Source organism: Archocentrus centrarchus, chromosome 10 (genome assembly GCF_007364275.1).
Source record: "Archocentrus centrarchus isolate MPI-CPG fArcCen1 chromosome 10, fArcCen1, whole genome shotgun sequence".
Classification (NCBI taxonomy): Eukaryota; Metazoa; Chordata; class Actinopteri; order Cichliformes; family Cichlidae; genus Archocentrus; species Archocentrus centrarchus.
This window is the reverse complement of record NC_044355.1, coordinates 10,873,988-10,976,238: the sequence shown is the minus strand read 5'-3', so window position 1 is coordinate 10,976,238 and position 102,251 is coordinate 10,873,988. Positions and strand designations below refer to the sequence as shown.

At 40.7% G+C, this 102,251-nt stretch overlaps 6 protein-coding genes across 8 annotated transcripts in view; 2 read left to right on the top strand and 4 right to left on the bottom strand.

Annotated features, from left to right (window-relative positions):
* Positions 1–1,112: 1,112 nt before the first annotated feature.
* srpx2 (sushi-repeat containing protein X-linked 2) lies at positions 1,113–13,743 on the top strand. The gene is made up of 10 exons (XM_030739728.1): positions 1,113–1,389; positions 4,075–4,146; positions 5,762–5,953; positions 6,763–6,939; positions 7,281–7,404; positions 7,485–7,606; positions 7,717–7,896; positions 9,738–9,871; positions 9,967–10,088; positions 13,438–13,743. The coding sequence occupies exons 1-10, from the start codon at positions 1,344–1,346 to the stop codon at positions 13,616–13,618; spliced, it is 1,350 nt and encodes a 449-aa protein (XP_030595588.1). The 5' UTR covers positions 1,113–1,343; the 3' UTR covers positions 13,619–13,743.
* Positions 13,744–13,767: 24 nt separating this feature from the next.
* Positions 13,768–32,086, bottom strand: sytl4 (synaptotagmin-like 4). Of its 3 annotated transcripts, XM_030739725.1 has the most exons (18): positions 31,799–31,974; positions 31,638–31,689; positions 30,219–30,408; positions 28,074–28,289; positions 24,737–24,846; positions 24,458–24,569; positions 24,191–24,367; positions 23,160–23,283; positions 22,993–23,083; positions 22,827–22,921; positions 21,991–22,080; positions 21,346–21,524; positions 20,832–20,934; positions 19,580–19,741; positions 17,989–18,094; positions 17,796–17,904; positions 17,499–17,707; positions 13,768–15,068 (listed from the first exon to the last, which is right to left on the bottom strand). In XM_030739725.1, the coding sequence occupies exons 3-18, from the start codon at positions 30,335–30,337 to the stop codon at positions 14,920–14,922; spliced, it is 2,151 nt and encodes a 716-aa protein (XP_030595585.1). In that variant the 5' UTR covers positions 30,338–30,408; positions 31,638–31,689; positions 31,799–31,974; the 3' UTR covers positions 13,768–14,919. The 3 variants fall into 3 exon arrangements, with proteins under 3 accessions (XP_030595585.1, XP_030595587.1, XP_030595586.1); XM_030739727.1 differs by lacking the exons at positions 31,638–31,689; positions 31,799–31,974 and adding an exon at positions 31,988–32,086; XM_030739726.1 differs by lacking the exon at positions 31,638–31,689.
* A 1,773-nt stretch (positions 32,087–33,859) lies between these two features.
* tyw2 (tRNA wybutosine-synthesizing protein 2) lies at positions 33,860–38,965 on the bottom strand. Its single transcript, XM_030739458.1, has 8 exons — positions 38,927–38,965; positions 38,615–38,667; positions 38,294–38,462; positions 37,982–38,180; positions 37,736–37,886; positions 37,532–37,641; positions 37,123–37,280; positions 33,860–35,453 (listed from the first exon to the last, which is right to left on the bottom strand). Exons 1-8 carry the CDS (start codon positions 38,927–38,929, stop codon positions 35,088–35,090), a joined length of 1,209 nt encoding a protein of 402 aa, XP_030595318.1. The 5' UTR covers positions 38,930–38,965; the 3' UTR covers positions 33,860–35,087.
* Positions 38,966–45,350: 6,385 nt separating this feature from the next.
* Positions 45,351–78,594, top strand: zdhhc9 (zDHHC palmitoyltransferase 9). Its single transcript, XM_030739317.1, has 9 exons — positions 45,351–45,514; positions 54,423–54,583; positions 61,215–61,373; positions 63,926–64,063; positions 64,412–64,460; positions 67,664–67,766; positions 72,364–72,467; positions 72,656–72,728; positions 76,926–78,594. The coding sequence occupies exons 1-9, from the start codon at positions 45,351–45,353 to the stop codon at positions 77,106–77,108; spliced, it is 1,134 nt and encodes a 377-aa protein (XP_030595177.1). The 3' UTR covers positions 77,109–78,594.
* Positions 78,595–86,685: 8,091 nt separating this feature from the next.
* Positions 86,686–95,183, bottom strand: sash3 (SAM and SH3 domain containing 3). The gene is made up of 8 exons (XM_030739316.1): positions 94,958–95,183; positions 93,421–93,513; positions 90,893–91,027; positions 89,984–90,119; positions 88,796–88,953; positions 88,354–88,566; positions 88,124–88,268; positions 86,686–87,391 (listed from the first exon to the last, which is right to left on the bottom strand). The coding sequence occupies exons 1-8, from the start codon at positions 95,018–95,020 to the stop codon at positions 87,123–87,125; spliced, it is 1,212 nt and encodes a 403-aa protein (XP_030595176.1). The 5' UTR covers positions 95,021–95,183; the 3' UTR covers positions 86,686–87,122.
* Positions 95,184–101,422: 6,239 nt separating this feature from the next.
* The window catches only part of xpnpep2 (X-prolyl aminopeptidase (aminopeptidase P) 2, membrane-bound), a 22,714-nt gene continuing 21,885 nt past the window's right edge, over positions 101,423–102,251 (bottom strand). Inside the window, exon 21 of the mRNA XM_030739609.1 lies at positions 101,423–101,811. Coding sequence (XP_030595469.1) covers positions 101,611–101,811 — 201 coding nt within the window. The 3' untranslated portion in view covers positions 101,423–101,610. The remainder of the gene's footprint in view (positions 101,812–102,251) is intronic.

The following is a 102,251-nucleotide window of genomic DNA, read 5'->3' as shown; positions in this document are numbered from 1 at the left end:
TGCATACTTTATTAGAGGCCCAGTATTAGAAGATCAATAATTTATTTTGAATTACTAATTAAAAAAAAAAAAAAGTCTGAAAGTTGTATATCAGTCTGTGGCATCCTCAGCCCCTCTAAAGACCAGTGCTGCACTAAGGTGGGTTACCACGTTTTGTTACAAATCTGCACGTCATTGTTTGTCTGCAGCCTATTCAGATGTTTAGTTATTCAGTGTAAAGTTTTCATTCAGTGTAAAGATTTGTATTTAATGTGCACAATTGTGGCCTTCTGTAATGCTTTGCCCTTTGTTTGACTCTCTGGTGCAGACTGGAAGAGGTTCGTGGACTTGCAGAACGGTGTGTCTGTTTAAAAAAAATAATTGCAGATGCTGATTATACGCTACTACCACCACTGCTTGCTTCACATTTGTCAGCGCTTGTGTCAACGTGCTTTTATTTTGACAGCAGCAGCGCTGCTTCCTGTCTCTTTCGGTACGACTTTATGGTCTTTAAAATTAGCAGCATTCTGCTGATGTGGATGTGACATATGCGTTTATTTAAAGATAAACGTTAAAATCGATGCTTTCTTTCCCCTCCAAATGTAATTTCTGCTTACATCATGCTCTTGTGGTGTTACATTAGACTTTCTGTGGAGCATTTTATAAACAGATTACATGTGATAACTCTTTTAAAACATCCATCCATGCATGCATTCTTCCGCTTATCCAACAATGCATTATATTAAACAGTGCTATATTTCATTACCAACAAGCTTTTTGTAAGTGTTGTGTATTGTGGGATTTCATACCTGCAGCACTTAGTAAGCTTATTTTCAAAGTATCCCGTTTCATTAAAAAACAAACAAACAAAACATAAACATTGATGTTACTGTGATAACAGTATCAGGTTATGAAATAAAGTTTCCATAGCAGCTGATAACTCCAGTAACATTTTATATGAGAGACAGCAGCCTAAAAATTCTCCTGCTGGAAATGAATTAACTTATAGGCCTACTTTCTGGACGACTTGAAGGGCGGAGTTTATAAAAGATCTTTAATCATCTCTAATGCAGCGATGGGAGGAAACATACACACACAGAAGCTCGCTAGTGCCACCAAGTGGTTTTGTCTCTGTGATGAACTGGAAGGATCTTTGCTTTACAAAAACTGAGGCGGCTGTGCTGTGAAGGGAGTGCTTATTGTCCTCTGCGGGGATTATTCAGTCAAGTTTTTCTTTTTTGATCATACCAGTTTGAAACTTTGCTCGGTTTATAGCTTCGTGGGTTTCTACTGGATTCTGAGATCCTTGGACCCTTACATGAAACTTTGATCTCACCTAGGAGCGTCATCTCTGCGTTTCTGACATGCCCCTCAGCCGCTTTGCTGCTGTCTTTATCTTGTTCTTCACAGGTGAGTTCGTGCGACAAAACTAGCCTTTTGAGACAAGAAAGCAAAAATAAATAACAATTCAAATTTTATTTCATCAAAATCCCACATCATTCAACTGGTGGAAGATGTTCTTTTCATTTGGTCAAGGGAAAGTACAAAATCAACAAAGTAAAAGTTCTCCTCAGTGCAGAAACGTAAAATGTGTTAGATTTTTGCTGGATTATTAAAGTGCATAAGCAGAAATTAGCTGGTTAAATTTAAACAAAGGCTGCAACTAATGATTCTGCTGTTTTTGTTTGGCTATAGTAAATATCAAACCTCATATTTCCAGAGCCTAAAGTGGCATCTCTGCTCAAAACAGGAAGCAGCAAGTTCTCACATTTAAGAGAGAGAAACCATGAAATCTTTGGCAAATAAAGAAAGACTTTAACTTTAAATAGCAGTAGTCTCATTTTATTTTAATCAATCAATTATTTGACTAAGCCTATATCTAAAGTCATCTAAAATAATGGCATCTATCTGACAGCCTTTTCATATAAAATGTATTTGCTTAAACATATAAAGAAACAGTAATTTAATATCACTATAAAATTCCTAGATATTTACAGACTTCAAGTACTTTTATGGCTTTGTTGCAAGTCTTAACCAAAACAAATTAAAATGATTGTGAAATATATTAGATTGCTGGCGACAGATCAAGTCACTCATCTTCCCTGCAGCTAGGAAATACCTCCTTCTCTGCAGTAATGACACTGGTATTAGATGCAGATGTGCTGAATTTTTGAGGTGAATGGATGAGTACAAATGGAGCTCCCTGCTCCTTTCAGGAATGAAAAGTGCCTCCACAACGTCTCCCAACATAAAAATGAGCTGAGCTGCATTCCTCTTCAGGTGCTTCTCTCTGCTTGCTGACCAGGCAGTTTAATTACAGCTCGGCTCCAGTTAATTACCAAGGAGCCCCCCGTCTGGGCCAAATGTGCTAAAGCCTTCATTTAATCCTGCAAGATAATGATGTGACCTGAGACCCACCCGGCAGTGCGCATGAACTCCAGTCATGATGAAGAGCGATTGAAAGGATGCTGCTCGGTCTCTCAGCTTTGTCATTAGAGGCAGCTGAAATGCCAAACGGGCAGCAATGTCTTGCAGTCTGAATCATTTCTGCTGCATGGCCTCACTCTGGCTGCAATGTGCATGTCTCTGCAGTAAAGTCTGCCTAATGTGTGTCAGTGTCTGGGTATTTTGCACCCTTAGTCATCAGAAGAAGCGCTGAGATCATTTATTTGAGTAAAGGCACCAGTCAATCAAGCCTTTCTTTTTCATACATGAGAGAAAATTGATTATCTCTGGGTCTGAGACCAAGTTATAAGAGGACTATTTTTTAATCACAAAACTTAAATGAGTAACAGGAAGATTGACTGATAATAAAGCCCATTAGGAAAAACTGCTCAAATCTATAGAAAACCACTGGTTCAATTATAAAATAATTATAAAATATGTCAAAACTGCACTTATTTTTCCAGCACTGCCTATAATTAAGTATATAATTTTAATCACCATATGCATGATAGTGCATGTCACTTGAAGTAATGCCTGTCTCTATATTTGAACCTTGCAATGCTTAGGCTGTTTATTTCCTGTGTGACTAATTCTCTGTGAGGGGGAATATTAGCCTGGGGAAGTGTTACTGAGTGGAACATTGGGCTCATTATGAGGGGGGAAAAAACCCAAAAAGAATACAACAAAAGGAAAAAACTGATGAGGGGGTTTAACCTGCTTGTCTAGGAAAGAATCTGGAGCAAAGTAGGGAATTTAAATATATATCACTACTAATAAAATGTGTTAAAGTGAACTTTATTGCTTTAGACTAAGTATAACACTGAGCTGAAGCAAAGGAAGCAGAACAGGAACTGAGCTGGGTTGGGGGTGGGGGGGGGTGGGAGGTTGAGACTGGAAAGTTTGGCACTCAGTTCTAAACATGGAGTCATTTTCGGGTTTTCAAAAGGGATAACATGCCTGAGCCACAACTGCAGAGAAAGAAGAGTAACAGTGTTTTATTGTGCAGAAAGTATAGCACAGGAAGTGTTGTAACATGGAAAATGATGAGTAAGAGGCACAATTGCCAAGTGAGAAATGAAAACATGCTGTTTGTCCTAATGTGTGGTGGAGTTAAAGTGAGTTTTAAAACAGCAAAGGCCAGAAAACATCCAGATCATATTTATGTGCATCACTTTAAGAAAGCAGCAGCCCCCAGGAGTTTCCATTTCCTGATTGAAAATCCAGGTATGGACTGGAATGCTGTTTGACTTGTGTTAAAGGAAGCCTGAAAGGAAGTCGTGGAAATGAGACTGTGTGGCGAAAATCATTCGCATGTCAGCCTGCCTCCATGTGACCTGCATAATATCTGCTTCAGCCACATTATGTCACCTCTAGTGTTTGGTCATATAAAAGGTGGCTGCGGCTCAGGAGGTAAAGCCGGTTATTTACCGGTTGGTGTTTTGATCCCTGGCTCCTCTAGTCAGAGCATCATTGGGCAGCTTGCCCCTGATGCATCCATGTTAATGTGTGAATGTTAGGTCAAAAGTGCTTAGGCAAAGGAAAATGTGTTTGTGAATGAGGTTTTTTGAGCACTCAAAGCACTTAGAGTGCTCAAAAAGCCTCAGTCCATCTACCATAAAAACATGTGACATGTCTGTTTTTTTTTTTCAGCTGGCTCGGGGACTACAGTATATGAAAATGAATTTGCAGAGGAAGATACGACGCCTCAACTGGACTACACAAGTGCGTATGGACAACAGGCGCTCACTGCGGCTGGGCCATATATCAAAACACACCATCAAACAGTGTGCATTTATAGATTTAGGCTGTGTCACTCATTTGGTAGTAGCTAACACATCTGGTATCAAGAATAAGCAGCTTTGCAATAAAGTCTCTGTTAGCTTTTAGATTTTTGCTCAAAGACTATTCTAAGAAAGCAGGTGATGAAAATTATATAGATATTTATAGGCAATGCCACTTGATCTATCAACTGAAGGTGCCTCCCACTTATTTGGACCCAGGGTTGTGCAACCCAGATGAAATTTTTTTTCCTGCAGGCATCAGTGCTTTTAGAGCCATTTAAAAAGAAATCTTGTGTAATCTTTTTGTTGGCTTAATTCCTTTGTGCATGAAATCAGTGTGGGCTCAAAAACTACAAGATGTAGTACCACATGCTACCAATCCCAGGTAGAAACACTGGTACAGATAAACAGTACCAATCAAAACACACTCACCCATTCAAACTTTTGACCGGTACTGTATTTCTATAGGAAAATGAATGTGAAAAAGAACGTACACTTACTTTTTTGTATCAACAGCTTGAAGAAATCATTTTCTGTATGATTTTATGTCTCTCTCACATCATTGTGGAGGAATTTTGTCTCACTCTTCTTCACAAAGTTGCTTAAATTCATTGAGGTTTGTAGGCACAGCTCACTTAAGGTCCTGCCACAATATTTTAATCGGGTTGAGGTCTGGTTGAGATCTGGGCCATTGCAACACATTGATTCTTTTCTTTTTCAAGTTTGCTGTTGTGCTTGGGATCATTGTTCTGTTTCACGACCCAGTTTTGGCCGCAGAATACTTTGGTGTTACAAGGTGTCCAGGGCCTGTGGCTGCAAATCAAACCCAAATCATCACCCCTCTGCCACCGTGGTATGAGGTGGCATGAGGTGACATGAAGTGATGAGGTGCTTGTGCTGATATGCTGTTTAATTTTCAATAATCTTTCTCACTGTAGAATGACTGACTTCAAATTGTTTGGAAATGACCTTATAACCCTTCCCAGAATGACAGACACCAACTAACACTTCTTTAAGATCATTGCTGTCTTTCCACTGCGGAATTGTGTTAACACACACATGCTTTTATAGAGGTGCTCACACTTGCTGATGATCAGTTATTCAAGTGCATTTGATTATCAGCACCTGCCTGCTAGATACCCTCTTAATTTCTATGGAAGCAGTGAGGGTGTAATGTGTTTTTCACTTCTGCATTTTGTCTAAGGTTGTGTTAAATAATAACACAACCTTAATGTAAGGTCATCTGATCACCTAATTTTAGAATCTGCTAAGGACCAGATGATTTATTTTGGTATGTCCTTACCAAAACATAACATACATAAAATCCTTAGAATTAAAAGGCAGTGTACTTTATTTTTTCACAACTTAATATTCTTTTTTTGTGGTGCTTTTTATATGGTTTCCTGCTTGTTTTAAGTCTGAATCTTTCAGCTTCGTAATAAATACTGACCGACTGATATAGACAAACGCAATCTGACTACATTTTTTCAATACTAAGTATTCACTAGGTCTAAATGAATCGCACAGATTTGATTTTTGCTGCTCTTTAAAAACAGACCCTTACTGGTGCCATCCTCTGGGTCTGACCAATGGTGAGGTGACCTGCCACTCCCCTCGAGGCAGAGCCTACAGGAGCACATTGGGAACTCGCTGCCAGATGAGCTGCGATCGAGGGTACAAGCTGCTGGGAAGACATTCCATTATGTGCCTCGCTAACCGCCGCTGGTCTGGGACTGCTTACTGCCGCAGTATGTGGAGATTTTAACTTACTGTATGATCAGTTTGGTGATACTCTTGTTTTTCTGATAAAAAAAAATCCATTGGGAAGATCAGCAAGTATGTTGAGCATATCTGAAAGCCTGTATGAATCTTCACTGGTGGCCAAGAATTATAAAACACATCAGTTCACATGTTCCCTTATTACCATGAGCACTGCAGTTAATTTTATTCACTGGCACCACGAGTTGCTGAAAATAGTCCCCAACAACACTTTTTCTGTTCTTTGAGAGTAACAGCTGCTTAAAGCTGCAGTTCCAAGTTGTTGCCTTTTTTTTTTTTAAACAACTGAGAAAATTATGTCCTGTTTTTAGATTTTTCTTCAGTGGTAACACATACTGCAGATTTGTCACACCATTAGAATTGTTGGTAATAAAAATAGAAAATATCACCTTTTTATTCTAGGGATGTTTTACATGATTCAATTCAGTTCAATTCCATTTTATTTATATAGCACCAAATCACAACAAACAGTTGCCTCAAGGCCCTTTATATTGTAATTACACAGAAAACGCAACAGTCAAAATGAACCCCTATGAGCAAGCATTTGGCAACAGTGGGAAGGAAAAACTCCCTTTTAACAGGAAGAAACCTCCGGCAGAGCCAGGCTCAGGGAGGGGCAGTCATCTGCCGTGACCGCTTGGGGCTGAGGGGAGAGAGACAGGACACACTGTAAACATGGCCAAACAGCACACACTGTTTGCTCCTCTTCGATGCTGTGTAATGATTCATGTGATTGTTTCAGCCCTTCACTTAACATACTCTCTGTGCATCCAATCAGAGCTCCGTTGCCACGTGCTGCCCCTCATTTACCACGGCCGGTACACCTGCACCCAGGGCTTTACGGTGGACTCCAGGTGCGACTTCACCTGTGACACCGGCTATCGCATTGAAGGGGAACACTCACGCACCTGTCAGCACGGGGGTTCATGGAGCGGAGTACAGCCAGTGTGTTCAGGTACATAGCACAGTCTTAGCGTGCAGATCAGTGAAGCTGACTAGATTTCTGGAAATTCTGACAACTATAATTTTAACATACTGCCATAACACAGACTTTAAATCAGGCATTCTGCACTGGTGTGGTTATCCATCATTCCTTCACAGTACTGGCTCCCAGTGCAGTCTCACAGAAACAAGCATATTTCCTGCTCCTCTGTCATCTGGACTGAATCCAAACTGGCTTGTTGCTTTCTGAATTAAATTCTGCTCTTTATAGCTGTAGCAATTGGGTCATGCTGAAGACATGTTAAGAGTAAAGTCAGTTTCCTTCATTTAATGTCTCCATTGCCATTATTTCAGATACTGATCCTCCAAAAATAAAGTGTCCTCCATCCAGACTCAAGGTCGCTGAACCTGGAAAGCTCACTGCCACAGTGACCTGGGACCCCCCGACTGCTACCGACACTGCTGACAAGTCACTCAAGTATGTCACTGACTTCTTTTACTTCCTTTTCATTCTAAGATTGATTTGAACATTTTTTTGGCCACTTTGTCTCTCTGCAGTGTGATATTAGTGGGCCAGGAGCCAGGCACTGACTTTAAAGAGGGACTTCACATTATCCGATATAAAGTGTATGATCAAGCCAGGAACAGAGCTGCCTGCAAGTTTATAGTACGTGTTGAAGGTAAGCTTCCAAAATTGATTTTTTTTTTAGTTACATTCTAACTTGAAGTCAGTATCATAGCTCACAGGAGGACAGAGTGGACTTTTTATTATTATTTTGTTTCCATCCAGTGAGGAGATGTCCAGAACTATTTCCACCTCTGCATGGTTACATCACCTGCTCCTCCAATGGGAACAACTATGGTGCAACATGTGAATACCACTGCGAAGGAGGATATGAACGGAAGGGGGTGTCAAGTCGTGTCTGCCAGTTCAACCGAAGCTGGGGTGGAGATCGTGCTGAGTGCGTTTGTGAGTACTGAGTCTGCAAATAGTCAACTTTGCCACTGTTATACAGTGGTCTAAACATACCAGTGCCAATAAAACAATATAATAAATTAAATCTTATACTCTTTAGCCCAAGTAAGACTGATGTTCTGATGTTGTCTCTGGTTCAGGAGTAGCTTGATATTAACAATGCCTCTTTCCTGAGGACAACTGTGTATGGTTGCTCTTGATGCACTGGCACCCGCCTCAGCCCACTCCTTGTGAAGCTCTCCCAAATTCTTAAATCAACTTTTCTTGACAGTCCTCTCAAGGCTGCGGTCATCCCTGTTGCCTGTGCATCTTTTCCTACCACACTTTTCCCTTCCAGTCAACTTTCCATTAATATGCTTTAATATAGCACCCTGTGAGCAACCAGCCCTTTTCAGCAATAAGCTTCTGTGGCTTACCCTCCTCATTGAGGACGTCAGTCAGTGTCATCTGGACAACTGTCAAGTCAGCAATCTTCCCCATGATTATGGTTGCATGCATTGAACTAAACCAAGACATACATGGTGTTTAGACTGTTTGAATAGTACTCAAACTCAAAATTAAATTTCCAAATTATTTCAGATAATTGATTTCTGACTTCCTGAAATATAAGCCATAATCATCAAAATTAAAAGGAAAGATGCTTGTAATATTTCACTTTACATGAAATGAGTATAGAATATATGAACGTTTACCAGAATTCATCACAGTACAGAAACAGCATTAGTGAAGTTACAGATTATCTTCTTATGGCCTTTGACAGTGGACACATCTCTGTGCTTGTCCTGCTAGACCTCAGTGCAGCGTAATATTTTATTACAGCAATTAGAGGTATTAAAGTTAATATGTGTCAGTGGTTTGAATCATAGTTATCTAACAGACTCCAATTTGTTCTTCTTTACACACTAAGGTTAGCACAGAATTCCATGCTAGGACCAATTCTATTTAAGCAATACATGCTTCCTTTCGGAAGGCATAGGATACATTTTCATCGCTATGCAGATGATACTCAGCTTTATCTATCCATGAAACCAGATGACACACACCAATTAGTTAAACTGCAGGAATATCATAAAGGCATAAAGGCCTGGATTATCTCTAATTCCTGCTTCTAAATTCAGATAAAACTGAAGTTATTGTACTCGGCCCCACACAAACATGGTGTCAAACCTGATAGACTGAATGGCATTACCTTGACCTCCAGTAACACACTGAGAAATCCTGGAGTAATTTTTGACCAGGATATGTCCTTCAATGTGCATGTTAAGTAAATATGTAGGACTGCTTTCTTGCATTTTCACAATATCTCTAAAATTAGAAACATCCTGTCTGAGAGTGATGCTGACAAACATTTTCATTCATTTATTGTTTCTAGGCTGGACCATTGTAATTCATAATTATCAGGTTGTCCTAAAAACTCCATGAAAAGCCTTCAGCTGATCCAAAATGCTGCAGTTAGAGTACTGAGATCATATTTCTCCCTTATTGGCTTCTCTTCATGGGCTCCCCTGTTAAATCCAGACTGCTGGCTTACTTTTGGTTCTTAGGTTATTTAAAATAGAATGGGAGGCAGAGCCTTCTTTCAGGCCCCTTTTCTGTGGAACCAGCTCACAGTTTGGATTCAGGAGACAGACACCCTCTCTATTTTTAAGATTAGTCTTAAAACTTTCCTTTTTGGTAAGCCCTGTAGCCACAATGAAAGTATGAGATAGAACAGTCTATATCTGTTAAACCATACTTAAATACAGTATGGAGTATACTGCATACATAACAGAATGCTTATGTACATATTGAGGGATGTAAGTGGAGGATGTAACTATGACCTGAAAAATTTGTAGTAATGGAGATTCAAGCCAATGTAAAGACAGCGCCTGCTCTCCTGGATCAGTTCTATGAAAAGAGGAGGCTGCTGATTGTGTCTGCACCCAATATATCGGACCCCGACTACCAACTGCAGAACATCATGATACAAGTAAGACTTCATTTGATCAGCCCTGCAAAGCTTTGGAAGATGTTTAATAAGCAAGAAGAACCTCATCATCCATTTCCATTTTTTCCCCCCTCTAGAAAGCAGACTGTGGATTAGGCTTGCGACACGTAACCGTGATCGAGCTTCTGGGCTCCCCTCCTCGTGAGACAGGCCGCATTAAAGAAAGTCTTCTTCAACCTCAAGTCATAGAGGGTTTAAGGTAATACTTCATTTATTTATTTAGCAGTTGTTATGGTTACTTTTTCTTTTTGAGCAGGGGGGAAAAAAGTTCAGGGACTTAAAAAAAAAATTCCATCCTGAAATGACTTTATATAATTTCCATTTCACTTAAGAGTCAGTAGTTGTTTCACAAACTTTAAATGTCAAGAGTCTCCCAATAAAAAGAGAGACTCCATTAGTATGACTTCATGGGAAGAAAAAAAAATCCTCCCAAAGATTAACACTGTTAAAAATAGCAGCCTAATAATTTCAATGGGATTTCAACAGATCTGACAAAACATCAACAGCAAACATCTGGCTTTGGTTTCCCTGAGAATGAGTGCAATGCTTTAGAAGCTGAGCGTTTTGAAGTAAAAATAAACTCAAACGTTAAAATAATTCATCATAGGAAATGCCTCGATAAAGATTCTTTCCTACAACTGTGCAATTTCAGTAAGGGGCACTCTTCGGTTTTTTCCAGACTGGAAACTCCTCCTAACCTACAGTCTCTCCGCAGACACACAAATCCTATAGAGCAGTGGTCCCCAACCTTTTTTGAGCCGCGGACCGGTTTAGTGTTAGAAAATATTTCCACGGACCGGCTTTTAAGGTGTGGCGAATAAATACGTCAAAATAAATGATACGACCATTAGCAACTGTGATATTTTCTACGTATAATAATAAAAAACGGGAATCCACTTTGTATTCGTATGCAACTCTATCAGCAGCGTCCTCGTAACATCCCGCCTCAACATGAATAACATGCTCTCTGCCCACAGCGCTCTCTGGTCAGCTGTTAGAGCCATGGTAAAACATGCCTTCAAAATAAGATACACCGCAAAAACAAATACAGTAGAAATCACCTCAGTCGGATTCAAATGGCCCAGTTTGGGGTCTATTATCGAATTTCGCTGCAATGGCTTCTGCTTCATCTATGAATTTGCTTCTGCAAATTTTATAATCTGAAATTTTACTTGTAAGTGCAAGTTTGTAGCTTACACTTGCCACGATTGTCCCCGGTGAAATGAACTGATATAAACACTAAAACAATTTCCAGGCGTTGTTAGTGTGTGTGTAGTTGTGCATGAACGAGCCGATGCATGGAAGTGGGCGGACAGGAGCTGAGGAGGGTTTTAGCGCTAAACTCATCCAGTTTATGCGATCACATTTAACTGGAAATTTATTACAATGGGACCAGATTTTTCATCCGAGGTAGGTGAATATCCGACGGATTTATGTGATGATTTTATTGGAATTAATGTTAGGAAAAATCAGAACCTGCAGATGCCATCCAACTAGAGCGAAAACCCGATGTGTGCGACTTCGACTTAGGTGATTTTTACTGTATAAAGCGCATGAAAAATACAACTCACCATAACACTGAATCAGTGTAAGCCCCCTGAGCTTGTTTCTCTGATACTCATTTTTGCTGGCTTCTGGTTTGACTGGGTTCGGCCGATTTCACATGGAGCGTGGCTGCAGAGCCGCGGTGTCAAGCGCTGGAGAGTCAGTTTGATGGCTGGGTCTACCTCACTGCTATCCCCGGTGTTGATAAATAAAAATGGTAAATGGACTCGTTCTTACATAGCGCTTTTCTACTCTTGTTGAGCACTCAAAAATTTAAAGAAGCGTTATGTAGGTCAACCAACCGATTTCGTTAGACAGGCCTGAAGCTTCTGGGTTTAATTTTAGCGGTGACGTATCATGTGAGCAGAAACGTCTTGACACGTCAAGAGGAAGTCATGGAGGGAAGTAACGGAGCGAATCCGCCCATTTTTCAAAATAAAATATAGTTTAGGCGCAGATAATAAGTAAAACGGAAATAATTTAAGTTATTTATTCTTTATGTGCGGCCCGGTACCAAATGTCCCACGGCCCGGTACCGGTCCACGGCCCGGGGGTTGGGGACCTCTGCTATAGAGCACTGAGGCAAATTGTGTGAGTGCAGCACAACTCATCAGAGGAAAATCAGACATCAGTAAAGTTCAGAGAAATGTTTTATCCAAACATAGCTTACCGTCAAAAGCAAATGCATCTAAAATGTATCAAAAGCAATGAGTGGAAAGCCCTTTTTTGAAGAGTTGACTAGGCTGCCACCATCTTGTTCTGAAGCTGCTGCATACTCATAGAAAAAAGTAGCCACATCCTAAATCATGCCCTGCTTTATTTCTCTCTTAATGGGATAATTTACAACAAATATATTTTGTTATACAGCTAAATACATAAGCTAACTATGTAAAAACAGCTTGAAACCAGTGATCAAGACCACAAACTTGTGAGGAATTGTTCAGGATCTGTCCACAGCATTTTTTGGGCTGAAAGTGTCCTGGCCCTAATTATCTGAGTGTTTCTGTCAAGAGCTTATTGCTGCTATGTTACAAAATCCTCTTCTAAACTTCTCCTTTTAATCATTATTTACAGTAGTGATATAGTTCCTGCTCCTTATTGATTATTGGTTTGTGAGAGAGGTGACACAAGCACATTGTTTTCAACAGAGTGCAGCAGAAAAAAAAAAATACTGAGCACTGATGCATCGAGGACTGAGTGCTGTATTTGTATACTACAGAGATGTTGAGAGTCTAACACAAAAAACACTGCCTGTAGACAGAGGCACACACTCGGGGCATGAATACAGCAAGAAGTGAGGTCCTAATTGCAACCAGAGGAGTCACCCCCTGGTGATCATTAGAAAGAATGTAGGTTTATGGCAGTTATGTAGAGCATGTCCATCTTATGCAGTCTACACCATTATGAGATCGGCCACTTGTAGTAAACAGTTATTACCGGACTCTGCAGTTTCCCCTCAGCTCTCCAGAGTGTTTTGAACTTGCATATCCTTGTTTTAGCTTTATGGAGGACAGTTTAACAGTTTCGGTTCATTCTCATCACTATCGTAACAAAACCTGAAAGCTAAATGTATCTAAATTATAGCAGAGTTACCAGGCAATGAACACCCTGAAGCATCCACAGCTGTAAAGCTCCACTTGTCAGGTCTCTAAAACCATGCCCCACATTGCGATAACAGATTTATGGTGATATGAATGCTGTGCATAAATCTGGTCATCAAACAGTCAAAACTAAAATAAAAGTTGCTTTAAAACTGAAATTATTTTGCCACTTGGACAACACTTAACTGGCCTATGACCACTTTATAAATTGAGGAGGCATAACCTTTCAGCAAACAGTTTGCCATTTTTAGCAGTTGGGCCGTTAGTTGCTTTTGCCAGTTTGTCTCACTGTTTGAGTCTGTAGACAGTGGCAGTTTTCTGAGACATCTTTTCCATATTGCAGTCTTTTAATCATCACCAGTTTACAAAGGATCTAACAGCTCTTATTGTGTTTCTCCACAGACAAGCATTCAGAATATCTAGAACCTACTTCAGCATGGTGCTCCTGGACAAGCTTGGTCTGGACCGAGAGCGCTTCATTGCCCCCATGAGTTCAGACGAGCTGTTCTCCTACATCGACAGCTTCCTGCTGGACGAAGAGGAACGGGAGAGGCTGGAGCTCCACAGAGATTTCTGTGACTAATTTAATAAACCTCTGTGGTTGCCACAGCAATAGACTCATCAGCATTACTAATACACAATGAAGAAGGATGCACAACCAGAAACCAAGTCCAGAGGAACATTTGGTGGTGGTGTTTTGTTTTGTTTTTTTTGGGGGGGGGGGGGGGGGGGGGGGGGGTGAGGGTGGCGGTTCCTTGTGTTCAAATGTGATTACAACAATACTGAAGTGTCAGTGCTGTTTGCTCTGAATTAAATCAGCCAAACAGGTGCTGAGGGCTGAAAGCGTTTGACAGAAAATCTAGCATATAAGATTAGAGGTAAGAGACACCAGCAAATACAACGTGTGCATAAAAAATCAAATGCAGATACTCACTTGTTTATATGAATTCTCTTTTTTTGTTATTAAATAATTTCCAGCTGGATTCATATTAGATGTAACTGAAGTTCTTCTAAAAGCAAGTTTCACCACTCCATACTGAAATGCATCTATCCAGTTTATGATGCATTATAAAAATTGCATGTATAGCATCACAAGTCAAATCTGATAAAGATACTCATAATTGTGTTCTAAAGGTTATAAGAGCTTTTCTCCTCTGAAAGTTATACTTTTACCATCTTTAAGAAATTTCAGTTCATTTTCATGCCGTCTGTCTTTTATCTCAGGCATGATGCAAAGTGGAGACAGCCAAATATTTTTGAGTTTAGCTTATTTTTATTTGGTGAAGAGAGCATTGAGGTAAATGGAGTGTGATCAAAGATAAAATCTACATTAAAATAGACTATCATCTTTATTAAAAACTTCTCATGCAAGTTATATAAATATAAAAATAGTAATGTAAAATGCACTGTATGGATTAAATAAAGCAGAACTTGTTAGATGCAATACCTGAAATTTTGCATAACCACTTTGTAGCAAATTGTTTTCCCACACCAGTATACTACTCTACACAAATAAAGAAAACTGTGAGAAATTAAGAGTGCCTAGTGCTGTGCACAATTTTGAATAGATACAAAATATACAGCCTGAATAAAAAACAACAAAAAAATAAGGGGAATGTGTTAAAATAAATTTGCTGTGGTGATGCTTTGGCACATTTTCAAAGGTTAACACCCATCTGCAGTTTGGGGGCTGTGTTAAAGATGAACCCCGTGCAGGGAGGGCAGGTGTGAGCAGATGTGAAGTGTCAGGACAACAAAGTGGGTGACTGCTCACTTCAACAGGCCGGCCTGTTCTGCTGTGACAAGCCTGAGAAAACAAAATTAATCCACAATCCCATGTTTGTCTCAGAGGACACAGCTTCTCGTCTCAGGCGTGTGCTGTCCTCATTTGCCCTTCATCTTCCCCATAGTGGAACGCAGTGGAAGAGTGCCCTCTGCCCACGAGTCTGGGTACTGCATCATTTTCTGCCAGAGACTGACCTCCTCTCCAACCGAGTCCAACTCCATCTCCTCTTTGCCTATTTTTACGGTGCCTGCAGGGTTAGAGTTACAGTCAGTGCAGAATCAATGCCCTTATTTCTGATGATGGTAAATTCATTTTAATCATTCAAAAGACACCCAGAATCTAAACTTTTTTCCTCTTCTTTCAAAAACACTTGATCAAAAACACAGTGTGACATATTGCTTGCTTTTAGGTTGACCAGATCACAACAAACCGCGGGACAAAAAGTTTAAATGTATTAAGAACATTTTGTGTGAATGCAAATTTCCCAAATCCCTGGCGACTAAATATAATGAGTCTAAAAGGAAGCTTAAGTTTAGTCTTATAGGATGGTTTTCTTACTTGTGTGTAGGAAAAATCCAATAACCTTTAAAACTTAACTGCTATTTCAGTTATGTTTTTGTCTATTAATCATTTGGGTTTCATTGGTAATGCATCCATCAAGGGCACATATCTTCCCCCCAGTTTTATACTCCTAAGACCTTGAAATCAATTTTTGTCCTTTGTTGGGGACGAATCTATGTCAAGCACCATTTAGGCAATCTGAGTCTGTCAAGAGGAGATCCTGGGCTTTCTATTGATGTGACATTTGTGGGGATGGGCTCACAGACTTTCTTTCAAAATGATGGGAATTGCAGCTTCCACATTTTATGTTCTTTATTAATTAAATTTCATCCATACTGAAATTGGGGTTTTTTTTAGCATGAAACATGAAAACAGGACAACCACAACCACCAAACGGGTGGTTCTCTGATTACATCAAGCAGAAAATAGGCAACCAAGTTTTAGGGGGAAAAAACAAACAAACAACAACAAAAAAAAAAAACGGGGAAATGCTCATTTCTGAAGGCAGCATTAAAACTGAAAACATTCTGCAAAAGAAACATTTTTCAGCATATCTGTGTTCACAGCATGACTCATAACCTAGGATCCGAATTTACTGGTTCCTATTTATAGCCAATTCAATAAGTCGAGACAGATTCTTCAAGATTAGGCAGTCCGTCAAAGGAACAAATGATGCTGATCTCTCTGATGAGGGAAAAAAAAAAGAATAAAGCTCTCTGGATAGTGAGACCTCTCTTAAACAGAATGCAACAAAGCTGCCTCAATCTGCTGAGACCATGGAAGGATGATTCCCTTCACAGACTGGTGTCCTGTATGGCAGCTGAGAAACCAAATCCCACAACTTCAGAGCCCTAGCTTACACAGTACTTCTTATCCATAATGGACTTTGGATGTTGTTTTGCTCCTCCTCAGGCCGCTTAAAACCTGGTATGCCCTCCTCTGAGCTTTCACTTTCTTTCTCTAATGCCTGACCTTCCTCCACTTCATCTCCAGACAGCACTAAGTATGACTCCACTTCCACAGTTCCACAGTGCCATGATCATTGTTAGTGCCATGGGTGACATGCCCCAACAACCCGAGTTTAGGTGAGTATTAGGTGTGCAGAAAGGAGTTTAACAAAAAGAGCCAGACGACCTAAACTGAAGCTATTTGTTAAAATGATGTCTTAGTGTTCAGATGTGTTTCCTTCATCTAATTGTTTTAATATTAATGAAATAAAAAGATTTTTTTTTTTTAACCAGAAATTCACAAAAATGAGAAAATCACTACGTCACATAATTCTGATCATACAAAACCTGATGCTTGCTACAAGAGACAGAAGATAATTTTTTGATGCCTTTCTTCAGTTCACAGCCATTCAATGACAGCCAGACCTTAGAAAAAGTTTTATATTGTTGAATTTGTTGAACTAGAGGTAAAATCTGTACCTCAGTATGATGGATGAGGAGGACAAGAGATAGAAATGCTGTGCAGTCCGACATAAAGGGGACATCTGCTCACTTCACTTTACTTGTCCCATTGCCCAAAATGAATAACTGAACACTGAATTGCAATTAATAGGTTTTGTTTTCTGTAATGATAGCGTTTTTATATTGACTGTTCACTTCTCAGTGCATGAGATGGGAGATGAAATTCCCAGGGCTTGTTTTTCATTCACAAGTTGATCTGAAGCTAACATGAAACCATCTGAGCTCTTAAAACAAATATATTCCAAGGTCAGATTTTTTCCTCTTTGATTTTCCTTGTTGAGCTGCAGGGAATGCAGCAGGGGTACAGGAGGGAATTTTGTACCCGAAAGCATGCAACTTTAAAAAGACACCCACTAGATTTAACTAACAAATACAGGTAAAGCCACAGCAAGAGGAAACAGGTAAATAAATAAATAAATGGTAGCAGACTCTAGTAATCTGCAAATGTTAGATAATTTTTTCTAGCATAACTGTTCAGTTCACTTGCTGGGAGAATAGGCTTTACATAATCTTGCAGAATATCTATACAAAGCAGCTATAAAGAGAATGATCTGGATTATTATTTTAAATACGCCATCTCACATGTGAGCTAAGAAAGCCAGGTGAAAGAAAAAAAAATTGGGGACTTGCCAGATTTTACTGTTTACCTTTTCCAGAACTGAGGCGGATACCTCCTAGGAATTCATTGCTGTTCATCGCCTCTTTGTCCCACACAGTCAGCTCCAGACACATCTCCTTCAGCTGCTCCAGAGTCAGCTCCTTATACACAAATGTTTCATTGTAGTGGGGGTTTAGATTCTTCTTCACAACAGCAGTCTTCCTCTTTGTGCTCTTTGCCTTAGCTGGGAATAAGTAGCTGTGTAACCACAAACACCAAATTAGTTCAAAAAGAAATGCTAGCTTGAAGATTGTGTGTTTACAGCAGTGGATAGCTCATCACTAACCCCTTCACAAAGCTATCTGATGTGCCTCCTGACTTCATTGCCACCAAATTCTTTGCCTCCTTTATTAGGACATGCAGCTCTCCTCCTTCCTCCAGCCCAGCTTTTTTGTCTGAAAAGAACAGACTCACTCAGAAATTTGAAGCAAAATCAGAGCTAAAAACATGCACTATAGATCTTTTTTTTTTTTTTTTACCTTTGGTTTTCTCAGCTGTTTGCTTTTTAGGTGTGATATATTTCAATGAGATAATCAATTCTCCTTTGTACTGAGCAAAAACTGAAGGTGGCACAACAGAGGCTGCCTGTTTTAAAAAAAAAGGAAGGAAAAAAAAGTTGATTATATTTGGACAAAAACTAGAAGTCAGTACACGGGCTAACATACTGACCAATTCTGGAAGATAAACATTTGCCATCTGTGATCCTCATGATGAACTGAATTTGTTATGACAGTTATAACAAAGCCAAATCTGCAACATGCAAACTGAAACCCATAAATCTGCGAGAGCCAACATCTATAACGACCAGGCTCTAGTCCTCACAGCTAATCCATATTGTCACTTTCATCTGAATTGTTTGACAGTTGGGCAGCTGACTCTGGTTTTTATTATGCTTTTTATTGTCTCTTGCTGCTTTGGCTCTATGGAGAAACACTGTAGGTGATATTCCTCATTTGGTTTGGTCTCCAGCATAAGGACACATGCATATAGTTAACATGATTCTAATTTCTGCTAGTGTTTTCATACTATTGCACTGATCTACAGGAGCCAGTAAGTCTTAATGAAATGCAGCTACAGAGGAAGGCTGCTAGCATGGATGTAAACAAAGTGCAAATGTTTAGTTATTCATACATTTCTTCATACTGAACTTTGTGAACTTAGACCTCAAACAGTGACCCCTGATGCAACCAAAGATAATTTCTTTAGAACAAGCAACCAAACGTTCAGCATAAACTGCAGCTTGTGATGCTGCAGCAGTGGGGGTTTCTGTGATCATGTGACTTTGCCCAAACAACTGCAGTTTATTGTCATGTTGTAAAAGCCTGAATGATGCAATTCACACAGGAAGAGACATCATTTCGAGCAGGTTTGATAGAATCATAAACTAGTACAGATGATAAAAGGAAGCTCCTGTTTCAGTCTAAACAAAGCTGGGAGTTACCTGGTATATCTCTACACTACTCCTTTGTTGAAGGACCCTTCACAGTGCAACTATGCAACTCTGCAGAGTTACAAAAGTCAGCGTGATTTCAGTCAAAATTGTACCTGGACCAATGTATGCATTTGTCATTTCTGACTGATTCACAAAATTTCACCGTGGTGTTGTTAAAGTGGTGAGGAAGCAGCAAATGTTTTAAATAGAAGAAAATCTTTGCCAGTGCAAGGAGGTGTCACCTTAAAGTAACTAATGTTAAAGTGCCAATAACCGCTGACAAAAAAAACAAACACAAAAATCAAACAACAAAGCAATCACCTGCAGGCATTATGCAGATAAACCAACAATCAGTATTTTAATTGTTTAACTTCTGAAACAAAAATTATCTAATTTTGTTTGTATTAGTTATCTGGTTGAGGCAGGCATTCATGCTGCCTTCAGCTCTTCAACTGGGCGGTGCATTGAGCGTATGCCTCTGATACACAGTTTAAAATGTGTGCAGACTCCACCTATTCAGCTCACCGCAGATGTACCTTCTGTAACAGACTTCATGGGTAAACAAAGCATTTTGTTGAGTTGCAACATAAGTACAAGAAAACTCCTTTAACAAAGGCCACACAATCTCACTGATCTACCTTTGCCAAGAGAGCCATACACTCCTCCTGTGGGGAGTTGAGGTCTCTGCAGTCCAGGGGAATCTCCACCTCTCCCAGGAAGGCATTGCGGCTGAGGCGACCATGATGCCAGACTGATATGGAGAGGGAACGGGTAGACAACTGAGAGTGGCTGATAGAGTACTGGTAGGAGAAAAGAGCAGACATGATGGTCAAAGGCCTATCTCACAACTCATAAAATGAAAGGTAATTATCTATGGTCTGCCTTTGAGGAGCTTTTACAAACATCCTGGAACAGAGATTAATGTAGAACATAACTATATTGGAAATTGCATCTGAAATCCTCTCAATCAAGCATTCTCAAATTTAAATCTGCCAGGAAAATCATCTGTGATTAAAGGTTTGGCTGGGACACAGACAATTTTCATGGCAGATTTAAATTTGAGAAGCTTCACTTCTTCTGCATTTGAGTTCCTTCTTGATACTGACAAGATCTGAGATGAGGATTTAAAAAAAGGGGGAGGGGATTGCATATATGGCTCTTCTATTAGTCCTGTTTCTTTTAAAAATGTAAATAATTGACGGCAAGTTTTAAATAAATGATAAATGTATTATCTGTTTCAAAATCATTTAACATTTCTTTTTAATTTAGCCCACCAGTTATACTTTCTCAGCTCAACAGGATGCCACAGCCCACACGGTAAATGGCTGCTCTATATCTTTCTTATTTATAAATAGAAAATTTTCATTTTCATGATGCAATATTCACCACCCCCCACCACCAAAAAAGGTAACCACCTTATTTTAACTCAAACCCTGATCTGTTTCTGAACATAACCAAGCAGTTTCTAATGATAATTTATTAGGTTTAAGTGGTAAAATCATTAATGCTACTGTCAGCCCCTTCAACCTACAAATGTTGACATTTTTGCCCTTTAAAAGTGGGCAGGAACACAAACGATCAGATTAAAAGGCATATTTTACAAAACAAAACAACAAAATGGATGCTGAAATGGATCTTTCTAGTTAATTTCACCATTTGCCACTATATTTTAAGCTGACCCTACACTGGAAGCCAGAACTAAAATCAATATTTGACAGCAGCTATTCTAATCTGCAATGTCAACATCAACCTTAAGGTCTCTTTAGGTGTGGTCATTATTTGCAGCAGACATGGCGCAAGGTCACTAATAAGGGAGCGTCTTTAAGTCAACAGGGTAAGATCAGCAGCTATAGTGCAGTTAGAAAGGTGCAAGTGATAACCCATCATCACCTTTAATGTTTCATTGTAGACCGGGTTGATAGTGTTTCTCTTGGTGGTGGTCTTCTTTTTGCTCTGGCGAGATTTGTCGGGGAGTAGATAACATTTGACGTAACTGTAACACAAACACAGAAAAGCATGTCAAACAGTGAGTCTCCCTGCCACGATTACTGCTCGTCTGCTGCATTTCCTGACTAAATCCTGAGGAGAGAGAAAAAAAAAATATGTCTGTTGACACTCAATTTCCTGTGAAGCTCAACTAATCACCTCTGGGATGTGATTACTGAGACTCAGTAAACACAGCAACCTCTTATCGACATTGATCAAAGCTTTGCTTACATTACTGAGGGGTGTGTGTGTGTGTGTGTGTGCAGTAGAAAAATGTGTCCTTTTTAGGCACAATCAGCTGTGCTGTGTAATCTGAAGGTCAAAGTTTGAGTACACTTTGCTTTAAAGTTTAAGTTTTGCTTACTGGAGCTCCATAAACAAAGTAGCTTTTTATGTAGTGAAAGTTTTTAATATTTACGGGTTGCAGAGACTCCTTGAGGCATCAGCATAAGCCAGCTCATGGCACTCCTTGACGAAGACCTGAAGACTCTGGCTGCGCTCATCGTAGGCTAGAGAGAAGACAACGTCTCCCTTCACCTCCACACTGTCAAAGTCTCCAGCTTCACTGTAAAGACTCATCATGCTGCCCAGTGTGCTCTGCAAGATAACAATTAATCATTAACAATCCTTGCATTTCTTTCAAGTTTCATTAATGATAAATATTCAACTTTAGTTAATAATTGGAGAAACAGAATAAATGCTTTAAAAAGTAATAACAAGGGAACAAAAACTACAGATTGAGAAAATTCTACAAAGATACAGAACAACGACAAGGGACAACAAATTAAATTAAAACTTCAGGCCGTTCTGTCAATCCAGGGTAACAGCATTAAAGCCAAGTTGGTGTCAGCTTTGCTTTCCCCTCAGGCTCTGGTAACTATAGAAACACTTTGGTGGACTTGCACCATCAGTTTTGCACTTCCTAACTTGCTAGAGGATTTCCTGAGGTTAAAGATCTTTGTTCAGATTAGTTACCATCAGCGCTGTTGAGAGACACATAATGAGCTGCACTTCAAAAGAGGCTTCAGACTAATGCGAGTTCTGTGAGCTGTCATTTCTTTACCTTTGAACCGCGCAGGCTGGAGGAATTTGAGTCCATCGTTCTTCTATGAAAGCTAACCAAGCTGTCGATATCCTCCTCTTCTTCATCTTCCTGTGGCACCACAAAAAACACTTAGCAAGCATATCACTCTCTCTCTCTCTCACACACACACACTTTTACAACCTGCAGATTTATCTGCTTTCAACAAAGCATCTGAGGTGTTTACCCACAGTACTTCTTACTTCCAATCAGGTCAGGGAAGATGTTTGACTTGACCCACCAAAAAAAGTGTTAAAATGTCTCAAATATCAGCTGTAAATACCATGCTTTAACAGTTTGTTGATCATCATCAAACGGATGGATCTGATTTTAGCTATAGTTATTATGCAACTATTTCCATCACTTAAACAAGATTTAGTCTCCCTGAATGTATTCCTTGAGGGAATTGCTGTGAAAATGCTCACAGTTATTAAAATAACAGATTGCCACCTCTCACCTGCCTTTGCAACTCACTCTTGTGAAAGTGAGCGATCCGGTTTGAACACCTGATATCTGCCATGAAAACTACTTTGGATAAAATTTAACTGTAAATGTCGCTTTTTCTGCCCTTTTCTGTCAAACAGCATTCTTAGATTTACTTAAACACCCTCTGAAACTGGAGAGGTAGCATTGGGGTTTTGAGGAGAGAAAAAAAAAAAAAAAAATCACAGCGGGATCATTTGGTGATTCTTTCACGTAGCTGCAAGATGGAAACAAGGTCCATTAGACAAAAACAATCCTATCCTGGTAATTAAGTTTAATGTGGCATTATAATATATAAGCAGCTTATTTCCTCCCCCACCTCACACAATACTCACCTGTAAATCTAAACCTGGTACAGAACGGCTCCTTTTGCCAACTGATACCTCTGATGTGTCGCACTTATCACGCAGGTCCAGCGTTGATGCATACTCTAACACCAGCAAATAAATACAGATTTAAATAAAATAAAACACAATGTACATGTTAATAGACGATACTAACCTGCAGGTTTTGGGGGTCGTTTGATGCTCTTCTTGAAGAGTCTGTCAACATCCAGCTCTGGGTTTAAATTGTAGGATTTTACTTCTGGGGCCTACAGTGATTAGGAAAAAAAATACTGTCAGAGAAGAAAAAGATAAAATTATTTCAAACAATGAAAAAGATCTTACAGTGTTGGTCTCTGTGTTGGTGGTTTCTGTGCTGGCAGTATCTGCTGCGATGGGGACTGTGAGACTGGAATTACTGGAATTACTGGATCCTACTGGGCTGCTCCGAACTAAGCTGTTCTCTTTCCTGGTTGGCAAAAATGGACATTAAAACAACTAAAATATAGAGCTTTTTGCTTTTGACATACATATAAAAACATTTAGTTTTGCAAAGATGCCTATCCCTGATTCCCATTAACCTCAAATTGTTGTTTCATTTTAGTTTTGTGACCTCCATTTTAAAATCGAGAACAGAAAAGCACTTTAATTACTTAGGTGGATATTTGAGACCTGTGACCCTACTTAGCATACAAACTGAAAACTGCATTAGAACCAAGCCCCAAGCTGAGCTTACCAATTTAGTTGGGATGTTGTGCTGTTCATGATCCCATTTCTAAGGTTTTAGCACACACCAACATAATTATACTGACAATAACAAGAACAATTGTAACGTCTAAGGTCAGGTATGATGGAAACTTTGACATACTAGAAAACATGATTCCCCCCTCAAATTAAAGGGACCTTATTTTACAATATAAAGTGCCTTGATATGAATGTTTCTGTTATCTAGCGTGATATAAATAAAGCTGAATTTAATTCATGTTGTCTTTTTGTTACCAGCAGACCTTAGAAATGGATTATATACAGGTAGTTATTTGGAACTAAATATACTGCAGTGTTTTACTGCAACATATCTTTAATTGTTGCTTATTTGGCCACTGTAACAAGTCTTTTTTCAGCAGAAATCCATAATTTCAGGCCTACTAAAAATGAATTGTAATTACTATACTTTCTCACATCACATCAGAGTTATTTATTTATCACCTTTCCCTATTCAGAAATGATCTGACCCTACTTTGGTTATAACCATGTCAGACTAAATACTTCACTCAACTAGCAACTAAACGTCATGTAGAGGTGGTCTAAATGCTGACCTTCCTGTCTCAAATGTAAAAGTAGGTGGTACCTGTTAAAACAGCTACACTTGGGTTTACCTTGGTTGCTCAGGGGTCACACGGCCAGACTCCGTCTCAGTTTTAATGCTGGCTATACTGGCATTTTCTGCAGACTCCGCGTCACTGTGACTCGACTTTGAGTGGACCTTTAATTCCTTCTTCTTGGATTCAACTGACTCCCTTGAAGTGATGGATCCAGAATTACTGCTTGAATGACTGAACAAAAATGTGAGATTGAGAAGTTGAGAAGTTGTTAAATTAACATTTTTTAAAAACAGAAAACTAATGTGAAGGATGACAGCACACCTTTTGTCAACCACTTGAGGTTTCTGCATGGACAGAGATGCAGAATTGGGAGGATCTGGGTTTATTTTAGGACTACTCAACAGAACTTCTCCCACTGTCTCACGTTTCTTTACTGTAACACAGAACCAAAATATAAACAAACAAATAATCTCAATTCCATACAAGTTTAACAATTAATTTTTTCCTTCTGTTGAACTGGAACATCACTGCTGTGACTGCAGTCAGACTGACGTTTATATTACTAGCTGAACAGTTCTACTTCCTGTTAACTGTACTTACATGGTGACTTATTTTTCAGGGAGATTCTCACTAGGTCATGCCCGGGTGCCATGAAGAAACGATTGATCCTTTGATCATAGAACCAGTCGCCCGTCCTTTTCTTGACATCACTAGAATCCAATACAAATACTCATCAGTTAACTAACAGATTTGTTCACGAATATCTAATATGCTGTAAGCTGTGTATGTTGAGCACTTCACTTTTTTGCAACAGATAATGTATATAATTATTTTAAAATAAAGACAAGCAGTTCTGTTTTCACAAATGTTTCTATTGGTGTCCGCAGAAAATGTTGCAAGAGAACGAGGAACAGATGAGTGGTGAGATATACTGCACACTGCGTTGCTGACAAAAATATCAACGATGCTGTCTGAGAGACCTACAGTGATTTTTCACATAATTATTTGGTTATTTATCATGTTGTACTCAACCCTAAAACTCTCCAGAATTAAGTGGTCTACCCAGGAACTGGATCTGGATCTTTCTATCTTTGCCACTAGTACTACTGAGAGGAACTTTGGAGTAATTTTTCACCAGGATGCCCTTTAACTCACACATAAAACAAAGCTTTAGGACTGCCACCTGCTCAATAAGGCCAAAATTACACATCCTATCTCAAAATGATGCTGAAAAACTAGTCCACAAATGTATTACTTCTAACCTGGACTATTGTAATTCCTTATCAGGTTGTTCTCAGCACTCACTGAGAAGCCTTTACTCCAAAAACATTGACAGCAAGTCCTCTTAGTATCAGATTATCCCTATAGAGCACTTTCTTCTTACAGTGCAGGCTTACTTTTGGTTCCTTCAGCACCTTCAACTATCAGGCCCCTTTCCTTTGGAATCAGCCCCCAGTTTGAGTTCAGGAGACAGACACCCTCCCTACTTTTAAAACCAGGCTTATAACATTCCTTTATGATAAAGCTCATAGATCTGAATCACTTGACCCTAAAACAGCCCTTTGTTATGCTGTTATAGGTTCAAGCTGCTGGGGGACTTCTCATGAGGCGCTGATCCTCAATACCTTTTTAACATGCACAATAAAACCACAACAAATCACTTAATCTCAAAAGCAATTCATGAGTAGACAGGTAAAATAAGTGTCGAACACATCGCCAGTTTTCTTAGTAAATATATTTCTAAAGGTGCTATTGACATGAAACTCTCACCAGATGTTTACACCCCATCCAATCCATGCAAAGAAATCAAACCATATCTTTCCATAAATGATGTGTAATAATGAGAAATGACAAGGAAAAAGTATTGAGCACCCTTATTGAAATTTATTTAGACGTCTCTCCTGTATGGAGAAACTAGTCACATGCATCGAGTGGTTGGCTCATTCTTACATACACACACTCCTTAAATCCTGAAGGTTCTGTGGACTCCCATGAACTCTGAGGTTTAGCTCCTTCCATAGATTTTCAGTTGGATTCAGGTCAGGTGATTGGCTGGGTCATTCTAGCAGCTTTATTTTCTCGCTCTGAAACCAAGTGAGTTTCCTTGGCTGTGTGCGTAGGATCATTGTCTTGCTGAAATGTCCACGCGTGTTTCATCTTCATGGTAGATGGCAGCAGATTTTTAATCAAGAATGTCTCGGTACATTTTTCCATTCATCCTTCCTTCAATTATATGAAGTGTGCCAATGGCGTACACTGAAAAACAGCCCCACACTATGACGTTCCCACTTCCAAACTTCACTGTTGGTATGGTGTTTTGAGGGTGATATGCAGTGCCTTCTGACCTCCAAACATAGTGTGTATTATAGCATCCAAAGAGTTTGATGTTGGTCTCATCTGATTAAGCTATATTCTCCCAGTATTTCACAGGCTAGTCTAAATGTTGTTCAGCAAACTTTAAATACACTTAAACATGCTTTTTTTCTTTTGCAATGGAGTCTTGTGTGGTGAGCGTGCAAGCTGAAATCTTAAAGGGGCACCAGGTCGTGGCCGGTTTATGGTGAAATTATGTTCTCTCCACTTCCGGATTATGGCCCCAACAATGCTCACTGGAGCCTTCAGTAGTTTAGAAATTCTTCTGTAACCAGTGTTAGTATGTTTTGCAACAATAAGGTTGCAAAGGTATTGTGAGAGCTCACTCCTTTTACCCATCATGAGATGTTTCTTATCTGACATCTTGGTAATGAGACACCTTTTGATAGGCCTTCAGTTGGTGCTGAATCAGCTTATATTAATTGTGGTAGGATTGCTTTCCAATTACTGATAGAGTTCAGCTGGTGCCTTTTTGTAAATCCTTTTCTTCATATATTCAATACTTTTTCCCTATCATTTCTCATCATTATACATAATTTATGGACATATGTGGTTTGATTTCTTTGCATGTGTGGCTTGGATGGGTTGTTACTCACATATGGTGAGGATTTCATATCAATAGCACCTTTAGAAATATTTACTTAGAAAATTAATGGAATGCTCAATACTTATTTTACCTGCTGTATGTGTTTGCTGAACTTGGATGAACACTAAAAGCAGCTCTTCCACTGGCTGGTCAAAACCTCCATGATGTTGTTCTCTGACTCATCCAAGTTACACAAAAATGTTAATGTGTCCTAGAACTGCCTGACACATGGGAACACCCAAGAAGACAAACAGTTGACTGGAACTATGCCATCTGGGAACTTTAAATGCCAAACCTTTAGTATCTTTCAAGCCACTAGAATCCTACATTAACGATGAGCTGTATGCATAGGTGACCAGAAAAATCTGAATGAACGATTTATACTGACAGGAGACTCAGAAACCCTGCAAAGCAATATAACACCAGCATCAGAAGACTACTACATTTTTAAACCACTTGAATTTTGGGGTTTTGTTACTCCAGTATAAAATGTGTTTTTATTTTTCTCAAAAAAAGGGCACATTTCTGTAAAATAAGGCAATGCACACTTTAAAGCTCATGGACCAATCAGTCAAGTTAATTTTTACCCAGTGTGTGTGTGTGTGTGTGTGTTACCATTACCGATAAAGATAAAAATAAAGAAGTTTTAATTGTATGTTATAAAAGGAATGCCACACAAGTATCTGATATTTTAACATAAATATGAGATTATAAAATGACTACTATATTTTCTGGTCAGTATTTGCATTCAGAACTGCATAAACCCTTATTAAAGTGGGTAAGCATTTTACACAAGGTCTGAAATGTTTCTTTTCAGCCACAATGGCCACCTTAAATTATTGAGACAATCTCACATACAATATCCTAGTCCGCAAATATTCACTTGTGTAGAAAATGTGGAAAAATCTACAGCTAAAAATTCTCAAAGCAATTTGCTTTGCAATAATAAATACATTAATTAAAAAAAAAAAATCTTACGATTCTTTGGCACACACGTTGCATAGCCAGGATCCATCGGGCAGGACTGTTCGGCAGTTGCGACACACATTGTGATTGCACAGCTTACACTGGCTGGAAAAAACAGTCAGTCGGCTTAGAGGCTCCAGGCATCGGCCACAACTATACTGACTGTATCTTTCATTGGCACGTTTGGCCCCTTTCCTCTTAACATCCTGAAGCTCTGTCTTCAACTTCCTGAGCCAAAGACACAAACACTACACAGTCAGTTTCACTTAAACCCTCACATGGCAAAGTAAATATTTTGTTGATTTTCTGCAAAAAGAACGCAGACAGATGAAGCAACCAGGCATTTAAACATTTGTTTTCCCATACACGTTAGAGCGCAATATTATTTTATGAACTTAAAGAGAATAGTGATCACAGTGTAGTTCAAAATTTTTCAATTGTCGCAGAGCCAGATTTAAAAAAAAAAAAAAAAAAAGGGAGTGCACACAGACAAAAAAAAACCATCATAAAATTAAGATAACTACACAGCTTCTAGTGTAAATTTGTCTTTTGCACATAAAACTAGGGCTGAGTGCTGTTTAATGTTTTTTATACTATAGTATGGTACTCATTCACTTTCAAACCACTGAATTCAGGAGTTCTGATCACTTCCATGGCCACAAGTGTATAAAACCAAGCACCTAGGCATGCAGACTGCTGATAACATTTGTAAAAGAATGGGTCGCTCTCAGGAGCTTGGTGAATTCCAGCTTGGCACCATGATAGGATGCCACCTGTGCAACAAATCCAGGTATAAAATTTCCTCACTACTAAATATTCCAGTCAACTGTTGGTGGTATTATAACAAAACAGAAATGACTAGGAACAATAGAAACTCATCCACAAAGTGGTAGGCCACGTAGAAATCACAGAGTGGGGTCAGGAGATGCTGAAGCGCATAGTGCGCAGAGGTCACCAACTTTTTCTAGAATTAATCACTACACACCTCCTAACTTCACGTCGCCTTCAGATTAGCTCAAGAACAGTGCGTAGAGAGCTTCGTGGAATAGGTTTCCATGGCTGCACAGCTGCATCCAAGCCTTACATCACCAAGTGCAATGCAAACCATCAGATGCAGTTGTGTAAAGCACGCTGCCACTGGACTCAGTGGCGATGTGTTCTCTGGAATGATAAATCATGCTTCTCTGTCTGGTAATCTGATGAACGAGTCTGGGTTTGGTGATTGCCAGGAGAACAGTACTTGTCTGACTGCATTGTGCCAAGTGTAAAGTTTGGTGGAGGGGGGATTAGGGTAAGGGGTGTTTTTCAGGAGTTTGGCTTGGCTCCTTAGTTCCAGTGAAAGGAACTCTTAATGCTTCAGCATACCAACATATTTTGGACAATTTGATGCTCCCAACTTTGTGGGAACAGTTTGGGGATGGCCCCTACCTATTCCAACATGACTGTGCACCAGTGCAAAAAGCAAGGACCATATAGACATGGATGTGCGGATTTGGTGTGGAAGAACTTGACTGGCCTGCACAGAGTCCTGACCTCATCCCGATAGAACACCTTTGGGATGAATTGGAGTGGAGACTGAACCAGGCCTTCTCGTCCAACATCAGTGTCTGACCTCAAAAATGCACTTCTGGAAAAATGGTCAAAAATTCCCATAACTGTGACACTGTTTTTAAAAAAAATCCAGATTAAAATATTATATTTATATAATAATATATTTGTATGTATATTTACTAAGCAGTTTTGATGAACATTTTCCAAATTTTTGCTTTGATTTTTATTTTTCATGTGGGCTGGTAAAAAGCCAAACACATACCCATTTCTAAACTATGCATACTTTTCGGCATATTCACCCCCTGTACAGGGCCGGACGTGTAGAAAACGAACGATGCAGAACGATTCAGCGAGCAATAATAAATGTCAAACATGCCAAAACAAATAGCCTAAAAACAATACAGAAGGAGCTATTTGAAAAGTTGAGTATAACAAAAAGGAGTGCCTTTATGAAGTTAAAAAAAAAAAAAACCTCCTCATAATAGAAAGAATAGAAATGGCTTATAAAATGCAGTTAAAAAAAATTAATAAAAATAATAGCAGTAAATATCAAATGACTTTGGTACTTCTATGACTGGCAAATAACAGAAAGGACCCTTTTCTCACCGCACACGCTGCTCCTCAGCCTGCCTCAGCTTCTCGTCCCGTTGCAGCACCTGCAGGATCAGCTCCTGCTCGGATTCAGTCAGGAAGCCAAAGTTTATCATGTCGGCAGCCTCGGGCATCGTGACTGTATCCAAGAACGCTTAGTGCAGGTGAACTGGCTCAATCAAGTCGCTTTCACATTGAGATATCCCTGTGGACAAAGCAAGAACATCAGGAGTTGAAAATGTTTATGCAAAAAGTTTTGTAACTGGCTCTACTATGGTCTCCTGTAATGCACGGTCAGCAGAGCCCTTCAGTGAAAACAGGAACTTAGTGACTTGATTCCCTGCAGCGACAGTACAGCCAGACAGAAACAGTTGTGTTTATGTGGCTTTAAACAAATAACTGGTGGAGGACTGAGTAAACTTTCCTTCTTCCTGTTGGCCTCCATGCATGGAAGCCCCAGCTGCCAGTATGCCATCCTGCATAACTCAGCTGGAGATTCCTCATTAGATTATTTAAATCTCACGGCAGCAGGTACAGCAAACTTTAGGACACAAAGCAAAGACTGCCCAGTGGGAATATTGATAAAGCCACCAGGAATGCTTTCTATTTCATGAAAGGACCTTGTAATTATTTCGGCCAGTAACTTGTTCCAAACAAGCTAAAGAAGAACCAGGAAGTGAGGATTTTAAAATCCCACAGAATGCCTCTGCCCCGGTCAAAGCAAAAGACAGCATGAACTTGGCTATCGTGCAGGGTTCCCACCCTCTAAGGATACAGAGAGCAGGGTGGAGTTCAGGAGCCGGAACATTAATTAAATCCCAACATCAACCTTGTCATCTGTCACGTTCCCATCTGAAACTTAATATTCCATTTAAACCCCCTCCAGGGTAATTTAAGCAAGAGGAAAATCTTCCCCTAAGTGAGACCAGCAGTGAGAAAGCGCCTGTTTCTAAGCCTGCATGTAAAACGTGATAACTTTTTCCTTATTGTTTGAATGCCTGGAGCCTGCTATTATTACAGCAGGGGTTGAAGAATACCTACAGGGCAACTTAGATAATAAGCTTCAAGGAAATGGTCAATACTCTGAGTAAGGGCAGCAACTGATCCTTGGAGAAAATCAAACAGAAGAGGGAACAGTCTTAAAAAAGTTAAAGATTGCAACTGATAGGCTGACAAATGACAACGTCGACAGATTTGTACAAAATGTAAACTTTTACAGCGTTTCAAATACAGATTTGAACAGTTAAAAAAAAAAAAAAAAAAAAAAACTCGACTATGCGCCGCTAACGGCTCCTTAACAAAACGTTAAATTAACGTTATTGGGGTTGTTTTTTGTTTCTTTGTTTTTTTTAAGGCGCTTCAGGAGTCCCCCCCCTTTCCCCCGCTGTAAAGAGTTTAATAATGAAAGGATTAATTAAAGGAAATTAAACACACCTGTTGTTATAAGTCGAAGGAGACCGGCCGCTACACGACTAGCAAGTCGCTCCTGAGAGAAAATACAACCAAAGCTGTAAACAGCAGCAGCAGCACGCAAGCTAACCGCGCATTCATAATTACGCCGCCGCCGCCGCGTAGGTACGCACAGCTGTACTCACTCTGCTTCGTGACTACGACCATAACCATGCCCGAGCCTCCTTCCTTTGCTCCTTCTCCTTGTTTACTTTGTGGCGGAAGATAAGTAAAGTTTGCCGCTGAGGAGCGCCTCTCTCTCTCCGCTTTTTCCATGACAGGTGCATTTCCCTTGCTCTATTTACCACAGGAGGACTGGGTGTGGAAAATCTCACCGATATCTTGGTTCCTTTTCAACCCCCAAGCTGTTTTTTTTTTTTTTCTTTTTCTTTTCCATCCTTGGAAACTTGGAACAATGGGAAGTGCATGGATATGGTCTTTTCGTCTTGCGTCTGACATGAAAAAAGTTGCACGTAAACGTGTGAAATGTAAGAGAAAGAGGTCAGAGGGGGTAGTTTGCATACATACTTTAAATACCAGGCTATTTATTAGTTATTGGGGCACAGCCACAGAAGAACAGACTGTAAAGCAAGTGCTCTCTAACAAAAGCTGTCTGAAGTCTGAAGCAGCTGTTTTAATTTAAATAAAAAATACATCCTTTTGGAAGAATTTTTTTTTTTTTTGTATTGTTTCATGTCTTATTTTAGTATAAATGCCAAAAAATGACTTAAGTATAAGTAAATGTAGAAATAAATACATTTTTGGTTATTAAAAAAAGAGAATAGTCTCTTACGTTTACTCCCACATTTCCCTGCATAAATACATTTTTAGTACATTTCTTTTTGTGTTTGTTTTCCTTTCTATTTGATTACTGGGTGGTGGTAGTGACCTCAGTCTAAGCCAAACCTAATAAATCTAAATGATTAAAGCAAGCTGTGCTACCCTTCTATTAACTACACCATGACTTTGATGCAAGTTAAGGCCTCCAATATTATTAACACAAAGAAGTTCATAAATACAGAATGGAGCAATAAGCTCATATAGAAAAAGGAAAAATAACATACTGAGGTGCCACAAACTGCCCGATTAGCTTCATTGCTCCAAGGCATTGATTTCTCCTGGAAGGTTGGACCCCAATCTTCCAGATGATACTGCCTTATTAAGGCGCTAATCTCCTGTATCTACTCAATTGGGTTGACCTGATGCCTGTAAAAGGCCAAATCATATGATTCATATAACTTATGCATGTATGAAAAAAAAATCGCATTCTACACACATTTAGTCAGGCTAATCCTTTTATCTGTCACTCATCTATAGATCAACAGTAAAACATACTGATCAAGGAAAGTACTACATCTTTACATGACATGTCTTTTTAAAACTTCTCATAGAGGTTCACAATCCTGCCAGATATGAGAATATTGTAAAATAACTGTGATGATAACAGAGAAGTGTACAGCTTTTCATTGCAGCCACCCTCAAAGGGATTAGTAATTAAAAACTTGAGAGAAATAGTCCAACGCAACACTTGAGTTGCTCTTGAGCAAGGCACAGCCGGACTGTCAATTGGCCAGCGGGTAACGCTGTGATTTTGGTGCACCTCGTGATAAGGATTGGGGATTGCAACTAATTCCCATGTATGAGGAATTCCCAGCATTGGTCATAAGCCCTTTGCATAAAAGTGAGGTAGGCAACCTAAAGCCTGTACTACAAAGTTCAACATACCAGGATCTGTCTCCCTACATCGTCCACAAGACGAGTATTTCCCATAATCCACCTACGAGCATATTCACTTGAAAGAGGTGGTGTTTTTAGCATATGTCCAATCAACTAACATGAACAGGTCTACTGGCAAAAGAATGCGTATTTTAAGAAGATGAGCAAACTACAATGTCAGAAGCATACAATACAGCATTACAGCTCCTGCAGACAAAGCAGCTGTAACAGAAAAAGTGAATGAATGTGTGCACATTTTCAGTACTGTGGTCAGCAAGACTGGAAAAATAATATATAAACAGCCCACTGTGTAAGTTAACAGATTTATCAATATTACAGCTCCAAGACATGAGAGAATCTGACTTATTGCAACTACACATTCTGTTAAATTAACAGGCTGACGTTTGATGATTTTAGTCTTATTCTTTCTTCTTAAACAGAGTAAGTAAATAACCAAAAAGAACAAAAAAGAAATGTATTCAATTCAATTTTATTTATATAGCACCAACACACAACAACAAAGTGTTCTGAGGCAACCTAACGTCTTGAGTACTTAAAAAGAAAGCAAGTCAATTTCTCACTCAGACCTTTACATAAACCAAAAAACAACTCCGCAAATACATAGCACAACACAAGAGAGCCAGCTCATCAGGACAAGACATGGCACACCTGCACCTAAAGGAGAATGGCATCCTCAAAAGAGAGTCATATGTTCACATTTTGGAATGAGAGGACAGATGGTAAAGAGTAAAGGAGGCCATCTATGTGCACCGTGAACAACTATCACTGAACAGAGGTAGTGGCTTACAGCACCAACTATGAGCCACCTGCAGTGTTTCAACCCCCGCTCACACCTTGCCTGAGGTGACCTCAATAGCTCATGACGGTGGAGTGGGGCAATGTCTTACAGAGATTTCCCCTGTCAGCCCCAGTGATGTTAAGGACCCACACCTTTGGTCACATGACTAATAGTAGGTCAACAACTCTCAGGACCATCTTCAAGGGGGCACCGCCCACTAGGGGTTAAAAATCTGGGACTCTACGCCAGTTGTTTTAGAACTGAGGAGGTCTTTTTGGATTAGAGGTGAAACATCTTCACGAAACTAAAGAAGTCCAGTTGCCTTCTTCTAGGAGCTCGAGACTACCATGGGCTGGATCACCGAGAACCTACACTAACATCTTCAATTCAAATCTGTAACTTAAATCTAGTACAAGGCTTTGGTGCTCTGTTCTAGGGTTATATTACAATATTAAGGTTTATAAATATGTTTTAGAACTGCTTGCAGCCAACATTTCTACACTTCACTGGGGAAATACAAAAACTACAGACCCTTCTAATACCTGTGCAGGGAGTCCATGGGCTTTTCAACGAGTAGTGATGCCATTTTCCAGAGAAGTGGTCGGACTGTAGTGTTTCACATGTGATGATCTCCTATCTTGTGCATAACCTGCTCAGATCTGCAGCATAAGTTACCATGGCAATGTACCCCAAGTAAGAAATGAGCCACCTTCGCAACAGCGAAGATCCAGAGTTAACCCTGAAGTCACGTTGCTAAGCCACTAATCCTGCTTTGTAGTACAAGCCTCTGGATAAATAAAGGTTGCGGTTCGTTTGTCACAGCCTGACAAATGATTAAACCAGCTTGTGTAGGGTTTGGTCCGAAACTTCTGTTTGTCGAACGCCACAGTGTCTATTAAGTATCTGTGGTGATTACTTTCTCAGGAAGGCCTGCACTCCAAGTCCAGCACGACATGGTGAACATGAGGTGCATATGACTTAACGTGCTCTATGTGCTGGATGTTTGCTTTCCACAGTGTGCCAGTGCGGTCCCTTAAAAGAGAAACAATGTGCTTCGCTGTGTCATCAGCCCAGGCCTGCCACACCTCTCTGTCTGCTTTTTTCCTAGAAACCTTCTGGATGGCATCACTGGCTGTAGTGTTCCGTAATGGCGAGGTAATGTTCTGGTGTATGTGTAAAACACCTCCTGTTGTTCTCCTCAGCAGTCGACAGGCGACAGGCCAGCCATCCTCAGAGCTTGGTATAAGACCCAGGTTCACCCGGTCAGCAATGTCACACAGCTGGAGCTGGAAAAACAAAAGTTAGACAAAAGGAGATGTTTCCAAAAACTTGTATAACATATCTGTTTTTCCCCTTGCGATAAAGGTGATTGTTTGATTGCTTTGAGTCTATGAAAACTGCTTTAAATTTGAAAATTAAGTCTCTGTTATAAATTTGTAGTTTAAAAAAGACACCAACTTTTTGATCTGCTGCTATGAAACTGATTTTGCACAACTTTAAGGACAGTTGAGGTAGTGGGTGGGGGTGTAACTCTTGAAATTTGTTAATGTTATTATCATCAATGATGGCTTGTTTATATCTGTTCTGTTGATTTGTCTAGTAAAAGCACAATAAAATAGAAATATGAAATATTTCAAATTTTAGTCTGTTACAAATGTATCAAAGGTAAGTCCACCTCTAATAAAAACTACAGTCTCAGGACTCTGTGCAGTCCTGTAAAAACTAAGTACATCCTTACTGCTTCCACAGGAATTAAGAAGGTAAATAGCATTGAAGTGCTGCTAAACTCAACTGCACTTTCAGATGTGTGTTAACACAATACCCTGATCTTCCCAAAAGTGAATGTCCCAGCAAATTCACCTCAGGGTCAGACTGCAATGATCAAAGAAACTGCTAAAAATCCACAAGCTACATTTCACACTCTGCAGGCCTCGGTTAGAATGCTAAATTTTAAGGTTCATGATGCCACAGTTGGAAAAAGACTGAACAAGTATGACTTGCTTGGAAAGGATTCCAGGAGAATGCTTCTTCTCTCGGCATGGCTGTTGTTTGCAGAGATGCGTCTTAACAAACTACAAGACTTCTAGAGCTATGTCCTTTGGCAGATGAAACCAAAGTGGAGATGTTTGGGCATAATGCACATCACCACATTTAGACTAAACCAAACACAGCATATCAGCACAAACACCACATACCAAGTGTTAGGCATGGTAGTGGAGGGGTGATGATTTGGGTTTGTTTTGCAGTCACTGAGCTGACCATGAACTCCTCTGTATACCAAAGTATTCAATAGTCAAATCTGTCTGACAGTGAAAGTTTGGCTGAAACTGGGTCATGGGGCAGGACAATGACTCCAAAATACAGCAGCAAATCTACAACAGAATGGTTGAAAAAGATAAGAATCCAGGTGTTACAAGTCCAGACCTCAACCTGACTGAAATGCTGTGGCAGGACCTTAAGAGAGCTGTGCATAAAATGAATGCCGGCAAACCTCAATGAATTGAAACAACAATGTAAAGAAGAGTGGACCAAGATTTCTCCAAAACAATGTAAGAGACTGATAAAGACATACAGAAAACTTACTTGTTATTGCTATTAAAGGTGGGTCTACAAGCTACTGAATCATGGGGTGCACTTAATTTTTCACAGAATTCTAGATGACTCCAACAGACTCATTATTATTATTATTTTTTTATTTTTTTTTAAACTCCACTCAACATTTTAAACTTATTTTGTCTATGGCTGCCAAATCTGTAATTATCTAGATATAGAAGCTTTTTTCATTGCATAAAATGAATGCTTGATGGTGAGGGGGATCATCTTTTACCACTGGATGGGGGTAAGTCAGCACTTTCAGTCCTGCAGTAAAGCAATCATTTGCTGGTGGACCAATCTAAAGTTGTAGTACATAAACAACACATGCCACATAAGACATATAGATTTGATGGACTTTACTTGACGATTATCTCCTTGGTGAATCGTGCAGTGGTCAGACACTCCATTTGCCTTGAGGTTTTTCTGCAAAGCTTCGACAGCGTCAGGATTCCACTCACAGGCGTGAACGTGACTGGCCTTTGCATGCACCAGATATGGGAGAGTGAAGTATCCAATACCTGAAATAAGACACAAATGTGATGGTCGCACAACAATATAGAATAATTTAGCTATTTTTAGGTAGCATAAAGCTGTAAGAAGAAGAGAACATGGGCAGTAAACTGCAATTAATTCAAAGTCCAAGAAAAGGACCTCAGTCTACAACTTTATTTCATATCTACTTAAATGGGTCCTTTTAACCTTCAAAAGGTGACATCTACTACAGAGTCAGTTTGTTGTGTTCATATAGCACATTTTCCAGTTTTATTACCTGCATATAAATCCACCACAATCTCCCCTCTGCAGTCAAATCCAGCCACTCGGAGCTTCTCGGTTATGTTTCCAGCTGAGAACATGCACTTGGTAACATCAAACTCATAACTGAAACAAATGTGAAGCAGATATTAGGAGTTTCACATGTGCTTTAGATTAATAAGCATGTCCCTAAGAATGGGAGACTGTGACTGATTATTACCTAATGCCATTGTCTATATGTTTGACCCAGCTGTGCTCTCCTAGCAGCATCGTCACCTCAGGAGATCTAAATCCATCTCTTGAAATTCTCCTCATCTTTGCCAGGCGCTTTGCACCCAGCCCTCTGACCACAACACTCCATAACTGTTGATCTAAACGAGTTTAAAAAGTAGCCTGTGAACATCCTTGTGAATTGCTCTCTATATTTAGTGCTAAAGCAAAGTGTGATCCAGTTTGAGGACAGTACCCATTTTCTTCCATAATGGCAGGACAAAACAGCTATCTCCCAGCACGACTAGGTCTCCATGTTGCTGGAAACTGCGAGGGAGGTCTCTCTTCAGCTCTTCTGTCCATCTTTCACCACGAGACTCCAACAGCTTCTGTAGGATTTTCTCCAGCTTATTACCACTCGCCCTTCCTTTCTCTTTCTTTGACTGCAGATCAGTCTGTGGTCAAAGCAGGACAGAAATCAGGAAATTCAGAGAAAAGCCAGTATTAAATTTCAAGCTGCAGCATCCTAAAGCTTGCTGCTACTAATAATTGGTTTAACTTTAATTACCTTACTCCAAACTATTTCAAAAGCACTATCTGAAGCCACAGTGGTCTTGAGAGACTGAAGATCAAGCTGAGACAGACAGGTTGGTAAAATGGGCAAGAGGACTGTCCCATCGGAGTCTTTCACTAAACTCAAACTCAGGTCCAAAGCACCTCTGGACTGTAGCGACCTCCTGTGGAATAAGATACATATTAAATAATAAATATGTCAAAATTATTTCCGAGAGTTATAGAAAACAGGGTCTCTGTTCACATCACTCAGCTGCTGTGGACCAAGCGCTAACTGCTAGCTCATTTCGATAGTAATGACTAGATAGGGGTTTACCTGAACTGCTGCGCCTGACACTGAGGTACACGAATGCAAGGCACACCGTCCATCTGTGAACAAACAAATCAGCTCTGTTTATATTTGGTTTGGGGTTGCTAACGAAAACCACATGTAGCTAAACATCCGGGTAGCACTTCCACTACACACACAACCCGTGTTTCTAGTCGGATTGTTATGCAGGACGGACAATTCCAAAAACAAACCGTATAATTACAGAAACGGCTGTAAAATCCACTTTTATACCGTTGGCTCTGTTTATTTTACTGTTGGAAATCTACAGATCTGGCTCATTTAAAGGAAGCCACAAACCATTAGGTGAGAATCAGTTTTGGACAGGTTACCCGCTGAGGCCGATAGATGGCGACAAAAGGAAGAGAAAATAGTGTTCTTTTGTTTGTTATTTCCGGGGGGCGGGGGGCAAAAAGAATTTATTGAGTTTCAAAAATACAATTATACAGTGAACAGTATACAAGAAAACAAAAAACGAACAAACAAATGACCCAAGTGAGCCAGGGGTTATCTACATTAAAGAATAAGGTTAAAAGGGGAACATAAATTTAAAGTTTTGATAGCCTTTTGATTTGTTGAATCATCAAGTAATTTAAAATAATGCTCCATATCCTTTCTGAATACTATAAAACAAGGGGTTCTATTAATCAGTGGGTGAGTTGTGGCAGGTAAAGTAACTTCAAAGTAAAGTAGACTAATGGGCCTTCTAACTTTATAAGTTTCTGAATATTACTGCTCACCCATTCAGATAAGAATCAGTCTAAAAGTAATATCCATAACCAGGTGGAAAAAATTAGACCCCCTTTTGCCTCCAGAACTGCCTTAATTCTTCATGGCATAGATTCAAGAAGGTGCTGGAAACATTCCTCAGAGATTTTGGTCCATATTGACATGACAGCATCATACAGTGACTTTTTGTTGGTTTGTTGGTTGCACATCTATAATGTGTAATCTCCCATTGCACTAGGAAAATTGAAGTAGAGTCCACTCACCAGATATGCCTCCTAAACAACTTTAATGGAGATCACTACACATGTGATGTTTCAGGCACAACTGCCCTTCCTCAGACATAGAGAGCATTACAAAACACAGCCTATATATACACATCTAATCCTGATGATGGGATCACAAATATCAATATACAAGACAAGAAATTCTTATACAAATGTGCACATATTCATAAATGATGAACAAGATGAAATACAACATCATCAGTGACATAAATATAAGTTAAAGAACAAGTAGAAAATCACATGATCATAAAATAAATAGTATGATCATTTAAAAAAATATATAGATTAGTTAGTAACAGTAAAAGTGCCTGTAAGCCTATATAATAATCTCTCATTACACCACATCCCAAATGTACTCTGTAAAATTTAGAGCTGATGACTGTGGAGGCCATTTGAGTACAGTGAACTCATTGTCATGTTGAAGAAACCAGTTTGAGATTGTGTGAGCTTTGTGACACAGTGTGTTTTTCTGCTGGAAGCAGCCATGAGAAGGTAGGAACACTGTGGTTATAAAGGGATTGACATGGTCGGCAACAATAATCAGGTAGGCTGTGGTGTTTAAATGATGCTCAGTTGATACTAAGGGACCCAAAGTGTGCAAAGAAAATATCCCACATACCATTACATCACCAGCCTGACCTGCTAATACAAGGGAAGATGATACTTTCATGGTGTTTATGCCATGTCGTGACCCTACCATCTAAATGTTACAGAATAAATTATAACTCATCAGATCAGGCAATGTTCTTCTAATCTTCTGTTGTCCAGTTTTGGTGAGCCTTTGCAAATTGTAGCCCCACTTTCCTGTTCTTAGTTGACAGGAGTGGCACCTGGTGTGGTCTTCTACTGCTGTAGCCCATCTGCTTCAAGGTTTGATGAGTTGTGTTAAGAGATGCTCTTCTCCATACCTTGGTTGTAACAAGTGGCTATTTGAGTTATTATTGCGCAAACCAGTGTGGCCATTCACCTCTGACCTCTGCCATCAACATAGTATTTTCAACCAGAGAGCTGCCGCTCATTGGATATTGTCTCCTTTGTGGACCATTCTCCGTAAACCCTGGAGATGACTGTGTGGGAAAATCCCTGTAGATCAGCAGTTTCTGAAATACTCAGACCAGTCCATCTGGCACCAGCCACCATGCCACATTCAAAGTCACCCAAATCACCTTTCTTCCCATTCGCTCGTTTTGAACTTCAGCCGGTCACAAAAAGCAGAAATATTTGTCTCAAATCCTTCTATGCTTCCCTTTTTATGCTAGAATTTTCAGTAAGAGGTCACTTCAGTGATTGTTTTGTTTCTGGGACTTCAGAAAGACAGATATTAGATTTCAGGCTCTATTAGTTTAAGCACCAAAAAACATCTCTGCAGTCCTAGTTCTGCACTTCTACAGTCCCTAAAACAACTGCAATTTGATCCGAGCTGTATTAATGGCCTTTTGAAGTATGTTAGTTTGTTAGTGTACAAAAATTGGAGGTGCTATTGGTATGCTTATGTCAGACAATTTCACTTTTATTTTTAAAGATTATGTTATATATTAGTGCGTAATACATTAGATCAGTCATGCTACCATTGAGCTTTCTGTTCTCGAAAAAGAACAGCCCTGCTCAACACATCTAATGAAAAGTGTCATCTGAATTTAAATTCAAACTTTAAGCTGTCTGCAGCCATGGGTGCTTTTGAACTTGATACGGCAGGTGGGTCAAAGCTACATCTGACAGGTCATCTATTAATAATGCCTTCCTCTGAATTAGATATAAAACATGAGGGTGATGTCTGGCAGATAGTGTGGTGTAGTAGCTTTTCTTGCTGTTAGAGACAGAGTCTCTGGAGTGGTGGCCTAGGGGAGAAGAAGAGGGTTCGTCACTGAGAGGACCCTGGTTCAAATCCTTGGGCTGGCATCACTGTGGGTCCCTGAGCAAGCCCACCCCCCCAGGTTGCTCCCCGGGCGTCCTTTGGCTGCCCCCTGCTCCATGCTGTGCTGTGTGTACTACATACTCCATGTGTGTGATGGGTTAAATGCAGAGAATGAATTTCACTGCATGTAAATGTATGTGACAAATAAAGCTCTTTCTTCTTCTTCTTCTTAAGGATGTTGGTTCACTCTCATGGTAACTTGTGGTCCTGCTGTCGCCTATGTGTCTGATGAAGTGAACTGAGACAGTATTGTAACTCGTGTGAACAAGAGGTGCTGAGACCCCCAAACTGGGAGAGTGGCTCCAGCAGATTCCAGGAATGACATTCGAGATCTCTGTCCAGAAGAACACAGTCCTAGGAACAGCTAAGATACTGCGCAGAACCCTCAAGCTTCCAGACAGGCAGACCTCGACCTTCAAGCTCAGGTCACCAAAAGCTTGTTTTAACCGCAATTGTGAAAGAATGGGTCACTCTCAGGAGCTTAGTTAATTCCAGTGTGGTACTGTGATAGGATGCCACCTTTTCAAAAAGTCCAGGCATGAAATTTCCTCACAGACAACTGTTAGCAGTAATATAACAAAGTGGAAGTGACTGGGAACAACCACAACTAAACCACAAACTGGTAGGCCACATAAAATCAAAGAGCAGGCTCAGCAGATGCTGAGGTGCATAGTGCTTAAGATTAGCTCAAGAACAATGTGTAGAGAACTTCATGGAGTGGGTTTTCATGGCCTTGCAGCTGCATCCAAGCCTTACATTACCAAGTGCTGCTGGACTCTACAGCAGTGGAGAGATATTCTTTGGAGGGACGAATCATGCTTCTCCATCCGGCAATCTGATGGACGAGTCTGGCTTTGGCAGTTGCCAGGAGATCGGTACTTGTCTGACTCCATTGTGCCAAGTGTAAAGTGTGGTGGAGGGAAGATTATGGTGTGGGGTTGTTTTTCAGGAGTCAGGCTCGGCCCCTTAATCCCAGTGAAAGGAACTCTTAATGCTTCAGCATACTAAGACATTTTGGACAATTTGGGGGCTGCCCCTTCCTGTTCCAACATGACTGCGCGTCAGTGCACAAAGCAAGGTCCATAAAGACATGGATGAGCCTCAACCTGACCTCAACCCAATAGCACACCTTTGGGATGAATTAGAGCAGAGACTGTGAGCCAGGCCTTCTCATCCAACATCAGTGTCTGACCTCACAAATACGCTTCTGGAAGAATGGCCAATTGGTAAATAATTAACTGTGATCAACCACATTTAAAAAAAGAGCTGAGTTCAGTTTCACTAGCCACACCCAGGTTACTGCCAGACCCGTTGAATAAAAAAAAAAATCACTCACATAGAACCTGTCTCAAAAATGTGAAACAGGCTAAAAGATCTCTCAAAGCAAAACATCTAAAGAAACAGGTGAGAAACAAAGTCACTGACATCTTGGAAAGGGTTATGAAGCCATTTCTAAGGCTTTGAAACTCCAGCTAACCATTGTAAGAGCCATTATCCACAAATGAAGAAAACGTGTAACAGTGATGAACCTTCCCAGGAGTGGCCAACCTACCAAATACCATCTACTTCAACAGCACATCAACAACTCATCCAGAGGGTCACAAAAGAACCCAGAAGAAAATCTAAAGAACTGCAGGCCTCACTTGACTCAGTTAAGGTCAGTGTTCATGATTTTATTCAACACTGAATTTATTCAAGACTGGGCAAAAATGGCATCCATAGGAGAGTTCCCAGGCGAAAACCATTGCTGTCCAAAAAGAACACAAAGACTTGTCTCACATTTGTCCAAAAACATCTTGATGATCCACAAAACTTTTCGCTGACATGACTAAAGTTGAACTTTTTGGAAGGTTTGAGTCCCGTTACAGCTGGCCTAAAACAGCATTTCATAAAAGAACATCATACCAACAGTCAAGCATGGTGGTGGTAGTGTAATGGTCTGGGGTTGCTTTGCTTCTTCAGGAGCTGAATGCCTTGCCGTGACTGATGAAACCATGAATTCTGCTCTCTACTAGAATATCCTGGAAGGACGATGTCAGGTTATCAGTTCGTGCCCTGATGTTCAAACACACTTGTGTTATACAGCAGGACAGTGATCTGAAAGACATCACCAAATGCACCTCTGAATGGTTAGTAAAAACAAAATGAAGGTTTTGGAGTGGCCTAGTCAAAGTCTGGACTTAAATCCGATTGAGATGCTTTCGCATGACCTCAAACTCATGCTCGAAAACTCTCCAATGTGGCTGAATTAAAAACAATTCTGCAAAGAAGAGTAGGCCAAAATTCCTCCACAGCCATGCGAAAGACTCATTGCCAGTTACCGCGATTGTTTAATTGCAGTTCTTGCTGCTAAGTGTGGCACAACCAGTTATTTGGTTTAGGCAGCAATTACTTTTGCACATAGGACCAGGTAGGTTTGGATAGCTTTATTCACTTAGTAAAGGAAATCCTAATTTTAAAACAGCATTTTGTATTTAGTCTGGTTATTTTTAAGAAAAAAAAATCTAATATTAAATTTTGCTTGATCTGAAATATGTGAGTGTGACAAATATGCAAAAAAAAAAAAAAAAATCAGGAAGGTGGGCAAATACTTTTTTTCACAGCACTGTACACAAAAGGCATAAGAAATGCAGGGATATAGTTAATATATCCACAGTGCAACAATGTATTCAGGTAGTCCAATCTTCAAAATGTTTTTTTTTTTTTTTCTGTCATGCGTTTATTTATATACAGGATACAGAAAAAAAAACGATAAATATTTTATATGCAAAGAGAAATAGAGCAAAAATAGTTAACTGTAAGATGAAACACAAAGTGTCATGTATGGAGGAGAATAAATAATACAATAATATTTTGAAAAAGACCTCTGCAGTGTTTATCTCTGCTCTCATGGGGGATTACTGCATGCAGTGTCCATTACAATTAACTCCATTAATACACTTCTTCACGGTCTCCTCCCTTGGGCAATACGATAGGCGAACAATTTAGCATACTATTATGATCGAGGAAGGACCTGTTTCTGTGTCCTTTGTTCCTTTTTGTTTCACCTGTCCTGCCCCTTTAAGATTGGATATTTCTATCTAGGCGTGTTTCCTGCTGCCATTGACTAAAATCGAGGTATCCTGCGGGGGGGGTGGATAAAAGCTTATCCAACAGCTTTACATATTCCCATTCACACTGGCGATTCTTTCTCAATTTAAAGGTTTTTTGTTTTTTTTTTTCTTCTTTAAATGAAGGCTTTTTGACCACATCCAGCAGTGTGGTCATAGTCCAGCAGCCCGTCTGTGAAGACGCAGCAGCAGCTCGCCTGTAAAACCATTTATGATTTATCGAGATGATATGAATGTCAGTCGGTCAAGGTCCGCTCTCCCGGTGCAAAAGCTGGAATTTTGGGCTACTGGTGGGAAACATCTGCCGCACGCATTTGGATGAATTTCTCCTTTGGATGAATTACCACAACTGCCTGGACCGTGAGTGGATTGAGATTGTTTGAGCGAAGAGGGAGCCTGACTGTGGGAATGACATGCTGCAGTAGAGACGGGAAATAACACGGATTAGAAAACACTGATGATGTGACTGCGACGCTTTTAATGGTCAGAAAATGCTTCCCAGCCGCGTCTCTGTGCGAAAGTCTTTAATATTGCTGATTAACCGGTATGTTCTTGACTAAATAGTAATTTAGGGGGGGGGCTACATGTGCGCAAATCTCCAGAGCCGTCAGCGTATTGTCTGAATCGCTTTGCAGTATAAACACTTGCATCAACCCGAAGAAGTGCTGATTTGAAAAGAGAACACCATGTCGGCGGTGATGATAACACGAAAGGTGCGAAAATGGGAGAAGCTCCCGGGCAAAAACACTTTCTGCTGCGACGGACGAGTGATGATGGCCCGGCAGAAGGGAGTCTTCTACCTGACCCTCTTCCTCATCACTGGGACCTGCGCCCTCTTCTTCGCTTTCGAGTAAGTTACACACCTGCAGGTTACCACCTGCTCCAAAAAAGTGTTTGTAATTCACTTTAGGGCTCTTCTGTCTCTTTCCATTACCCAAATATTAAGTATTATAGCTGTATCCAGTATATTTAGAGCTGCAATGACTAATCGATTAAATTCATATAATAGATTATTTAGCTTCTTAAATGTTTCTTCAATCAAAAGACATCCATCACTGGTTATTAGGGTCCTAGAGATCAGGTGTCAGCCCTGAAAATATAGATTATTTGATCACGAAATGCAGCAGTTAATTTATTTTAATTGATTGATTGATCTGGAAAGCAGTATCCACTTCCGGCAAATGCTTGAATAGTTGAATATCCTAATGCATCACAAAGAATAATAACCTCTGATTAGTTTAAACCAGCAAATCAGGTTTTTAGTATTATCCTGATCTCTGTTGTGTGTAACTGATCTTTCTGTAAATGATTTGAAAGGAGTATTGGATTTTTTGCTAGCTTCTTAAACGTACTTAAAGGTAATGTGATCTTTGGATTGGTGGTGGGCAGTAACTGTAACCTCCTTTATGGTCTTCATTTGTAGCAGGCAACAATTTCACTTTGATAGTTGTGTATTCATGGCGTGTTTGTCTACATTCATTTCCTGACAGAGGAAAGGTTTATGACTGACCACATGCTGAGTTGTTTAATATTTAATGACACAAACCGTCCAGCTTCGTGTCTGGTTTAAATCAGAAAAGCTGCCTTTTTTTTTTTTTTTTTTTTTTTTTTTAAAGTCTCAGCAGTTCTGTCCCAATCCACTACACACATGACCCAATGGACTCATTAGCACTGCAAGCTCTGCCAACCTGCTCAGATGCAGCTCCTGAACCCAGATCTCATCAGTTCATGCTGCACAGAGGAGTGTTTAAAATGAAGAACATGAACACGGCTCATAAAGCAGTGCTGCTTACACTTTGTGTCCATGTCCTCTTTATTTTCCCTTTTGTTTTTTTGTTGGTAGTTTTTAACTGACACATAGAGCACAATGGTTTGACACAAAATCCTGCAGTGTAACACTGTAACCCCTGTTGACTGTGGGTGTGTATGCGGCTACCAGGCCAAATGGATTTGGAGCATAGCAAAGAAGAGAAGTAGCTGCTCTTGCATAGTGCCAGGCCCTTCCTGTCTCTGCCTGCCTGCACGTTAATGGCCTCTTGCTTCTCTCGGAGCCTGGACAGAAGGAGCTGTTGTCTGGCCCAAAGCACAGAGGGAGAGAGGTGATGCTGCTCACGCTGAACATCCAGAGCTGGGAGGAGGCATTGTGATAACTGATGGCGAGAGGGTTGTTAACTTGCTATGTTCATATTACAGCAGAACACAATTATCTTGCATGGTGGGGTAGCTATTGAAGCTGGGCTCAAGCAACATTGGGCTAGTTCTTAAACTCAGTTACATGGCAACTAGATACATTTGAAGCTATGACAGGGTAAAAGCCATCAGTGGAAAGGCTCTGAGGTTCAGTGCATTCACAAAATGCTCATTTAACCAGCAATAGAAGCATTAAAACACCAAGTCTAAGCTCTTCGCTATTGTATAATTATTTGTCAGCTAGTATGAGAGCTGTAAGTAACAGCTGTTTTCATAATTAATGAATCTGCTGTTGATTATGTTCATTTTCCAAAGTTCAACATATTCAGAGTACTTGTTTTGTCTAAAAAAACATACTGAAACCCTTATTTATTCAGTCCAACACAAAAAGACTCAGGGCTATAATTTCTGTCCCAGAAATAATTAACAACTTGTGCATAATCATGAAGCCTAGTACAAATATTCATGCTCCCCAAAGAAACTGTAATCCCTCTCCTGATTTCGAGTCTCTATAAATAGATATTTGCATCTAGAATCTGTGGGCAAAGATGAGATTTTTGGTGGCGGAGGTTTTCTGGTGTGGGAGGTATTGAGCAGTCATGTTTGAAATGTGCAGGCAGACCATGTGGAGAGCCAAAGAGGAACGCATTCAAATGCAATCTCAAGGTCATCGGATATGGTTTGAGGATGATTCAACTTTTTATTCATTTCGCTATGGTATCTGCATTCGTGGGATAAAACAGCAAGTCTTGGCCCAAATATCAGCTGCACTGGATGTCCTGAAACATTGGGCGTTTCCTCAGAAGACACTTGATAACTTCCCCCTCTGCGTGAAGCTCTGACGTTGTTCTAGCCACCACTGTAACAAAATTGTTCCTGTTCAACACTTTGATTTATGACTACATTTTTGCAAAACCGATCACATTTCTGACGGCCGCTGCTGTCTTTTGAAATGTGAGCATGTTAAGACACTAAAATAAGATACTGTAGTGGATAAATATCAGTTAGGATTGTCACTGTGAGTGTATATCAGAATGCTGATTTTAGCATTTATCATTGTCTCACTCATTTTGTGCTTAAAATGAGAACAAGGAATAAAAGAGAAGGCAATAAATTATCAGTTAATCTATGACTCTCCTAGTTGTTGCTTTTCACTGCTATGAAACACCAAAAGATGGTCAAAAATCCCGTTTGTAAAAAGGCTTGCAACAGATTATTACAGTATTACAGTGTATTACAGTTGATTGCGTGACACTGCATCAGTATAATCAGCAACGCTCTCTGTTAAGGCTCTTGCTGTTTCTTTATCTTGGAGAATTCATTCCTTATATGTGAGCTTAAGGTTGGGCTGTGTGCTGCACTGTGGCATTGATGGGGAAACAGGGAGGGCAGTGTCATGGCGTGAGCTGGCTAATATCCAAGAGCAGGGGAGCAGACATCTCACTTTTATCACCAGCCATCGGCACCACGAGCAGTGAGACCTCTCTGTGCTTTAATTTGTGCTAAATTACCGAAACAAGCGGCCGAATACAAAATTGGAAAGGCACATTAGATGCAAGTAAACAAATTAGTCACTAAAGAGGTGTGCCCAGCCATTTTTATTTATTAAATTTTTTTGTCTTTGCTGAGCAGAATATTAAGATTGTGTGTCCTTACGTTGGTGGGATTGCACTTGTCTCATATGTGCGGATCCTATTTCCATGAGTATTAAACTGGGTATTACCTTCTTTGTACCCCACAGGGTGTGTACAGAGGGCTTTAGCATGTATATATCTGCAAAAGGCTTCCTTGCAGTTAGATGTTTGCCGGTTTGGTTCCCATGTTTGCTGCTCTTTGTAAATGTGTGTGCATATGTGCATGCGGATAGCCACCTATGGATTTTGGAGGAGGGAAAAAGAAACTGGAACACAAGGACAGTGTGTCATCTGTCTGCCCACCGCAGGACACTTAGCCACTAGGCCAGAAAAACCCATATATGCATGAGACTCGATCTTTTCTGGGTGTGTATTGGTGCTGTATCTACATGGTAATAGGAGCACTGCGGAAGAGGTAGATGCACAGGGATGTGCCTGCAGAAAGAGTGACCGCAGTCTGAAGAGCTCTTGTAAACCCTGAGTCTCTCTCAGCATCTAACTCCACCCTGTCTTCCTGTTAACCAATTGGAAAGCAGCAACCAGCCAAGGCCAAATGAGCAATAACATGATTTATACCCTATTCAGAGTACGTGCTCCATTTACAGTAATTGTGATCTACAGGCTTTGTTCACTAGAAGCTTCTCTGTCAGGAGGAGAGAGCTGCTCCTCTGTGGAGGATCAATGATATATATATATATATTTTTTTTTTTTTTTTCCACAACCTCTGTGCCTGCTTCATGCAGGGAAGGAAAGCCCACGTTACATTTACATTTGGGTTTGAAATAGATGCACTGTTGTCAGAAATGTTACAGGGATGCTGCTAAATAAACAGATTTCTCATTACTCTCAAGTTCACTTACTAAATATTATATGATGCAACATCTGTGTTCTAACTTTAATCCCACTAAACTGTCCATGACCCAGGCTCTAATGTTTCATCTCCCTCATTTGGTATTTAAATGTTGCATAACAAGGAAGTCTGATTTAACCCCGACATCAGAGTGTAAAGTCTGGAGCTTCAGGTTCAGAGAGTGCAAGCTCTGATGACATCAGAGCAAGGATGTATCATTTCTGTCTACCTGGAGTAAGAAATTCAGTCACAGTTTGATACTGTGCTTCTCTGCATAGTTAGATGACTCTTGAAATATTTAAGATAAGCAGTAAATGTTAAGTGAGCTTTTGGATTTTGTCAGGCATTCATTTTTTTTTTTTTTTTTGTTTTGAATGTTTTTGCTCTCACTTATTTGTAATCATCATGAATAAGATTATAAAACAGTTTTATTCCATTTGAGGAAAAGCACAAAAGTTGTCTATAATTTCTTCTGCATAAGGATCTATGAAAGCTTTTCTGATATTGACTGGTTTTCTGTCAGGATCTTGAAAAGGAGAGAGGGCAAGCAGAGTTTGAGAGCTTTTGTTTTTTTTTTTTCAGCAGTGCCCTAGAAACAAGCAGGCATAGTCTACAGATGTTTGTATGACAGAAGGCTGTTACTGAGGCCCACTGTTGAGCTGCCTGCACAGCAAGTGCATAATTCATTTGGAGTATGATTCAAGCAGGACTGCAACAGCTTACAGCTGTTAAGTATTAATAACGGAAGGGTTTGAAATGTTTGACAAAGGTAAAATGTCATGAGTCACTGTGCGTGGCATCATAATCCTGGGTTCAAGGGTGTTATTGCTGAGATGCTGAAGTGATTTTAATTTGGTGATATCACTACTTTAGAAGCTTCTCATCTCTGAGCTTATGTCATTCTGCCTTAAGAAGGAAATAAATGTCTGCAGTAGACTCACCCTAAAGCATCTAATGCCCACCCACACCAGGCACACACGTGCGAGTAGGAGCAGCAGTAGGTAGTTTATCTCTATCGCCTGTGTAATAAGATGTAATAGCTTTATGATTAATATGGTTATTGTCCTTTATGACCAGACGGCTTTTCCTCTGAATGAGTTCCCTTTTATTAAACAGTAAAGTTTATTCTATTAAAAAAAAAAAACAGGTTTTACTGCAAACTCTTTGATATTTGTTTGACATTTAAGTAGGAGCCATATAGTGAGGCTTTACTTGCATACTAAGTCAGAGGTAAACTAAAATGTAATAATATTTTTGTAACAAGATTACAGTGAAAATATCCTTTACATGTGATGCAGCCCCACTTTAGGCTGAACAGTAACCAATGCGACCTGCTGTTACTTGTGTGAAATTAGCAATAACTCAGAACAGCAATATTTGTAATAAAAACTGTAAAAACAAAAGATTTTAACATCACATAACTTTTGTCCTGTCTCTGTCCCCTCAGTCCCAACCGGTCGCAGTAGATGACTGCCCCTCGCTGAGCCTGGGTCTGCTGGAGGTTTCTTCCTGTTAAAAGGGAGTTTTTCCTTCCCGCTGTCACCAAATGCTTGCTCACAGGGGGTCGTTTTGACTGTTGGGTTTTCTGTGTAATTATTGTAGGGTCATTACCTTACAATATAAAGCACCTTGAGGTGAGTGTTTGTTGTGATTTGGTGCTATAGAAATAAAACTGAATTGAACTGAACTAAATTGAAAGTGACATAATGCAAAATCCTTTATTACAACAAAAAGCATTCAGATTTTTTAAATAAAATAGTGTCACAGGAATAAATTAGTATGCATATATGGGTTGAGGTTAACACAAGCTTTAGACATTTTACTTTTTGTTCTACAACACAGGCTCGTGAATTTTGCTGCTGATGATTTGATGCCATTACGTGTCTCAGAGAAGACAGTTTGATAATAAGTGCCTAAATGAGACCACAGAAATTGTCCGGGTTATTCACAACAGGAAACCTTTAAGGCACGTGAGCATAGTCTAGTTAGATAATAGTAATAATAATAAGAATAACAATAAATTTTATTTATATAGCACCTTTCAAACGCAAAGTTACAAAGTCTTCACGAGATAAGATAGGACACAAACAGCAAATAAATAATCTAAGAGGCGATAAAGATGAAGCAACATTAGGTGTAAGAATACTAGCACCACAAGGAGATTAAAAGCAAGGAATTAAGGAAATTAAAATCAAAAAATAGTTAAATTAAAATCAAATATAAATTAAAAAAAAATTATCACTAGGAGAAGGCGATTAAACAATTACAAAGAGCAACACAGGAATAACTCAAAATAGAGGCACAGCGTTTCCTACTATTATGTCTTTAAGCGTAATTTAAAAAACAAAAGTGAGCTCACCATTCTGGTCTCCTCAGGGAGATTATTCCATAGAATGGTTGCCCTGCCAAAAAAGCTCGATGACCCTTGGTTTTCAGTCGAGATTGTGGGATGACTATAAGAGCCTTAGCAGAGGACCCCAGGTCACGACCAGGCGTGTGTCAAGAGATCTGAGATAGACTTTGGTGCAAGCCCAGCAAGGGCTGTAGAAGTCCTCTAAAATTAACAGGTAGCCAGTGAAGAGAAGCTAAAATAGGAGTGACGTGCTCTCTTTTTCCTGGCTTTGGTAAAAAGTCTGGCATTTTGGACCAGCAGGACCAACTCCTGGTGGGTTCACCATAAAACAGCACTTTATTACAAAAGTCATTACCTTTTAATGTGGTTCATGTATAAAAACAAAGCTCTTGGGTCTCTAACATTTTATTATAATAGAAGGTATTTTTAAAATTTATTAATGTGTTCTCAAACATGAGAGAAGAATTATACTACAGATGCTTGTTTTACTAACATAAAGCACTACGTAAGCACTATGTAGCTTTGCATAAAATTTAAATGTTGTGGGGAAATGGCTCGCCTGCCCCTGTCCAAAGGTAAGAAAATCTGCCTGCCGACACCTCTGACCTTCATGAACTAACTACAGCACACGTTTGTGTGACCGTTTTCACATGGTCACACAAACATGTTGTTACATTGTTTATTAGTTAGCTTTAGAAGTGCTGGTAAGCAGATATTGCATAAAGAGTAAGTAGGTTGGGTAAGGAAGATGGTGTCGGTGTCTCCCTTTGTGGACAATCCAGTTTTTCTGCTGCTGTGCCAGCTCCACCCTGCACAACACAGGAAATGGTCACATCCAGGGAGGACATAGGGGCTTGATGGGAAGCAGTGATAGAGCGTGGTTTGAATACGTTCCAGTCATCATTACGGGAATTGCACTTCATCGACAGACTGCATTCCCTCAGCCTGAATCCTCTCTGCAGCCGCTGCACAAATGGCTGTGAGAAACATGTCTCACTGGCCTGCACCAGTGGAAATTTATATTGATTTGATCTCCATTCCTTGCTTCCATTAATGTGAAAAATACACTGCAGGAAACCTGCTCAGACTAGTCCAGCAGGTGTGAGTGTGTGTGTGTGTGTGTGTGTGTGTGTGTGTGTGTGCTAACATACCTGGCTCTTGTACATAGTGTGACTAAACAAGTTCTCTTTGTTCACTTTTAAGTGTATGTGGGCATAGCGAGAGTAGAAAACCCACAGTGATGAAAACACAAAACTGGATGACCCTGTGGTAGAGAAGTAGTTGACATTTAAGCCACTTGTCTTACACATTAACACAGATTTTTGTCATACAAATTAAATAAAAGAGGCAGAAGGCAAATTCAGAATTATCAGCTACAGCAATTTATTGTTTGATGTTTGATATACCCAAATGTTAGGCTGTTTAGATATTCTTTTGTTGTACAAGGTTGGTTTTTAGGTTTCAGTCTGTGGATTCTGGTATTTGTTTTTGACTTCTCCTCCTGGCATCCCTCTCGCAGCGATCATCCTGCTCATCATGCTTCAGTTCATTTTTTTGTTACTAACATGGCAACTTTCCTGCCACTTTGCATACCCTTTTACTGGATTGTATTGTAGTCAAAAAAGACTGTAGCATGCTGTTTTGCAGCAATGTCTTGTTCTCCTGGCACTTTTTAATTGTTCGAGCAAGAAAAAAAGGACTTACAGAGGACAGATACAGAAAATCTTTACCACTTCACACCACAGTACCTGCATTCATTTTATTTGCTCCTTTTTTATTTATCGAGGCCTTCACTTTTTTGTATTTTCCATTTAAAAAAAAAAAAAAAATAACAGTTAATTGTTTATCAATTAGTTCCAAAATATTCTTTTGGTGTTTTTTTTTTAAACTGATTAATCAGTTGTATATTGTGAATATAAATATAATGTAGCCTGGTGATTTTGTGTGTGGGCAGTTTTATGCTTGGCATGCAGAACTAAAGTTAATATTCCTCAGGATGTGGCCCAGTCCCTTACAATCCTGTAGTGCAACATTAGAGTTGCATTATGAATGTATGATTTCAGCCTCATGGGAGAGAGATGAGGCCAGAAAGTTAAACTATTAATAACTGCATGTGGAAGCCTTTTGTTGCTGCTGCTGCTCTCTTCTGTCGCAGCACTTTGCATTGCAGCTCACATCTGTTATCACGCTGAGCAGCAGGCCCTTTTGGACGAGCCCTGCAGGCTCTAATCTCAATGGCCTGGCAAATGGATCTTTGCTTCTCCACTCGTACAGAAGGTGCGGGGAGTGGGTCACGGTGTTGTTTATTCAAGGCCATGACTTCAGCTCTCGTGGTTCGTGACCTTACGCTCAGAACATCAGTTAAAAATATGTGCGGTGTTGTTGTGTTGTGTCCTCTTTGCTTATGGTTTTCCCAAGACTGTGCTGCCATTTCTCTTAAGATTATCTGGAGTTGATGGAGAAATATATGACAGGATTTCTTTAACTGTCGATGAATCTGCCTTTTATTAATCTCTGTCTACAGAATGTCAGAAAAACATGTTTTTCCCAATCCTGTGTGATGGTCATAATTTGTTTACAATGATATAGAACCAGAAAAGACAGCATCTATTTTGTGTTTGTGTTTATTTTACCAAAGCTGAGAAAGAGGCCTTTTCACCTTATTGAGATAAACTCAACCAACATTTAAACTTCAGTCTTTTTTGATAATAATTTTTTTTTTCTTGTACAGATGTCCGTACTTGGCTGTCAGTCTGTCTCCTGCCATCCCAGTTTTCGCTGTCCTGCTCTTCCTTTTCGTTATGGCCATGCTGTTGAGGACAAGCTTCAGTGACCCCGGGGTGCTACCGAGGGCCCTTCCAGAAGAGGCTACATTCATTGAGATGGAAATCGGTGAGTTACTAGAATGGTGTACTGACACATTTAACCACTTAAGGTCTCTTTTCCCCAGTACTTACAATCATTTGAAAAATAACATTTACACCAGACTAGTGCAGTGAAAAACTAATTACAATTGATTAATTAATCATCAGCAAGTGTGATCACCTCCGTAAAACCACAAGTTTTGGCAGTTTGCTGGTCTGGAGCATTCAGGTGTGTGTTAACATAATGCTGCAATGGAGTGGAACAAATTCCAGCAAATGTACCTCAAGGTCCGACTGTGCAGTGCTCAGAGGAACTGCAAAAAAACCCAAGAACTGCATCTCAGGCTTCAGTTGGCATGTTAAATATTTAAGTTCATGACAGTACAACTAGAAAGAGACTGAACAAGTATCGATTGTTTGGAAGGGTTGCTAGGAGATTGCCCCTTTGCTCGGAAAAAAAAAAAAAAAAATCCCCAAACAAACATGGCAGCACGGCTTATGTTTGAAGAATAGTGACTGTGCAAACCACAAGACTTCAAGAATAATGTCCTTTGGGCATATAAGACCAAAGTGCAAAGTTTGGCCCAAACCAAACGCAGCATATCAGCACAAACACCTCATACCAGCTGTCAGGCATGGTGATGCAATGGCGGATGATTTGGGCTCATTCTGAAGCCACAGGACCCGGGCACCTTGCAGTCACTGAATCGACAATGAATGCCTCTGTATACCAAAGTATTCTAGAGTCAAACTTTTGACACCTAAAGTTTGACTGAAACTGGATCATGCAACAGTGATCCCAAGCACAGCAGCAAACTTACAGCAGAATAGTGGAATAAGAAAAAAAAATCCTAGCGTTGCAATGATCCAGTTAAAGTCCAGACCTCAACCTGGCTGAAATGCTGTGGTGCAACCATAAGAGAGCTGTGCATAAATGAATGCCCACAAACCTCAATGAAGTGAAGCGACGATGTAAAGAAGAGTGGACCAAAATTCCTCCACGGTGATGTGAGAGGCCGATAAACAGAAAACCATTACTTCAAGTTATTGTTTGCTAAAGATGATTCTGCAAGCTACTGAGTCACGGGGTGTACTCAATTTTAGAGTCCTATGAAAGCTTTATTTTTCATGTGACTGTAGTTTCAGATATTTTATTCATATTGACTGAATGCAGTAAGTTTACTGAAAATGGCATCTTTGAGTGTTTTAATAAGATTTTAACAGTGAAAAGCAGGCAGTCTGCTTACTGTGCTCTCTGCGAGGGGACTGGTTTGATCAGATTTGATTGAAAGTGATCATTACAGTCTTATCCACATGTCCGTGTTTCTCAGTTCTGACTGCAACATGGGTTTGCCCACTTCTAACAATTGCGAAGAGCCCAGGGGAAAAACACAAACACAGGAAACTGTGGAACCAGTGTTTACATCTACAAAAGAATGTCAACACTCAGGATTAGGAAGATAGAGCAGTGTTTATGTCTTTAAATACCGGCTTCAATTGCAGCTTTGACAAAACTCTAACAGTTTGACAAGACCACAAGCTGTATGTAATTGGTTTTATTTGTACATTGTGAAAATTATTACCCAAATCTGCCCCTCTGCTCCTTTTTTTTTTTTTTTTAAATGAAGATTTAAAATGTGCCTACAACATTCCCATTTTGGTTCACCATCATCTCACAGGGAGATTTTTGGTCACAGCTGTTTTCAGCAAAAAGTGAACAGTTGAAAGACAGTCAGTGACTTGCTGTGGAGCATTTAGCAGCTAAAGAGCCAGATAACTAAAGGCTAAGCCTAAAGGGGAGCAAGTACTTGGCCTACATTTGTGAGGTAAACACAAACAACTCCAAGTGAACAATATTGTTGCTAATTAACTAACAAGCTTGTTTGCTGCTGCTGCAAGTGTAGGTGTAATTGCAGATTTAATTATACGTTTCATAATGTTTAAAGATGTTTTATTTGCATGAAATACACTCATTGCACACTTCATTAGTTATCTGTTGCTAATACGAGGTTGGAGCACCAAATTCTGATTCCACCGTCAGGTTCTGTTGTCCAGTGAGTCTCTGTGAATTGTAACAAATGTTTCCTGTTCTTAGCCGACAGGAGTGGCACCGCGCGTGGTCTTCTGTTGCTGTAGCCCATAAGGTTCAATGTGTTTTGCTTTCAGAGATGCTTTTTTGCTTACCTTGGTTTTAATAAGTGGTTACTGTTGCCTTCCTATCAGCTTGAAGCAGGCTGGGTGTTCTCCTCTGACCTCTGACCACATTTATGCCTAGAGAGCTGTGGCTCTCTTTTTCCGATCATTCTCTGTAAACCCTGGAGACGGCTGTGCAGGAAAATCCCAGTAGATCAGCAATTTCTGAAATACTCAGACCAGCTCTTTACAAACATTTGACTTTTGACTAAAATTTCAAAAATAGAGTGGCTGTGTGAATGTAAAGTCTTGCTGGGTGTTAGGGCACAGCATGTGGCCTTACCTTTTCTAGTGTGGCAGTCCAGCACTTACCCTTGTGAGCATAGCTCTTCACAGTCAGTACTGATAATGCCACAGTCACAGTTCTCTTATCTACTTACATTTAAATGTTTAGTCAGTGATGTGACTAGTGGTTATTACAGTTCATGTACTGTTACGTCATTATCATCCAGGGTGTTGTACACAGCCCCATGTGTGTATGTGTGCCAAAGGACATCCAGAGATGTGGATTATGGACTAGGAAGTAGTTCAAGTGTAAGTATTTAGAAGAGATAAATATTTCACTGTACATGTTAGCTAAGCAGTGAGCAGACAGCCTCAGTCCTGTTGGTTTATTTATGCTTATTATGCTGTAGATTGCTCAGTTTAAAATACAGTTTTTCACATTATCCAAAAAATATGACACATTGTTTATTAGAAAAGACAGAGAACACTTTATGGGTTTTTGTATTTTCATACTGCAATATTTGTTCAGCATCCAGTGCTGCCTCTTTACTTTCCTCCCTCCCTGTGTTGCTGTTCAATGTTCTCTGTCTCTGTTAAAGATTCACAGCGTCCTTCGGCCATCATGTGTGTTCCCTCGCTTTGTACACGAAGCATGGGTGTGGACTCGTCTCATTTGAGGACTGAGGAGGGTTTTAAAAGGCTGAGGCACTCAGCCCTCTGGGACTGGGTTAGCTGGCAGCCACTGGTGCTGTCATTATGACTGTGACTCATCTTGCTTGCTTGATGATGTTGATGGAGAACATAAAACTTGTCCATGGTGCTGCTGTTAGATCTAAAACAATAAGTCAATTAGTCAAAGGACAGAAAATTCACTGCTTATTTCAGTACTCTATAAGTCATTTGAGGCTTTTTTTTTTTTTAACATACTACAGCCATCTTCTCAGATGTGATGTTTTGCTGGTTTTCTGTGTCTTGTGTGACAAACTGTGAACTGATTGACCAGGTGGTTCATATTTAAACTTGTAAAGAGCCTGTAAAACTATCCTGTGGATGTTTTCTAACTAGTACCCGTGTTCTTAAATATGACAAGCTGTTTTGGGCTTTCTCAGTCAGTCTTTAAATTTAGATGTCTTATAAACATATACTTCAAAATGCAGTAGTCTTTCTCATATACTCCCATATTCTTTTGCTTATACTAACTAAACAAACAAATTATAACCTGCTAATTTGTGAGCATCAGAGGTACAGGTAGGGCAGTCAGGATAGTTTCTACCCCGTGTTTCAGGTCTTTATAGTACGCGAAGCAGCTGTTTGTGGTAGTTTCATATCAAATACTGTACAAATTTGCCAACAGTATCAGTCTTCATCAACCTGAAGTTTAAAAAAAAAAATGTATTTGTGTACTGCCCAAAATGTAAATCTGTGCCTTTAAATCCCCTCACTTGACATCCTCTCCAAGTTATTTTTATCTTGTGAGATTTCATGTTATGGTTCCACATTCAACCATAAAAACAACACATCTTTTGCAGCACACTGGCTTTGTTTTCTTTGACCTTGTGTGCAGTCTCCCACACCCTCCCACACCCTTCACTGATAGTGAGTCTTATACCTTCGGGTTTAATTTTTTTACATTTCACATAACGCATCTCAGGAACCTTCTCCAAAATAGGAAGCTATTCATGACTTAAACACTACTTGAACAGATCAAATGACCACATTATGCCATGCCAGCTTAGATGAGGCACTTTGGTAACAGCTTCATCATCCCACACCTACAGATATTAAACAGTATGTTTTTTTTATGTGTAAGTGTAGCTGTTTGCTGTTTTAAGTGTGGGCGTGCTGAAAGCCAGTTGAGCAGGCAGGCGGGGATGTTAAAGAAGCCTCTGCAGCCTTGATGCTCTGTCCCCTCAGCCTGTTAGCTTTCCCCCTGGGGACTGCTGCTAATATGAGGAGAGGCATCCTCTTGGAATATATAATGCCACGCGCAGATTGAGCCTTGCTACCCGAGGGAGTGGCATCATTCCCCGTGAGTGATGACTCATAAATTTATTCTCCACTACTTTATCCTGAAAGCCACTAATCCCACATTCTGTGGATGCATAATGCCAAGTATTTGTATAAATTTACATCCCAGGGATGATTTTGATAGAAGTCTGTAAATGTGCTTGTTCCACTGATTTATTTGTGCAGAAACAGCTTTGTTCGACATAAGAGGTCTTCACTGAGGGCTCTATACAAATGATAAGTATGCATTTTAGATATTTTAGGCTTTTCCCTCTTGGCATCTCTGAACACTTTCTTGAACCCAGATAATTTAATTTCCACAGAAAACACATTTTTTATCTTAATGAATCCCCAGGAAGTCAAATGAGCATGCTTTCTCTTTTCCATTAACTCCACATTCATGCCTGTCCACTGCGCCATGTTAATGGTAGACTCCTTCCTCGCAGTTAGTCTGCAGGGAGATTCAGCTTTGTGATCATTGGCTTGCCCGTGTAATTCTCCAGATCCTGGAGTGTAACATAATCAGAAAAATCCAAATTGTCACAAATAAACAGTATGTGAGAATTTCATTTGTTTGGTAACTGCTGTGCAGACACAAGATGACTGTGAAATATGGCCATTCTGCTGATAGGAAGATTAGTTCAAATGGAGCAAGATATTATGCTTCATAGTGCTGGAAATGAAAAGTATTAACAGCTCATCAATACTATCTCGAGTCACAGTTGTTAGTCACTGACAATCTCAAGGTTCAGCTGTCAAAATTTGTCTTATATGCTGCTCAAAAAAATTAAAGCAGCATTTTTTTTAATCAGAGTACAGCATCAAGTCAGTTGAACCTCTGGGATACTGATCTGGTCAGTTAGGTAGCAGAGGGGGTTGTTAATCAGTGTCAGCTGCTTTGGTGTTAATGAATTTAACAACAGGTGCATGATAAGGGCAACAATGAGACAATTCCAAAACAGGAATGGTTTACAGGTGGAGGCCACTGACAATTTTTCCCACCTCATCTTTTCTGACTTTTTTTCCCCACTAGTTTTACATTTGGCTTGGGTCAATGTCACTACTGGTAGCATGAGGTGATACCTGGACCCTAAAGAGGTTGCACAGGTGGTCCAACTCCTCCAGGATGGCACATCAATACATGTCTTTGCCAGAAGGTCTGGTATGTCTTTCAACACAGTCTCAAGAGCATGGACGAGATTCCAGATGACAGGAATCTCTAGGAGAGCTGGACAAGGACTATAAAACATCCTTAACCCATCAGCAGGACCGATATCTGCTCCTTTGTGCAAGGAGGAACAGAATGAACACTGCCAGATCCCTAAAGAATGATGTCCAGCAGGCCACTGGTGTGAATGTCTCTGACCAAACAGTCAGAAACAGACTCAATGAGAGTGGCCCGAGGGCCCAATATCCTTTAGTGGGCCCTGTGCTCACTGCCCTGCACTGTGGAGCCCAAAAGGCATTTGCCATAGAATACCAGAATTGGCAGGTCCACTAGTAGTGCCCTGTAGGGCCAAGTACCAAGTGCCAAGTAGGGATGCACAGACCTTTACAGGCTAGGCAATGGCACCCTAACTGCCATTAGGTATCGGGATGAAATCCTTAGGCCCATCATCAAACTCTGTGGTGGTGCAGTGGGTCCTGGGTTCCTCCTGGTGTGCAACAATGCCCGGCCTCATGTGGTGTGAGTATGCAGGCAGTTTCTGGAGGGTGAAGGAATTGATACCATTGACCAGCTACCGCACTCGCCTGACCTTAAGGACATTATGTTTCAGTCCTTCTGACGCTACCTGGTTGCACCTCAGACTGTCCAGGAGCTCAGTGATTCCCTGGTCCAGATCTGGGAGGAGATCCCCCAGGACACCATCCATTCTCTCATTAGGTGCATGCCCCGACGTTGTCAGGCATGCATTTAAGCACATGGGAGCTATACAAACTACTGAGGACATTTTTGAGTTGATGCAATAAAAATTCAGCAAAATGGTCTAGCCTGCTGCGTTATTTTTCTCCACTTTGAATTTCGGGGTTTATTTGAATTCAAGAAATACACAGCAAGTTTTCAGAGCTCCTGTCCTATGCAATCTGCTGCAAAAGTAATATTTAAATTTTGTAAAAACACTGCCTGAGGATTTCATTTGTTGCCTGTTACATTCACTGCGATTAAATAACATCTTCTAAAATAATTTATATTATGCAAATGAGATTGGTTTTTTTTCTGTTTGCTTCATCAGAGGCTGCCAATGGGAATGTCCCCGCAGGGCAGCGACCCCCGCCTCGAATTCGCAACGTTCAGATCAACAATCAGATTGTCAAGCTCAAGTACTGCTACACCTGCAAGATCTTCCGACCACCTCGAGCGTCTCACTGCAGCATCTGTGACAACTGTGTCGGTAAGAAGTCTCATCTGATCTGTTGTTTGTTACACTGCTCAGAAAGGCTTCACAAAGGAGAAAGATGAGATGGGTTTATTTCAGTCGTGCAGAAATAGAAAGGTGAGTGAGGGGAAAAATAGCTTGCCAACATGATGGCTATTACTGAAGGCTGTTACCTCATCTTTAATTACCTCTGTGCATTCATTTGTCATAGTGAAAAAATGTTAGCTTTATAAATACACACAGAAGCAAACAGGGTGCAAAAGTTTTAGAAAACTAAAACAATCGGGAGAGTTTTTTTTTTTTTTTTTTTTTTTTTTTGAGAATGTGCTTTAAGTTTTGAAAGCTGTGAATTTGTGGTGCATTGTGATGCTTTGTGATGTGACGTGTGTAGCTGTGTCATCTCCCAGCCCTGCACAGTAGCGGTGATTTGGTAGCTGATGAATGAGGAATGTGTTTGAAGGGAGTGTAGACTCACAGGTGATGAGGAGACAGTGGAGGCTCAGTGAGAAAATAAGTGCTCAGTCATTGTGAACACTGGTTCATCTGTGTCCACCTGCTGTAGAAACACACACACACACACACACACACACACACACACACACACACACACACACACACACACACACACACACACACACACACACACACACACACACACAGTCCTAACATTGCACAACTGCATTCCTCTGTCTCTCTTTTACTGCAGAGGTTTTTTTCCCCTCCTCCTTACCTTAACTTTGCTCATACTGATGAAGTCTCTGACAGAAAACAGCCATTTCACTATTATATTATAGGATGTAAATGCACAGTTTTGTAGTCCTGGAAATAAAGTCTGGGGTAAAGGTGTTAGTCTGGTTCCTGACCTTTGAATAATTGCACATATTTTATTCAGTGACTCACACTAGGGGGGAAAAAAACGAGTGTAAATAATAAAGTAATCAAGTTTAAGTGCTTATAGTTTTAATATAGAGTGAACAGTGTGGATGATTATTATGCTGCTGCATACCATATGCAATCTACAAATTTGGGGCAATCAAAGTAAACACATTAAGCATAAATGGAAGCTTAAGTTTGTTCTTATGGTCTCATGAAATAATCCTTTCACACTTGTGTATTGTCTTGTTTCTATCCCAATAACTGCTAAAACTTAACTTTTGCCTTAGTTGCTTTTTAACATGAATATCAAATCAGCCAGTCACATGGCAGCAGATCAATGCTATTAGACATGGAGATATGGTCAAGTGGAGAATGGCCAGACTGCTTCAAGCTCATAAGGGGTCAACAGTAACTCAAATAACCAGTAGAAGAGCAGAAGCGTATCTCTGAACACACAACATTTTGAACCTTGAAGGAGATGGGCTACGGCAACAGAAGACCACACTGAGTGCCACTCCTGTCAGCTAAGAACAGGAAACAGACTGCAGTTCACACAGGCTCACCAAAACTGGAGAATAGAAGATTGGAAAAACATTGACTAGTCTGATGAATTTTGATTTCTGCTGCAACGTTCGGATGATCGGGTTAGAATTTCGCCAGCAAATCTGCAGCAGCTGTGTGACAATGTCATGTCAATATGGACCAAAATCTCTGACAAATGTTTTCCAGCATCTTGTTGAATCAATGATACAAAGAACTAAGGCAGTTCTGAAGGCAGAGGGGAGTCCATGCAGTGAGTGCATGTTGACTGTTGTAAACTCGAGCCACTGGTGACACTGTCTGGATCTGAAAGGCTCCAAAATGTAACAGATATAGTAGTTACCATCTTAGATTAGCTCTTTAGGACTAAGCAGTAAAAGTAAAACTGAGATCAGTGGGAGGCTTATTGGATTTTTTTTTGGACAAAACATTAAACAAAATGTTCAAGGTATTAGGCATTAGTCTTCATCTTCCAGGCACTATGAATGTTTATACTAAATTTCGTGTTAAGTAACATGTTTCATCATAATATTAATGTACTAAATTTTAAAGTTAATCAGATTTCAGTGAGACTCATGTGAATTCTTATGATTCCTTTCCACCTGATTCCTTTCCATTAAGTATATGTGTGAACATATAGTTCAAAATCGAATCGCTGGCTCTTTAGTGATTACTTCATCCCAAAACAGTGTGCTAGAATAAACATTTACATTGCATTCTGTAAATATAGAAAATGATTCATTGGTCCACGTGTATCTACAAACTGGTTCACCTCCTGTTTGTTTGCCTCCACGTTTACTGTATATTGTTGTGAAACTTCATCTAGGGATTGCAGCAGTGTCTGCTGCGGAGAAAAGTGTAAAGTAAGATGTTTACTTTCATTGTCCATTTGACCCTGCCCTGCTTTCATCTGGCTCTGTTCCAGCTGATAGGGGAGGGACGGCAAAGAGGAAGTGATCACTATATTTAGTCTCCAAAGCTGATGCACAAAGCAGCCTTTGACTGGAAGACTGTTACTGAAACTTGTATATTTTTAGTATTCTTTTGATTTCCAAAATTGTCCTCTATCTAAGAAAGCTGTTGTGCAGATTCTGGACCATTTTACATATTTATAGTTACCCTTTTCTTTCCTTTTTTTTTTTTTCCCTCAGACCGTTTTGATCACCACTGTCCATGGGTGGGCAACTGTGTGGGCAAGAGGAACTACAGATACTTCTACTTGTTTACTCTTTCGCTCTCCCTGCTCACCATTTATATCTTCACCTTTGACATCGTCCACGTGGTCATGCGTGAGTATCCTGACACTCCTTTGGCAAGTCACAGGGGGAACACATGAGCCTGTCTGTGATTTGCAAAACAGGAACGGCAGTTTTTGAGAGATGCTTAATAACAGCTTCTGATTCATGTGTGGATTAATGCAAATGCTGAAATTATGACTTATTTCTCACCACTCCTTGTAACAGCAGCTGACTTCTTGACATAACTCTTAGCTCCATCGTCCTGCCTCCTTGTTTTACTCAACATAGACACCATGAGACAGGCAAACATAAGGGTTACCTCCCATCTGGATGATTAGCTCTGGGTTTCTTATCTTAATAACAATAATTAACTTGTAATTTCTGTTTCCCTGTCTACAGGCTCTGTGACTGGTGGCTTCTTGAACACTTTGAAGGAAACACCTGGAACATATCCTTTTAAGCTCTGACCAGAGTTTATACAGAGAAAAAAAAAACCTTGTGTGTTTGTGTGGTATGTTCCCTGGATTTCCTTAAACAGAATAGTAAAAACCATACAGCCTTTTGTCAAACCTTAGCGTAGCTGTAAATTGTTTTTACAAGAGAGATATTTGGCATTTAGGGTGATGTCTTTCTTTTTGTTTCCACAAACCAAAAACCCAGCAGCAAAAGTCTAATGAATGGCTTAAACAGAGTGTCTGTGTGCTCTAATACAGCTAAATACCGAGATAGTGTTTCTCACACACAGATGTGGGCAGACAGACTACCCAGGTGCATGGTCGCACTTTTCTAATGTTCATTTGGAATATTTTGGTTGTGCAGCAGTCTCCAACCACTGTTTTCCCTGATGTTACTGTAGCAGTAGCAGCTGGCTTGCTACACTAAGGGTGTTCCTGGCAAGTAATTTAATAGTGATAGTGTGTGTAAAACTAATTTTAATGTTCCTTGTTAATAAAATAATGTTTATTGTGAAATTTATGCCACTTTATAATCTTGCAAACACATAATTTGAGGTTAGTTTGTAGAGTCTGGCTAACTTTAGATATGCTAGCAGCAGTAGCCTTGGTTTCTTCCATGTTAATGCCCAGACATCCCAGTGCAAAGTATGGTTACACATCGCTCCGGTTTCTTGGTTATATTCCAGTTTATTCTGACACAGCCAACTCATTTACAGCTTCTCTTCACAGAGAGAGACGCAGCTGCTTGTGAGGGCTGTATCCTCGGGTAGTGGCCTATGGCGTTGTAACATCTTTGAACCTGTAACTGCTATTGTATATTTATAAAATAAGAATTATGTGTTTAACCAACCAGTATTTCTAATGCCAGCTAGCAAGGACAGCAATGCTTGGTCACACACATCCCTGTGCTGGATGGGTTGGTTTTGTCATTCTGCTGGGTTAGTTGCAGTTGGACTCCAAGTCCACCATATAAGTTTTGCTCTAATGTTGATTTGTATTATTTAATAATTCTTTCAGAAAAACCTAGCCCATCCCTGACACCGCCAATATGATCATCACCCAGCATTCCCACATTGTCGATGCTGTCAAACTTTAGGATAAAGTTAACAGCTCTGTCTTGCTCTCTTTACTTAAGTGCCAGCAACCTAGCTAACCCAGCTAACATTAACCCAGCACTCATCCTGAAAGTGATGCTAAGCAGCTGAGCAGTGACATGTTAAAATAATAATTAGGAAAAAAAAAAAAAAACCTTACAACTTGTTAATAAATTTTTGCACAGACCCTTTTGCAAGATCCCCATTAGTAAATAACTCACCTGGAAACAGTCTAAAGCAGTGGTCCCCAACCTTTTCTGAGACACAGAATGTTTAGTGTTAGACAATATTTCCATGGACCAGCCTTTAAGGTGTGGCGGATAAATACCTCAAAATAAATGATACGACCATAATCAAAAGTGTGATATTTTCTAAGTATAATAATAAACGTGAATCCACTGTTTATTCGTATGCAACTCTATCGGCAGTGTCCTTGTAACATTGTAACATCATTCCACAACATGAATAACATCCTCTCTGCCCACAACGCTCTCTGGTCACCATGGTAACTTTTAAATGTGCCTTCAAAATAAGATACACTGCAAAAACAAATACAGTGGAAATTGTCTAAGTCAGATTCAAATGGCCCATGGAATTTCATCCGACTTGTAAAAAATCTGTCATAAGTGTAAATTGGATAAAATCAGATTCTTCAAAATACCAGACAGTTTTGGGTCTAATATCCAATTTTGCTGCAATTGCTTCTGCTTCATCTCTGGATCTGCAAATTTTATAATCTCATATTTTTGGTTGTAAATGCGAGTTTGTAGCTTACGCTTGACTCCTGCGCTTGTCATGAATGTTGCCAGTGAAATGAAGTGATTTGCCCAGTGCAGCCAATCCAGACATCATGTGACTGTACATATAGTAAAGCGATCTCCAGGCGTTGTTAGTGTGTGTGTAATTGTGCATGAATGAGCCAATGCATGGAAGTGGGCGGACGGGAGCTGAGGAGGGCTTTAGCGCTAAAGTCATCCAACTGAAGCGATCATATTTAATTGGAAATATATTACAATGGGACCAGGTTTTTCATTCGAGGTAGGCAAAAATCCAATTGATTTAGGTCACGATTTTATTGGAATTAACGTTAGGAAAAATTGGGACCTGCAGAAGCCATCCGACTATAGCGAAAATCCAATTTGTGTGACTTCAACTTAGGCGATTTTTACTGTATAAAGTGCATGAAAAATCCAACTCATCATAACGCCGAATCAGTGTGAGCCCTGAGGTTGTTTCCCTGCAACTCATTTTTGCTACCTTGCGAGTTGGCTGGGTTCGGCCTCACTATCAGCCAATACATTGTCGGAATGTTGAGCACTCAAATATTTAAATGAGTGTTATGTAGGCCAATGAACCTTTTTTGTTAGACAGGCACGGGAAACAGTGAGGTTTGTGGGTTTCATTTTTAGCTGTGACGTGTCATGTGACTGAGACAAGCACACTCAAGAGGGAGTCATAGACAGATGTAACGGAGAGAATCTGTTTCAATATAAAACATCATTCAGACTCTGATAATAAGTAAAACAGAAATAATGTAAGTTATTTATTCTTTATGTGCGGACTGGTACCAAATGGCCCACAGACTGGTACCGGTCCGCGGCCCAGGGGTTGGGGACCTCTGCTCTAAAGTCATTCTGAGCCAATGGAGTCAGCCCACACATGGAGCAAATGTTAGGCTTGTTAGTTAGCTAGCTACAGCTGATTAAAATTTGCAAATTCAATGGTGGCAGAAATACAGTAAATAAGAAGTGCATATGGTTACCTACCCCTCGCTGTGGTCGAGAACCTATGCTCAAAAACTATTTAAACTATTAGATTTTAATGGAAAAATGTTCTGCCATAGTTCTCAAGTAAACTGCTTTATCTGACTTTTTTAGTTTGACATTTTGTGGATTTAGTTGAAGTTAATTCCAGATATTCTTTTTGTTTCTTTCTGCACAGTTAGAATAAAAACTCTTCTACTCCTCTTTGTTCTTCCACTGACATTCACTGCTTTTAATCATGTTACATAAGTTTTTGCTGCTCTTGCATCACCTGCTGTTTAATCAGTAACATCAAGTCAACCAGAAACATCTGTTGCTGTTTTCTTAACTGGAGCTCAATGTGCTGGAGGTGCTGGTGTGTTTCTTCACCCTGTGGTCAGTGGTGGGACTGACTGGCTTCCACACCTATCTGATCTCTCTCAACCAGACCACCAATGAGGATGTAAGTACTTTTTTTTTTTTTTTTTTTAAATGCATGTTCATGTTTGAATAACTGCAGGCTAAAACTGTTCATTTTCTCCAGTTTCATTCATCTCTCAGTCAGTCTACCTTTTATTGTTTTTCATGAAAAAAAAATGAAGTGCATTCCTGGGAGAGGACAAATCAACTCGCAGAAACCAAAGCCTTCCACACGTTGACAAATTTAAGCACCAGTTACTTTGTGGGCACAGAAAACCCAACAGTGTGCAACAATATTGGTTCTCCCATATCCATAAAACACACCAGCTAAAGTCTTTCTTTTTTTCATTTCTCCATATGAAAATCTCTAAAATCAGCTGTATCTCTTCGTCTCTTCATCTCTGGGCCTTTAAGGTGTGGCGGATGAATACGTCAAAATAAATAATACGACCATAATCAAAAGTGTGATATTTTCTAAGTATAATCATCTCTTCATCTTGCTATTACACACATATCTGAACTTGACTCTTGAATGACTCTTGAACCCACTCAAAAAACTGGGGCTGATGGGAAATAATTGAGAGACTCTTTTATCCAAGTCTGTGTTTTAGTTATTAGTGTAGGTGTACATGTCAGCAAGATTTTAAATGGAACAAAAAATGGAAGAACCAGTTTCCATAGACTGCATATGGATGTAGCCACTGTGATTACAGCCATTGGTTAATAAAGTCTTGGCTCCTGCTACCGTGGTGTTTTGAAACCGGCTGTGGAAATGAGTGAGAAACTGAGAAACCCTGTGTGCTCATATGGTAGCAACTTACAGTGCAAGCCTGCCCTAAAGCATCTCCTGCTTTGTGTTCTTTTTTGACTTAGATGGGAACCACATGTGTGTGAACATCATGTACAAACTGGTCTTTGAGACCATACACTCATTAGGAAAGTGTTTACTGAAGTGATCCCATAGACTTCTTTGAAACTGACTTCTTTTTTGAAACCAAAGGAGTGGCCTCCTGCTGGTCATTAGAAAGAATGTTTAAGGCGCTACGTTCATCTTTCATGTACAGTCTATGCCCATTAAATACTTTGGCTCTAGACAATTAGCTTTTTTTTTCTTTTCAGTTTTCTGTGATGATATTACAATTCTTCCAAATTAATTTTTTGTCACATAGTAACAGAAATTCATATTTTTGCATTTGCTTACCAGCTAAGCAGCAGTTTGAGCATTAGTTTTACTGTTCAAATGGACTTCATGGGCTTATTTTAGTCTAAGTGAAGTGCACCTCAGACCAGTTTATGTTTGCATTTCAAGCATCTTAAATCCAGATGTGACTTAACACATCTGGTTAAGTCACCACTGGATTAACACAAAGACACATGCACATGTCTCTGTTGAACAGACTGCATATTTCTTTGCAGCTTTTGCTGGGATGTGTGTAAATCAGCTCACCTCTATTACAACCCAGAGGGAGGAGCTAATATAGCTAAAGTTGTTTGGTACCTACCAGAAACCCTAAAAGCAAAAATCTTATCCAGGAGAGGCAGTTATTTTTACTTCTTAAATGTCCCATTAGTGGCATGGAAATGCTTCTGGGCTCAGCAAAGTCCAACCCCTCCACTGACCAATAATGGAGATAAAGAGATTAAGAAAACCCTCCTAATAAATGCACTTATTATAGTAATGCTCATATTTTTAAGAGTTTAAGATCAAGGGTTAGACGTGTTTCAGGTGAGATCTTGTTTTATATCTGCCTGATAGTAACTGCCAGTTTGGTTACAAAATTAGGATAAATCATGGTTTTGAGAATATTGTGATCAGGTAGATTGATTTCATGTGGCTACAAAGATAAACACATCGCTGTGGTCCAAACACTATTTATAATTTCTAAGACCAGAAAGCTGTTACCTTGACAACAGCTCCTCCTTGTTCACCAGCCCTGAAGGACAGGGGGCTGCTAAACTGTAGCTCGTTAAACAAGGCTGGTATATTGTAAACAAAAGGAAAGCAAATAAAATTTCTTAACACCAATAAAAAGAAAATGGAGACAGAAAAAAATAACTCGCACTACAATGACTGCAGTCAAGACAGACTGGACACAGAATTCACCAGCCTGTTTTTTTGTTTGTTTGTTTGTTTCTTTAAAGGTTAATACTTTATTTTTTTCCAGCTCAGTCACACTGAGACCAAAAACCAACAGCAGGTGCAGCTTTATTCTGCTCAGACTCTCAGCCATGCGGCAAATTATCTGCAGTTGGACTCCTCTCTGCCAACCGGCAGGCTAATGGAGTGTAATGATCTAAAAATATGCATGCAAAGCTTCTGTTCTTAATAAAAGCACTGACAAAATGAAGCTGAAATAAGTAGAAAACAGACATGCCGATCTCTTTCTCCCGACTTGCTGGCTACATTTAGAAGAAGCTTCTCGGGCTGGACGGGGGTGGGGGGGGTATTGATTGCTTGAGCACCGAGTTGTTATTTAGTCACTGCACACAGAAACATTACACTCAGGCTGATGTGAAGCAGATGATGAGTGGTGCATATGCAGGTGGAAGAATTCACAAAGGGAGTAATTTGTGTTGTGTCTGTGTGTGTGTGTATATATGCTGGTATTAAACAGCATGTATTCTTTAACGGAGGCCTTGTTGGCCCAGATCTGACTGCAGAGGCTCTGACGAGAAGCAGCAGCAGCATCGATGGTGGTGGGAGGTTCTAGATGGCTGAAAGCAAACGAGTGCATGCATACTTTGTTGTAATGATTAATTTATAATTCCCCTTCTTCTTTCCTGTGGGATGGCTGGCCTCATTTTTTTCATTTAATCTGCAGTGAAGCTCTGGAATGTGCACCTAAAAGTGTAACGTTGCTTCAGGAGTTGAAACAATAGCTGTCAGCCCAGCTGTTTCAATATCTGTGATTGGCCTAATAATAGATGCATCGATACCTGCAGGGGCCGGGCACAGCGCCAGAAACACTGCTCTGGCAGAAAGGAGGAGGGGGAGTGAGAGGAGAGAGAGGAGAAGGCGAACAGGGGAAGGCACCTTGAGTGCTATAGTTGCTCTGGCCTCCCGTAGGACCACACATGCTCGATCAACTGTGGCACACATGCAGACACAGGGAGGCATGCGGTACTGAGGCGCCTTGTGTACAGGCTCCCGACCTATATCTATGACACCTAAAATAAAGCTTTTTCTCTGTCCTGCTGGAGGGTCAGTGAGTGCACTCTGTGCTGTGAAAAAAGAGACGAGTCTTTAAAATGATCATAGATGCACTTGAATCATTCAGACTAGTTCATCTTCCTTCCTGGTTTAATAAAAATATAACCTATAATGTCTGTATAGTTGCATCTTAAATTAACCTACATGTAAAAGAGAGATTTATGTGTATTTTAGGAGCATACAGGTCAATTGTGTAACTGCCACATTTATCTACACCAAGAGTTTTTTTATATATAGCCCGTGATGTTAACTTGTGGTATTAAGTGCATTGACCCTTTCAGTCATTGCAGAAGTAGGTTCACTTTATATATTCTAGTGTCTTCTAGAAAAGTTTTTTACCCAAAAAATGTGCAGGTAGGCCCTTCTCACTGCAAGTGTTCACTCACTAGTATTCATGAAAGGTCACTACTGAAGGCTACACAGATTATGTTATGAGATTTTTTTCTCATCTTGCCTGTGGAATAAGAGGACAATATTCAAGCTGATTTATTTACTATTTATAAAAGATGTAGCCTCTGAGTCTGAAACGTAAAGCCAGCGCAGAGGTGTCTTAAAGCTGCATTCTTTCAACCAGCCAGTAGGGGGCAACTCTAGTGGTTGCAAAAAAGAAGCCCAATAGTATAATAGTGAATGAGAAAATTAGACTATTGCTCACATGAATTAATACAACAGTAAGCATTTCAATAAGTAGTTTCAGGTCTTATTTAATACAACACGATGTTCATTTTGTAAATTACAGCTCCACTTGGAGTTAAATTGAACTTTAAACCTGAGCATGATTTAGGGCATAGACATAATGTGATTTGACAAGTCGTTCACATATGAGGAAGCTGTGTCCTTGATTTCTGCTTTCAGGAATTTAAATCTTAGTGATTGCACTTCACCGTGGCTACATCTGTCATTTTAAGAACAGTCTTTGCATGAAATATTCCTAAAGAGCTCCAAAATTTTAGGCAGCTGAATAAGATGCTGCACAGAACATCTGTAATATTTGTATTTGATGTAATTGTGCTCGTAAAAAAACAAAACAAAACAAACCCCAGCCATGTATAGAGTACTGTCAGTGAAATATTTTCCACTCTTCAAACTATAAAAATTTTGACCCCTTTTGTAAAGTGTAGTGATTTTATTGCAGAGGAAATCCTTAATGTGAATAAATTGGCTCTAATCTTTCATTGCTCTGCCTGTTTGTACCCATCAGTGCATAGATTTCCCATTAAATTAGGATTCAACTCCTGACAAGCTGTATTTTAGTAGGTCAAACCCGAGCCTGTGGGGATAACTTGTAAAAATAAAAGTATGCTTTTGAATAAGGTATAAGCACAGTGAAAATCTTCATGAAAGAGTGACACTGCAGATGATTCAGGGTGGATAGTTTGGAAGGGTTTGTGTCTTCACTGATTTATGTGATAAAATTTGTTTTGCACAGATTAAAGGATCCTGGTCGGGAAAGAACAGAGGCCAGAACCCTTACAGCCACAAGAACATCATCAAAAACTGCTGTGAGGTGCTCTGCGGGCCGACATACCCAAGGTAACTGCTTATTGTATCTTAGTCTCGTATTTTTTGCCACTTTCTGTGTCAGACTTTTTCCCCCACTGCTGTCTGAGCTCAGTGGCAGTGCCTGTGATGAATTAGACATTTTGATCTGTCCCTCTCTGTCACCTCGTTTTGGTGACTAATGAGCAGCAAGTGACTGATTTCTTCATCTCGCTCTACAGTGTCTTGGACAGAAGAGGACTGTTGCAAGAGGATACACCCATTCCCTCCAGCAACCCAGTGCCACAAACCACGGTGAGTGTTTACACACGCACGCACACGCTCTGTCATTGTAGTCTCCTCATTCAGACGCACTGATTCGTAAGTGGATGGAGGCTGCAAAGCACAGAATAATGAATACAGAGCAGACATAAAACAGAGTTGAAACCACTTAGATAGAATTGAGAGAAGAAAGGAGGTGTGTGTGTGTGTGTGTGTGTGTGTGTGTGTGTGTGTGTGTGTGTGTGTGTGTGTGTGTGTGTGTGTGTGTGTGTGTGTGTGTGTGTGAGGAGAAGGGCCATTTTGTGCCTCGTATTAGCATATAGATGCTGACGTTGTGTATCCATTTGTATTTGTTCATCCACTTTAAATGCAGACAGGACCATATACCGTAGTCAAGATTATTTCCATCTGCAGTAATTTATATTAGGTGTTATGGTTCTGTTCTGGGACCTCCCCGCCCATCCATGTGCAAATATGGAGCAGCAAGACCCACACAGAACAGAGCAGGTATCAGTGAAAATAGATACGACACTGATTAACCTCAGAACACTAACGTGAGTTTTGCAACACCATCACTCTCACTTTCAGGTGGGTGAAAAGTCAAAAAAAGCATGACAGGGAGAGATGAGGTGCCGGTAGGTTGCAAAGTGGCTTGCAGATAGGGCAGCAAAGAGAGGACCAGAAAGCTGAGAGACGAGGGGAAGATGTACACCAAATGGCCTGGGGGTGTATTCAAAGCCTGATGGCATATGGGTCGCCGTCTCGACGCAGTGAGCTAAACCTGCGCCCCGGAGACCTGATTAAACTAACATTATAGTCAGCTTGTTTTGCTTCTAATAATTAACATCATCAAACATTTGTGCTTAGCCTTCCTTTTAATATTAATGCTGCATGCTGAAGACAAAGAAATGCTTCCACTTTAGTCAGTACAGTGTTGCTGAAGGCAGTTTTGACATTACATTCTTTCACTGCCACACATTCACATAGCATGTCTGTGTAGATTCTCAGTTATCCAGGTCATAGTAGTCTCTGGAGCTTGAAAAAGGCGACTGGACTTCTTTTTGTTTCTTGAAGACGTTTCACCTCTCATCCGAAAGGCTTCTTCAGTTCTCAACCAAATGGTGGAGAGACCCAGGTATTTAAACCCCTGTGGGCGTAGTCCCCTGGAGGTGGTTATGACCCTCTATTGATCATGTGCTTGAACACATGTGCCCAGGTGTGAAGGGGGCGTGGGTCATATTTAATCAGTGGTTTCAGTTGAAACCAACTTAGGACTCCGCTCCATTGTTTCCTGTGGCCTATTGAGGTCACTGGAACAAAGGTGTGAATGGGGGTTGAGACGTCTGGGAAGGGAGCTCAGGACAGCACTGTAAGCGGGGGAAAGTTGGTGACGTAATCCACCTCCTCTGTTCAATGATGGTCGTTCACAGTGGACATAGATGGCTTCTTTCACTCCTCTTTCAAACCATCTGTTTTCCCTGTCCAAAATGTGGACATTGGCATCCTCAAAAGAGTGGCCTTTTTCCTTCAGATGCAGATGTACTGCTGAATCTTGTCCTGTCGAGGTGGCTCTTCTATGTTGTGCCATTCGTTTGTGAAGAGGCTGTTTGGTTTCACCAATGTAGAGGTCCGAGCATTCTTCACTGCACTGAACAGCATACACTACATCGCTGATCTTGTGTTTGGCGGGTTTGTCCTTGGGATGAACCAGTTTTTGTCTTAGGGTGTGACTTGGTTTGAAGTATACTGAGATGTCATGCTTGGAGAAAATTCTTCTGAGTTTCTCTGACAAGCCTGACACATATGGGATGACAATGTTGTTCCTCTTGTCCTTCCCATTCTCTGTAGTTTGTGTTTGGCCTTCATTCCTGTGCATCTTAGCTGATTTGATGAAGGCCCAGTTGGGGTAACCGCATGTTTTGAGGGCTTTCTTAATGTGTGTGTGTTCCTTATGCTTCCCTTCTGCCTTAGAGGGAACACTTTCCGCACGGTGTTGTAGGGTCCTGTTCCAGAGGGTGGTGGGAGTCAAAGAGGAGATACTGGTCTGTGTGTGTGGGCTTCCGGTAAACTTCAATGTTGAGGCTTCCATCTTCCTCGATAAGCACCGCACAGTCCAGGAATGGTAACTTGTTATCTCTGGTGTCCTCCCTGGTAAAACGTATGTATTTATCCACTGAGTTAATGTGACGAGTGAAGGCTTCTACTTCTTGGGTTTTGATTTTGACCCAGGTGTCATCTACATATCTGTACCAGTGGCTAGGTGCCATCCCTTTGAAAGAACCAAGAGCTTTACTTTCCACTTCCTCCATGTAAAGGTTGGCTACAATGGGAGACACTGGGGAGCCCATGGCACATCCATGCTTCTGTCTGTAGAATCCATCATTGTATTTAAAATATGTTGTGGTAAGGCAGAGATCTAAAAGTGCACAAATCTGATCTGGGGTGAAGCTGGTTCTGTTCAGTAAGGAATCGTCTTCCTGTAGTCGTCCTCTGACGGTCTCCACTGCCTCAGTTGTAGGTATGCAAGTGAAAAGTGAAACCACATCAAAGGACACCATGGTTTCATCTGGATCCAGTACAAGATTCACATAGCATCATATTGCTAAGTGCAGAGCAGGAATTTAAATCTTGGAAATTTTTTAATTACCTGAGTGCCAAAAGAAAATCCTGTACCTGTTGCTGTGTCAAGGCATGGTGGTTTGATCATTTCTAATAGTGCTACCTTCAGTGATTACATTTTTGGTTTTAATTAAGTAAATTAACTCTTAGTGAGTGTATTTTGAGAGCAGCACAGTGGTACAGTGGTTAGAGGTTCAGATCTATTGGCTGGCTGGGGCCTTTTCTGTGCCTCCCTGTGACCCTGAACTGGATATGCACTTGGACGGTTTTAGTATGTATGTATACCATATACTGTATAATTTATATAATTTTTAAAATGGTGCTAAGCAGGAAATCCACCTAATCCATAGTCTGTACTTGAAATGAATCAATAAATGATCCATCTGTTACCCAAGCAGTTTGCTTCAAGGCACTGGACAGATATCTTCTTAATCCGCTTTGTTTTGGGTTCTTATTTAACATGAAATGTTTCTGCATACATTTAATTCTGTGACTGTTTTTAAATCCAGTCGGAAAAATGTGATAACATTTGTTCACAAAACAGGATTGAACAACATGTGGATCAGAATCTACTGATCATGGTTATTTGGCAACCGTCAGTCAAAGCTGTTTCACACATCCTTACACAGCCCAGAACACGCTCTTACTGAACTAGCAATAAAAAAACAAGTAACATGATTTTCAGCTTTTAAATTTGACTTCAGTCATCAAAAATTAAATGTTGAGCCAAAAAGGTTAATACAATAATGCGTGACTTTGTATTGCTAAACTGAACTTTGAGACTTGATTTTTATCCGTTTTCCACTGAAAATGAGTGTCAGCCCACAATCTTTTGACTGCATGACTCAGTGTCTTGCTGCTGTTGTTGCTTCATTACCATCTGTTGTGATGGTAATGAAGACTTCTACTGTATTGAGACCTACCACAAAGGCTTTTGAGTGCCTTACTGGGTGTTTTTAATGTTACAGCAGAATAAGATACAGACATTAAACCTGCAGAGGTGTCGCTGAGATCAAAATGAAGGCTGCATTCAAAGAGGGGTGTGGTCCAAAAGCACATGGATTTTTTTTTAAATCTTTTTTTTAATACAGTTCCCCATCTTTCTCTGCTTTATAAACATTTAATATTTTGATAGAAGATGATGGGCGTGGTCTGTTTCAGTACATGTAACTACTGTTTATGAATCTCTGATATGTAGGGAGTGACTCTGTTGTTTCTAACCAGTCTAGAACAAAAGATTCGCTTGTTTGATGTTCTTGTTCCTGTAAATCCTCTGATTCAGCTCAGTTTGTCATCACTGTATCTTTTCAGCACGCTGTCCTCTAGGGAAGAGAATTGCAGATCGGTTCCAGTTAATAGCTAGTACCAAATTGCCCAATCCATCAAAATCAGATGCTGCCCAAGCCTAACGGTTCCTTTTATCGATGGTAGCGTGCTTTTTCTGACATCAGACCAAAAGCTTTTGCACACCGCAGTGAAGTGCAAGCGTCTCTTTACTCTATATTCAAAATAATATTGGCATGAGTACGATAATATCAGTGAGCACTGCAATATTGGCGTCGTTATAATAAAGTATTTTCAATGACCCTCTCCTCTGTCCTCTGCCTACAGAAAACCACAGCTCCACTGATCCCCAACGAGCACACACCTGATGATGCCAAGCCGAGCATTGCTGCCTCAGCAGAGAAGAGCTCCTCCCCCAAAGAGGAGCACCCTGCAGCTACAAAAGTCCCACCCCTGGCTTCACCCGAGACTGATGCGGAGACATCCATCGCCAAGGAGAGGGCCCATTAGCTGCATTAGAGGGCGGCTCTCGTCAGGGCTGCTCCTCCAGCATCCTGCCTGGTCAGGAACTAAAGCATTTATAAACAATGTCTGATTACTGTGCGGGTGGCTCAGTCATTCTCCGACTCCTGCCCATCAATCCCTCAGAAGAGCGGAGATTTTGCTGCAGCTTCTCCTCTTCCCTCCATTTTCCTCACTGGTAGCTGCAGAGCAGTTTGATTGACACTAGCTCCTGCAGGAGGAGTGATTAACTGGAAAGTCAGCAGCTTCCCTTCTCCTGAACACTGCATGGAAAAAAAAAACATGAAGGGGAAAAAGCTGCTGGGACACCGCAGAAAAGACACTCCCCAAGTGTTCGACAGGCCCACGGTTCACCTGTGGACTTGCTCTCTGTCAGTACTCAAGTACATTTGTATTTAAAATTGCGTAATGACATTTATTATAAGAGACTAGTTCAAATATCCTTGGACATGTGTAAAACTTCATACATACGGTCAGTTTATGTTCTGCATACATTACACACCCTATGCAAACCACGAAAAGGCTGGAGATGCAGCTTTGTGAAGAGTGTGGCTATAAGGGTTTTCACCTTTCAGTCTGAGCACACGACGTCCAGGCAGGAGGAGAACGTGCGAATCCTTTGCTGAGAAATTTATTAAAGGCTCCTTCCAGACAAAGTCTACCTTGTATTCTGATACTGCTGCATTCAGTACTGGTGTCACTTACGCGCATCTTTTCTTTACAAAGTGATGTCATCCAGACCAACGCCCGTCCCTTCATTTTTTTTTTTTTTAATATAATCAAGGATGTAGTGTGCCATCAGCGCTCAGAAGCAGATAACACTGAGTTACGCACATTTAAAGTCTCATATCCAGGTGATGTTTAGCTGCAGAGTCCCGTTGAGTGTGAGAAAAGGCCTGATGACCGTGGAGACACTCGTTGTACCAGTGCCTTAAAGTAATGGTTGCACCATCTGTAGCAACTGAGGTTCACCCACAGAGGAGCCCTTCAAATCGTTGATCCAGCGCTACCCATACAGGTGGTCACAACATAAATAAAAAGCATGAATCTGTTACGTAATGCTGCAATTTTTTTTTTTTTTTTACTGAAAAACTGATTTTTCTTTTTCCAAATCTGAGAAGGAATTTAACTGAAATGGTCACGGCAACCTGTGGTGAGTTGATGTTGCTGCGTTTTAAAGGATCGCAGGTCACTGAAACAGACCTTGTGAACATAAAAAAAAAAAAAAAAACCTAAGCAAAGCCATCATTTAACTGTAGATTGCTTCAGCAGGGATAGATGTAGTGAAAAATCCAGCTGCTGGGTGAGGATGAAAGAAAGAAGTGTGTAGCCGGAGTTAATTATTCAGCCTTTGAGCGCCTCCTGATCTTCCTCCGAGTCCTCTCTCTTCCTGCGATGTGTAGAAAAGTCTCATATCTTCTTCTTCTCCTTTTACTTGCAGGGTTTTTTTTTTTTTTGTACAGTACGCCCACGACTGGTGCTGCTTTCACTGCAGTCAACTGTGGCAGGCTCATTATCGCAGAGAATTAAAAAAAAAAAAAAAAAAGATTCAATGCTTTTCTTTTCCACACAGTTTAGCTTTGGTGACAGAGATCGCCTGAGGGGACGGCGTCTGTGCAAAGAGCAATGAGAGCGAGAGAGAAAGTCGAGCAAATCCTTTGTATTAATTGATGTTAGCTGGTAGTGAGAGTTAGTGATTGTGCCGTATGCAAGGCAGAGTTCGTGTTTGTGAAATATACTTGTGTAGAAGTTTTAGCACTGTATCAGATTCTAAATTCTGCCCACGATCATTCCTACCTGATCTACTATAAGATATATTTTACAGTCAAGGGTAGAAAATGAAGTTTAGGGCGAACTGAGGGCAGGCGTACCATAATTTTTATTTAACTGCCAGATTTAACCGTTTTAAAAGCTAGAAGTGGCAAAAGCATTAAAACTGTTGCCAACCAATATTTTGTTGATTCATTAATCAGTTAATCCACTAATATTTTTTTCCGGCTCTCGATAAATCCTGACACGTCTCTGTTGGAGGATGCTGTGAAGTGTGTAGCAGTATTGTTTAGTAAAGAAGTGTAACTACTGAATAGTTGTTTGAATACTCGACAAGAAATGTTAAATTTACGATAAGCCGAGATCTTCTTATTTTTCCTTTTTCTAATGAAAGTTAAACTTAGTGGGCTTTCTTTGTGGAAAGTAATTAAAGATAGTTTGGTGTATTTAATTGTCACCGAGAAGCAAGAATGTATGATGTTTGATTTAAAAAAAAAAAAATGAAAAAAGGAAGTTTGTGATGTTCAATGGGAGGATGAAGTTTAATTTTCAGCTGAAGGTGTGCAGACTACAGAGCGACCAAGCCAAGCCAAGCTCTTGTATTTATTCCTGTTTTCAAACTGGGATCAGACGTGAATGCTCTGATCTGATTATTACATTGCATTATGTATACAGATACAGTACTATACCATTGATGGAACGCTTATTTATGTCCACTTTGTTTGGTATCAGCACTGTGATTATATGTATTTCATTCAATTTATTCACTTCTTTTTACATGATCATTGTGTCTGGTAAATAAACAACAAGTCTTATTATAATCTGTCTTTTAAGAAGTTTTCTTTTGTCAGTGGGAGTTGCAGAACTCAGAACATTCAGCAATTATAAAACATTCAGACTTTGGTATGCAGGTATATTTGGTTAATCACAAACTGCACGAATTCGCTTTCCTCCAGAGGTGCATTAATAAAACTGTCAGGTTTCAGTTTGTTTGGAAGACCAAAGAAGCTCTGACCGCAATGGAACCAGCAACTTTTCACTTGCCAAATTAATGAGGAAACCAATACCCTGTGGAAGACAGAAACTGCAAAAATAAAGGAGAGTAAATGCATAAAAATGATAAGAGAAAATTGTAGGCATTCATTAATCGATAGATCAAGATAAATGTATCGGGGATAACTGTCAAAAGTGGAGACAGGAGAAACACACTTCTGTGAAAGCTTGTTTCTGCTACCATAAAAAAGGAAAAAAGAAGAAAATAAGTTTTGGTCAATAAGTCAAAATTTTTAGATAATGTGAATTTCAACTATATGAAAATAAAATAAAAATTCAGTGGTACAAGCTTCTAAGGCTAAGCCCTTTAACCATGCTGTGAGTGTTGATTTTGCACAGTTTGTCCACCAGAGGGCAATCTGGCTACCACAGACAGTATAACAAAAGATGGGCGTCGCCCATGTCATCCAATGTTTCCACCTTTGCCATTTTGCTTCCAAAAAACTGGATGCAACAAGGAGTGTGTCTGACCGTGAAACCCCTTACTCATTGGATAACAATTTGTCATTAACAAGTTGTTAGCCAATGACCAGTATGACCATTATTATAAAATAGACTTATTTTTTTCAGTGACCCAAAACAAGTGACTGAGTCCATAAACTCATCAAGAAAGTGTTCACAGAGATCAAATCAGAAAGCCGTTTTCCCATATATTTTTTTTCTTCCGTTTTCCCATATAGACGTCTATCCAGTTGTTAAGTGATGACATAGAATTCCATTTCCGGGTCCAAACTGTAACGTGATCAATATGCCGCAATGCCTTGTCCCTGGTTGTTTTAACCTATCCGGCTTGAAAAAAAACACACTAAAACACACTGTACCGATGAGAAAGAGAAGTGGAAATGGCTACAGTTGATAAGGTATGTTACAATCATCTTTAATAGTGAAAAGTCATTGGTTATGCCATTGCTGTTTATTTAGGAGCATTTGGACCTGGAAATGACATCAGACTTAAAGACCGGATTGGACTGAACCAGAGCTATCGCCACCTGGTGGCCTTCACACAGAATACAGGTTTAAGGCACTTCAGCATTGCAGAATCAGGCATAAACAAGTAAATAAGTAAAAACAAGTAAACAAATAACTAAATGTAAAGAATATTAGCAAAATCTATTCATGGTTTGTATGTCTGAAAGAAAAAAATCGGCTGATATATTGGAATATCATAAAAAGAGGGAAAAATTGTACATACACTAAAACCTTTGTACAAAAACGGACTGTGCATATATATATATAATGACACCTATTTAAAAATTTTTGCACTCACAATTTTCATATGTGTATAGATTTAGATGTGTATATAGTCAAAATATCTCTTTAGTCTTTATACTTTTATGCCTTTAGTGTATGTTATTGTGTTTTAGGTTTACTCGTTTAAATGAAACGGTTGCAGCTGTAACAGTAGTAATTTCCCTTTGGGATCAATAAAGTATTCTGACTGACTGACTGACAAAAAGTGCAAATAGATTTAATAATGAATGAATTCATAAATAAAATAAAAAAATAGAGAACATAGAGAAACAATTGAGAGAAATAAAGGAATGAAAACAGAAGTAAATTATGCTGCATTTTTTTTTAAATTAATCGACAGCTACAATTCCTTTTAACATTTCTGTTGCATTTTAATGCACCTTAAATGTTTAGCTATTTATTTGTGGTAGTTTCAGACTTCCATACTATATTGGCCATACTGTGGCAAGCAAAGATGACTCTCAAAAGCCTCAACAGGAAATTACTTCTTTACTCTGTTATGGTGAATCACTGTCTTCTGCCTCATGACAACTTTAGATTTTGTAGTTTTTTTAGCTGTGCAAGCGGTGTGGCAATATCTGTCGCTTCCTTCAGATTTAAGTGTGTTGTCATCTACAAGTCTGTATCAGGCATTCACATTTCTCCCGGGATAAACTAGCAGTTCACATTTCACACAGAACATCATGAGATCGCATGACCAAATACCTGCAAAACTAATGGAAATTAGACTCTGCTGCACAGCAAACTATGACATGACCAAGATCAGTACTTTGTCTTGTTCCTGACCTGAAAAGCCTCACAGAGCTGGCAGTGTGGGCATAAACACAATGAATCCAAGTGCACGGGACAAGCCCTCATAACTTCATAATTGCAGAAGTTGTTTGATCAATGGAATATGTCTAAAATATTAATAAGCATATAAACTGATGTCTCCTCCATGAATCGCCACCTTATCGTGGTGGAGGGGTTTGTGTGCCCCAGTGATCCCAGGAGCTATGTTGTCCGGGGGCTTGTCCCCCTGGTAGGGTCTCCCATGGCAAACTGGTCCTGGGTGAGGGTCCAGACAAAGAGCGGTTCAGAAGACCCCTATGTTTGCAACAACAAGGGAACAGTTTACCCTGCCCGGGATAGGGTTACCGGGGCCCCACCCTGGAGCCAGGCCTGGGGAGGGAGCTCGAGGGAGAGCGTCTGGTGGCCGGGCATTAGCCCGTGGTGCTCGGCCGGGCGCAGCCCGAAGAGGTTACATGGGCCCGCCCTCCTGTAGGCCCACCACCCGCAGGAGGTGTCGTAGGGGTCGGGTGCAGTGTGTGTCGGGCGGTGGCCGAGGGCGGAGGCCCTGGCGGACCGATCCCCGGCTATCAAACCTGGCTATTGGGACATGGAATGTCACCTCTCTGGTGGGGAAGGAGCCTGAGCTAGTGCGTGAGGTTGAGAGATACCAGCTAGATATAGTTGGGCTCACCTCAACGCATGGCCTGGGCTCTGGAACCAGTCTCCTGGAGAAGGGCTGGACTCTGTTCCAGTCTGGAGTTGCCCTCGGTGAGAGGCGGCGAGCTGGGGTGGGTATTCTTGTATCCCCCCGGCTTGCTGCCTGTACGTCAGAGTTTACACCGGTGGACAAGAGGGTAGTTTCCCTGCGCCTTCGAGCTGGGGAACGGGTCCTGACTTGTTTGCGCTTATGCGCCGAATGACAGTTCAGAGTACCCACCCTTTTTGGAGTCGCTGGGTGGGGTGCTGGAGGGTGCTCCATCTGGGGACTCCATAGTCTTGCTGGGAGACTTCAACGCTCACGTGGGCAATGACAGTGAGACCTGGAGGGGCGTGATTGGGAGGAACGGCCTGCCCGATCTGAACCCGAATGGTGTTTTGTTATTGGACTTCTGTGCAAACCACAGTTTGTCCATAACGAACACCATGTTCGAACATAAGGATGTCCATAAGTGCACATGGCACCAGGACACCCTAGGTCACAGGTCGATGATCGATTTTGTAATCGTATCATCAGATCTGCGGCCGTATGTTCTGGACACTCGGGTGAAGAGAGGAGCTGAGCTGTCAACTGATCACCACCTGGTGGTGAGTTGGATCAGGTGGCGGGGGAAGATGCTGGACAGACCTGGCACACCTAAACGTATTGTGAGGGTGTGCTGGGAACGCCTGGCAGAAGCCCCAATCCGGGAGATCTTCAACTCCCACCTCCGGCAGAACTTCGACAGCATTCCAAGGGAGGCTGAGGACATTGAGTCCGAATGGACCATGTTCTGCGCCTCCATCGTTGAGGCTGCTGCTCAGAGCTGTGGCTGCAAGGTGGTTGGTGCCTGTCGTGGTGGTAACCCCCGAACCAGATGGTGGTCACCGGAGGTGAAGGGAGCCATCAAGCTGAAGAAAGAGTCCTATCGGGCTTGGTTAGCCTGTGGGACTCCGGAGGCAGCTGACAGGTATCGGCAGGCCAAGCGGAATGCAGCTCAGGCAGTGGCCGAAGCAAAAACTCGGGTGTGGGAGGAGTTCGGTGGGGCTATGGAAAAAGACTTTTGGACGGCATCGAAGTGATTCTGGCAAACCGTCAGGCGACTCAGGAGGGGAAAGCAGTGCTCCACTCACACGGTTTATAGTGCGGGTGGGGTGCTGCTGACTTCAACTGAGGCTATAGTCGGACGGTGGAAGGAATACTTCGAGGACCTCCTGAATCCCACTGACACGCCTTCTGTAGTGGAAGCAGAGTCTGGGGACGAGGGAGATGACTTGACCATCACTGGGGGTGAGGTCACTGAGGTAGTTAAACAACTCCTTGGTGGCAGAGCCCCTGGGGTGGACGAGATTCGCCCTGAGTTCCTGAAGGCTCTGGATGTTGTAGAGCTGTCTTGGTTGACACACCTCTGCAACATCGCGTGGAGATCTGGGGCGGTGCCAATGGATTGGCAGACCGGGGTGGTGGTCCCCATCTTTAAGAAGGGAGACCGGAGGGTGTGCTCCAACTTTCGAGGGATCACACTCCTCAGCCTCCCCGGTAAGGTCTATGCCAGGGTGCTGGAAAGGAGGGTCCGTCCGTTAGTCGAACCTCGGATCCAGGAGGAACAATGCGGTTTTCGACCTGGTCGCGGAACGCTGGACCAGCTCTTTATCCTCTCAAGGATATTCGAGTGTGCGTGGGAGTTTGCCCAACCAGTCTACATGTGCTTTGTGGACTTGGAGAAGGCATTCGACCGCATCCCTCGGGGTGTCCTTTGGGAGGTCCTGCGGGAGTATGGGGTGTCTGGCCCGTTGTTGCGGGCCATTCAGTCTTTGTACAACCGCAGTGAGAGCTTGGTCCGTATAGCCGGTAATAAGTCGGATTCGTTTCCTGTGGGTGTTGGACTCCGTCAGGGCTGCCCTTTGTCACCGATTCTGTTCATAATTTTTATGGACAGAATTTCTAGGCGTAGCCAGGTGGCGGAAGGCTTCTTCCTCGGTGGCCTCAGAGTCTCATCTCTGCTTTTTGCGGATGATGCGGTTCTGTTGGCTTCATCAGGGGGTGGCCTCCAGCTCGCAGTGGAACGGTTCGCAGCCGAGTGTGAAGCGGCCGGTATGAGAATCAGCACCTCTAAGTCTGAGGCCATGGTCCTCAGCCGGAAAAAAGGTGGAGTGCTCTCTCCGGCTCAGGAACGAGTTCTTACCCCATGTGGAGAAGTATCTCGGGGTCTTGTTCACGAGTGATGGGAGAAGGGAGCGGGAGATCGACAGACGGATCGGGGCTGCCTCTGCAGTGATGCGGACGCTGCACCGGTCTGTCGTGGTGAAGAGAGAGCTTAGTGTAAAAGCGAAGCTGGTCGATCTACGTTCCTACCCTCACCTATGGCCACGAGCTTTGGGTAGTGACCGAAAGAATAAGATCGCGAATACAAGCGGCAGAAATGAGTTTCCTTCCAAGGGTGGCTGGCCTCTCCCTTAGAGATAAGGTGAGGAGTGCGGCCATCCGGGAGGGGCTCAGAGTAGAGCCGCTGCTCCTCCACATCGAAAGGAGCCAGTTGAGGTGGCTCGGGCATCTGATTAGGATGCCTCCTGGCCCCCTCTTAGGTGAGGTGTTCCGGGCATGTCCCACCGGGAAGAGGCCCCGTGGTAGACCCAGGACACGCTGGAGGGATTATATCTCTCGGCTGGCCTGGGAACGCCTTGGGGTCCCTCCGGATGAGCTGGAGGAGGTGGCTGGGGAGAGGGAAGCCTGGGCTTCTTTGCTTAGGCTCCTGCCCCCGCGACCCGGCCCCGGATAAGTGGAAGAGAATGGATGGAATGGATGGATGGATAAACTGATGTTGTATCCAGTGCTTGTTTCTGTTGCTCTACATTAAATTTGTGGTGTTTTACTATTGAAACTTTGATAGAGCCATGATACCAATGCTCAGTGTTTGTCAGAGTTTAGTTTTAGCCGTGACATTTCGAGCGGGTGTAAAGTGTATTTGCTTGCAGTTTTTAAGAGTGTAAATTTATTGTTGCGCATGAACTTAAGAAGATCTGAGGGCTGAAAAATGATGTAAAAAATATGGCAAATTAAGAAGTGCAAAATTTCAAACCTCCTGGATGTGCTTTGAAGGCTGTAACTCAGAAAATATTCACAGCAAGAAGATAAAATTTTGCATACTTTCACAAAATCCACATCTTATTTTTGTTATTTCACTTTTATTTACAGTGCAATGTCCCAATTACATGACAGATCAGTGTAATTTACCTCATAACCAGCAACAACAGTTGCATAAACACAAAATATCTTACATTGTAACACTCAGCGACTACATGGCATGAGAACACAATTTCAGTAAGACACTTACTCAACAGTCCAAGCAAACTGTCAAAATAAATGGAGGGTATTGTATTCATACAGTATTCCAGCCTGTAACTCCAAACAATCTTCTTTCTTACCGTAAACGGATAATTGGGATTAAACCCGCATCTCTGGCAACCGCAGTTGGCTGGTTGATGCCAGTATTCAAGTTACATAAATATCTACATGTCACATTCTTATGCTCAGTGACTATATGCCATGAAAACACTTTTAAATGCGTAATATGAAGAGTTTACACGAAAAACCCTCTAAATCTAGCTGGACATGTTTCTCTTTAAAGAGTATTTTTTAATCAAGCTCCTATGTTTTTTTTTTGTAATGTAATTATAGGCTTTTCCCTACTTTTTAATAAATAATAAACCAGCAAAATCCAGCAGGTCTCTTTTTGCAAAAAACTCTAGATCCATTTTTTCCACATAGACAGCTAAGAGCGGCAAAAATCACCTTTCATGGCTGCATGTACTAAATGCATTTTTTGATTGCCAGTAATGATCCGTCTGCTGGTTCACCTTCGGAAACTTGTTACGACTTTTACTTCTTCTAGATTGTCAAGTTTGATCGTTTTCTACACACAAAACAACGCTAGACACACCGACAGCTGTGTTCACAATCCGATCACCAAAACAAAAAGCTCTGCACTGTGTAGTCTGTCTGCTTTTGTCAGTGCATTGATAATTCAAACTAGGCAGAGTTTATTTAGTTTGTTATGAAGTGAAATGTTATCACATTTTTGACAGCGGGGGAGTTTAGTGACTTTTGCATCTGAACTCTTCATATATACCATTATGGTGAGACATCTTGATGAGAAATGATGACAGCTACATAAATCAGAAAACACCACAATACAATAACACATTCATCTAAAACACTGCTCCCAGATAGGCCAGATGATAAAACTCATGCCCCTTGCTTGACATTCCAAACAAACTAACAAAAATAAATCAAATCAAATAGAAATGCAGGCAGTATATTCACACTGTTTCAGCCTGTAACTCTACAAAATCTTCTCTCTTATCATGTAGAGATAGTTCAGTGGGATTAAATGGGCATCCACAGAGACCCTGAGAACCAGGAATAAAAGAAGTTTGAGTAGTTTTCTGTCCATTCCCTTCTCAAGATCCTTCGTCCACTGTCAGCTGCTTCAGCTGCTCCTGCACAGTCTCCAGCTGTTCCGTCTGGGTCTCCTGTGGCTGCTCGGACTGCAGCTGTTCGGACTCCGGTTCATGATTCTCTGGCTCTTCCTCCGTCTTTGGCTCTTCGGGTACGCTCTCCAGGTTCTCTGAGCTCTCAAAACAACCCGAATCCCTCGGTTCCTTGGTGTCCTCTCCAGATCTCTCCTCCTTCTCCTCTTCCTCCTCTTCTGGCCCCGACTCTTCTTCAGCTACACAAGGCAAACACAATCACAGTTTAATACAAAGAAGTTCACTGCAATCCTTTTTATTTCTCCCAGAGGAAGGTCATTTCCTTTTGCTCAGCATCCAGTAGTAAAGGAACGACACAATCATTCGTTTGGAATCACTTTGTGTCTGCCTGGTGAATCTAAATCCTAGCTCACTCTTTTTTGGTGTTGTTTATGTCCTCTCAAACCTCCTGAGGGAAATTCACTACATGCAGCCTGCTGACTGCTATTTGGTGCTGAGCATGTAGCGCATAAATATAGTGGGATTTTACAGCAGAGGGAGAACCAAAACATTAAATTTGTGGGTCAGACGGCTAAACAATGAGATAAAAGTGTTTAAAGTGTTTAATGCTAAAGAGTTTAAAGATAAAGAGTGTTTAAAGCTACAACACCCCCCCTGTGATGATTTCAACATGTTAGAATCTGAGAATAATCAACCACAATCAGCTGCAGAATATTTCCTTTCTACAGCTGATTGTAAATGAATTTAAAATCCACAAACTCTCCTTCTGCAGTAAAAATGAGCCAAGACATCAAGACAAAGTACTGTGAACGTAATGTGAGCCATAAAATGCACCTAATTATGTAGCTGAGGCATAAAAGAGTACAACGAGATCCTGAAATGATCAGCAACTAACTAGCTTCAATTTTTCATGACTGAACTCCTTTCATTAGACATCATGAGCTTTGCGGCATCACAGTGAGTAAACTTACAGTCTCTGAGCAGTTCGGTGGCGTTCAGGATCTTGGAGCGCTGTTCTGGGTCTGTGATGTTCAGCTCATTCAGGTGAGACTCCTTCAGCCCTGCAAAGTCCTCCAGAGTCTGGAAACCATGCATGGACAGCAGGGAACTCAGCTCCTGCAACACGAGAGAGCACAAGGTTTACATTTCTGTGATCTGACAGAGGACACCAGTGCAGACGGTATTCTGCAGTTTGCCTCACCGTCAGGTCCATGCTATCCAGGACTTCCTCCAGGGATTTGGGTTTGGATTTGCTTTGGTTGGCCTTGTTTTTGCAGCGCTTCCTCCTGGTCGGGGGGTTCTCATCGGGCAGGATGTTCACGTATATGAACTTGAACGAGCCCACCTTGTTGTTGAGCTTCCCTGTCCAGGTGCCCACAGGGGGCTTCTCGATGATGTAGATGATGTCTCCTTTCTATGAAAGAGACAGTGTGTGAGTACTGGCAGCCTGACACGAGACAAAGGAAACACATGAAAGCCCCTGAGAATTATCCATTTAAATTAAACTCTGTCACCAGCTCAATATTTGATTAAAAAAAATGAAAATTTTAGCATCCCCTCAAGCAGACTTTTTCTGATCACATATCATTGTATCTGCCTTCACATGATGATAAACTAAATGACACACACACTCCGAGACTCACTTGGAGTTTTAGCGACTCCACATCGTAGGGGCTGGGGGTGAAGTCAGTGTGGACCATGGCGCGGCCACAGAACGGACCATTGTAAGCCAAGCCGTTCTCCTCCAGTCGCATGCTGTCCCTCTGGCTGTACCCGCTGTCCAGGCTCTGCCTGTCGCTGCCTGAGGAAGACAGATAAGAAGCTGAGTCAGATTCATCCTGAGTCCTCCACCACTGCTCCAGATGTTTAAACACACTGTAAACATCTCTATATGACTCAAGGAATCATGCCGATGGGACAGTCTGAGCCTTTATACAATTAAAAGACCCATTTTGTAGCCTTTAATTATTATTATTATTATGATATCCCACAACATTCTGCAAAGCTATCAGAACTCTAAACAAAGCCGTGTAAACAAAGCTGTTTCTTTTAGCTCTTCACTCTCTGGACTAATTAGATATTAATATTGGAAAAATTAATTCTTTTTCAAAGTACTCACCCCCCAGCAGGAAACTGTAAGAATATTTTACTGGGAAAAATTCCCTTCTCATTCATCTGCAATATTAATAACTTGCTGCTTTCAGTTGCTTCATTAATCACAGCGGGTAGCTCCTCATGTTTGACTTGGCAGATTTTTTTTACACCTTTCCTGACACAACTGCAAAAGGATTTGTGTCTGTTCAAACCGGGGATCTTTTGCTTGTAAGGCGAATGTGCAAACCCCTAAATAAAAATTCTTAACAATGCTGGAATGAAACTGTCCAACTTGTATTAAACCAAACTAACAGAAAACATGAGCCTGGTCTAACACTATAACACTGTTTTGACAGTTATAACCCCAAAGGCTCTGCAAGCACCTGACCGAGGAAATCAGGTCGACTGAGTCAGTGACCTCCTTTTAGTCTAGTCTTAAAATACACCTTTAGAGGGGAGAGTCTTCCCTGATTTTACTTGAATATATTTCCTTTAAGAAGTTGGTAGACAAGGACATATTCTGTTTCAATCTGATGATTTTATGACATAACTGTTTTTTTTAATTGCCACTGTTATTATAATTATGGTCCCGCAGTTACAAGAAAATTAATATCACCCTAAAAAAAAAAAAAAAAATCTGTGTATCCTTGGGCTACACTAAATTTATCACATTTAGTGTGGCAGACCTCCAAGCTCCTCCCTCACAGTCTGAAGCTCTGTTTTTGTTTCACACTTACTGCCAGAGAGCTGGCGGGTGATGGGGCTGGGCATGGTGTCCTCCGAGCCTGTGGAGCACACCGACGTCCTCTGACCTGCACTCAGATCTGGAAGCCAGTCAGAGGAGACAGGAGACAGCTCCTCACCGCTCTCCCCCTGGAGACAACAGTGCAGAGGTCAGTTCACTTTCACCTCACTTAAATAATGAAAATGTCAAATAGAAGTCTCATTATCTTTGTCTCAAACTTGTCTCATTAGCTTTTTAAAAATATTTTTGGGGAGCTGTCGTTTAATTGCAGAAAAGTAAAATCTTCTGTACTTGTTTAAAAAACAAGTACGTCTTTGTGCTGACACACATTAACCTTGAAGTGACAAATCAGCAGCGGTCTGCTAAATTTAGAGCTCGAAACTGAGCAAGAATTAGAACAAACTTTGGTAGGAGACAAACACTAAAAAGCAGAGGCAGTGGGGGAGGAGGTAATTCAGGCTCTTTACCTATGAACTAGCTGCCCCGCAGAGTAAAAATACTTGATTACAAGAAAAACATGCAGCACTGGGAATAGTAACTACTGCAGCAGGCTGAAATGTAACTTTACATTTTTTGGTATGCTGCATTTTAATTAAATCAAGAGCACACTATACAAATTTTATGTGTTAGGCAAAAAAAATATAAGTCTCTGCACTGTAATGGAGCAGAAGTATAAAGTACATCAAGGGTGCTTAGCTGAGATAAATGGGATGATCAGCCTTTGTTCTAAAAAAGGCAGTACATGCAGTTGTCCACAGGGTGGAGACAGTTTCAAACAGTTTCAGGAGTGTTTTTGTAACAGAAACTCGTGAGTAGTGTATTTTTTTTTTTTTTAGCTGTGCAGGTGTATTAATCATTTATTAACCTTTCAATGAATTTGTGAAACTTAAATAGTCTTTACCCCTTCTTCAGCTAAAGCCTTCTGCACCATCTTGGATGTTTTGCGGGTCATGGTACGTGAGATGACATTGCGCCATTTCTTTCCCAGTTTGCTGCCACTTTTCACTGCTTCCTCTGCAGCCACACCGTCTGCTACCTGAGAGGAGAAGCGGAAAAATACACAGATGAGTTTAAAATCGTGGCACAGTGTTATTTAAAGTCAATGAAATGAAGTTTCCGAGTAGTTAAAAAAAAAAAAAACTATGTCACTGACACAATTTGCTCTTGTGGTGGCATCGCTGTCAGGTCACACAACTCTGCACTTCTCCCAGACTAGAAGAGCATTTTGTGGTAACACACACACACACACACACACGCGCGCGCGCGCACTATATTGTGGCCAGGTGTTTGAAAGCACAGTTTCAGAGAATGTTACCAGACTCCATCTGCAGCTAAATTGCGTGCGGTTGTATGATTGTTACTGAAAGGTAAAATGTTGTTTTCAGGGTTTTAGGTGGTAGTTAACAGCAGAGGCAGGCACACAGCTCAATCACAGTGATTATTATTATTATTATTATGCAAATACAAAACCCTTCCATTTTTTTTTATATCTGTATATCTCATATCTCACGAGGGTGCTCATGAAATAAGAGTTGTAGCCCAAAAAGGTAACTTTAATTGGGTAAAAAGGTGCCAGACAGACAGAAAACAGATGCCGTTTTCTGTTACATGTAAAATAAATGTAGCCAGCTCGGTTATGAAGAACAGCAGCAGAGAAGTTCTCACAGCAGGTGGTCACCATCAACCACCACAACCACCGTTAATTATACACATGAGTTTCTGTTTTGATTCTGTTACTCAGACATACTTTGGAAGCACGTGCTGTCGGGATGCCCTGTTTGCATACATTAATTCTGTTGTTGAAACGAGCTTTTTTCAGTTAATGCTCCTCGGTAAGGTGAAGGCCTGCCTCCCTCTAACTTACTTTGAGACAGTAATTCTTGCCTTTATTACCTCTCAGACTATTGTGATTCATTGTATGGTGGCCTTGGTCATTTGTTACTTTGTTGCCTGGAGGCTGTACAACATGCAGCAGCTTGCCTTCTGGTGGGAAAGAAACAGCATGCCCTGGGCTCCCTGCACTGGCTTCCAGTCCCTTTCAGGATCCAGTTTAAAATTTTACTGCTTGCTTTTAAGATTCTCAGTGATTTGGAGCTGCCCTACTTAACTGAACCTTTCTAGCTCTACACTCCTACCAGAGCCCTGAGGTTTGCAAACCACCTACTCTTGGAGGTTCAAAGATCCAGGCTCAAAAGCAGAGGCGACAGAGCCTTTGAGTGACAGCCCCTAAATCTTTCTAACAACTTACCCTTTCACATAAGAGCTGTCCAATCACTCAATCACTTTAAAACACTGTTAAATCCTACTTATTCTCACTTTCTTTACGTTCTGGTTGAGCAGGTATCCTGGCTTTTATCATGCAAATAGTCTCATTTATTTCTATTATTGTTTATTTGATGATGTTTTATTGAGGTCTATTGTGTATTTCAGAGTATTTATAAGTGATTTAATAATTGTTAATTATATGTATATTTTAGCAAACATGGCTTGCCTGTAAGAAAGAAATTAAAAATCAATATTAGGTTTGCAAAAACTAAAATTAAATGTGGCCATCTGGCCCCATTTACTCCTATTCAACAAGCACTATCGTGTAAGCTCTCCATCCATCCATCCATCCATCCATCCATCCATCCATCCATCCAGCCAGCCAGCCTCTCTCTGTATGAATTGAAGCCAATTCCGGTGCAAATATGAACTAAAGAGGCTCTGGAGAATCTCTTAAATGATGTTCTCGACCTATTCTTGCAGTTGTTTTTGATGAAACACGGTCATGAAGAAACACTACTGTTTATCTACTGTGTCAACATTCAGTAACCACAATGACAAGGACAAGGCCGTGTCTGGAGAGACCAACAGGGGTGTAACAGATTAATTCTCAGCATAGGGTTATTCAGCAAAGCTGAAAGGAAAAAATATATAAGGCTGAATTTAAATGCATACATTCTATGGGGGAATACCATTTAATAGTTTCGGACACAGAGGCTCTCTGCTTGACTAGACCAGAGGACATCCTGTCTGCATATCGCTGTCATCTGGGGCTGTGAGCAGTGCTTCTCATTCTTACTTCCTCTCTCTGTACTCATTTTTCTCTAACTTCCACTCAGCAAACTGAATGTTGCTGGGAAATTATTTATATGTTCTGTTAATTTTAAAAGTGCTAACGTGCTCACATGTGTAAATCAGGAAGCACCATCTGGGCACTTCTGTAACAGCCATAACTGAAAACAGCTTCTGCTGAGCCTCTAGTGGATGCAGCGTCATTTAGCGACTCGATGATGGTCACAGCATGATGGACAAGGAACAATGTAATAAAATATCTGTAGGAACTGCTATTTGGGAAGTTAAAAGAAGAGATGAAATAACTAATTCTTCTCAAAACTATCACGTATGTTTCACTTGTTTTGTGCAAATCTGAGAGGAGAAACTTACATTCTCCTCCAAGAACTCCTTCTCTGACACAACAGGAGAGGTAGGTTTGGGCTTCATGAAATCCTTGAAGCTGCTGGACCTCTGCAGGGTGAGCTGCAAACAAAATGTAAATCGCAGTTAAACATTATGATCAGCAAAAGGTCAGACAGTTGCTCTGTGGTTTTTTTTTTTTGTGGAAAACTGATAATGCTGAACTTGCGACTGCGCACATGCAGTGTGATCTTATCGCCTCAAATGTGCGAAACAGAAGGATTTTTTAGAAGGAATGCCTGCCTGTGTTTCTCATCACACAATTATCAAAGTTGAAGTCATGGCTGTGGCTGCATCTGATGATGTTTTTAGTAGGAAACACAAAGGAAATGGTGTGTGGTGAAATTCACAAGAGTAGCTTGTATTCTTAAGAATGACCCTGAAATGTACACAAGACATGGCGGGGGGGGAGGGGAGGAGGAGCGACCTTAAAGACCAAACATGTACAACAATATGATTTCATCTTTTATTTTTGATAGCAACAGCATTGTTTTTCTAGTCTGAACACGAGAAAGGCAAAGTGGAAAAAAAGTATTTAACCTCTACTAATTTTGAGCCAAAGTTGACTTTTTTTTTTCATATTTCCCAGATTTGGAGTTTCTTGTAGCTGTTGTGGAAATTCTCTGTCTAGTTTTCCATTTAACCACGCCACTGTGTGAAAAATTTTATTGCAGCTCATCCTTCTCTCTTTGCGCAAACCACAGGACAGGAAACTGGCAAAACTTTAGCAACTGCTGGCAACCAATCATTGCAGACATTCAGCCAGCACCGGTGGCTTACTGTCTACCCTGTAAAGCTTAACCACCAGCTTCATTAGTGTTGGGGACAACATTTTGACACATTTTGGTGGTAAATGCCACCAAAATGCAGTTTTTATTTAATAACCACAGCACTATCGGTTAAATCAATTTTCCACTAACGCTGATAACACTGAGGTTCTTAGGAGATGACTACCGAGAAAAAAACGCAGTGAGTTGTGTTATGACATGGCATGAAACAGGCCACAGGAGGACAGCTGGGTGGAAAATAAGAGCACTGGTGTCAAGTGTGGGAGGCTTGCTATCATGGTGGCAGCTGGAGACAAAGTCAGCAGAAGCCACAAAGTCTTTTCTGACTCAAACTACATCTGCAGCAATGATTCACCCTGCCAAAATAGAGGAACTCTGCTCTTCTAAAAATGCACAAAGGCTGCAGCCAGAAGGTTAGTTCGAAAATTTAGGAGACGTTCTGTTTAAGGCAAAAAAAAAGGTTCTTGCCGAGCCTGAAGTTTTGTGTGTGTTCTGCTTAACCGCAAAGGTTTGCACTAACTTGAGCTGACATCCTGTGTTGAAAAGATGTGCACACAAAGAAGACAGCTGATGGTGCAGTGAAGCTTGAAGTGTGTGTAACAAAGTATCATCGCAGCATAAGTCTATAATAAATACCAAATATAAAAGCTCAGTTTCAAACTGTAGCTGTACAAACAGGACAAAACAAAGAATTACAGTAACTAAAAAACTCAGCTCACCTTCTTCTTCTGCGCCTGCACCTGCTCCTTCTCCGAGGCATTTGAAGGCCTTCGCCTCAACATCTTCTCCTTCAGTGGTCCTCAGATCTCCCTGGACAGAAAGCTGTGAGAAAGCCACGCCGGCTTTAATCACCTGAGGATTTCTGTGACTGCGTGGTCACAGCCCGAGTCTGATTGACAAAGTGAGGAAGGCGGATGTGTGCGTTGCTGCAGCCAAATGAAGTGCAGAAGCCAGCGGGAAGTCACATGGCCACGCTGAAACTGAAGAGGCAAGCCCTGCTTTTAGTGACTGCACGGAGACTCGCGGTTTCGTTATATGTATTGCTCATGAGTGCGTGCTGTGAGTTCTCTGTGGCTCAAACTAAACTGACACATGCAATCTCCATGAGTATTTCATTACAACTCTGTTGACTGTCACTACAGGTCAAATGGAAAGTGTCAAATCACTTGTTTCTCATCTTTTTAAAGATCAAGTAAAAGCTCGCTGAAGGAACATTAATCAGCAGATGCTGATGATCTTTTTGTGTAATGACGTCCCGCAGCCACTGTGTTGCAACATTTCTACCCTCCTGCACAATTTTATAAGTGCAGAAAGTTGAAGTTAATTTACAGGCAGTAGAAAAAAAAATCAATTGTGTATCTTAACACGTCTTTTGTGTGCTCACAATGTTGAGGACAAATAAAAGGTTTTGATTTTGCAGTCTGTTGTTTAGCTTCAGTTATAGTGAGCTGAAGTGTGGAAGTGAAAGGCAGCTAGAGATGACATATTTAGAAACTCAGTCGCAGCCTTGCAGCTGCAGCTACAACTACAGCAGGCTGTAAAAAAAAAAAAAAAAAAAAAATCACAAACTGCTGATCAGACTGGCCAAAAAGCTCATCCATACTTACACTAAAGTCGTTTGTGAGAAGAGTGAGATAAAAAGGCTAGACACACCTTGGCACCATAAAAACATCCAAAATGGACAATTAAGACAAAAACAGCTTGCGTGACTCAGAAATGCGCGTGCTTCTGGGTGCACACTCAGCTGGCAGGACAAGGCAAAGACTAGCAGTAAATGTAAAGAGGGAAGTACAATGCAAGCCAAGTTTAGGTTGTTATTTAGAAAAGGGGGAGGGGGGCAACCACATGATAAGAGGATGCCCTATTTTAGTTTCCTGTCACTTGACTAAAGGTTGGCAAGCAACTGATCTCTCTAAAGCTCTCAAATGGATGGAAACAACATGCAACATTTGGGGGCTGAAATCTACGACACACTACGAAGGCCTGTAGAAGAAGATTAAAGTATCGAAAAAGTAAAAAAATACTCAGTCATAATTAAAAAAACCATAATTGGCACAGCTGTTCCGATGACACTCATTAAAATGTGATGGTCTATTTTGAAGCATTTTGGGGGTATTTTGTAGGACTAGTATAGAGCAGAAAGTAGAAAGCGAGAGGCAATAACACAAAGGAAAAGGTCCAGGGAAGAATCAAACCCAGGCAGTCTTCCGGCATATGGAAGACTGTTATAGCTCAACCAAGTGAGCTACAGCAGCACCCTTTTTTTTGGGGGGGGAGGGCTTTTTTTGTAACTCCGTGTCACAAGTGAGAGCCAGATCTGACTGACAAACCGAGGGGCACGACGCCCTCATTTGGTAGCAGCATATCCTGATTGATCATCTAATTTATCCCGCAGGAGGTGATCATTTACAAAATGAACACCATGCTCTGTTAAATAAGATGTGAAACTAAATATTGAGACCAAAAATGGATGGGGGGGGAAGTGTTAAGTCATAAATCAAGTGAGCTGTAGGGTTGTTTCCTCATTGACTCCTCATAGCATTTGCCCCCCTGCTGGCTGCACTTTTCAGACTCTGAGGCTCATCCATCTTTTATGTACAGCCCTTGTTTTTTTTTTGTTTTTTGTTTTTTTAAAGTCTCTGTTTTCCTCTTTGTTGGGTTTCTTTTCAAACACAGAAACATCCAAGAGAACCAAAATGCTCCACTACTACCTGCGAATATTCATACCACTTATTGGTTTGCATGCTCTGCTGCATCCCAGACAAAGATGGTACAAGAGATAGACATAGCTTTTGGGTTTGAAAAGTGAGGCCAACTTGGAAGTGCCTTAAACCTGCATTCTTTTAAATGGACATCAGAGGGCGACCTCTATGGATGCAAAAGGACCTCTGGTTCCATAAAAGTTTATGGGAAAATGACCCTTGGATTTGACACCTATAAACACTTTAGCAGACGATTTCTGGGCTCAGTCACTTGTTTTGGATTGTTCTGAATAAAACGTTAAATTCATTTTATAAATTTGGATCATTTTAAATTTCAAAAAGCAGCATTTTCCAGGGGATGCTCATTTCCTAAAAACAGGTTGGGAGCCAGGTGAGGTGGCTCGGGCATCTGACTGGGATGCCTCTTGGGCAAAATGTGGGTGAGGTGTTCTGGGCATGTCCTACAGGGAGGAGGCCTCGGGGTAGACCTGGGAATGCCTTGGGATCCCTCCGGATGAGCTGATGGAGAGGGCTGGGGAGAGGGAAGTCTGGGCTTCTCTGCTTAGGCTGCTGCCCCTTCGACTCGGCCCCAGATAAGCGGAAGAGAATGGATGGATGGAAGGTTGTTCGCAGTCATCTGCTGCGACTGGCTGGGGTTGGCGGTGTGGGAGACAGGACAAAATAATAACTAATGATTAAATACAGAGTGGTGTATAAACAGAGTGAAAATAGGTAAATGAAAAAGAAATACTCAGTGATTCATAGGAATCCCCCAGCAGCCTAGGCCTATTGCAGCATAATTAGAGCGTGGTTCAGGTGGTCACCTGATCCAGACCTAACTATAAACTTGATCAAAAGTAAAGTTTTAAGCTCAATTTTAAAAATAGTGAGGGCCTCTGTCTCCCAAGTCCAAGCTGGGAGTTGGTTCCACAGAAGAGGGGCCTGAAAGCTGAAGGCTCTGCCTCCCATTCTACTTTTAAATACCCTAGGAACCACAAGTAAGACCTCATACAGTACTATGAGGTCTTTAAGGTAAGGTGGGGTATGATTATTTAAGGTCTTGTATGTGAGAGGAAGGATTTTAAATTGAATTCTGGATTTAACAGGGAGCCAGTGAAGAGAAGACAACATGGGAGGAATCTGTTCTCTCTAGTTCCTGTCAGTACTCTAGCTGCAGCATTCAAGGAGCTTTTAGGACAGCCTGATAATAATAAATGCATGAACTAGATTTTCCGCATCTCAGTGAGACAGGATGTTTCTAATTTTAGAAATATTGCACAATTGCAAAAAATAAACAAACAAACAAACAAAAAAAAACAATGCGCAGACAGCTCACAGTGAAGGTGGAAAATAATTCAGTCAGATTTAATCAGACCACAAAGTCCACAGGTGTGACACTACTTAGAGTATACCAATAACTGGAAGCAGTAGATTTCTTTTAAAATAATTTGGGAGTGTTTAACAGTAAATACACCATGAAAGCAAAAGAGAGATAACAGTGATCTCATACTTCTCGTTCCTCTTTTCTTCTGCTCACTACAACCTCACCAGAGTGGATGAGGACGAACCGCCTTTTCTCAGAGCTGTCAGACTTTCTCTTTGAAAGGCTCCTTCATGTGCTTACAATGGTACACTTGTTTGACCAGAGGGCGCAGATGCAGGGTGTGAAGTGTCGACACTTACGTTCACACCTTCGAGATGTGCTGACAGAATAGTTGCCCAGCAACCAGCCATCAGCTAGCAGGAGCGGCTTGAAGCTGTTGAATGATGAGCACAATTATGTGAAACTGCAGGTTGAGTTTAGTTATTTATTTTTAGATGGCTTTTATTGAAGAGCTTCATGTCCTGCATTGTGAATATTTGTGCTATAATTAGAGCCTTTTCAGCATCAGTTTAAGGTGGAAGTGTATTTTATATGTAGAGGGACTGCTTTTAAACACTGATTATTCTAGAGATAAAAATTTTGGCAAGATCTCCAAGACCACCAGCTGGTATTGGAGATCTTGTCACAACAGAGCCTCCACTGTGTTTTACCTGTACACACTCGCTGTTGTACTTCTCTCCTGAACTGAAAATGATTTGAACTAAAAATTTAAGATTTGGATTCATCACTGCATAAGACCTGTTGACTCGGTGCCAGTCCAGTTTTCATGGGGTTGTATTCAGTCCAGATCTTTTGTAATTTGGCAAACCTTTTTCCGTTTCTCTTCCTTAAGAATGGCCTCAAGTCAGCCACTCTTCCACTGAGACCATTTCTGATGTGGCTTCAGTGAACAATACTTTGATCAGCTGAAGGGTTGGATGCATCTCTCAGGTTCTGTGTCAGGTCTTTGCTGGATTTTTTTCCCCCCAATTTCTTAAAGACATGACTTTCAAATACTGTTTATCTGCTGTAGATAGGTTTTTTTTTTTTTTTTTTTTTACATTGGACCTCATTTTGTTTGTTTTTTTGAAGGATTTCCACACAGAACTTTTTGACAGCTGTCATTCTTTGAGTTTTTTTTCTTCTCCTGTTTGTACAAAAGCATCTTGTATCACAGTACCACACATGCTTTACTTCTATTTTTGTTGTTTTTATTTCTGTTGGTCATTGGCAAAGAGATTTTAGGTCCATTACCATCACCTTAGTGTGACAGTAGTACACTGCAGCTTACCAGACACTAGTGAAAAAACACACACACACGCATACCTCAACAGGTAAATAGATTCTCAGAAGTCATGCTTCTCCAAAATAAAAGCCATCTTTTATGTCTTTATTTGGTTGATGCACCTGTTCTAAATATTTGTGTGTGTGTGTGTGTGTGGGGGGGGGGGGCACATCCCTTCTAGTTAGCAAAGTTAGTTAATTATTTCCCTTTCAGCTCAGTTTTGGCTCTGAAAAATATTGTATGGGCCAGATGTGGCACAGATACAACAGCACACCTGAAATTTGGGTCATAAAAAGGTTGAACTGTGGCTGAGTTGGTGAACTCACCCTGAGTGGGCTGCCAGTCAAGGCCAAATGTTGCCTAAACATAACTACAAATATAGGCTACTTATTTTTTGTCCTGGGTACCAATCAGCAGCCTGTATTACGAAGCAGGATTTAGTCTTCCTGGGTAACTTTATGGTTAACTCTGGGTTTTCTGTACTGTATGAAGGTGGATCACACTGTGGGCATATCACCCTGGAAACTTATGCTGTAGACATAACCTGCTTCAGAGGTGGTTATGTTCTAGATTAGAGAACAGATATGAAAATACCACCTACTGACCAATGAATTCTTTGGAAACTAGTGTCATTATTCCTCAAAGAAGGTCTTGAGTTTTTTTAAATAGTGTTTAATGCATTTCCCTGATGATCAGTAAGAAATATAAGTTCTTAGGTACAACTTCCTTTGTAAAATCAGCCTCTCTGTTGCCAGTATACTTATCCATATTGTGAATTGGTCTGATGCCATCAATCCCACTCCTTTCACATGAACGCGCACGGGAAACCCTGGGCTAACTTAACCAGCTTCATGTGAGCCCTTATCCCGATTTCTAGGATTAGAGTAAATGAATCCAATAGCAGAAAGATAACCTGGATATGTTGAACTCACTATGTAGTACAGGGCACACGTTGCCAATGTTTGCCAGTAGCTGGTCAAAGAACTTCAAAATAGCCTCAACAAATTTAGAAGTCTGGCCCTGCATTGCTTCAGCAGCCCTGTTTTAAATAAAACCTCTGGTTATCTTGGTGTTTGTTGGTCAAGTTAATCTATAAGAACTCATTCAATAAACTGTTTGCATGTAAAACATGCAAGATAGGCCACTACTGCTGTGAAATAAAAGTAGTGGAGTGAAAAGCACAGTATTTTCCCTAGACGTCAACACTCAGTGGTGTCTGTCAGGCTTTGGCAAACTTGTCTTTTGGAAGTTTCTGACTCTTCTCGGAATTCATCAGTGGTGACCATGGGGTCAGCATCAGCACTCTGTTCCAATTACTCAGTTTGCTTGGACCAGAAGACTGCTGATGCCAGCATCCTTCCCCAGAGCTGTGCCTTGACACAACCACATCTCTCAGGTCTACGGACAATTTTCTTGTCCTCAAGCCTCACTTTTTGCTTAGAGCCAAATCTCAAAGGGCTTGTGCCAAACTGAATTTAATTAGACGCTGGAGGTCATAAAAGCATATCAGTGACCTTTGATGGATGTACTCTGCACCAGAGCTCAGTGTCATAGCAAAGGGTCTGAATATTTGCATTGTATAAACATGATATTTTAGAGTATTATCTTAATCTTAATACAAGAACACTGCAAGTTTTTGCTTCCTCATTGTGGAGAATTGTCTGTAGAGTGGACAGAAAAAAAATTTAAGCTGAGTGAAGTTGCAAAGCCTTCAGTAGGACTGTTTTAAAGAGTCTTAGTTTAATAAAATAGAAATTACATTAGCTGGTCATTCAAATGTCCAGTTTAAAAACTCAAACTGCTGAAAATTAAGAAGAAAAAAAAATGACACAAAACATAATTTAAAACTCCATATCAGACATTTACCAGCATAATTAAGTTATTAAATCTATCTTTAAATTAAAAAAAAAAGCTAAATTGCATCTCTCAACCTGGTGTAGCTGCTCAACTGAGACTGCATAGGAGTAACAATAGTGTGCAAGTCTGCTGTGAATGGAGTGACTGCAGGAGAGATGGAGATGCTCAGACGATATCGTGGAGAAGAGCGATGGCCAGAGCGATGAGGGTCAGCGAGGAGGAAGAGACGGACGCAGAAGATCCAACCTCAGCAAAAGGCTCCGTGTTTCTAAGCATCCAGTCCTTCTCCTCATGAAGGCCCTGACTGTCCAGCTCAGGACCCACCAGCCTCCGGATTGTCTCGTAGTATTTATTCAGCCACTGAAGCTGGCGAGAGAAGAACACTTACTGAAACTCAAGTGTGGGCTGAAAAAATTATTTTGTTTGATATTCCAGCTAGATTTAATAGGCTTCATTCCTAATCAGAGTAAAGAAAATTACCAAATAATTATGAAACTGAATTCCCTTTGGTTTTAGTGAAGAAATAAATGTACATTATGAAAGTGTTCCCATGTAATGAGCCTTCCATTTATACAACTTATGAAGAACATCCTGCGGTGTCTTAAGAAAATGTGCAATTTCATCAATATGTCTCAGTTTTCTCTCCACATTCAGTCATTTTATGGTTATGACACAGAAATATATGTTGGCATGGCTGCTTTAATTCAGTTTGGTATGGAGGACTCTGTGAAAGGTCTTTCAGTAAGTAGGCTGTGAAACAGGTGACTTAGACTTCCAGCTCTGATGAAATTCAGTTTGCGCAACAG

Coding starts and splice junctions, on each gene's coding strand:
- srpx2 (XM_030739728.1), top strand. CDS start 1,344: ATGCCCCTCAGCCGCTTTGCTGCTGTCTTTATCTTGTTCTTCACAG. Junction 4,147..5,761: donor GCCTCAACTGGACTACACAA/GTGCGTATGGAC, acceptor CTTTAAAAACAG/ACCCTTACTGGTGCCATCCT. Junction 10,089..13,437: donor CAAGTCATAGAGGGTTTAAG/GTAATACTTCAT, acceptor GTTTCTCCACAG/ACAAGCATTCAGAATATCTA.
- sytl4 (XM_030739727.1), bottom strand. CDS start 30,337: ATGCCCGAGGCTGCCGACATGATAAACTTTGGCTTCCTGACTGAATCC. Junction 28,290..30,218: donor GCTGAGGAGCAGCGTGTGCG/GTGAGAAAAGGG, acceptor TCTTTGGCTCAG/GAAGTTGAAGACAGAGCTTC. Junction 24,570..24,736: donor CCTGAAAAATAAGTCACCAT/GTAAGTACAGTT, acceptor TCTGTGTTACAG/TAAAGAAACGTGAGACAGTG.
- tyw2 (XM_030739458.1), bottom strand. Junction 38,181..38,293: donor TTGAAATAGTTTGGAGTAAG/GTAATTAAAGTT, acceptor CTTTGACCACAG/ACTGATCTGCAGTCAAAGAA. Junction 37,281..37,531: donor TGTGGTGGATTTATATGCAG/GTAATAAAACTG, acceptor GTCTTATTTCAG/GTATTGGATACTTCACTCTC.
- zdhhc9 (XM_030739317.1), top strand. CDS start 45,351: ATGTCGGCGGTGATGATAACACGAAAGGTGCGAAAATGGGAGAAGCTC. Junction 64,064..64,411: donor CATCGTCCACGTGGTCATGC/GTGAGTATCCTG, acceptor CCCTGTCTACAG/GCTCTGTGACTGGTGGCTTC. Junction 72,729..76,925: donor ACCCAGTGCCACAAACCACG/GTGAGTGTTTAC, acceptor CTCTGCCTACAG/AAAACCACAGCTCCACTGAT.
- sash3 (XM_030739316.1), bottom strand. CDS start 95,020: ATGTTGAGGCGAAGGCCTTCAAATGCCTCGGAGAAGGAGCAGGTGCAG. Junction 93,514..94,957: donor TGCAGGCGCAGAAGAAGAAG/GTGAGCTGAGTT, acceptor TTTTGTTTGCAG/CTCACCCTGCAGAGGTCCAG. Junction 88,567..88,795: donor TGGAGTCGCTAAAACTCCAA/GTGAGTCTCGGA, acceptor TCTCTTTCATAG/AAAGGAGACATCATCTACAT.